This window comes from Macaca fascicularis, chromosome 16, assembly GCF_037993035.2.
Source record: "Macaca fascicularis isolate 582-1 chromosome 16, T2T-MFA8v1.1".
NCBI classification, from domain to species: domain Eukaryota; kingdom Metazoa; phylum Chordata; class Mammalia; order Primates; family Cercopithecidae; genus Macaca; species Macaca fascicularis.
Window position 1 is genome coordinate 58749866 of NC_088390.1, and position 135810 is coordinate 58885675.

General features: G+C 50.5%; 4 protein-coding genes and 2 long non-coding RNA genes across 40 annotated transcripts; 2 read left to right on the top strand and 4 right to left on the bottom strand.

Annotated features, from left to right (window-relative positions):
* Positions 1-1511: 1511 nt before the first annotated feature.
* Positions 1512-13478, bottom strand: CDK5RAP3 (CDK5 regulatory subunit associated protein 3). Of its 3 annotated transcripts, XM_045374923.3 has the most exons (15): positions 13448-13478; positions 13192-13237; positions 10339-10470; positions 9958-10058; positions 9545-9593; positions 8631-8809; positions 8289-8428; positions 7927-8071; positions 7120-7230; positions 6026-6104; positions 5011-5099; positions 3141-3346; positions 2602-2773; positions 2477-2499; positions 2150-2349 (listed from the first exon to the last, which is right to left on the bottom strand). In XM_045374923.3, exons 1-15 carry the CDS (start codon positions 13451-13453, stop codon positions 2202-2204), a joined length of 1626 nt encoding a protein of 541 aa, XP_045230858.2. In that variant the 5' UTR covers positions 13454-13478; the 3' UTR covers positions 2150-2201. The 3 variants fall into 3 exon arrangements, with proteins under 3 accessions (XP_005583593.2, XP_045230858.2, XP_073875505.1); XM_005583536.5 differs by having other exon boundaries at positions 1512-2499; XM_074019404.1 differs by lacking the exons at positions 2150-2349; positions 2477-2499; positions 2602-2773; positions 5011-5099 and having other exon boundaries at positions 3170-3346.
* Positions 13448-44054, bottom strand: PNPO (pyridoxamine 5'-phosphate oxidase). 27 transcript variants are annotated; one of them, XR_012425723.1, is made up of 9 exons: positions 43831-44054; positions 42471-42595; positions 40907-41006; positions 40011-40064; positions 39634-39762; positions 39246-39316; positions 21682-21857; positions 17069-17191; positions 13639-13986 (listed from the first exon to the last, which is right to left on the bottom strand). XR_012425723.1 is itself a non-coding variant. In XM_065531417.2 (8 exons), the coding sequence occupies exons 1-8, from the start codon at positions 43966-43968 to the stop codon at positions 23106-23108; spliced, it is 870 nt and encodes a 289-aa protein (XP_065387489.1). In that variant the 5' UTR covers positions 43969-44054; the 3' UTR covers positions 22912-23105. The 27 variants fall into 27 exon arrangements, 12 of the variants coding, with proteins under 12 accessions (XP_073875506.1, XP_065387494.1, XP_073875508.1 ...); XR_012425724.1 differs by lacking the exon at positions 13639-13986 and adding an exon at positions 15566-16044; XR_012425735.1 differs by lacking the exon at positions 39634-39762 and having other exon boundaries at positions 13448-13986; positions 40890-41006.
* Positions 27342-33221, top strand: PRR15L (proline rich 15 like). 3 transcript variants are annotated; one of them, XM_005583531.4, is made up of 2 exons: positions 27342-27574; positions 31927-33221. In XM_005583531.4, the coding sequence occupies exon 2, from the start codon at positions 31959-31961 to the stop codon at positions 32268-32270; it is 312 nt and encodes a 103-aa protein (XP_005583588.1). In that variant the 5' UTR covers positions 27342-27574; positions 31927-31958; the 3' UTR covers positions 32271-33221. The 3 variants fall into 3 exon arrangements, with proteins under 3 accessions (XP_005583588.1, XP_005583587.1, XP_065387495.1); XM_005583530.4 differs by having other exon boundaries at positions 31930-33221; XM_065531423.2 differs by lacking the exon at positions 27342-27574 and adding an exon at positions 31551-31667 and having other exon boundaries at positions 31930-33221.
* Positions 44055-44250: 196 nt separating the features above from the next.
* LOC102146606 (uncharacterized) lies at positions 44251-96655 on the top strand. 2 transcript variants are annotated; one of them, XR_012425737.1, is made up of 3 exons: positions 44251-45503; positions 67983-68100; positions 96337-96655. It is a non-coding gene; the product is annotated as an uncharacterized lncRNA (long non-coding RNA). The 2 variants fall into 2 exon arrangements; XR_006693027.3 differs by having other exon boundaries at positions 44251-44307.
* Positions 56962-57979, bottom strand: LOC141408809 (uncharacterized). The gene is made up of 2 exons (XR_012425738.1): positions 57898-57979; positions 56962-57217 (listed from the first exon to the last, which is right to left on the bottom strand). It is a non-coding gene; the product is annotated as an uncharacterized lncRNA (long non-coding RNA).
* Positions 58001-90758, bottom strand: SP2 (Sp2 transcription factor). Of its 4 annotated transcripts, XM_045374921.1 has the most exons (8): positions 90701-90758; positions 76856-76921; positions 71075-71151; positions 69334-70308; positions 63711-64023; positions 61856-62030; positions 61409-61602; positions 58001-59235 (listed from the first exon to the last, which is right to left on the bottom strand). In XM_045374921.1, the coding sequence occupies exons 3-8, from the start codon at positions 71135-71137 to the stop codon at positions 59135-59137; spliced, it is 1821 nt and encodes a 606-aa protein (XP_045230856.1). In that variant the 5' UTR covers positions 71138-71151; positions 76856-76921; positions 90701-90758; the 3' UTR covers positions 58001-59134. The 4 variants fall into 4 exon arrangements, with proteins under 4 accessions (XP_045230856.1, XP_005583580.2, XP_045230857.1 ...); XM_005583523.3 differs by lacking the exon at positions 76856-76921; XM_045374922.2 differs by lacking the exons at positions 76856-76921; positions 90701-90758 and adding an exon at positions 89080-90445.
* Positions 96656-135810: the final 39155 nt, after the last annotated feature.

Genomic DNA, 135810 nt, shown 5'->3' on the forward strand with positions numbered 1-135810 from the left:
GAGGCGTTGCCTTAAATCCTCTCTGGAAAGAGGTGGGATAAAAGTCAACACAAAAGTATAGTGTGCTCTTGGCCGTATAATTTACACCAAACTAAGGATTCTGAGGGTGTAATCTTGGTGCACCGCTTCCCTCTTTCCCTGAATTGTTTTTAGCAACGCTGGAAACCTGACTGCTTGAAACTTGGTCTTAAGCTCTCCTAAAGCCCCTCACCTCTAGGATGGAGAGTCCTCATCATGGCTTCCCAAACCAAAAATAAGAGCTCACACGTGTCCAGCAAGAGCCTCCTCCGCACCAGGCAGCATTCTAAGAGCTCTGCATATCTTAACTCATTCTGTCCCTACAACGACTTCTGAGGGCGTTCTGAGATTCACAAGCAGGAGCCCAAATACAACCAGTGAGGCTCAGGGAAGTCGGAGGCAGACCTGAAAGACACAGAGCTGCTCTTGCCCAGGGAGAACCAGCCAGGTGGGCCCCTTCGGTGTCTTCGGCATGGCCAGGAGGGCTGGGCCCAGGAAGCAGGCGGGGGCAAAGGAAAGGGAGGCTGAAGGTTCTGGAGAACAAACCCAATGTTATCGGGTTAAAGGCTTTTATGAAACCACTTGCCTCAGCCTAAGGATCAGGGTGGGCCTTGATGTCACCTTTTAAGCAGTCACCTAGTATCTCTGATCCAGAACAGTCGTCTAACCACACTGCTTACCAAGGGGGCCAAAATCGGCTGAGAAAACCCTAAACCCACTTCCCTTCCTGGGAAAATAGCCAAACCTCGGTGAGTACTACTTCCCCTCGCCAACCTTAGGCGGGGCTGGGAAAGCAGGTCAGGTGCTCATCTGCAAGGGCAGGGGCAGAAGCTTTGGAGGCCTGAACCCGGTCTGCCACGGTCACCTGCTCCACAGGGCTTCTCCCTAAAGCTCCACTGCTGTAAGCAAGGGAGTCTGCGTAACAGCTGGTGACCGGGCAAGGGACATTAGAATGGGCAAGGGTAGCATGCCTCAGTGAACTGACTGCTACTGCAAGAGGCCGGCCAGACGGCCAACAGAGCCAGCAGCGGAACAGGTGGGGTAGGAGTTAGCAGGCATTCTCCCAGAGGGAGAGGGACCAAGAGCAGCAGGCAGTTCCCTAGGCCAAGAGCCTCCCTCCTGAGCTCTGAGGCCAGAGTGCAGTCCACTCACCTCTTCTAGACTCTGCTAGTCTGCGGAGTCTTACCTCCACGTTCAACACCAGTATTTTTCCTTTTTCAATTCCTGGACTTCTCGTTTCGGCCCCGATCCCCCAAAAGGAGGTGACCAGGCAAAGATTGGGGGGAAGTGGTGGGTTGACATTAATTGATAGGAACGGCTTCGAGCAGTTCATGCTGCCTTATCTCTCTCTCCTTTGGATAGCGTGTGTCCGCCGGAGTCCGCGGGGTCGGTGATTAATAGGGGCCATCACTCACTGTCCAGGGCGGCTGAAAGGCAGCAGGGAGGGGGCGACCCTCCCCAGAACTGAGATAACAAGCAGCAGGAATAATGAGTGGTGTCACTCCACTTTTCATTTTGATGGAAAGTCATTACGGGAGTCAACGCCAGCGACAAAGAGCCATGAATCAACTGCTCTGCTATGAAATTAAAATCGAATTGCCGGCCACCCCCAACCCCTACCCTTCCTGGGAAATGGGGATGGGTAGGTGGCTTGGGAGAGGGCTGCTACTCTGGGGTGGGCTCTATCCGATCACAGAGCGGGCAGTTATGGGCAGGAAGTGGACAGGCAGCCAGGGAAGGTGACAGCTCCTGTCTCCACCTTGTTTATCGGACCCTTCCTCCCCAAACCGCATTTCCCTCTGCCTGGAGGTAAGCTGTGACTAAAAGGAAAATACAGCTTTGCCGGCTCCAACAAGGCTTCTGCTTGACTGCTCCCCCTGGGCTTCTGGCCTGAGTCGGGGAGCCTGGGCCTGGTCGTGGAAAGGGGCCCACACACAGCCATCCCAGAGCCCCCTGCTGAACCATTTGTAGGTCTGGGGTCCTCCTTATCACCAGAAGCAAAGAGGAAAAGTCCTCAACTTGGGGATCCACAGTGACAGCTGATGGCCCGGGGAGCCCACAGGATCAAGAACCCCACAAAAACGGGTGTGGAGCCTCAACTGCAGGCTCAGAGAAGCAGCATAAGGAACTGTCAATACTGAAGCAAGAGTTTTTTTCCTCTTTTATTAAGTCTGCTATACTAACTAGAAGGAGCAGCTGTGGTTTTTGCCCGACAGGCCACAGGGCCAATCACCACAGCTTCTTGTAGAGAACATGAAGAATGCCAAGATCACCATCAGGTACTGCTTCCTTCCTGTGGCTTTCCATCTTCCAGTCGGCCTGATCTTTTGCCTTGAAGGGCCTCAAAACATCAGCCCTGGCTATCATCTTCAGCCCAAAGGCTGAGAAGATGGGCAGGCAAGAACACAGAGGGTGTCACAGAGAGGTTCCCATCAGGTTCACAGGGCGCCCGCTGTACCTCTTGGAGATGTCAGCTTCAATCTGAAATAGTGATACCAAGTGGGCGGAAGCAGGGGTGTTCAGGGCCTCGCTCTGCACAGATTGGGAGTCCTCCCACTGGCAGGCCTCCCTTTCCCATCTCACCAGCTTCTGCAGCTCCTTGCTCTTCTCCAGCAGCAGGTCCAGCTTGGGCTCCAGAGCCGCCTGCTCCCCAAGTGCCTCCTGCTGCTTCTGCACCATCAGCTCTTTCTTCAAAGCCAGCAGCTGGGACTGCTTCAGCTTTTGCTGGAGGAATTCAGTCACTCGGTCCACATACCTGTGCGGGGCACTCAGGTGAGTGCTGGGGTAGCTGTGCACCCTGAGCATTCCCATTCAGCTGCTGGGGAGGTGAGAGGCTCGGAAACCAAACCCCCAATTGGCCGCTTACCCTCATATCCTTAAACCCTTTCCTTTCTTTTAAGGAAAACCCACTCCCAGTTCCCCTGTCCTACTCAGGAAGCAAGCAGATTCTTCCTGTATATATCAAACCACCCCCTCTTGCCCCAAAGAGAACCCCTATCCCCAGTGGATGGCAACAGCCAGGAGGCAGGGACGGGGTCTAAGGGGTCGTGGAACAAGAGGAGGAATACAAGGAGGCAGAGTTGCTCAAGATGGCAGAGCCTTGCATCAAGGGGAAGCCAGACCTTGGTGAGGCCAGGATCATAAACAGGTGTTGCAGCTGAAGATTGGTGAGCTTGCCTATCAGATTATCCAGCACTGACACCATGGTAACCATCTTCTCTTTGGTCTGGCCCTGCAGGATGGCCGGAGCCAGCTGGAACTGGCTCACAGACAGGACGTCTGCCTCCTCACTCAACTCCACTGCTCTCTGGGCTAAGAAGATCTCAAGCTGAGGACAGAAGAAACATTGGTTCAGGCTGTACCTGATGGCTCACACTTGCAATTCCAGCACTGTGGAAGGCCGAGGCGGGAGGATCACGTGAGGCCAGGATTTCAAGACCAGCCTGGGAAATAGTGAGACCCTGTCTCTACAAAAATTTTAAAAATTAGCCAAACATGGTAGTGCATGCCTGTAATCCCAGCTACTCAGGAGGCTGAGGCAGGAGGATCACTTGAGCCCAGGAGTTCGAGGTTATAGTGAGCTATGATTGCTCCACTGCACTCAACTGGGTGACAGAGAAACTCTTTTTTAAAAAAAAGGAAGAAAGAAAAAAGATAAATTGGTTCAAACTGAGAAAAGAACTCAGAATCTAAGCCCTTAGACTACTTGAAATGCAAAAATGAGACATGAGGGCTAGACTCTGGGTAAGGTGGGGTTATTTCCCCTGAACACTGTAAGCTCTCGGAGAGACTACTGTCACCCTTCAGTCCCCCACTCCTTTCTCAGCCTAACCCCAGACCTCGGTCCTTTCTCCCAGCCTGGGATCAGATAACTGAGAATACAGAGACTCAAAGGGTTCTCTCTGCCCAGGGAAGATATTTATTTTGTCTCCATGGGAGGAATGAGATTCAGGGAACAGAAATACATGTTTGAGAAGCACTGGATTAAGGCAAAGCTGAAAAGAATACAAGAGCCAGTCACATTATCTTATCAATCCTATTCTGCCATTAAAACTTGACAGATATCTTTTGTCCTCTCCCCTCGAAGCCGGGAGGAGCCTCTGGGCAGAAAGAGGAGGGAACTGGGTGAGGACAGAACTTTCAGGAGGCTCTCTGAACCAGCAGGCTACTGGGAAGGGAGCAGATACAGAGATTAACAAAGACAGGACCCCATCCTCCCAGCCCTACAACAAAGGTCCAAGAATGCTGGCTCCTTACGCTGGGCTGCTCAACACCTCAGCCACAGGGATCGTGCTTAAATACAAATGAGATCACGTTCCTAACCTGCCCAAAACCTCCAACAGCTTCCCAGTTCACTAAGAGGCAAACCAAAGTTCAGATGCTGTTTTTCTGAGCTCTTCTACTACCCACCAGCTCTCCCTCCTCAGCCACACCAGCCTCCATGTTGCTGGTCAACTGTGCAAGGCCTGCTCCCACCTCGAGACCTCTGCAGTTGCTCTCTCTGCCTGGGAAGCCCTTCTGCCAGACATCTGCATGGTTCTCTCTGCACCGCCTGCAGTCTTGATTACAGGTCACCTTCTCTGAGGCCTTCCCTGACCACCAGATACAAAACTATAGCCCTTCCCAACATCTCGTCATCCTTCCCTGCTTTCTTTTTCTCTGTGGCACTTAGTACCATCTAGCATCCTGCAAATTTTATTTATCTTCTTCCAGTCTGCATTCCCCATTAGAATATAAGCTCCATGAGGTCAAGGACTTTACCTGTCTTATTCACCACCTAAGTTCTGGTGCCTAAGACAGTGCCAGGTGCCTAGGAGGTACCTGATAAGTAACTGGATGAACGGGAGGCATCTAATATGTGAGGTTCCTGCTGCAGGACACAGAAAGCACTCACACCCTTCACACAAACAGGAGGGTCAGGTCAGGCGTCCGGAGTGAGGCCACCTGTGCTGGTGCCATGCCTCCCCCTGCATCTCCCAGAGATGACAGTACCTCCATGAGCTCATCAAGGAACTGATTCCGGGTCTCAGTGTACTCAAGAAGTGTCAGAGCATCTGGGCCCCTGGCAACACCTTCTGGAGCTGCCAGGAAGAGAGACAGAGAAGTGATAAAGGATCAGAGGACTGGAGAAGGAAAAGACCCTCAAGTTTGAGAAGCCCTGGAGGATCAATACGGACAGACTCACTGCGCTAAAGCCACTTCCTGTTCCAATCCAAGGGAGAAGGGTACCTTGTCCCAGGTGTCTCAGCTCTAATCAGGTACCACTTTTCAACCCCCAGCCTGAGAGAAGGACTAGAGCTGGGTTCAGAGGGGTAGAAAGGCGGGTTCTCTGTTCTGGTGGACGGTAGGAAGTAAAGTTTCATCCTGCACCGCCCTCTAGTGGCTCAGACACCACTACATTTTCTCGGCTGCTGGGGCGGGGGTCACGTCACACTCCAGTGCCCCCTGACCCCCCTACCACCCTCCTATCAAAACAGCTGGCCCACATTTGGTCTCTAAAAAGTTGAGAGTTTCTAAGCTCTTAACTTTTAAGAACCTCTCTTGGGCCAGGCGCAGTGGCTCACACCTGTAATCCCAGTATTTGGGAGGCCAAGGCAGGCGGATCACCTGAGGTCAGGAGTTTGAGACCAGCCTGACCAACATGGAGAAACCCTGTCTCTACTAAAAAAATATAAAATTAGCTGGGTATGGTGGTGTATGCCTGTAATCCCAGCTACTTGGAAGGCTGAGGCAGGAGAATCGCTTGAACCCAGGAGGTGGAGGTTGCGGTGAGCTGATACGCCATTGCACTCCAGCCTGGGCAACAAGAGTGAAATTCTGTCTCAAAAAAAAAAAAAGAAAGAACCTCTCTTGGTCCCCCTCAACTCACATCCTCATCAAGGTTTTCAGAAACAGTTAAACGTGCGAGAAGCCTCATCTTGGTGCTGCATTTTTTTTCTGTTTCTAGACACCTGGGGGCCCTTGAGCACCCCACTTTTGCCAGGGCTGCAGGGGATAGTGCACTTACCCTGGGTTCCTGCTTCCAGCACTGTGATCTGCAAAGCAACAGCATCGTCACCCCAGTCTATCCCATCACCTCCAGGGTCCTGGAAGGAGAGCAAAGAACCACAGCAATGGTGGGAGAATTTTCTTGAGCCAAGGAGCCAGAATAAACCAAAGCCCTTGATGAGGTCAATGGCTGCACGTTCCAACTCTATTAAGGACTTGCAGCCCTGAGTTAGGTGCCAAAGATGGCAGTAGGGCCCATCATCCCTGCTCTGTAGTGTTCCCACCTGCCTATACCCCTACATCCTGCACCAGACACCAGGCAGGAAAAAGGACACCAAAATTTAACTCTGACATGGGCTGGGTGCGGTGGCTCACGCCTGTAATCCCAGCACCTCGGGAGGCCAAGGCAGGTGGATCACCTGAGGTCAGGAGTTACCAGCATGGCCAACATGGCGAAACCCCGACTCTATCAAAAATACAAAAATTAGCCGGGCGTGGTGGCTCACGCCTATAATCCCAGCACTTTGGGAGGCTGAGGCGGGTGGATCACGAGGTCAGGAGATCGAGATCATCGTGGCCAACATGGTGAAACCCCGTCACTACTAAAAATACAAAAAAATTAGCAGGGTGTGGTGGCGGGCGCCTGTAGTCCCAGCTACTCAGGAGGCTGAGGCAGGAGAATGGCATGAACCTGGGAGGCAGAGCTTATAGTGAGCCGAGATCGCACCACTGCACTCCAGCCTAGGTGACAGAGTGAGACACTGTCTCAAAAAACAAACAAACTAACAAAATACAAAAATTAGCAGGGTGTGATGGTGGGTGCCTATAATCCCAGCTACTTGGGAGGCTAAGGCAGGAGAATCACTTGAACTTGGGAGGCGGAAGTTGCAGTGAGCCGAGATTGCGCCACTGCACTCCAGCCTGAGGGGCAGAATGAGACTGCCTCAAAAAACAAAACAAAACCCTGACATGTAAGGTGTGAAACTCTGCCTCCCTTGGACTATACCTGGTCTTAGAGCTATGAACTTCAAGTGATGCCTTTACAGACACAAATGACACTTTTCTGATGGTTAGAGTAGTAATGAGAGAGACAGACTGAGAAGGCCTCCTCACCTTTGAATCTGATTCCAGGAAGACGCCCCAGTCGATTCCAGCAGCCTCGGCAGAGATGCCAGAGTCAGTCCCCTCAGACACTGCCTCTACCCCAAAGTCGCCCCAGTCAATCTGGAAAGGGAAAGAGAGTGTTAGCTCATGGAAGATGGATTTAAAAAGGGCCAGGCGTGGTGGCTCATGTCTGTAACCCCAGCACTTTGGCAGGCTGAGGAGAGGGGATTGTTTGAGCCCAGGAGTTTCAGACCAGCCTGGGCAATATGGCAAAACCCTATCCCTACAAAGATGTTAATAAAAAATTAGCTAGGAGTGGTGGCGCATGACTGTAATCCCAGCTTCTTGGGAGGCTGACTTGGGAGGATCGCTTGAGGCTGAGACGCAGAGGTTGCAGTCAGCTGAGATCATGCCACCGGACTCCAGCCTGGGCAACAGAGCAAGGCCCAGTCTCCAAAATAAATTAATTAAAAAGGAGGGTGGGACTGCCTTCCCAAAGGCCTCAGCTGCTTCTGTAGAGAGCACACTGTTCAAATGCAGTGGCCTCTAAGCTCCCCCAAAGAAAGCCCATCTTCAGAGAGCTCACATGATGGAGGCTCCCAGTTCAAACTGAACCACCTTGCAAAACCTCTGTGGCACTCACTCACCTATACTCAGAAAAATAAAGGAGTAGGGCCTCCTGGGCCCTTCTACCTACAGTCATTCTCACACAAATCCCCTTTTTTCCCTCTGGGTCTTGGGTTGGGCTGTTGGGGGTGGGGAGGGGACAAGCAGCTCCCACTACACTCCCACAGCTCATCACAAGGCCCATCTTACCGCATCCTCTGCTATCTGCTCAGGAAGTTCCTCGAGGTGGGGTCGCTCCACCACAGAGGGCTCTGTCCCTGTCCTCCACTCATACACCGTTGAGTTTCCCCGCTTCTGCACGAACCGCAGCATTGGCAACACCTCCTCTGTGGGGCTTCAACAGAGCACACAACTGACTCTCCTGCAGACCATGCATGAGGCCAACACTGGCCTTTGGCCTGAGCCAGATGGTCAAATGGGCAAGGCCTCCACAGGTTCAGGTGTGTAAAAAGAGTTCAAATGTTATATGGGAAAAAGACAATTGGAGAAGGGACATGAGCTGGGAAACACAGGCAAAGCACGCCCACCAGGAGAAGCTGAGGCCTCTTTACCTGTCACACACAAACCCCACAGAGGCCTGGTACACGTCGATGGCTTCCCCCAGGGACTGCTGAGCCGCTGCCCCAATCTCAGCCAGCTGACTCGGCAGGTCCTTCACCAGGGCCAGCAGTTCTCCTCGGATATTTTCGCCCTACAGAGGGGAGAAGATGGGGAGTGAGACAGAAGTGGTGAGAGGTGGAGTCCAACAGATTGAAGAAAACATCCAAAGACTGAAGAAAAGTAAGACACTGGCCCAAAGCGGACGCAACCGGGCTGAGGAGTCAGACGGGGTCAGAGGAAGACAAGCAGGGGCCCAGGTGTCCTCTGGCTTCGAAGAGGCTGCCGCTGCTCACCGTGATGCCATACTGCTTGCAGGAGTGGTAGAACTGCTCCCGCATCTCAGCAGCCCCTGCCTGGCACTCCTCCTCCTTGCGGCTGTATTCTTGCTGCAGCTGCTGGCACTTGGCAATCTGCTTCTTCAGTGAGGGGATCTCATAGTTGACATTCCGAACCAGGAGGCTAGAGAGTTCCACTGAGAAGGGCCCAAGAAATTCATCCCAGGACACCCCCCTATGAGGCAGGCAGGCCCCAGCATGCACACACCCCCTTTGTGGTAGTGAAGAGCATGAGGTCAGCTTCCCAGCACCGCCTGTTCCCAGCTGTGGAGCCTAAGACAAGTTATTTAACCCCTCTAATCCAACGCTCATCTGTAAAACAGCGACAATAACATTTATCACGAAGATGCAAGAGAGAATCCAGACGACACACCAAGCACAATTCCTTGCGTTTAGTAGATGCTCAGTAAATATTAGCGATCATTACTATTTATACTAAACCCAACCCAAACACAGTTAGTCCTTTAGTTGCTCTCTCTCAGGCACTTGATATTGCTCCTAGGAAAACCTGTGCCTCTTCTGTCTTGTGTAGAATGGGGGTGCGGGGGTGGGGGTGGGGGCAGCACACTCCCGCTTACCAAGAAGAGGTGAGTGGTGGAGGACCCACACACGCCTGCTCGCTGAGGCACGGCGAATGCCCACTACCAGCCTGAACCTCTTCCTTCCCCCAGCACTCCACCCAGTGGAAAATCAATTTGTAGGTGGGAAAATCAATTCCATCAAAAACAATTGATTTTACCACCTACAAATAGGCAACATCTACACTCCAGTCTCTTCCCACTCACAGACTGTGCCTCCTATAAGCCTGGTATCTCAGAACTCTGAATGGGCTTTCCCATGGATACCGGGGCTCCCAGGCTAGGCCACTTTACCTAAGTAGGTGTTGTCCTTCTCATACAGGGCTATAATCTCCTGCCAATCCTGAGTAAGAACAGAAAGATGATGTTAAGCCAGAAAAGCACTCAACAGCCACATCCCAGCTCAATCCCTAAACAGGGGAAGTTTTCCCAGCCTTCATGTTACATCAAACACAAACTCCTTGTCCTTTCAACTCTGCTGGCTGGACCACCCACTTTAAGAGTGCAGGCGATCCCTAAAGCAGTGGGTTTGAAAATTAAACTCAGGGATAGGATCCACTTTGGAATAAGCTATAGAGACAGAGCAAAAGTTCAGGAAATATTCTATGTAGGCATCTCCACTGGAGCCTCAGAGAGACAACACAGGCTATGACTCCTTGGACTGGATGTCCCCAGGCACATACTACCAGCCCTTGGCCCACACTTGCCTTCATCCGCTGTGAAGAGTATCGGCCAAAAATATTTTTTGTGGAGGCCTCTGTGCCTTTGAGAAGGTCCACGATTCTTAGGCAGTGAAAGTAGTGAATGTCTAGAGAGCAAGAGACAGGATTTTGAGAACTAAAATATCTTCCTCACCTACTCTGGGCACTGCAGGTGGCTGATTCATGTATAATATACTGCCAGTAACTTTAGTGTGTAGCTTTTCCTTTCATCATATCATAGTGGAAGAAGCCAGCATCTATACCTCAAATAAAAATCGCTCCCTCTCTAAAGGCCAGCCCTGGTGTCTACATAACAAGGGAGTAGCTCAGCTGATACATACTACCTCAGCAAAGAAGGGACTCCAGTGACAGCCCCTAAGCACTCACAGGACCCAGACAGCAGCTGGGCGATCTCTTCGCTCTCTGGCATGTCCTGGATGGCAGCATTGATCTTCTCTCGGATCGTCAGCACCAGACTCTGCCATTTCAGGCTGCAGTGCCTTCTGTCCACCAGCCAATCTACGTGAGAAGCACCCAAACTGGAGTATTCCCATTCACATCACCAAAATTCCTTCACTAATGGGAGTGAAATACACTGAAAATAGTCTAAAAGTTGTCTTTACATTGATTAATAAAGTATGGGGTTCTGGAAAGATGGGAATAAAGACAAGCCCAAAGAGATGCCTGGGGCTATACAGGCTCTGACAATCTGACTTCATTAGCAGTGTGATTTTTATAGAGCAATTGCCTCAACACAGGGATAACACAAAGTTTCAATTGGTCCTGACATGAAAGTGCCACTTTTGACCATTCTCAATTCCCCATAATATTTTTGCTTCTATGGGTAATTATATCTTTCTTCCTGACAGAGGATGCTGCTCAACTTCCATTTCCTCAGGGCTGGGATTAACCATGACAATGGAAAATGCAAGATGGTTATGCCAAGTACCGGATGAATGAACAGCTGCAAAGCCTCTAATACCTACAGCGCCCTAAGGACTAGATAACATGACTCTATTGTGAACAGTGAAGTACCACCCTGTACATGTGAATACCAATGGGACTGACCTCTCAAAGTCTGGGCCCAGATTTGTGGCTTCAGAGCCATGCATATTTCCTCAGTGAGAGCTAAGAGCTGAGCTTTGTGGTCAGATGGTCCTGGGTTCTAGTTATTGTTATCAAGTTTCTTGAGCAAGTCTACTATTCTGTGCCTCAGTTTTCCCACATGTAAAATGGGGAATAATAAGACACTGACTAGAAAGGGGAATGCAGGTAAAACACTGAACAGTGTGCCTAAAACATGGCAAGAACTCAAAAAATTATAGTGATCATTTTTATCATGTTAAGTGCCTAAAACGGCACCTGGTACAAAACAAACCCTCAATGAATGGTAGTCATTTTATTGGTCCTTTTCATGACCAAGAACAAGCTCACACAGCAAGACTGCACATGGGCTGAAGGGCCAGTACAAATCTGAAGGGAGGCTAAAGAAGCCCCTCATGGCCACCAAGCAGGACAGACTAAATGGCCCCACAGAGTGGTGAATTCAGAACCTGTACTCTGCCAACCAGTCAAACACTGGGGTCCCACACTAGTATCAGTTATACTCCCTCTGCTATATTCCTGTAAAGTTTTCAGAAAGAAAAATTATGTTGATGTCACAGAACTAGAAGCAATGGACTGGGGTAGTCAGATACCATCTTTTTTTTTTTTTTTTTTGAGACAGAGTCTCGCTCTGCCGCCCAGGCTGGAGTGCAGTGGCGTGATCTTGGCTCACTGCAAGCTCCGCCTCCCGGGTTCACGCCATTCTCCTGCCTCAGCCTCCCGAGTAGCTGGGACTACAGGCGCCCGCCACCTCGCCCGGCTAGTTTTTTTGTATTTTTTAGTAGAGACGGGGTTTCACTGTGTCAGCCAGGATGGTCTCGATCTCCTGACCTCGTGATCCGCCCGTCTCGGCCTCCCAAAGTGCTGGGATTACAGGCTTGAGCCACCGCGCCCGGCCATCAGATACCATCTTAAGGACAAGACTGGCATCAAATCCATGAATCCAATAAGCATTTTAAAATGCCAGGAGCTGTGATCAGACGAAGAGGCCTTCCCTGATTATGAACTGGGGAGGAAGCATGCAGGCCCCATACAGATAACCTGGAGATGGCCTGGACACTAAAAGGTCTTCATTTCCAACTGGGTCTTAGGTCTCTCTTCCTCCTAAAATCAAGTGGGAGGTGAAGATTTTTAAATGAGGGGTGTTTTTTTTTTTTTTTTTTTTTCTGGCCTAATGCAAAGGGCATGGACAGTGGGTCAGACAGACTTAAGTTCCAAATGTGCCACTTAGTGGTTGACTGTTTTTTTGTTTTTTGTTTTTTGAGACGGAGTCTCGCTGTGTCGCTCGGGCTGGAGTGCAGTGGCCGGATCTCAGCTCACTGCAAGCTCCATCCACCTCCCAGGTTTACACCATTGTCCTGCCTCAGCCTCCCGAGTAGCTGGGACTACAGGCGCCCGCCACCTCGCCTGGCTAGTTTTTTGTATTTTTTAGTAGAGACGGGGTTTCACCGTGTTAGCCAGGATGGTCTTGATCTCCTGACCTCCTGATCCGCCCGTCTCGGCCTCCCAAAGTGCTGGGATTACAGGCTTGAGCCACCGCGCCCGGCCGGTTGACTGTTTTTTGTTTTATTTTTGAGATGGAGTTTCGCTCTTGCTGCCCAGGCTGGAGCACAATGGTGAGATCTCGGCTCACCGCAACATCTGCCTCCTGGGTTCAAGCGATTCTCCCGCCTCAGCCTCCCGAGTAGCTGGGATTACAGACATGTGCCACCAAGTCCGGCTAATTTTGTGTTTGTGTCTGTGTATTTTTAGTCATGGAGACATGGAGACAAGGTTTCTCCAGGTTGGTCAGGCTGGTCTCGAACTCCCGACCTCAGGTGATTCGCCAGCCTCGGCCTCCCAAAGTGCTGGGATTACAGGCATGAGCCACGTCGCCCGGAGTCATTTATCCTATCCCTGAATGATAGATAACATATGTTATTAAAGGAGAAAACACAGGTCAAACAGACTCTACATATGGTTCCTTCCGGCTGCTCTCAGGGAAGCAGGTCTGGCCACACGTGGGGCGTAGAACGAAGCCAGTGGTCAGCACCTCGACCCTGGCTTTCAGGCGTCAGAGCTCCCAGCTGTTGGACACAGGGGGCAACGAACAGGCCTCCCCCCGACAGCCAGCTAAGCGGTGGCGCCCCCTCCTACCGAGCAGCTTGCTGGTCTGGATGTCGATGGGCACGTGCTGATGGTCCTGGAGGGAAACACGGTGGGGAGGGGGGCGTGAGCGCGGCTGGGAGGACGAGCCACTCGCGCGCTCATTTCACGGTCCCAACCACCACCCTGCAGGGCCAGAACAAGGCCAGAGCGATGGGCTGGGTTGAGCCGCGCCCGGAGGGAGACCGGGGACATAGGTTAGGGGTCCGCGGCCAGTTCCCAGCACACCCAGCTCCTGTCCCCACACCTCCATCTTTCCTCCACTTCCGCTTCAGGCCGGAGACTCTGGCCCGCTCCCCCCCGCCCCAATCCAGTGGCGTTATGGCCGAGCTTCAGTTTAGACACAAACGGGCTTCCTTCGGCCACGTCGCCGCCTTCCGTACAGCCAATCAGGGTATACGCTCCACTCAGGCCTTCAGCCCCGCCCACCCCAAGGCTCCAAAGGCTGAGCTCGGGAGGGGCGGGAGAATGGAGACAGCCAATCGGAGACGCGAGGCGGGCTCACGGCCGGGGACTGGCGGGGGTGCGCTGCAGCGGCCGTGCGATTGAGGCAGGCGGCGCCCGAGAGCCCAGCTTGGCAGCAGCTTCCCCAGGCGGGCACTGGGTCCTCTCCGTGCGGATTGAGGTGTCTGCTGGCGGGGTCCTAGCGCCGATCTGGGAGGCCGTTGCAAATGCCTTCTTCCCTTCTTGCGTCACTTTACCATCCAGAGCAGTGTACAGGTCTCTTGTGGCACTTGTCATGCTTTGCCTTCTCATTAAGTTTCTCAAGTAGACATGGTTAAGCACCTGCAACGTGTGGGGCGATTAGGGCAGGGAAGGGGAAGGAGGAGGATCAGTGAGACGTCCCAAAGAGAACACCTACATGGAGTCTAAACGAACAGCTGAAGATAGCTGGGTGATGTGGGAAGAGGAGTTTGCTGAAGATAGCTGGGTGATGTGGGAAGAGGAGTTTTAGATGGAGGAGACTACAGAGACACAGCTTAGGTGGCCACAAACTGCAAGAGGGGTGCAAGCAACAACAGGCAGGCTGGACGGGCAACGTAATTTGTGAGGTCCAGTGCAAAATGGAAATGCATGGCCCTTTGTTACAAAATGAAAAATTTCAAGATGAAGTCGACTCTGCGGGCAGGCCCGAGTGGCTAGAGGAGAGGCTGTAAAGGTGGAAAGGTCATATCAAAGGGAGCCTCATTAAGGAACTTGGACTTCATCTCTTCAGACAGAGGAATCACAGAAGGGGTTTGAGGCAGGGAGGAACCTGTACAGATAGGCTGCTGGGATGATGAATGCATGGGAGATAAGACTGGGGGCAGGGAGGCTGGAAGGAGGTTGTTATCGAGGGATTATAGCCTGAGCTGGGACACAAGGTATAGGGAGGAAGGGGAAGGGCTGGATCTGAGGAATATTTAGGAGGAAAATGGATAGGACTTGGCAATATGATTGGCTGTTTAGGTGGAGGAGAGAGACACCAAGGATGACACCTAGGTGATTAGGTGGAAGCCACCACCTGAGACAGGAATGCAGGATGCTGAGCAGGTGTTGGGGAGGAGGGGGTCTAGCTTTGAACCTGGTCTGGCAATGCTGAGATACCCCCAGATGGAAAGTGTGCAGAAGGCACTTGGGTCTATAATTTTGGAGTTCAAAGGAGTTGTCGGGGCTGGAGATACAGCTTGGAGAGTCACAAGCTGGCTAATCTGTGGTCCGAATGGTGGCTGAAGCTAAGGGAGAGTTTGAGATTGGCCAAGAAGTGGGTAGGGTAAGGAGGGAGGGTGGGCTGAGGCCAGATTCCCCAGGATCTCACAAAGCTGGGTATGCCATTTCTTTTTTTTTTTTTGAGACGGAGTCTTGCTCTGTCGCAGGGGCTGGAGTGCAGTGACACTATCTCGGCTCACTGCAAGCTCTGCCTCCTGGGTTCACGCCATTCTCCTGCCTCAGCCTCCCGAGTAGCTGGGACTATAGGTGCCCACCACCACGCCCGGCTAATTTTGTTTTTGTATTTTTAGTAGAGACGGGGTTTCACCGTGTTAGCCAGGATGGTCTCGACCTCGTGATCCACCCACCTTGGCATCCCAAAGTGCTGGGATTACAGGCATGAGCCACCGCGCCCGGCCCTGAGTGTGCCATTTCTAAATATTCCTTCCCCAGCTCCTGCTCACCACAGCACAACACTTGAGGCTTAGTAAATTTTTGATTGAAATGCATAGTGTGATACAGCAGCGGGAAGACCTAGATTCTGCTCAGTGAGGTCTTGGAGCATTTCTATACCCTCTCTGATAGCCACAGTTTCCCCACATGGAGATAACAGCTATCCTATTTCAGGGTATTTCTGTTTAGAGGCATAAATAAACACACTAGTAACTCATGACAATTTACAACATACTGTAGATATATTTCTCATGCTTTGTAAACTCTTCCTATATGAAATATCATATATGGGCCAGGCGTGGAGGCTCACGCCTATAATCCCAGCACTTTTGGGAGGCCAAGACAGGCAGATCACCCAAGGTCAGGAATTTGAGACCAGCTTGATCAACATGGTGAAATCCCATCTCTAAAACAAACAAACAAAAACCACGCCAGGCACGGTAGCTCATGCCTGTAATCCCAGCACTTTAGGAGGCTGAGGTGGGTGGATCACGAGGTCAGGAGTTCGAGACCAGTCTGATCAACATGGTGAAACCCCGTCTTTACTAAAAATACAAAAATTAGCTGGGTGTGGTGGCGTATGCCTGTAATCCCAACTACTCAGGAGGCTGAGGCAGGAGAACTGCTTGAACTCGGGAGGCGGAGGTTGTAGTGAGCCGAGATTGTGCCACCGCACTCCAGCCTGGGCGACAGAGTGAGACCCTGTATGAAAAACAAAACAAAACAAAAAAATAAAAACAAATGAAAAAAAACCCAAAAACTATCCTGGCGTGGTGGGTGCCTGTAGTCCCAGCTACTTGGCTACTCAGGAGGCTGAAGCAGAAGAATCACTTGAACCTGGGAGGTGGGGGTTGCAGTGAGCCGAGATTGTGCCACTGCACTCCAGCCTGGGCAACAGAGTAAGACTCCATTTCAAAAAAAAAAAAAAGGCCGGGCGCGGTGGCTCAAGCCTGTAATCCCAGCACTTTGGGAGGCCGAGGCGGGCGGATCACGAGGTCAGGAGATCGAGACCATCCTGGCTAACACAGTGAAACCCCGTCTCTACTAAAAATACAAAAAGAAATTAGCCGGGCGTGGTGGCGGGCGCCTGTAGTCCCAGCTACTCCGGAGGCTGAGGCAGGAGAATGGCGTGAACCCAGGAGGCGGAGCTTGCAGTGAGCCGAGATCGTGCCACTGCACTCCAGTCTGGGCGACAGAGCGAGACTCCGTCTCAAAAAAAAAAAAAAAAAAAAAAAAAAAAATATATATATATATATATATATCATATATGATCATTATTATTATAGAACAAATTGAAAAACTGCTCTGAAAATGGCTCATAGGGCTGAACTAAGGGCCTTTTCAGGGATCTTTCATGGGAATTTGGCTCCCATCTGAGTCAGCCTGACTCAGGCTGTAGGAATTGCCCAGGCTCCTCCATGATTAAACAGACACTTAACTGGGCCCCAACTATGTGCTCGGGGCTCTCTGGGACATCCCAAGAAGCAAGGCACTGCCCTGCCCTCAAGGTGTATCTATCTCTCTTCCTGGGCAGAACAGGACAGGGCGGGTCTGGAAGACCCAGCCCAGGTGAGTTGATGGAAGCAAGGACCACCAGCCGTTAAACTCCACCCGCAGCTCCCCAAGGTGACTCACGTGGAGCAAAAGGATGTTTGAGAACAGTTCTGCCCAGCTACTGACTCCAGGGAGGCTGTCCTAAAGCCAGAGGCTCTGGGACAGAACCTACCTCTGCTGACTGCAGAGGCTCTGGGGGAGAGCCTGCCAAAGGCACATGCTTCTGTGTTCTCAAAGAGTGTACGAGCATTGGCGGGTGTCTGCACTTTTCCAAGGCCACAGGGAACTTCAGGGCCTGTGGGCAGATAAGCACATAATTGGTCTGGCATCCAGGGCATCGACTCTGTCTACTTCAGGAGACTTTAGTCGTTGGGGCTCCCAGCAGCTAGAAGGAGGCAGAGAGAGGTATGGTAGGTTTCTGATCAGGAATCTCTCAGTTCTCTGCTGATTTAGCAGATGGGACCCTAGGAGAGGGGCAGCACATGTAGAGAGGTGAGGGAGGATATACCAGGGCTGTGCCAGCTTTGGACAAGGAAGCACAGAGCCCTGAGGCACTGTGTAGGCAGCCTGCCTTGCCATTCATTATTGTTGTTGTTAGCTTGCTTATTACGTGATAAACATGTCCACGTGCCAGTGTAGATCTAAATGTTTTACAAGCCCTATCTAATTTGATTCTTCTAACAACCTTATAATGTGGGTACCATCATTAACCAGATTTTAAAGGCAAGGAAGCCAAAGATTAATTACATAACATGTTGAAAATCATACAGTAGGTCAGGTACGGTGGCTCATGCCTGTAATCCCAACACTCTGGGAGGCCGAGGCGGGCGGATCACAAGGTCAGGAGATCAAGACCATCCTGGCTAACACGGTGAAACTCCGTCTCTACTAAAAACACAAAAAATTAGCTGGGTGTGGTGGCACATTGCCTGTAGTCCCAGCTACTCAGGAGGCTGATGCAGGAGAATTGCTTGAACCCAGGAGGCGGAGGTTGCAGTGAGCCGAGATCGCACCACTGCACTCCAGTCTGGGTGACAGAGCAAGACTCCATCTCAAAAAAAATAAAAAAAAATAAAAAATAAGAGAAAAGAAAAAGAAAAGAAAATCATACAGATCATACAGTGGGCCGGGCGCGGTTCCTGTAATCTCAACACTTTGGGAGGCCAAGGCGGGTGGATCACCTGAGGTCAGGAGTTTGAGACCAGCCTGGCCAACATGGTGAAACCCCATCTCTACTAAAAATACAAAATTAGATGGGTGTGGTGGCGCATGCCTGTAATTCCAGTTATTTAGGAGGCCGTGGCAGGAGAATCCCTTTAACCTGGGAGGTGGGGGTTGCGATGAGCCAAGATTGTGCCACTGCACCCCAGCCTGGGCAACAGAGAGACTCAATAAATAAATAAATAAATAAAAATAAAGGAAAATTGTACAGTGGGTAGTTGGTGGGCTGGGATTCAAACCCAGGCCTTTTGGGCTCCCCAGCCTGCATTCTTCTTCTCTGTGTGATGTGCCTTTGCTTCTCCTGTACCCCTGCCTGCCCCTTTGGCTCAGCCACAACAGCTTCAGATCTATTCCTCCCTTGGACCTGATTCCTATTTTCTCCTCAGCTGTTGTGCCAGACACTTAGAACTCCCACCCCTGCAGGCCCTGCCCCTTTCCAAAGTTCATTCTTACCACACCCCATTCTGGGAAAGGAAGCCCATTACTTATCCTCCCGCAATATCCATAAAAAGAAGGCTTACCTTCGACATTCAAATAACTCATTTATTTTATCTGCTATATTTTTATTACTTTATGGTCTGTGTGTCTGCTCACAGCCACAGTGACTATGGGGTGTGGTGTGTGTGCCTGTGTGTGTGTGGTGTATCTGCCTGCCAGGCTGGAAGCTCTGGAAACATAGCAGCCTTAGGCCTCTTGCTGTGTGGAGTGTAACCTTGGTTGCTTTTTTCTTTCTTTCTTTTTTTTTTTTTTTGAGACGGAGTCTCGCTCTGTCACCCAGGCTGGAGTGCAGTGACGCGATCTCAGCTCACTGCAACCTCCGCCTTTCCGGTTCAAGCGATTCTCCTACCTCAGCCTCCCAAGTAGCTGGGATTACAGGCACACGCCACCATGCCCGGCTAATTTTTGTATTTTTAGTAGAGACGGGGTTTCACCATGTTGGCTAGGGTGGTCTTGAACTCCTGACCTTGTGATCTACCCACCTTGGCCTCCCAAAGTGCTGGGATTACAGGCGTGAGCCACGATGCCCTGCGTGTTGCTTTTTTCAGTCTGTCTCCCCACCTAATCTGCGAGTACCTGTGGGCAGGGAAGCCAAAGCAGACTTGTTCATCTCTATAACCCCAGCATCCGGCGTGACACTTGACATTGAGTGTCAGGAGCTTAATGGATGCTTATAATAAAGGAAGGCTGTGTGCAGGAAGGCATTTGATGATGGTGGTAGTTGTGATAAGTGGGGACCATGATTGCTTGGTCTTGGGACAAGAGGTTCGAGGTCCCCAGATCCTTCTCTCATCCTTTCCTCTACAGCTCAGGACTTGGAGTCAACATCCCCTGAGCCTCTTGGGAGTGAAGGGAGGAAATCAGGGAGAAGAAATTAGGGGTGGTCAGCTTCACAAGTTTGGTACAGACCAGTGAAAATCTATGTGGGGCCAGTCACCTGGGTCATGCTCTGGGGCCACTCATTGCACCCTTAACCCTGGCCACCCATGCCCTCCTGGCCACCTCATCCCTCCACCTTTGTTAGTCTTCTGGGAAAAAGAACTCCCTGGGTGGCTTCATGAAATGGGTCCTGTGTGTCATCTCCTAAGGATGCCACTGTACTTCATTATTTCATCACACTTATCATGGAAGGGAGTGGGAATCTAATCTGCTAAGAGAAGGAAAACCAAGGACACTACCAAACCACCCATCCATTTGCCTCTTTTCCCATGGAGTTCAACGTTATGCACCCTGAGCACCTTATCACGAAGACACAGTCCTAGGCCTCAAAGAAAGTAGCAGTATGTTGAGTGAGGGGCCCGCCACTTTCCAAATCCCATGACAGCATCTCCAGAGTGTGTCATCACAGACTGTGAGAGTACTGCGCTCATGCATAGAAGGTGCTCAGAAAATCTATACAAAGCAAATAAGAGGCACCTGTAATCCCAGCACTTTGGGAGGCCAAGGCAGGCAGATCACCTGAGGTCAGGAGTTCGAGACCAGCCTGAAAAACATGGAGAAACCCTGTCTCTACTAAAAATACAAAATTAGCCAGGCGTGGTGGCACATGCCTGTAATCCCAGCTACTAGGGAGGCTGAGGCAGGAGATTCGCTTGAACCTGGGAGGTGGAGGTTGTGGTGAGCCGAGATCATGCCATTGCACTCCAGCCTGGGCAACAAGAGCAAAACCCAGTCTCAAAAATAATAATAATAATAAAGCAAATAAGAGGTCCACTCAGAGATGCTCAGAGTGCTAAGGGAACAGAAAGAAGGAGAAGGAGTACCCAACTCAGCATGGGAAAAGGCAAGGGAGAAGGACAGAACACCACCAGAGCAGACTCTTAGGAGAAGTAACACTTGAGCTGAGTCTTGCAGGATGGCATGAATTGTAATAGAAGGGAGAGGAGAGAAAAGAGGAAGGGAAATGACAGGTGTCATTCTGGGGAAAAGGAAAAGCAAGGACAAAGCCCAGAGGTGAGAGAATGGCTGTTCCAGAAGGAAGAAGTTTATTATGGGAACATGGATGTTTATGGGATGAGTGGAGAGAAATTAGGTTGAAGAGATGGGCAAAGAGAGATCTTGAAGAACCTTCAGGTCCATCATAAAGGATTGAAATGTAATCCCGTAGGTTAGGATTCCCAACCAATGGGCAAGCAGGTCCCTGGAAAGCTGTAGAATTATGCAAAGGTGGAAAGATCGCTTGAGCCAAGGAGTTTGAGGCATCAGTGAGCTATGACTGTGCAACTGTATTCCAGTCTGGGTGACAGAGGGAGACCCTGTGTATAAAAATAATAAATAAATAAATAAATAAATAAATAGAATTATGCAAAGGGGCCAGGGATCCATAAATACATTGATTTTTTTTTAAGTCAGCAGATACTAGAAAGACAACTCTCATGTGATGAGATGGAGAAGTTTTTCTACATTGAAAAAAATGATCATTTTGGCTGGGCATGGTAGCTCACGCTTGTAATCCCAGCATTTTGGGAGGTGGAAGCAGGAGGATCACTTGAGTCCAGGAGTTCGAAACCAACCTGGACAACATAGTGAGACCCTGACTCAGAAAAAAAAAAAAAAAAGAGAAAGACAGAGAGAGGAAGGAAGGAAGGGAAGAAGGAAGGAAAGATCATTTCAGAGAACATGATCAATAAATATATGAAAAGATGTCCAACCTTACTAGAAACAAGGTGTCTAGTTTCCCAGAGCTGTTGTAACAAATCATCACAAATTGGGTGGCTTAAAACATAGAAATTTACTCTCTCACAGGGCTGGCACAGTGGCTTACGCCTGTAATCCCAGCACTTTGGGAGGCTGAGGCGGGTGGATCACCTGAGGTCAGGAGATCGAGACCATTCTGGCTAACACAGTGAAACCCTGTCTCTACTAAAAATACAAAAAATTAGCTGGGCGTGGTGGCGGGCACCTGTAGTCCCAGCTACTCAGGAGGCTGAGGCAAGAGAATGGCGTGAACCCCGGGAGGTGGAGGGTGCAGTGAGCCGAGATCACACCAGTGCACTCCAGCCTGGGCGACAGAGCAAGACTCCGTTCCCCCCACCCCTGCAAAAAAAAAGAAAGAAATTAATTTACTCTGTCACAGTTCTGGAGGCTTGAAGTCTGAAATCCAGGTGTCAGCATGGTTGGTTCCTTGCAGAGGAGATGCTGTGCCTCTTTCCTGGCTTCTGTGGCTGCTGGCAGGCCCTGGTGTCCTTGGCTTGCAGGTACCTCCATTGTCACATGGTCTCCATTGTCACATGACATTCTTCCTGTAAGAACACTGCTCCTCAGCCTTAGGACCTACACTAACCCAGGATGACTACATCTGAAAACCACATCTGGAAACCTTATTTCCAAAGCAGGTCACATTCTGGGGTTCTGAGTGAATGTGAATTTTCGGGGACACTATTAAATCCAGTACACTAGGGAAATGCTAATATAAAGGACACGGGCCAGGTGCAATGGTGCACACCTGTAATCCCAGCACTTTGGGAGGCCGAGGTGGGTGGATCACTTTAGGTCAGGAGTTCCAGACCAACTTGTCCAACATGGTGAAACCTCATCTCTACTAAAAATGCAAAAATTAGCTGGGTGTAGTGGTGCACACCTGTAAGTCCAGGTACTTAGGAGGCTGAGGTGGGAGAATCGCTTGAACCTGGGAGGTGAAGGTTGCAGTGAGCCACGATGGCACCACTGCACTCCAGCCTGGGAAACAGAGCGAGACTCCATCTCTAAATAAATGAACAAATAAATAACATGAGGAAGACCACTTCACTTCCATCATACTGGCAAAAATGGAAATGTCTGTGTCATGGGTTGCATTCTACAGAAGTAGGTGGTGTTTGGGGGGGCAAGATGTTTATTAGGAATCATTTCCTGTGAGAGGAACCAGATGGAAGCAGGACTGGGCAGAGGCAGAAATTCAACTGCACTGCAGGCCCAGCAAAGCTTCAGTCAATGTGGTGGGGGCCTCTGAGTGAATATTGCCCCGAGAATGTCCTTCATGGGGCTGAAATGGCTGGGCTTTATATTTCTAGAAGTGCACTGCCCCAGAATGGTAGCCCTCGGGCAAGTTGACTTTCTATCGCTGAGACAGACCTTGAAGGAGCTGATGGCCAACTGCTGACCACACTTCTGTGACCCGGCAGCAAGTCCTTCCCTGAAAAAGGATGTGGGAAGCACACTTACGTCTGACAATACAGAGAGGTGATCTGAATGAAGAATGTGGAAGGCTGAAAAATGATCCCTGCAAAGATAACCATGACAAATCTCCAGAAGCTATGAGTGTGACCTTATTTGGAAAAAGACTCTTTACACACGTGATTATGTTAAACATCTTGAGATGAGAGAATCCTGGATCATCGGGGTGGACCCTAAATGCCATCCCAAGTATCCTTATAAGAGAGAGGTGGAGGGAGTTTAGCCAAACCCACAGAAGTGAAAACAAAGGAGGCAGAGATTGGAGTGATGTGGCCACAAGCCCAGGAGTGCCTGCAGTCACCAGGAGCTTGGAGCAATCAAGGACAGGTTCTCCCTGGAGCCTCCAGAGGGATCACAGCACTGGCAACTCCTTGGTCATGACCAGTTAAACTCATTTCTGACTTCTGCCTTACTGGATAGGTCAGAAGAATCCATTTCTGTTGTTTCAAGCCATGGAGTTCATGGTAACTCATGGTAGCTACAGGAAACAAATGCAAACATCAACAGGAAAATTGCTGAGGGGGTGCAAATGGGTGTACTGGGTTAGAGAATCCACCTTAAGGGGCGGCTGTGGGGATCAAAATTTCACACCTATGGAACATTTGGAAGAGTGCCTGGAACACAGTCCCCCTAATATTGGCTGCTCACACCCCGACTCCCTGCTGAGATCTCCTTGAAGGGAACGCCTCGCATGAAAACAAGAGAGAGCCTCCTCCAATGGCAGCCCCACCACCCACCTCAGATCAGAATGCAGCTTCTGCCTGCCCCGCCTCCCCACGGCACCTGGTATAGCCCGCCAGAGACTGATCTTTGGTTTTGCCCCACTTGTCACCTCGACCAGGCTGGACACCCCCAGGATCTCCAATCTCCTGGCCTTCCAGAGAAGGGGGAACACTGAGGATAATGGCAGCACCTCTCTTCTCCCTGTTTTGGGGAAGAAATATCCCTGAAGCCTAGATCTACTTGCTGGGCAGAGGTCAGTAAAATGGGATGGATATGCCAGGCTGATTGGATTTGTAATTCAATGGGGCCCCATGGCTGTGCACCCCAAAAGGGCACCAAGGTCTTTGGGGCTCCCTTAGGTGAATTTAACTTGCTTTACTCAATGAGAACACATTTCTGAAAACGTGCACACTGCATGTATATGGCATGTTACACTTAAATCTAGTTTTAGGAAGGTGTGCTTAAAAGTGAATTTTTTTTTTCTTTTTTTTGAGACAGAGTTTCACTCTTGTTACCCAGGCTGGAGTGCAGTGGCGCAATCTCAGCCTCACCTTCCAGGTTGAAGCGATTCTCCTGCCTCAGCCTCCCGAGTAGCTGGGATTACATGCATGCGCCACCATGCCTGGCTAATTTTGTATTTTTAGTAGAGACGGGGTTTCTCCATGTTGGTCAGGTTGGTCTCGAACTTCCAACCTCAGGTGATCCACCTGCCTCAGTCTCCCAAAGTGCTGGGATTACAGGCATGAGCCAGTGTGCCTGGCCAAAGGTGAAAATTTTTATAAAGCAATAAAGTGGGCCGGGCGCGGTGGCTCACGCCTGTAATCCCAGCACTTTGGGAGGCCGAGACGGGCGGATCATGAGGTCAGGAGATCGAGACCATCCTGGCTAACACGGTGAAACCCCGTCTCTACTAAAAAGAAGTACAAAAAAAAAACTAGCCGGGCGAGGTGGCGGGTGTCTGTAGTCCCAGCTACTCGGGAGGCTGAGGCGGGAGAATGGCGTAACCCCGGGAGGCGGAGCTTGCAGTGAGCGGAGATCCGGCCACTGCACTCCAGCCTGGGCGACAGAGCGAGACTCCGTCTCAAAAAAAAAAAAAAAAAAAAAAGCAATAAAGTGGCCTGTACGTGAGGAGTTATATTTGTAGCTCACAGTCTTATCTCAAACTCTCCTCCCAGTCCTGCTCCTCCCAGAAATAAATGCCCTTAAGGCCAGAGGTTGCGCCCCAGGCTGGCCCCTCCCTGGTAATGTGCTAGGGCCTCATACCTGCACCTGGTCCTGGTGGTGCTTGGGAAGGGAGAGCCACAGGTGGGCCTGCCATGGCACTTATGGGGGCTCCTTCTTCAGTGTGGGGTTAAGAGAACAAGAATCTGCTCCCCTGGGCTCAGACATCAGAGAGGCACGGGGAATGAGTGCCTCCAGGGCAAGTCCTTTCCTCTATGGAGGGGGAGCGGGGAACTGACTCTGAGTTACTGTCCCCCAGACCAAAGCCCATCCCACTAACCTTCTGGTCTCTTCCCAATACCTGAGCTGGAAGGAGTTTTTGTCTTCTGAACCAGATATCCACTCTGAGTGGACCAGGCTTTTATAGAAAGTGACAGATCTAGGAAGCTGTGGGCACCTTTCTGGGACAGCTGTGTGTACTTTGCACTAGAGGCAGGGGACCTTGCAAAATTATATCCTTCAATTCCAATCAACCCCCAGGGAGATGATGACATGACAGCAAGTCAGCTGTAGCTGGAACCACAAGAAGGCAAATAAATGGGTTTTCCTGCACATTTACCTGCCCCAGGGAGCGTGGGACAAAACAAGGGGCTACATTACCAGTTTCTTTGGGTAAAAACAATGTTTCTGTTTCTCATTTGTGTTTTCAAGCTTGCATAAGTACCTACTATATGTCAGGTCTGGATTAGTGACACATAATTCTGGAATCTAAGAGCTAAAAGTCTATAAGTGGAAATCAATCATGGTATATATATCGTGTTAAATAGAAGTATATGAGCAGGTTCTATAGGAACACAGAAGGGGAAACAAGAAAACTCCTGGTGGGGTGGGAGGTGTGATCATTAATTCAGGTTTTGAGGGATGAATAGGAGTTTATCTTAGGTCGCACAGGCGATGGGAAGACATTGTCACCCAAGAACACACCCAGCACTCCTAATCTCACCCTTCTAAGGCAGCCTCGTGCCTACAAAGGCAGGCAGAGAAGGGCCTAGTGTTCGGGGAGGGTTGGCAGGGGTGGGTGGGCACGAAAGGAGGCTGCAGAGGCCTCGTCCTAGGAGAGCCAGGCCAAGCGGGTTCTGCTGTGGGCTGTGGGGAGGCTTTGGAGGACTGTCTACCCAAGGACTCTTTAAGGGAAAGGGGGCTATTTCAGATGGAGGAGAATACAAACCCAAGAGGCCATCAGAAGCTGGAGTGAGTAGAAGCAGGATTGGAGATGGGGGACAGCTTTAAGAGTTGGTAAGCTGAGATTTCAAATGTAACTTAGAGGGAGAGCCAGGGAAAGGGGGATTTTATGCTTTTTCTCTACCCGTGCCTCACTCTGCCTGACACGCACACCTCTGGTACATGGAGGAAGGTAGCTGGTGGGTGAATTGGGCACCTAAGCTGGTAGCACTGGGCCCAGGAAGTGGCAGAGACACTGAGTATGCAGCAGACGTTTTCCACTCTCCAGAGATGCCCATCCGAGGGGAGAGAATGCCGGCGCAAACAGGACAGGCCACCTCCGGGTGGCTGCAAAACAACGCTCCCCAATCACGGAGCCATCTGCCAAGAGCAGCCTCAGCTGAGGGCTGCACACAGGCTTGGCCAATGGTGGGTTTGCAGGGGGAGTGAGACTGCAGATCAGTGAGGACAATGGCCCCTGTGCGCACACACTCTACCCTTGTCCCCAACCATGTGCCCATCCCCTGCCTTCTTGCCTTTCCTTCTCTTCCAGCCTCACTAGGGACCCATCTCTCCTTTCCTTGAGAACTTGCTCCAGCTTTTGCCAACTTCATAATACCCAGGAAGGCCTTTCAATAGGCTGCTGGACATCTGGGAGGAGTTGAAGCCAGTGGCACTTTGCTAATGGGGAGACTGTCACAGGTCTCTTTGAGAGTCTGATAAAAGTATAATCTATGCAGAAGAAGCAATGCCCCTCTGCCCACAAACATGGAATTCTGCATAAGATCTCAAGGGCCTTGAAGCCCACCTCCAAGCAAAGTGGGAGAGGAATGACGGTGTTTGAGGTTGTGGTGGGTCTGGAGAGCCTGGCCCGAGGAGAGGCTGGTGCTCGTTTTTTTCTCCCTAGGAAGATTTTGAGGAGGGGCTCTTCAGGTCAGGAGGAAGCCACAGCCCCCAACCCAGTCCCCACTTTGTGGCTTCAGGCAGGGGAGGGACAGCCTGGGAACCGGTCTGCCAACTAGTTTAACCAGGGACTGGTTTCGACTCAGGGAGTTCAAAGGAAGCTGGGGTGCACTCCGTCCTACCCAGCCTGCCAATGGAAGCAGCAGCCCTTAACTCTTTCCTGGTTGTGCCCTGGGCAACATCCAGGTGGTGGTCCATACTGCAGAGGGGTCTGAGCCTCCTCAGAAGATGAAATGGGTGGGGTGACCTTGGCTATAGCTGGGGAGTGCAACCAGACACCCAAGAGTGGGGAAACAGAGACAGCCTCCTGTGCTCCCTGACCCCAGATCTCCCTTGGGTTCCCTCCTCCTGCGTGGCGGTCCCTGGAGGACCCTGGCTTCTGGGTGGATGCAGGGGCGCTGGGATTGGATTTCTGGCATAATGAATATTCATCAGCCTGAGCCAGCCTCTGCTTCTGTTTACTTAGCCGGGAGGGGCTGGGTTTCAGGTTCACCTTGACTCCAGGAGCTGCAGCAGAGCAGGTACCAGCTCCTGCACCTGTTTCTCTGGCACCTGACGTGCAGCTGCTCCTACCCACCTCTCCTGGCTGAGCCTTGCCTGATACAGCACCCCGGAGGCAACCCTTCCTCCCCGAGTCTCACCCTCCCAGGCAGCTCCTACACTCAACTGCTTCTCTAGGAAAGGTCTCACCTCCAGCCTGGAGCAGTCAGGATTACAGGTACAGGCAGAGGGGTGGTGGGTGGGGAAACCAAGGCACAGACTCCAGTCAGGGCATCCAGTTCTGCCTCCATGGCTGACAAGCCCAGCGGGAAAGAGGAACCCAGGCCTCTAACCTGGTCTCCACTCAGGACTCATCCCACTGCCTCTTGGAGTCAATCCAGGCCTCCAAGAGAGCGACTGCTGAGTAGTTTTCTGTTAACTCTTGCTGAACTGGAGCCCACCCCTCTGACCCCCCAGTCTGGAGCATTTTTCCAGCTGTCTGGTAGGAACATCTCCCCATTCCTATCCGGGGTACCACCGTCTCATCCTGCAGGCTCCCTAAGTGCCACTGGGGCCCTGCAGAGGGATGGGGGAGGGAGTTCTGGGTTTTTGTCTTACAACATATTAGCTGACTTGCTTCCCCTATCTGTCCCCCTGCCCCTCCACCTCTGCCCCAGTCAATGGTTAACTTGACCCAGCTCAGGAGGGGCCTGGCTCAGTCTGGGCAAAGCCCTTCAGAGCAGCTCACTGAACCCAGCTGGAATGGAGGGGCCTGTCCTGGGACACCCATGTGCATGCTATAGCACTGGCCACCAAAGACCGGGGGTGGCAGGCTGTCCCATGAGGCCCTTCATGGCCCCAAAGCTGTGCAAACAGCAGAGGTGAAGCTGGCATCCTCAGGGGCTGATTTCCATCATCCCTGGATTGCAAGGCCCCAGGGCAAGGGCCCAGCCCTTAGCTTGGCCAGCTCAGGAACCTGCACGAGTGAACTGCAGGGCCCACCATGTGTCACCAAATGCTGGGTCTGTTTGAAGTCCCAAGCTACCTGCCCCTACTCCCCCAACCCCTTTCAGCCCTCTGTGATGAGGCACGGGCACGCGGTTGTAGGTATCTTGTTCTTTGCAACTTTGAGAATCTGGGAAGTTTGGATATCACATCACCTTTTTTGTTTGCTTGTTTTTAAAGCAAATCAGATTTTACACTATTTTTTATGATGACTATTTACAGGATCCTACAGCTGGGTTATTTTGTAAAACAAAGAATAGTCTGCTAATTTTTCTGTTTTGCAAACTCAGATTTCCATAAGTCCAGCTTGCCTAATGGGGCAAACACCTGCTTACTGGTGCCCACATGTCCTCCTGGGCAGGACAGGAAGGCCTGGCAAAAACAGTATTCTCTTTTTCTGTTGTTTGTTTTTTGAGACAGAGTCTCACTCTGTCACCCAGGCTGGAATGCAGTGGCATAATCTCAGCTCACTGCAACCTCTGCCTCCTGAGTTCAAGGGAATCTCGTGCCTCAGCCTACCGAGTAGTTGGGACTACAGGCACACGACACGACATCCGCCTAATTTTTTGTGTTTTTGTATTTTTAGTAGAGATGAGGTTTCCCCAAGTTGGTCAGGCTAGTCTTAAACTCCTGGCCTTAAGCAATCCTCCTGCCTCAGCCTCCCAAAGTGCTAGGATTATAGTTTGAGCCACTGCACCTGGCCTCTGGCAGAGTATTCTAGAGAGACCAGAGTACAAGGCCAGAATGCAAGGGCATCAGAGCTGATGCTTTGATGGAGGCCCCAGGGCAGGGCATAAGGGCTGTTCCCATCTCTACAGTTTGCTGACAAGTTCCTTGTGATCTGTGGCTCCCTTTACGCCAAGGAGAGTTAAGCCCCAGGTTTGCCAACTTGAAATTCCTGTTAAAACAGGTGAATTTTAACGGGCACAGGCAGAAGCCCTTTTCTCTCCGGAGCTAGAAAATCTGGTGGTTATGACAGTCTCAGGAGCTGGATCTTCTGTTCTTCCATTCCCCAAGTTCCTTGGTAGCCCCAAATGGGCAGTGGTGGGGCTGTGGGCCTCATTCCAGACAAGGCAGTGACTGGGGCATCCACAGGCCAAGCAACTGCCCTGTTCCTCCTTCTCTGCTCTCCCCCACCTCCTTCCAGAAACCCATTCTGGAACACTAAGTTCTGTACAAGGCTGTGCTAAGCCCAGGTGGGGCAAGCTGCCAAAGCAAACCTCTCAGGCTGTCCCTAGGTGCGCTCACCTCTCCAGGGTGCCCTGGAAGTATTTATCAAGCCCCTCTCACCGCTCCTTCACTTTCTGAGCATGAGCTGCACAAGATCTCCCCTCAGCTTCTCTTGCTACTTGAGCCCAGCTAAAGGGACAGAGCTGGCAATGTGGGAGCTGCTTCCCAGACGGAGAGGTGTTGGAAGGAACCCACCGGCTGTGTGCTCTGAGGGAGGGGGTGGGGACATGGAGGATCAGGACACCAGAGCACGAGGGGTATGGATGCAGGCATTCAGCTCATTGTAAAGCCTAGGCCCACATCATGCTCTCCTCTTTCCTAAATTTGATATGCCCCCCAACCCTTAAATAATCTATACTAATTACGGAAATTCCAGAAATCAGAAAACTAGAGAAGAGAAATCCTCTACTCCTACACAAAGAAAGGCACTATTGGGCTGGGCACGGTGGCTCACGCCTGTAATCCCAACACTTTGGGAGACTGAGGCAGGCGGATCACCTGAGGTCAGGAGTTTGAGACCAGCCTGACCAACATGGAGAAACCCCGTCTCTACTAAAAATACAAAATTAGCTAGGCGTGGTGGTGCATGCCTGTAATCCCAACTACTTGGGAGGCTGAAGCAGGAGAGTCGCTTGAACCTGGGAGGCGGAGGTTGCGGTGAGCCGAGATCATGCTATTTTACTCCAGCCTGGGCAACAGAGCAAGACTCTGTCTCAAAAAAAAAAAAAAAAAAAAAGTCACTATAAAAATGCAGTGAACACCCCTCCAGTTTTTAAAAGGAGGTGATACCCTCTAGCTTTCTGGTGTATACCAGCTGCGCCTTCCTTCCTGGGAGCTTTCACAGCCGGCAGCTAGGCGTCCCGAGAACCAGACCACTGACCTCGCCAGTCATCACCGTTCCTCTACCTGTTCTGTCATTGATCTTCCTTCATCTAGCAGACTGTCATCTGCTTCTATCTTACATACCCCAGCTATCAATGATGTCCAGGCAACCTTCTCTCCCAGAAGTTCTGCTAGCTCAGACAGCACCTTTGTGGAAATTAGTCAAAGGTGAGGCCCCCAGGGAAGGCAGCTCCATGGCAGGGCACATGGCCTGTGAGTGGAGAAGCCTGGATTTCAGCCCCAAGCCCCACCCTGAAAGGTACAACCCGTGATGACCATGTCTCCCTGTACTTCTGGGATCCTTCTAATTGCTTTCTGCCTTTTTAGCTCCCCTTCCAACTCCTGTCCTTGTGGAAGCTTGGTGGGGAAAGGGAACCATCCCTTAGTAATTATTCCCATTATCCTAAGTTTTACTTTGCAATGCATGGGTACCTCTGTGGGCAGGGACTAACAGTAGAGCTAAATACTAGGGCTGGATGGGATGGGTGAGGAGATGGAGGCCCAGAGAGGTGGTAGCTTGCCAGAGGTCATGAGGCTAGGACAGCCCCCAGGACTTCCCACTCCCAGCCTGAGGCTCTGACTCCTGCCTTAGGAACAGCCCAGCAGCTACTTTAGCCCTGCTGGGCACCACTGGGAAGTTCAAATTGCTTAAAATGTCACTAATTATATTTAATTTTGTAATGAATTCCAAGCAAAATGCACAGGGCGTTTCTCTCCCTATGCTACCAGTCAATGGTCTGCCCACACCTGGCTGCAGGGTCTGGTGGTGTAGTGGGAAGTTTGGGAAAAGCATCAAAGGCCTGGATGCTGTGTGACTCGGGCAAGCTGTCCACCTGCCTATGGCCCTGAGGGGCCTGGCAGGAATTATCTCAAAGCTCCCGACAACCCTGCAGGGCAATGGTGTGTGCCTATCCCACTGCCTCTCTGTCTGGCGGGTGACTTCCCTGTCTTGACCTTGACTTTGACCCTTTTCTTGTCTCACACTCTCCAAAAGCATTGTGTCACCCCTACTGATTTCAGTCTTGGGTTTATTCAGCCCTACCTTAAATTCTTTCTTTAATTCTTCTTCTTCTTTTTTTTTTTTTTCTTTAAGACAAGTCTCGCTCTGTCACCCAGGCTGGAGTGCAGTGGTGCGATCTCAGCTCACGGCAACCTCTGCCTCCCGGGTTCAAGTGGTTCTCCTGCCTCAGCCTCCCGAGTAGCTGGGATTACAGGTGTGTGCCACCACGCCCAGCTAATTTTTAGTAGAGACGGGATTTCACCACATTGGCCAGACTGGTCTTGAACTCCTGGCCTCAGGTGATCCACCTGCCTTGGCCTCCCAAAGTGCTGGGATTATAGGTATGAGGAACCGCGCCCAGCCCTTTCTTTAATTCTTAAAACAGCCCATGATTAGGAGTCTACAGCATGCTGGTCCAAAGGCACCCACCCCCTTTTCCCACTGACCCCTTTTTTTCCCCGACCCTGCTCCAGCAGAAAGCCCCACCCTCGGCTTAGGGAGCGCCATGACGACTGAAATTGGTTGGTGGAAGCTGACTTTCCTCCGGAAAAAGAAATCCACTCCCAAGGTGCTGTATGAGATCCCTGACACCTATGCCCAAACAGAGGGAGGGGCAGAACCCCCAAGGCCTGACGCTGGAGGCCCCAACAGCGACTTTAACACCCGCCTGGAGAAGATCGTGGACAAGAGTACAAAGGGCAAGCACGTCAAGGTCTCCAACTCAGGACGCTTCAAGGAGAAGAAGAAAGTGAGAGCCACACTGGCAGAGAACCCTAACCTTTTTGATGATCATGAGGAAGGACGGTCATCAAAGTGAAGGGCTGAGGAGGGTGCTAACACCTCCTGGCTCCCTGCCATCAGCCAGATCTGAGATAGGACTTTGCCACGCTGGCCTCTTTGGCCATAGCTGAAGCCGTGGGGGTAGTTGATACCTGCTGGCAGGAAATGGCTGGTTTTTAGGTTTGTATTTATGTGCCTCCACTTTTGTAAGGCCTGGGAGATCCCAGGGTCCTCCCACCCTCCCCCCGACCACATATAAAGGCACTGTAGTTCAAGGGTGAAAACTCTCACCCAAGAGGAACAGCCCTCCTTGAAGCAATGGCAGGGCCAGCAGAGAGGTGGGCATGGCAGAGAATGGAGTGAGCCAGACAGACTTCACCTCATCACTGGACACAGGGTCAAGGTCAAGTTTGAACTGCTCCTCCCGTTACGTTCTCTACCCGTGACTACTCCCTGGACCAATCCTGAGGAGGGCACATTTTCCAGAAGCCACGTGATAGGGGCTGGTTTCTGTGGAGCCAGAGGCAGAGACACTGAACTTGAGCTCACCTCCTAACACCAGCAGTAAACTTCCTGGAACTTTGCCCTCAAGTGTGGAGGGGGCAGAGGACACTGGCACTCTGTTAGGGTGCTGTAGAAGACTAGATTGATGGTAGTTTGGCCTTTTGGCTCCTGTTTTGGCCATGACTTGTGCAGGTGGCAAGTCACACACCCTCGAAGGGAAGCTACACGGGCCAAATTGGGGGAGTGGATGGGGAATTGTCTCCTCTCCCTCCCCTACTGTAATAGTATTTAAGACGTATCAGCTCCAGAGATGAGTCCTGGAGCCTTGAATTTTAACAAACTAATTGTAGGTTTCTCTCTTTGTAATAACAATGCTGGAAAAGCAGAGAACCTCTTTTATCCTCATGTCTTGCATTTATTGAGATGACTGTTTCTCATGCCTTTATCTTCCTTCATGTAAGTAAAGTGGACCTTTGTGCTCAAACTGTTCCTTTCAAGCTTCAGGAAGGGTTGCCAGGTGTGACAATATAGGAACTGGGTCACTAATTTTTACCATCAAACTAGCCTTAGTATGGGGATGGGGGAGCAGAAGGAGCTAGTTACACGTCAGTGGTCGGTTCTCTCCGGTTAACAGAGAGGCCATCAGGTGCTCTAAGAGAGTAAGGCAGACCTTTGGTGATTGACCCCAAAGAGTCAGTGGTTTGGTTTGGGATTAAGATTCAAACTCTGGCTCTACCCCTTAGTAGCTGGGTGACCTTGGGAACATCTGCTTGTACTCTGAGCCTGGGTTCCCTCTTCTGTAAAAGGGGGCTGAAATAATACCGATCACATAGGGACTGTCAGTATTAAGTGGCCTATGAGAGGCCCCATAGTAAGCACTCAGTTTAATACTGGCTTCCTTCCCCCTTACTTTATAAGGAACTCCACCATACCCTACAGGTTTGGTTTAAGAAAAAGGAGAAGGTGGGTATGGTGGCTCAGGCCTGTAATCCTAGCACTTTGGGAGGCTGAGGTGGGAGGATTGCTTAAGCCCAGGAGTTTGGACTAGCCTAGGCAACATAATGAGACCCCATGTCTAAAAAAAGAAACCAACCAACAAACAAAAAGGAGCTGACTGTGCTGGCACATGCCTGTAGTCCTATCTACCTGGAAGGCTGAGGTGGGAGGATTGCTCGAGTCCAGGAGTTCAAGACTACAGTGAGCTATGATTGTAGCACTGCGCTACAACCTGGGTGACAGAACTAGATCTTATCTCCAGAAAAAAAAAATGTTGGCCGGGCGCGGTGGCTCAAGCCTGTAATCCCAGCACTTTGGGAGGCCGAGACGGGCGGATCACGAGGTCAGGAGATCGAGACCATCCTGGCTAACACGGTGAAACCCCGTCTCTACTAAAAAAAAATACAAAAAACTAGCTGGGCGAGGTGGCGAGCGCCTGTAGTCCCAGCTACTCGGGAGGCTGAGGCAGGAGAATGGCGTAAACCCAGGAGGCAGAGCTTGCAGTGAGCAGAGGTCCGGCCACCGCACTCCAGCCTGGGTGACAGAGCGAGACTCCGTCTCAAAAAAAAAAAAAAAAAAAAAAATGTCTTTTAATAAATAAGAAAGAGAGGCCGGGTGCGGTGGCTCATGCCTGTAATCCCAGCACTTTGGGAGGCTGAGGTGGGTGGATCACCTGAGGTTGGGAGTTCAAGACCAGCCTGGGCAACATGGAGAAACCCCATCTCTACTAAAAATACTCTACTAAAAATACAAAATTAGCCGAGCGTAGTGGTGCATGCCTGTAATCCCAGCTACTTGGGAGGCTGAGGCAGGAGAATCGCTTGAACCTGGGAGGCTGAGGTTGCGGTGAGCCGCGATCGCACCATTTGCACTCCAGCCTGGGCAACAAGAGCGAAACTCCATCTCAAAAATAAATAAATATGCCAGGCACGGTGGCTCATGCCTGTAATCCCAGTACTTTGGGAGGCCGAGGTGGGTGGATCACGAGCTCAGGAGATGGAGACTATCCTGGCTAATACAGTGAAACCCCGTCTCTACAAAAATACAAAAAAATTAGCCAGGCGTGGTGGTGGGCACCTGTAGTCCCAGCTACTCGGGAAGGCTGAGGCAGGAGAATGGCGTGAACCTGGGAGGTGGAGCTTGCAGTGAGCCGAGATTGCGTCACTGCACTCCTGCCTGGACGACAGAGTGAGACTCTATCTCAAAAAATAAATAAATAAAAATAAATAAATAAGAAAGAAGAGAAAGCTGTCATCTTATGAGGCTAGGTCCAGCTCTTTCTGAAGCCATAAGAGCTGGGAATTAAAAAAACGTTGGCCAAATCTCTGGAGCTCGTGGTAGAAACACAGGGAGAGACCAAGGTGGTCACTAAACAATGTGGTCCTGTAGCTTCCAGGTCAGCTCCTGGCAGGCTGCTGGGCCACCCCACCCCAGGAGCTGTTGCTCAGGGAATTTATTACTGAAACAAACAGACCTATACAAGGGAGCCTTTGTTAGGTGCCTCACCCAGGCCAGGGGGACCTCAAATGATGAGTAAGGGAGACCAGGAGCTGGAGGGATGGAAGGCAGGCTTAGGGGTGCTGCCTTTCCCAAGGCCTCTTTCCACTACCCCTTCCCACTACACAGAACTTCCTAGGGTCTCACCAACTACTCAATCCATGAGACCTCCACAGAGGAGCTCAGACTTTCCCCACACCCAGCCCTGCGGTTAATAGCTAACATTTAGAGGGTGCTTACAGCAGGCGGCCCCTAGAACAAGTTCTCCCTAAGCTTGTTCATTTAATCCTATCATCGCCTGAGACAGATATTGTCATTATCCCCATTTTTCAGACAAGTTGGCTGAGGCTTAGAGGTTAAATCACTCACCCCGGGGGCCAGGCACTGGCAGTGGTACAGCTGGCACTGAAGCCAGAGCTGGCTTGTACATGTGACCACTGTCCCACACAGCCACCTTCCACTCTTGATTCTCATCTGCTACGGGAACAGGAAACTGAAGCTCGGAACAAAGAAAAGCACAGACATCTTCTGCGGAAGGGGAATTTGGGAGGGAAGGGAGCAACCTCTGGGTCTTAGGATCCTGGGAGGTGAGCATCATTCGAGGGAACTGGACAAACTCTGGAAGCAGTTGGATAAAGCCAACCAGTTTTGAAGCTGAGTGTCCCTTAAGACCCTAGACTACAGGCATCTCCCACATCCGCCCATTCTCGGTTTCCCTGAGGTGGGAGATAAGGATGGGCCCTGGGCCACCAACCTAAGGCTCTAGATAATACTGGCACTGTACTGCCAGCTCCTCCAGTATCACCATTACCCCTCTGGGTTAGAGTATCCACAGCCCCTCTGCCCCTTGCATGCTGACCCCGGCTCCATCTTCTAGGTAAAGTCTATGTTTCTAAGCTGGGGTACCAGATAGATATGGGGTAGGTACTAGAAGCCAAAGGGAGATCTGGCTGCCCAGGGAAGCAGAGTGAGGCAGCTGCAAGTTTTCATGAGAACAGGCGAGGAGGAGGAACCGAGAGCGCAAATATGTGCGGGAACCGGGAGAGGCTATGGGTTATCGACCACAGTTTCACTGGGACGCGACCCAAGCGGATGAAGAGGGAGGCAGGGGAGGCCGGCTAGAAGTGGCTTTCACCGCCCGGAAGGGGCCGACACTGGGAGGAGGGCTCCCCCTGCTGGACGTACTGCCTACATGGTGGGGAGAAGTGAGGGGGCAGGAAAGTCGCTTAAATTTCCCAAGTCCCCGCCTTGGGGGTTGAGAGAGACCAGGCCGGGTTGAACATCAATAAAATGCACGGCTGACAGGCTTTTATTACAGACTGGGGGCAGTAACGGCTGGACAGAGAACAGAAAAGGAACATCTGAGACCAGGCTCAAAGCTGGGGGGGATACACAACCTCCAATAATACAAGGTGGGTGCAGCACTTCTAGACACACACACAGACACACATACACGTACTCATAAATGGCACAGCCTACGGTACAAGAAAAAGGGCAAGGTAGGTAAGGGCACCCGACACCCTCCTGCCTGCAGGGGGCCACAGGGTTAATGTGCCTTCCTGCACGCAGGCTTAAGGGGGATAAACAAGGAGAGGGCTGCCAGTTGGAGGAGCCCTGCGGATAACAGTGACTGATAACAGGTCCATGCAGGGGAAGGAAGCACAGTTCACAGAGTGGCAAGCTCAATGCCAGCCAGTGCAAGAAACAGTCAGTTCTCTGATCCTGGCTTAGTCACGGCAAATATTTACCCGGCTTGGCTCCTCTCCATAGCCAGCAGGTTGCTTGCTCATCCAGTCTGTCCCTGGTAAGCGGGCTTGTGCTCAACGAGAACAAACACAGTGACTCAGCTGAGGGTCACTAAAGGACCACAGACTGTGAGGGTGGGAGGTCATGGTTTAGAGGTTGAGTCTAGTGCAGCTGGTCACCTGGGATCTAGTGAAAATGCAGGGTCAGATTCAGTGGGTCTGGAGTCTGAAATCTCTAAGGGGCTGCCAAGTGATGCAGATGCTCCTGGCTTGTGGACCACACTGTGTACAGCAAAGCTCTAGACCAGGAGGTCTCAACCTTGGCTGCACAGAATTCTCTGGGGAGCTTTTAAATTTCCCAGTGCCCAGGCTGCACTCATATCTTGGCAGAGACAGAGTTTTGCCATGCTGGCCAGGCTGGTTCAATCATCTCTGAGGGTGGGACCCAGGCATCAGGGTTTTTAAAGCTCCCCAGGTAATTCCAGTGTGGGTGAAGAGCCAATGATCTAGGAATAATCAGCAGAGATGGGGAGTAAGGAAAGCAGATATGTGAATAGTCTGAAAAACATTATATCTATAATCATTTAATTTTTCTTTTTGGAAAATGTATGTATATATACACACAATTTCCATAAACAAACATAGATAGTAAAGCTGATTAAAATCTTCCTGTCCGATTGGTACCAGCACATGAAGCTCTTCTACAAAATCCCTGACTGACTGGGAATAAAATTTCCTAGTGACAGCCCACTCCTTCTTAGGCAGGTCTGACTGTTTGAAATCTCTCCCACTATTGAGATGAAACCTGCTTCCCTGTAACTCTACAAGTTCCTTGGAGCCACAGAGAAGGCAGCAATCAGTAGGGGAAGTGCTATAAAAATATACTATCCTGGCTGGGCACGGTGGCTCATGTTTGTAATCCCAGCACTTTGGGAGGCTGAAGTGGGTGAATCATAAGGTCAAGAGATGGAGACCATCCTGGCCAACATGGTGAAACCCCGTCTCTACTAAAAATACAAAAATTAGCTGGGTGTGGTGGGTGCCTGTAGTCCCAGCTACTCAGGAGGCTGAGGCAGGAGAATCGCTTGAACCCGGGAGGCAGAGGTTGCAGTGAGCCAAGATCACGCCACTGCACTCCAGCCTGGGCGACAGAGTGAGGCTCCGTCTAAAAAAAAAAAAAATCCTATCCATAAATGAGTTAAGTTGTAACCAACAGAAATATATTCTAGCTAGATTAAGTTAAAAAAAAATAGAGAGAGAGAGAGAGACTTTACAGATAGTGGGGTGTTTCAAGGCAGGCGGAGGAACTGCACGGCCCAGACCTGGGAGGGAGGGATCCTGGGAGTTGCAATAGCAGCAGGCAGAGGCTGTTGGTTCCTGTTGTTTCCTGGCTGCCATGAATGACTTGGCTTCAATGACTCCCAAGGTTCTGGATCCCTCCAGTTCAAATTTCAAATTACTGACAAAACAATCTGATTGGCCACGTTGCCTCAGGTGAATATGCTGGCACTAAGCTTTGGCCAGTATGACTCACATGGTAACAGACAGGGCTGCTGGGGCCCTCCCTGTCACCAGAAATGGAGTCACACCGGTTGCTACCCCTAGAGGGAGCTATCCTAATCAATCATAGGCAGGGTCAAAAAAATAATTATGGAATGATTTTCCATTTGTGATTCTCTACACCACCATTACACTATACTTGACCAGCTAACTGAAAACCAACTGAGTACAAAGAACTTAGAGCATGAGCTCTGAAGAGTCCTCAATATAAAGGGTAGGGAGGGAAATGGGTTGAGCTTACAAAGAAGGGCCTGAGTTCCAATCCCACACCCTCTCTTGACACCCAGCCCTAGCTGCACTCTGGCCCGGCAGGTCCCAGAGTTAAGGTGCAAGTCTCTCATAGAGCCAGTCTTCCTCCCCGCGGTGGGTCATGGGCCCCAAAGGGGAATCTCCTGTGGGCAGGCCCCGCCGAAAGACTATCCGGTCATGCAGGCGGTTGGTTTGACCTTGCCAGAACTCCATCACCTGAGGGTACAGGACATAGCCACCCCTATAAGGAGAAGCAGAGGTTTCAGTGCTCTGTGGATTTTCCTAGCCAGGTCACTCTCCCACCCTCACCCCTCATCCCAGGGCCTCTTGAAGGAAGTTGCTGGGATGCATCTGATGAGGGTGGCCAGGGAGGAGGAGATCTGTGATTCCCCAGGCAGGTGGCTTCAAGTAAACACAGGGGCCTGGTGTCCCTTTCTAGATGACTACCAGATGTCACTCACCAGGATTTTGGCTTGGGCACCTCTTGATCCTCGTAGAGCTGTTCCAGTTCCTCATTTTTCTTTCTCAGATACTGTCCAGGGGAAGGAGTTAGAAGAAGGGCCAGGCCCAGTCAATGATTCATTAACAAGGACTTCCTGGGGATATGTGCTGGGGACACTGGTGAGCAGAGCAGACTGGCCTCTGCCTTCCAGGAGCACACAGTCAACGGGATGGCCAGATGGACAGAGGAGGCCTATTTTCCCTCTCCCTACCCCTATTTCCCTTCTCACTGCCCTTTTCACTGTTTTCACTGGGCTGGAGACAGGAACCTGGCATCTCCTGGGGACAGCTTCTGGGGATAAGCCAAAGCCTCCGCCACCTGGAGGACTACAGTGGAGCCCCACTCACCTCCCGATCAGGGATCACAGAACTCTGGTGGCTGACCACAGCCCCAATCTGGCTGCTCTTGGGGCGGGAGTGGAAGTAGCACTCAGCCTCCTCCTCCGGCAGCTTCTTCACAGGGCCTTCCACACGCACCTGCTCAAGGATGGCTCTGGGTGAATGGCGTTCAATGCCACCTGCCCTCCCTACCAGCACAGGCCCTATTCCTCTCTATTCTATCGGCTGTCCCACCACTCTTGGCTCCAGCTAACTGAGGGCTATTATAGAGGCAGAGTGCCCAGCTGGGATGTTTGCCCAGTCTGGGGACCTTCACTAGACTTAGCCATAAACTCAGGCCCTGCCAACCCAGCCCATCCCAGGCTGTCCTGGGAAAATTCACTCACCTGACGGTTAAGTGGCTCCCAGTAGAAGACAAGGGAAGCAAAGGGATTCGAGTCCTAGAAGTAAAAGAGAATCCACAGCCAGTCATCAGGATAGGGAGAGGAGGCCTCCGGCATGCAGGGAAAAGGCAGGAGAGCTGTAGTGTGCAGGCCCACAGCAGATGCATCCACTGTATGAGCTCATTTAAACCCTCAAAAGTAGGCCTATTGTCACAGATACGGAGACAGGCTAAGTCACATGCCCAAGTTCCTGCAGTAAGTGGTGGAGCTAAGTTTAAGCCAGTCAGACTCCAAAGTGAGACTGGGTGATTTCTCTCACCCACAGATTTGCGAGTCTTGAGAAATGCATGTTTGGCTGGCATGGACTCAGGGAGGTTTACTCACTTTGGATTCATTCACTGAATGCACACGAAGTGCTTACTCTGGGTCTGACAACAGAAGACATGTGGGGGATACAGCAGAGATAAAACACAGCATCCTCCACTCCTGCAGAGCTTACTGTTCAGCAGAGGAGACAAATATCAGTTACATAATCACCCAAATAAAAGCTTAGTTACAAACTGAAGAAAATGATAAAAAGGAAAGTTGCAAGTTATAATGGCAGCAAACAACATGAGGGGCTGAGTCTGAGTCAGAGTCAAGGAAGGCCTTCCTGAGGAGGTAACATGTGGGCTGAGATCTGAAGGAACAGGTGATGGCTGATGGGGTGAGGTTGGTTAGAAAGTGCATTCATTCATTTATGGCAAAGAGCACAGCAAGTGCCAAGGCCTCATGGCAGGAGGGCACCTGCAGAGAGAGAGCAAGTAGACTGAGGGGTGGGGTAGCATGAGAAGGTGACTGAGGAGGAAAGGGCCAAATCCCACAGGCCCTGGGAAAGATTACCAGCTCTTTTCACACACCAGCTCTTTTCCTTTTCGACTCTCGAAGTTAGTGAAGAAGCGGAAGCCATCTTTCCCAAAGCCCTTCAGTAGCAACATGCGAGCAGAGGGTTTTCCATCTCTAGGAGCAAACAGCAGAGCACTGTGGTCAGAGCCTGCTTCAATGTTCTGGCTACAGTCCCTCTCCCCAAAAGATGTCTCAGCACCCCCTTCAGCTGTACCTCCTTTACTGGGCTGTTAGGCTGGGGCCCCCTCCCATGTGCTCCTGGGGGTTTGTCCTAGAGGTATGACACCACAGCCTAGGGCCCTGTTATGGACTGAATAGTGTCACCCAAAACCGCTGTGTTAAAGCCTTAAACCTCAATGTGACTGTATTTGGAGACAGGGACCTTATGGAGGTAATTAAGGTTAAATAATAAGGTCATGGGGTGGGGCCCTAATCCAATAGGACTGGTGTCACTGTAAGAGAAGAGGCACTTTAGAACCACCTCCCTTGTCCCCCACAACACACACAGGAAAGGCAGTATGAGGACATGGCAAAAAGCAGCTGTCTGCAAACCCCAAGCAGAGGCCTCACCAGAAACCACCCCTGATGGCACCTTGATCTTGGACTTCTAGCCACCAGAACTATAAGGAAATAAACTCCCGTGGTTTAAGCTATCCAGTCTACAGTATTTTGTTAAGGCATCCCTAGTAAACTCATAAGACCCTAAAGGCAGGGACTAACAATAATGCAATCATCCAATGCTTCGGGATCACAGTGGTGCTACGAGATCAGCTCCTCTGCTCAGAGGTCTGGGAAATATCCACTTGTACAGTACAAGAGCGCTGGCTTCAAGGCCTTACACTTTAGCAAGGAGAATTGAATAATAGGCTAATACAAGTGATGTCTCAAAGGGCATATGATTGTCAAAGGAATGATATAGTCAAGTACTGTGCTAGATTTCGAGAGAGAGACAGAGCTTCACCAGAAGTAGCTCCTGAATGACAGACGAGGCTTGGGTAGATGGGGAGATGAGGGAGGCAAGGGGTTGCTTGTGGATATATCAAGGGCAGAGATGAACAAGCTACTGCATTTTTTTTTTTTTTTTTTTTTTGAGATGGAGTCTCACGCTCTGTCCCCCAGGCTGCAGCGCAGTGGCACAATCTTGGCTCACTGCAATCTCCACCTCCTGGGTTCACGCCATTCTTCTGCCTCAGCCTCCCGAGTAGCTGGGACTACCCACCCGGCTAATTTTTTGTATTTTCAGTAGAGACGGGGTTTCACCGTGTTAGCCAGGATGGTCTCGATCTCCTGACCTCATGATCCACCCGCCTGGGCCTCCGAAAGTGCTGGGATTACAGGCGTGAGCCACCGCGCCCAGTCTAAGGCATTGCATTTTTATCACTGAAATATAATTTTGTGTTCTGGTCTTTGGTTTATAGGTAAGGACACAGGCCCAGAGAGGACAAGCATCTCATCTAAAGCCACACAGCACATTAATAACAGAGCTGGAACCATAAAGTTGGCATCCAGAGTTGAGAGCTTCATAAGCTTCCTAGTTCATATGTATCCACCCAAAGAGGGGCCCACAGCCATGCCCACCTGGTACAGGTAGCCAGACACATGGCATTTGCTTCCCCTATGTCAGGACACTGAACAGCCTCCTCAAACCAGGCAGCAAACTGTTTCAGTGGGTCAAGGGAGGTCAGATGAGTCTCCTCAAATGCCTAGGAAGGGAGATTTATTCCATTTAATAAACATATATAGTGCTTACTAGGTACCTGGCACTGTTCTAATCATTTTTCAAATATCAACTCATTTAGTCCTCATGACAGTGACCTTAAAATAAAAAATAGTACGCAGTAAGAAGAATCTGTGCCCCATTTTACAGGTGAGGAAACAGGCATAAAAAGGTCAGACAACTTGCTGTCCCACAGCTAGTGATGGATAAATCAGGGTTTTCATGTCATGGGTAATCAAAACTGTCTGTGCATCAGAATCACCTGGGGAGCATAAAAAAAACTTTCTGGGCTCCACCCCCATAATTTCTCATTCAGCAGGTCTGAGGCTTAATCAAAAACTGCATTTTTATTTACTTATTTGCTCGACTAATTTTAGTTTTTTGTAGAGACAGGGTCTCACTATGTTGCCCGGGCTGGAAAAACTGCATTTTAAACAAGCATTTCTAGAAATGACCACATGCAACCAGATTTGGCAACCAGGGCCCTGGACCCCAACTCCTAAAAGGTTCTCTTGGTTCCCCTCCTGTGAAGGGAAAAGGAAAAGAACTTCCCAGTGGTCAGCAGAAAGTACTGAAGGCAGTAAGCTAAGAGCTTTCTCCTCTCCTCCTACCTGAGGTTTGGGTGACCCCCAAACCTCCTTGCCCCAGGGGGTGGCCCCAGAAGCCCTGAGAGGCTGGTTCCTCCTACTCCCCTCCCCCTAGTAGATGACTCCGAGGACCACTCTTCCCCCGCCCTTGAGGGAGGCCCAGCACTGTCCTGACATCCATCACATGAAACCCTGATTCATCCATCACTAGCTGTGGGCCTGAGCAAGTTATCTGACCTTGCTACCTGTCGAGTAAGCAGGGTTCTAAGCACTTTACAAACATTTAAGACCATAACATCCCCGTAAGGCAGGTACTATCACTTCCCAGATGAGGAAACTGAGGCCCAGAGACACTAAGGATTCCAGCCCAGGCAGGCTCCAAAGTTCGAGCTCTCACCCATTACGAAAGGCTGCCTTTTGAACCCATTTCATTTGCGTTTTCCCGGAACTCCTCCCCCGGTGGGATGTCTTTGAAGCCCCCTTTTCCCACTGGGGGTGATCCCCAAACCTCCTTGCCCCACCGGGTGGCCCCAGAAGCCCGGAGGGGCTCCTCCTACTCCCCGCCCCGCTGTAGATGACTCCAGGGACCCCTTTTCCCCCGCCCCTGCAGGAGGCCTGGCCCTGGCGGCGGCACCTCTCGGTCCCCGCGGTAACTCTTGCGCATGGGTCCCAGGTCCATGGCAGCACTGCGACCACGCAGGTGACGGAGGTAGCCTGGCCACTCGGCAGGTCGCCCGAACGTCGCTGTGACGCCCCGCAGCCGGCACGTCATGGGGGCCGCCGGCCACGTGACCCGGCTGTGGCCCGGCGCTGGGTTCCTTTGAGTTCGGAACCAATTTCTCACCCTGGACTTCTACCCCGGGGAAGGAAGGATTTGCTAGTCGTCCAACCAAGCTAACAGGTCCTAAATCCTCGGAGCCAATGAGTTTCCAGGATCGGAGGAGGGAGACAGACATGGAGAGGTCATTGGTTGGAGCTTTTCGGTAGCAAGGCCAATTAGAGCGAGAACAGAGAAACCCAGCGACCAATGGGTAGCGCCTTTGGGGGCGGGAGCAGAGAGACAAGGAAATGCTGTCACCGCCGTTAACACGCACGTGGAGGTTGGTTAAAGGTATAGGAGGATCTCCTGCAGCTCAGGCGGGGTGGAGGATGTGTCCCGGGGGCTTGAGAGGAGTAGTCAGTATTAAGTGGCTGGCCCATAGTAGGTGCCTGTAGGCGAACTTAGGGCAGGAAGTACCCCTTGGGAAGGGAGACTAGTGGAATGGGAAAAGAAAAATGGAAAATGGAATTAGGGGCCAGACTCTGAAGCAAGGTGATGGGGGCACATAGAGAAAAGGGTAATCTGGTTGTGGGGAGGAATTAGGGCATGAGAGTGGGAGAGGTTGAAATGACTTGTGGACCATGCCCCGAGTGGGGAGGTGCAGTGGGGTTAGGAAGAGACGGTGAGGTGAGAAGGAAGATGGCTTTGGGAAGGTCACAAAGGAAATTTGGTACCAAGGTTTCCCAGACCAGAGTGGTTTTCCTCTTCTAGTTTTGTTTTTGTTTTGTTTTGTTTTGTTTGAGACGGAGACTAGCTCTGTCACTCAGTTTGGAGTGCAGTGGCGCGATCTCGGCTCACTGCAACTTCCACCTCCCGGGTTCAAGCAATTCTCTGCCTCAGCCTCCCGGGTAGCTGGGATTACAGGCGCCTGCCACCACGCCTGGCTAATTTTTGTATTTTTAGTAGAGACGGGGTTTCACCATGTTGGCCAGGCTAGTCTTAAACTCCTGATCTCAGGTGATCCACCCGCCTCGGCCTCCCAAAGTGCTGGGATTATAGGCGTGAGCCACCGCACCCGCCACCTCTTCTGGTTTTAAACCCCCTCCCTCCAACCTCATTTATTTAAGCAAGGGTCAGAGTACTTTGCTCCCTTTGCTCATGGTTTCCCCTGCAACGGTGCATTGGAGTTCATAGGAGCCAGTGACCTGGTAGATGGCGAGGCTGCCAATGTCCCATCTCTCCAGGGCCTCCCCCATCTTTGTCAAGCTTCCCTTTTTCCACATTTTGCCCTTGCTAGGTAGTAGGAGTCTAGCCTCTAGGTCAATGCAAGTAATTGCCAAGTGAGAGTACACGGAGCAGGTGGCTGTGAATAGCCCTTCCAGGCTGTGGATGCAAGGCTGAAAAATGGGAAACCCACTCGTGCCCAGTCCAATTCTGACCTGGCTGGGGCAGCCTTGGGTCGAGACCTCTCTGTAGCCCTGCTTTCCACCAGCATCAGGAAGGGGAACTGCAAGAGCCATCTAGGCAGGCACCCAGGACTGTGCCAGGTAAGGGGAACTTCCTGGCCTGGCCAGGTGTCTGCATTACAGCTGAGCTTCATGAAGCCCTACATTAGATACCTGTCATCCTTTATGTGTACATAGCTTGAGCCAGATAGAATCTGGAAGACAATTTTGCTGCAAAATAATAATACATGTCTCAAAACTTAATGATATTGGTCTATGGATTCTCCACTGGTTGAATTTTTTTGTGCTGCCGTCATTTTGCTCCATCAGCATAATTGAGAGGAAGCTGACTAGATTTACTTTCCTGTTGAAGTTATCTTTCTTTCTTTCTTTTTTTTTTTGAGACAGAGTCTTGCTGTGTCGCCCACGCTGGAGTGCAGTGGTGTGATCTTGGCTCACTGCAAGCTCTGTCTCCCAGGTTCAGGCCATTCTCCTGCCTCAGCCTCCCGAGTAGCTAGGACTACAGGCGCCTGCCACCACGCCCGGCTAATTTTTTGTATTTTTAGTAGAGACGCGGTTTCACCATGTTAGCCAGGATGGTCTCAATCTCCTGACCTCGTGATCCACCCGCCTCAGCCTCCCAAAGTGCTGGGATTACAAGCGTGAGCCACCACAGCCAGACGTAGTTGTCTTTCTTTTTTTCTTTTTTTTTTTTTTTGAGACGGAGTCTCGCTCTGTTGCCCAGACTGGAGTGCAGTGGTCGGATCTCAGCTCACTGCAAGCTCCGCCTCCCGGGTTCACGCCATTCTCCTGCCTCAGCCTCCCTAGTAGCTGGGACTACTACAGGCGCCCACCACCTCGCCCGGCTAGTTTTTTGTATTTTTTAGTAGAGACGGGGTTTCACCGTATTAGCCAGGATGGTCTCGATCTCCTGACTTTGTGATCCGCCCGTCTCGGCCTCCCAAAGTGCTGGGATTACAGGCTTGAGCCACCGCGCCCGGCCGAAGTTGTCTTTCTATACAAGAACATTGCTGTACTCCCGCCCTCTTAAGCCCCTGCAGTTAAACCTGTGTAAGCAGAGTAATGAGTGCACTTCAACTCAGGATGGGTTTTGTTCATGGGTTTTGTTTTTTTTTTTTTTTTTTTTTTGAGACGGAGTCTTGCTCTGTGCCCCAGGCTGGAGTGCAGTGGCCGGATCTCAGCTCACTGCAAGCTCCGCCTCCCGGGTTCACGCCATTCTCCTGCCTCAGCCTCCCGAGTAGCTGGGACTACAGGCACCCGCCACCTCGCCCGGCTAATTTTCTTGTATTTTTAGTAGAGACGGGGTTTCACCGTGTTAGCCAGGATGGTCTCGATCTCCTGACCTCGTGATCCGCCCGTCTCGGCCTCCCAAAGTGCTGGGATTACAGGCTTGAGCCACCGCGCCCGGCCTGGGTTTTTTTTTTGTTGTTGTTGTTTGTTTGTTTGTTTTTTGAGACAGAGCCTCCCTCTGTCATTCAGGCTGGAGTGCAGTGGTGTGATCTCGGCTCATTGCAACCTCTGCCTCCCGGGTTCAAGCCATTCTCCTGCCTCAATCTCCCAAGTAGCTGGGATTACAGGCGTGTGCCACCACACCTGGCTAATTTTTTGTAATTTTAGTAGTACAGATGGGGTTTCGCCATGTTGGCCAGGCTGGTGTGGAACTCCTGACCTCAAGTGATCCACCTACCTTGTCCTCCCAAAGTGCTGGGATTACAGACGTGAGCCACCATGCCCAGCCATGGGGTTTTTCTTCACATTCTTTTAGTACTCCTGGGCTGCCGCTACCCTGGACCTGGATTCTAGGACACCAAGACTAAGCTCATCCATGTACTTAAAAGCCAACAGCTCATTGTAATGGAGGTAGATGTATATTTATGTATTAATTCAGTAGACATTTGCTAAAGACTTCCTTTGGACCGTGCACTGAACCAAGTCTGAGAATATTAAGATGAAGATGACAACCTGGGCTTGTAGTCTATAGGGGGAGGCAGATTTGTGAGCTTAAGAGTTGTTGCGGATTTTTTTTTTTTTTTTTTTTTGAGACAGAGTCTCACCCTGTCACCCAGGCTGGAGTGCAGTGCCACAATCTTGGCTTACTGCAACCTCTGTCTCCTGGGTTCAAGTGATTCTCCTGCCTCAGCCTCCCGAGATATTTTAACAGGTGTTTCTGTACAGTAAAGAGGAGCAGAAAGAAGAGGATCAAACAGTCAGGAAAGGCTTTGTAAAGGGAGTGGACATTTGATGTCTTAATAAGTAAGTTTTTGCTAGATGGGACAATGGAACAGGCGTCCCAGCAAGAGGGAACATGGTGAGTAAAGGCATGGTGCACTCGGGGGAACCTGGAGACATGTAATACTGCTGGAGCAAAGGTGATGAGTAAACAAGCTGAACAAGCAGGCAGGGCTACGTGCTCCTTGCTGAAGAGTCATCATGCAGGTGCTGAGGGCCAGGCTTTTAGACACAATGATTCTGATATTTTATCCTGTGAGATATATATATATTTTTTTTTTTATTTTTTTATTTTTTTTTATTTTTTTTTATTTTTTTGAGACGGAGTCTCGCTCTGTCGCCCAGGCTGGAGTGCAGTGGCCGGATCTCAGCTCACTGCAAGCTCCGCCTCCCGGGTTCGGGCCATTCTCCTGTCTCAGCCTCCCGAGTAGCTGGGACTACAGGCGCCCGCCACCTCGCCCGGCTAGTTTTTTGTATTTTTTTTTTAGTAGAGACGGGGTTTCACCGTGTTAGCCAGGATGGTCTCGATCTCCTGACCTAGTGATCCGCCCGTCTCGGCCTCCCAAAGTGCTGGGATTACAGGCTTGAGCCACCGCGCCCGGCCTATCCTGTGATATTTTTTAGCCTATGAACCAGTGTCTAGTTCCTGCTTTTTAAAGACCAGATGGGGAGAAAAAAAGTGCTAGATTCTGACAGCATCTCCTTCCCCTGGCCATTAGCAAAGAAGTGGCAGTTGATTGCTTTTTTGTATTTTTCCCTTTGTCTTAAAGATAATAAGTAGACTTGTGTTACGCTTTTCTACTTAGTTGGATTTGGTTTCTGGATCACAAAGCAGCCCTGCAGTGCACAACCAGAAGGGAAACAAGCCTACTAGCTGTTTTTGCTACTGATGCAACCACCAGCAGGGACTTTCTGAGTGGGAGAAAGGAATTATTTTACTGTTCCAGTCTTCTCTTGAGAAAGTCTTAAATGAATAGAAAATACATAGCGACATTTTTATTGTACAGAGAGGCACACTGGTTTCTCAGGATGAAACAAAAAAGTCTGCATGGCTGGGTGTGGTGGCTCACGCCTGTAACGCCAGCACTTTGGGAGGCCGAGGTAGGTGGATCACTTGAGGTCAGGAGTTTGAGACCAGGCTGGCCAACATGGTGAAACCCTGTCTGCACTAAAAATACAAAAATTAGCCAGGCGTGGTGGCGGGCACCTGTAATCTCAGCTACCCAGGAGGCTGAGGCACAAGGATGGCTTGAACCCGGGAGGCAGAGGTTGCAGTGAGCTGAGATCGTGCCACTGCACTCCAGCATGGTCAACAGAGCAAGACTGAGTCTCAAAAGAAAAAAAAATCTGCATGTGGGTTTGGGGACTGTGCCTTGCCTGTTTTCTTCTAATGCTTTTACTTTTTTTTGAGATGGAGTATCACTCTGTTGCCCAGGCTGGAGTGCAGTGGTGCAACCTGGGCTCACTGCAACCTCCGCCTCCCGGGTTCAAGCAATTCTCCTTTCTCAGCCTCCTGAGTAGCTGGGATTACAGGCGGCCGCCACCACGCCTGGCTAATTTTTTGCATTTTTAGTAGAGACAGGGTTTCATCATGTTGGCCAGGCTGGTTTCGAACTCCTGGCCTCAAGTGATCCACCCTCCTTGGCCTCCCAAAGTGCTGGGATTATAGGCGTGAGCCACCATGCCCAGCCATGTTTACTTACTTTTTTTTTTTTTTTTTTTTTTTTTTCTGAGACGGAGTCTCCCTCTGTCGCCCAGGCTGGAGTGCAGTGGCCGGATCTCAGCTCACTGCAAGCTCCGCCTCCCGGGTTTACGCCATTCTCCTGCCTCAGCCTCCCGAGTAGCTGGGACTACAGGCACCTGCCACCTCGCCTGGCTAGTTTTTTGTATTTTTTTTAGTAAAGACAGGGTTTCACCGTGTTAGCCAGGATGGTCTCGATCTCCTGACCTCGTGATCCACCTGTCTCGGCCTCCCAAAGTCCTAGGATTACAGGCTTGAGCCACCACACCTGGCCAATGTTTACTTTCTTAAACCACCTTTTTTTCTAATTATCTAACTAACTTATGTATTTCAGTTTTACTTTAGTGATTGGATTTGTGTTTTGGAACCTGGCTCTGGTGACCAAGTGGGTGATGAGCAAGGGAGGGTCAGGCTGGTGGCAGGGATAGGTTGGGAGAAGCTGCGGTGTTGTCCAAGTGGAAGGTGGGGGCAGGATCCTGATGCATGAGTATGGGGTAGGGCTTATGAAAAGGAGGGATCCACTCACCAGGGCTGGCTTTAGGTGACACGGGTGGTGCTGTTCATTGAAGTGGGGCATGTTGGAGGAGGAGGTTTGGGGGAAAGGTGAATTCCTTAGCAACATTTTGAGTGTGAGGGTTGATGGGACACCCACATTTGGCCAGGTTGGATAATGGAGTCTGGAGCTTAGTGGGGAGATCAGGGCTGATGATACTGGTTTAGGTAGCATGAGCCTCGAGGTGGCACTTAGAGCCATGAGGGAGGATGAGAATGTCTGAGAAGAAAAGAGGGCCTGGGAGAGTTACGGAGGGTGGTAGGGAAAGGGAGAGTCAAGGAGGAGTGGTAATGATGCTGGTGAAATATAGCGTCCAGCTTTCTTTTTACAATTTTTTATTTTTTTATTTTTTGAGATGGAGTTTTTTTCTTGTCACCTAGGCTGGAGTGCAGTGGCACGATCTCAGCCCACTGCAACTTCCACCTCCTGGGTTCAAGCAGTTCTTCTGTCCCAGCCTCCCGAGTAGCTGGGATTACAGGCACGCACCACCACACTGGGATAATTTTTGTATTTTTAGTAGAGATGGGGTTTCACCATGTTGGCCAGGCTGGTCTCAAACTCCTGACCTCAGGTGATCCGCCTGCCTCAGCCTCCCAAAGTGCTGAGATTACAGGTGTGTGCCACCTGCCTGGCCAGTGTCCAGCTTTCTAAGAGGTGAGAGGAAGAAGGCTGATAGCAGAGCAAGGGGTGTGCTGGAGGGCCTGAAGCTCAGGAATTCTTGGGCCCAGCCTTGGGGTGAACTCAGCTTGGGGCCCCAAGGGTAGCAACACCAGGACTTACAGAAGGATGTGTGCTTGATGCTCTGCCAGCAGATGCCTGAGCCCTGAGTAGATTTATCAGAGGCCCAAAGGTGGTGAGTCCTCAGAGGCTTGGGGCAAGATCAGAGGAGGCTGAACCTTACCAGTGTCCTGCCCATGGTGCTTGTGGCTAACCCCCTACACAATCCTTGCATGTGCTTATAGATGGCTTCCCAAATCCATTGTGTGTGGCTGGTATTCCCTGTTAAAATGGGAGCTCCTTGCCGAGAGGGACCACATCTCTTAACTTTCTCTGGCTCCTTCTCACAATCCTAGCCCACAAGGTGTGCTCAAAAAATGCTAATCTGTAATGTTTGGCCGGGCGCGGTGGCTCAAGCCTGTAATCCCAGCACTTTGGGAGGCCGAGACGGGCGGATCACGAGGTCAGGAGATCGAGACCATCCTGGCTAACACGGTGAAACCCCGTCTCTACTAAAAAAAAAATACAAAAAACTAGCCGGGCGAGGTGGCGGGCGCCTGTAGTCCCAGCTACTGGGGAGGCGGAGGCAGGAGAATGGCGTGAACCCAGGGGGCGGAGCTTGCAGTGAGCTGAGATCCGGCCACTGCACTCCAGCCTGGGCGACAGAGGGAGACTCCGTCTCAAAAAAAAAAAAAAAAAAAAATCTGTAATGTTTATGCATAAACCACTTTTGTTAAGCTTTTCAGTATGATGGGTGTTAGGTATGGTGAGTGGGGCATGGAACTTTTTTGCACCTGGTGGGAGCAGGGCTGAGTGTGTGTTTTTGTTTTTTGTTTTTTGTTTTTTTCTTTCTTTCTTTTTTTTTTTTTTTTTTTTTTTTTTTTGAGACAGGGTCTTACTCTGTTTCCCAGGCTGGAATGCAGTGGCACACTCATAGCTCACTGCAGCCTTGACCTCCTGGGCTCAAGAGATCCTCCCACCTCAGCCTCCTAAGTAGCTGCGACTGTAGGCACACACCACCATGCCTGGCTAATTTTTTTATTTTTGTAGAGGGGTCTCACTATGTTGCCCCTGGTCTCAAACCGCTGGGCTCAAGCAGTCCTCCTGCCTCAGCCTCCCAAAGTGCTGAGATTATAGGCATGAGCCGCTGTCCCCGTCCACAAGTGTGTTTGTTGACTGGAGGGATGGTGAGCTTCAAAGGCCAAGTGAATTAAATCAGTTTCAGTCCCCAGACTACCTGTCTTGGTAATTATGGTGTGGGCCACAGGCAGTAAGTGAGGAGGCCTGGTGGTGGGTTTTCAGGCAGCCCCAAAGGACATGGCCTAGCGGCTTCCTAGTTTCCTTTGAGAAATCCTGCTTGGTCCCTGCATTTGGCTTGCCCTGTGGTCAGTTCTTATTTTCTTTTGCCCAAGGTCCCTATGAGCAGGTATTTGACCCTGTTCTCCAGGCCCTGAGTCACTACCATAGTCCACCATGGTTTGCTTCATTTTTTTTACCCACAGCCCTGTTCATTATTCCATCCTCCCAAGCTCACTTCCTGCCTCTTCTACTCCGTGAGGACCCCTTCACCTAGGAAACCCAATTGCCACCTGTCCTGAGATTACCGCAGTTCCTTCAGTGACTCACCCCAGCCCAAAGACCTTGGTTGAATTACAAGTGTTCTCTGTCCCAAGGCAGCATCTCATCCTGAGTTAGGTTCCTCGGCATCTGTGTTCTATCAGCCATGAGCCCCTGAGGGGTCTGGGGACCTGAGATGGTGCAAGTGGCAAGGGGCAGAATGAAGGTGGGGCCATAGCTGGCAAACTCTAACAGGTGCCCACACCTCTCATAATCTCCAGAATCTCAGGGTTCTAGTCACCATAGTATGTGCTGTCCACTCTGATTCTGATGCTGCTTGGGTGATCTTGTTCCATTTGCTTCATTTTTTATGTCTCTATTCCAGGTCTTCCATTCCAATTTGTTAAAGTAATTTTAGACTTACGAAAAAGTTACCAATGTAGTTCAGAGATTTCCCATACACCCTTCACCTACCTTCCCCAAATATTAAGATCTTACTACCATAGCACAATTGTCTACATCAAGAAATTAACATTGGCACACCACTATTAATTAAACTACAGAGGCCGGGCATGGTGGCTCCTGCCTGTCATCCCAACACTTTGGGAGGCCTAGGTGAGCAGATCCTTGAGCTCAAGAGTTTGAGACCAGCCTGGGCAACATAGGGAGACTCCAACTCTACCAAAAAAATAAAAAAGCAAACTTGGGCTTTTTTGAGTTTCACCCCTTTTTCTCCCACTCATGTCCTTTTTCTGTTCCAGGACCCCACCTTGCATTTAGCAGTCCTGTCCCCTTAGTTTCCCATCCGTAACAGTTCTCAGTCTTTCGGCTGCTTCGTCCAGGTCTCCCCAACTGAAGAACAGGTGTGGTATGGGGAAATGGGTCCGCTCACTTTGGAAATGATGTGGCAGCTTGTTTTTGGAGACAGGACAAGAGATAGGGTTGGTCTTGGGGAGGGTGAGTTTTCCTTAGGGCAGTGTGCACTAGGAAACTTCTGCCATACTCCCTTTTGCCTGGGGTAAAGGACGACGCTGCTAAGAAGTAGTATCTGTGTGCGTGACCACAGCCCACTTTCTCACCATGAGCTGGGGAGCCCAGGGTGTCCCCCCGAGGACTCCCAGTTATCACAGTTCTATTAAACTTTGGGCCTGTCTCCCTAAAAGCTCCCTGGCATCGGGTGGGTGGCCCTGCTGTGCTGAGTAAGACCACCTGCCTGTGGCAGGACAGTGTAGAAGACACACGCCTCATGGGACCCTGGTGTGGGCATTGCTGTAGGGGGTGGATCTAGCCCCCTCTGACTCTGCAGAGGGGTCTGTGTCCAGTCGACATCATGGCCGAGCTCTTCTAGGACTGGAAATTAGGAAGAGACTGAGACAATGTCAAGATTAATGACTGGGGACCAGGCCCTTTTACTGTACTGCAGGACAGCAGTGGACCTAAGGTAGAGCTGACCCCAAACTCAGGGGTGTACATCACGCAACTGCAGTCTGCAGAGCTGTCACAGGTATCACCTGAAAAGCCCAGGCTGATGACACAATGGATGCTCCACTACTTCTCCTGGGGGTCTTCGGCCTGTTCTTTCACTAACACATTCTTGCTGACACTGCCACCATGAAAAGCTGTTTGCCTGCCCACTGGAGGGGTCAGTGCTGGTCTAAGGTCCTCTAGGAAGAAAGGTCAGTGTGTTGGGGGCCTGGTGCAGGAGAGGAACTGAGAACCCTGTTCACCCCTTACAGGCAAGGAAAGCAGCAGAAGCAACAGGCACTTGAGCCTTTGGACACTGAGGCCAGTGGTCTAACCCCTAGGGGCTGTCCCACTTGCTTTGGGCAGTTGCCTCCTTCCACTTTGATAATCTCTTGGGCAGTAGGTTAAACTGTTTGGGGAGCTGGGCGCAGTGGCTCACGCCTGTAATCCTAGTGCTTCGGGAGGCCGAGGCAGGCACGTCACCTGAGGTCAGGAGTTCAAGAGCAGCCTGGCCAACATAGTGAAACCTCGTCTCTACTAAAAATACAAAAAATGAGGCTGGGCATGGTGGCTCAAGCCTATAATCCTAGCACTTTGGAGGCCGAGGTGGGCAGATCACTTGAGGTCAGGAGTTTGAAACCAGCCTGGTGAACATGGTGAAACCTTGTCTCTATTTAAAAAAAAAAAAAGGCTGGGCACGGTGGTGGACATCTGTAATCCCAGCTACTTGGGAGGCTGGGAACAGGAAAATTACATGAACCCAGGAGGCAGAGGTTGCAGTGAGCTGAGATCGCGCCATCACACTCCAACCTGGGCAACAGAGCAAGACCCTGTCTCAAAACAAACAAACAAAAAATGTTTTGGCCATTGTGATCCTGTAATTTGGGGAAGGGAAGACTGAGAGGTAGGAGGTTGTCGGGGTAGAGAGGATGTCACTGGCCAGGGAAGAGGGGATGGATGATGCAGAAGTCAAAAACTGGTAGCTTGAGGGCTGAAACTGGTCCTGCTGTATTTTTAAACAATCGAGCCAACATTGGAAGATCAGATTCCACCCCAAACTCCACATTTCTGGCTTCTCTTACAAAAATCACAAGAGTTGGCATTCTCACACAGCACCAACTGGCCGAAGCAGAGTAGGGGCACCCCCTGTAGTGGGGGGTGGATGTCCCAGTTTTGCAGTCACACACTCCAACATTTGCCCTAAGCAGAGGGTCACTGACATTGACCACAGTACTTGCTTTGTTTTCCTTATGGTTGAAAACAGTTTCCCTCCTGGTCTCTGAGGTACTGGGGTTGCAGTGGGCCTGTGTTTAATTAAGGTACATGCAGGAGTCTATTTTGAAGCTGAAGAGGAAGAGGGGGGTTGAATAGCAGTAGGGCTTGAGGTGAAGCCCAGGAAGAAGAGAGAATAGCCGTGGGGATTAAGGTGAAGCCCATGCTGACTAGGAGGGCTCTGAAACACAGGTGGAGGGAGGAAGGCGAGGGGTCCCAGACCACTGCTCAGGAAGGTTCTAGTGATGAAGGAGCCAAGATCAGACCAGGTCTTAGGAGGCAGAGATGCCTTCATTTTTATTCAGAATTGAAATAACCAACAGCTTAACTTTTTTGGCCCAATTTCTGGGTGTGGAAACTTTAAGGGGCAACCTTAAAGGGGTCTCAGGTTTGGGCAGTGGTTCTCAAATGGAGAACCCGAACACCCCATTCTCTGCACTCAGACCAGGACAGCTTGCATCCATTCGCTTAGGGCTCCTACACACCCACCCTGGGCTTGGGGCTAGGTCTGAACCCTTCTCTTGCTCCATCCTGTCTTCCTCAAAATATGTCATGTGTGGCGGGCTGTAACTTCAGCACTGTCATCAGACAAGCATGGGGCCTCAAAAGGGTACTGGAAAGATGATTATTTTCTTTCTTTTTTTTTTTTTTGAGACAGAGTCTTGCTCTGTCACCCAGGCTGGAGTGCAGTGGCACAATCTCGGCTCACTGCAACCTCTGCCTCCTGGGTTCAAGCAATTCTCCTGCCTGCCTCAGCCTCCCGAGTAGCTGGGACTACAGGCATGCGCCACCATGCCCGGCTAATTATTATATTTTTTAGTAGAGACAGGGTTTTGCTATGTTGGCCAGGCTGGTTTTGAACTCCTGACCTCAAGTGATCCACCTGCCTCAGCCTCCCAAAGTGCTGGGATTACAGGCATGAGCCACCGTGCCCGGCCAGAAAGATGATTGTGAAAATGGACTGGGTGGTTTGAAGGAAGGGCAAGGATGACCCATTTGCTGGTTTGGTTAAAGGAAAAAAAAATGAAGTATATATAATGTCTGAATTTGCCTTTGGGAGGGAAATCCTGCCCAGTCCCCCTTTCTTCCAGGCATGGAATCCTGGTCTCTGGGATAATGAGCGCAATGTCAAGTCTCAGCTGGACAGACAGGAGGGGCATGAGGGATAGGCTTTGGTGGACATGACGCTGGGGATGGTAGAGGACAGAGAAGGAACCACACATGAGGGACCCCCACCCTTGAGCTGCACCCAGATTTTCATCAAGGGCCCATCAGGATCAGGTGTCTGTGGGAGCCTCTTGCCCAGAGTGAGCTTAGACCACATCACACCTTCAACAGTTCCCCTGCAACTCTCAAATAATGGATAGGTTAAAGCCTGAGGAGGGTTAATTTGCCCACAAGTCTTTCTGTGCTTTCCTCGTGCCATCACTCAGCTAGGCAGAATACATTCTCTCGCTCTTAACTCAGCCATCCCAAGGGAGGCAGAGATGATCAGATATAACTTTTGAACCCCCATCTCACTGGAGAAGGCAAATCCTACACGGGACATGCTCGTCCTGCCCAGCTGGGGGCTGGCATCTTCATTTCCAAATGATGCTGGGAAGTCAGGTCAGTTTCTGTACTGGAAGCATAAAGCACATGGCTTGGAATCAGCTCCCAGGAAAGGATCATTCTTTGTGCCTGAGAGCAAAGCCAAGGGAAACATGTGGCAGAAAGAGGTCACTTTGTTAATATTCCCCTTCTCTCCACCAATCCCCTTATTCAGAACACAGCAAGGCAGTTTTCTAGTCATCCAGTCCACCCATGAGGAATAAATACACCTCATGTCCCCCTGCTGCCAGTGCAGTGATGAGATGCAGGGCTGAGGGGCTGAGGAAGACGCTTCTGTGTCAAGGTAGATTCCGCTGGTGGTCTAGTATTGCCCAAATGGCTTCAGTAGGGATAGGAAAGGCCCCCTGCTTGTTAACAAAGAAGAGGTGAAGGGCAGAGAACTTGGATCTATCTGAGATCCGTGGGCTTTTTACTTTTTCAGCCGTTTGAGGGTTGACTGGCTCTAAGGAAAAGCTGTTTGCTGGCAGACACAGGTGGCTGGTGACAAAGGGAACAGAGCAGGGGAATGGATAGCTCAAAACGAGCCTCACCACTCCTGAACAGAACAGCAATCCCAGCTGTGTCCTTCGAGGGTGAGTGAAAGCACATGCTGTCCTCTACATGCTTGAGGCGGACTTGCCTGTCTCTTCAGGCCGGATGCTCTTCGGGGCCCTGTGGGGCTTAAACACATGTACTGAGCTAGCTCCAATCTTAATCTGCACAACATCGCAACCCCTGAGTTCCTATTAGCTCTGCAAAACAAAGCAAAACAGATCCCCACCAAAATTTCAGATTTGCAGCATCTGCTAAAACCAAAAGGCACAATCAACTTGTCGTCCTCTCTGGGTTACTGGGCAGGGATATAGAAGGAACCAGAATCTGTGGCCAGAGTCCTCTCTCGGGTAGAGCTGGGCTCCAGGCCCCTCTAGCTGCCAGGCCCTCCCAGGAACCTGCCTGGCCCTTCACTTTGGGAAGGGACCTTGGCCCTTGGGGAAATGCATTTTTGCCAGACTGTAGCCTTTTGGAGGGGACTGAGCCAAGGCCCCACTGGCTCTCCTCTCTAAGCCTCTTGCTAATGGGCTCTGAGGCCAATGCCTTCCTCCAGGGGTTGGGGAGGTGGGTGGAGGAGTTAACTTGCTGGCTGAGGTCACTGCTGTGACTTGGCTCTTTGTATCTGATTTGTGTACAGGCAAAACTGGCTTACAGAAGAAAAAGGCAGGAACACCTGCACTGGGCCCTGGCCCTTGGAGGTGCTCTGGGGGCTCGTGCCAGTGTCGTGAGGTACATGTGGCTGCGGCCCCTTTTGGGCACGTGGCCTGGGTTTGCTGAGGGTCAGGAGGGTAAGGTCCTACCTTGATCCCAGTGTGGATCGCTCTGAGAGACCACAGCTCCCTCCTCTGGAGTCTCCTCTCCGAGCTCTCCAAGGGAAAAGACAAAGGAAGCCGAACTGCCAAGTTGAAGATTTTGCCTCAGGCAACTAAATTTATTAGCAAGAAAAAATTTTTGTCAGCCCAGCGCTGACCAACAAAGTACGTTAATAAAGGATAACAAATCTGTCACTTAATTCATAAAACATACCTCAAGCAGTTACAACTAAAAATAAAGTTGGATTTTTGTTTAATTTAAAAGCCTCAAAAATAACAAGCAATATGTTTTTAAACATGTAGTAGACACAATTGTCTATTATACAATATACACTGTACACAAGTAGAGCTTGGGCCGGGCAGGGGTGAGGTGAAGGGAGAGGGAAGAGGTGCAGGATGGGCAGGTGCTGTTATCTGAATCCAGATTTGAGTTTAAATGCTGTGTCATTTAGAAAAGGGAATTGCTAGAGTGAGAAAAAAATTCATATGCTCATCATTGCCCCCAACCCTCAACTGAAAGCAGGCATTGGGGAGGTGAATAACAAGGAAAGGAAGAAGGGAGCAATTAAATAAAACTTCTTTAAAGCACACACAGTACACAGTGTTCATCATCTGAAGTAGAGAGTATAAGGCAACGTTCTCCATAGAAAAAGAGGGGGATCAGGAGGAGTCGGTGGGTGTCTTTACTTTTTAAACAGAGCTGGAATGTGCTGGAGGAGAGGTTGTGGCGGGGCTGGGCACATGGAGTGGAGGTGGCCCCGAGTCTCTCCAGAGGTGGGTGCCAAGCCCCAGGGCGTCCACAGTGGCCGGCAGGGCCAGGGAGGTGCAGGAGAGTGGGCATGGCACGATGCGACTCCGGCAGTGTTGGGAGCGGGGATTGGGGTGGGGGGTGGGGGCTCACTTTGCTCCTCGACGGAGTGAAATGCATGTTTTTCCTTTGGAAATAAGGGTTCCCACGCGTCCTGGTTTAGAACGTCTCATTGGGCACGGCCAGTGTCCACAGTCTGGGCAGGCCGGGAGCTCGTGGTGAGGGGAAGGGCCAAGGCGGAGCCAAGGGGCTTCAGAAGGAGGACAGGGAGCAGAGCCCCTTCCTGTGGGGACAGTTGCAGAACAGGAGTGGGGCTGAGGGCAGGCCCAGGGCAGCCACAGGGCTCCTTTCCACCAGGGGCCCAGGGAGGACACAGGCGGGGGATTGCATCTTCAGGGCCTCCCGCCGCAGTTGGCCTTACAAGTTCTTCGTGACCAGGTGGGTCTTGTAATGCTTGGTGAGGTGGTCACTCCTCATGAAGCGCTTCTGACACTGGGCGCACTCGAAGCGTTTGTCCCCTGGGAAGAGGAGATGCCCATCACCCACATACCCTGGGCACAGACCCTGTCTCTGCCCAAAAAGGTGGGGTGTGTGTGAGGGGCACCCAAACAAGCTGACGTAGCCTTGTCACCACATTCTGCCCACCTCCTGCTCTCACATTTGCTCCCTGGTGCCTACTCATCTAAATCTTTTTTTTTTTTTTTTTTTGAGATGGAGTCTCACTCTGTTGGCCAGGCTGGCATGCAGTGGTACAATCTCCGTTCACTGCAACCTCCACCTCCCAGGTCAAGCAATTCTCCTGCCTCAGCCTCTCAAGTAGTTGGGACTACAGATGCCCGCCACTGCGCCCAGCTAATTTTTGTATTTTTGTAGAGAGAGGGTTTCACCATGTTGGCCAGGCTGGTCCTGAACTCCTGACCTCAAGTGATCCGCCCACCTTGGCCTCCCAAAGTGCTGGGATTATAGGCATGAGCCACCACACTTGGCCCCCTACTCATCTAAATCTTTTTATCAATTCTCATTTCTCTCTGCCCCCATTTGACCTCTGCAGTCTATTTTGTTCCCATTCCTTGTCCCTGGAGCCCCTGCACCTAAGAGTCTTCCGTGCAGGGTTGTCCGCCTGCTTTCTTCTTCTGTCTCTCTGACTTTGAACCTGGATCAGCATCCTCCCCATCGCAGGAAAATCCCGCTCCACCCTGACCCTGCCAGCCCTGAGCACTCACTTAGTTGGAACCATGTTGACCCCAACTGCTTTCCTGTGGAGTGCTGGCTCCTCTGCCTTTTGAGGAGTAGGACCTGTCTCACCACACTGGCCGGGAGCTGGAGCTCTGGGTCAAGCTTCCCTCAGCCCTCTAGCCCCAGGACAGGTGTCTGCTCACTGCAGGCATTCACTATAGCAGTGTTTGCCAAAGTGTGTGTGTGGACCACTGTGGATACCCAGGACAATTTCAGGTGGCAGATGTATGAACTTTTTTTTTTTAAGAGATGGGCTCTCGCTATATTGCCCTGCCTGATCAAACTCCTGGGCTCAAGTGATCACCTGCCTCAGCCTCCCAAAGTGCTAGGATTACAGGTGTGAGCCACTGTGCCCAGCCTGGATCAATATTTTTAATAGTTTTGCATTGATTTGCTAGTACCTAAAACTATAACTGTGATATCTCACTTTGGGAGGTAGAAGAGGGAGGATCAGCTGAGCCCAGAAGTTTGAGACCAGCCTGGGCAACACAGTAAGACCCTGTCTCTACAAAAATTTTAAAATTAGCCAGGTGTGGTGGTGCACGCCTGTAGTCCTAGCTACTCAGGAGGTTGAGGTGGGAGAATTGCTTGAGCCCAGGAGTTCAAGACTGCAGTGAGCCAAGATTGTGCTACTGCACTCCAGCCTGGGTGACAGAGTGAGACCCTGTCTCAAAAAAAGAAAAAGAAAGAAAAAAAGCTGTGGCAGGGCCTGGGTTTGAACCTGGCTGCACCAGTCACCAGCTGTGTGACTGGGCCACTTCTCCATGCCTCAGTAAAATAGGCATCAACAGGCTGGTGCAATGGCTCATGTGTGTATTCCTAGCACTTTGGGTGGCTGAGGTGGGTGGATCACCTGAGGTCAGGGGTTCGAGACCAGCCTGGACAACATCGTGAAACCCCGTCTATACTGAAAATACAAAAATTAGCTGGGCATGGTGGTGGGTGCCTGTAGTCTCAGCTACTTGAGAAGCTGAGGCAGGAGAATTGCTTGAACCTGGGGGGCGGAGGCTGCAGTGAGCCAAGATCATATCACTTCACTCCAGCCTGGGCAAAAGAATGAAACTCCATCTCAAAAAAAAAAAAAAGGCATAAACATAAACAAAGTATCCTCCCATAAAGTCCTTACCAGGATCAACTGAGGTAATCAGTAAAGTGCTTAGTACTGTGCCTGGCACACCATGTCAGTGTTTGTTAAATAACTATGCTGACATGGCAAAAGTCATCAGGTTGTGTCATGCAACGACAACTATTCCTTTCCTATTACTTGGAGAAACAACAGTGATAACGGAATGGCTTGAAAATAATTTCCTATGTCGTCCCTGGACAGTCTGTAGCTCTTGCTCAGTGTGGCAGTTCCAGGAGTGTCAATGTTGCTAAAGCCGGTAGAGTGGGGGTGGAGGGACAGGCAGGAAGTTGACCTGTGTGGTTGAAGGGTCCCGAAGGCAGGGGGCTGACCTGTGTGGGTGCGAGCGTGCCGCTGGAGCTCGTCACTCCGTGTGAACCTCTTCCCACAGAAGAACCAGTTGCAGACAAAGGGCCGCTCGCCAGTGTGCAGGCGCACGTGGGCACGCAGCAAGGACGTCTTACGGAACGTCTTGCCACAGTCGGGGATGTGGCACACGTGCTTCTTCTTGCCCTGCTCTCCAGACCTGAGAATTGGGGTGAGGGTAGAGTGGACGGAATAGGAAGAGGAGAGAAAAAAGGTAGAGGATGGGGCAGGAACAGGATGCAGTGAGGATGTGGGGTCAGGTCAGAGAGCACAAAGAGGCAAGGGGCAAGGTGGCACAGAGCTGCCAGCTCCTCCCTGCCTGATCTGTGCCAGTTGCAGCTCTGGACAACTGTTCAGGAGGAGCTTGGGGAACACAGGCCAGCCTTGTGGCTTGGCCCCTCTCCTTGAATTACCTCTTCTCCCCATCCTTGCAGTTGGGACATGTGCAGGCCATGCGGCGCCGCTTCTCCCCAGGCTGGGTCTCTCCGGCCAGGGCTTGTTCCATTTGCAGCTGGATCTGGGTGGGGCTCAGCCCACTGATGGTCAGGTTGTTCCCAGAAACATTCTGCACTGTCAGCTGCTGCTGCCCTGTGGGGACAAAGAGGGCAGAGTTCAGGGCGAGGAAGCCTGAAACCTCGAGTCAACCCTTCTGCCCTTCTGCACATGACAAAGATGATAATCATAGCAGCTATTTTTGAGAGCCTGCTATACGGTGGATACCGTTTTAGGGACCTTGTATGTATTCACTCATTTAATCTTCATGACCCTATAAAATAGGTACTATCAGCACTTTACAGATGAAGAAACTGAGGCTCAATAACATAGCAAGATCACACAGCTAGTAAGTGGTAGAACACAGATCTGAACCCAGGAAGCCCATTTCAAAGTCGGTGCCCTGAACCACTGTACTATGTAGGCAGAATTTGCTTCAAAATATTGCCCACATGATTTCAGTTGGGAAGGGACTTGTCTTAAGACATTTCTTCCTGAATCTCCTCCAACCTTAGGCCCTTGTGAGATACCAACTCTGCTTTTAGGAAAGTCTCCAGGAATTTCTGTTAAAAAGACAGAGGTCACAGGCTAGGTACAGTGGCTCATACCTGTAATCTCAGCACTCTGGCAGGCAGGACAATTGCTTGGGCCCAGGAGTTCAAGACCAGCCTGGGCAACATAGGGAGACCCCCCACCTGTACAAAAAACTAAAAAATTGGCTGGGCATGGTGCTACATGCCTGTATTCCCAGCTACTCAGGAAGCAGAAGTAGGAGGACTGCTTGAGCCCAGGAGGCTGAGGCTGCACTGAGCCATGATCTTGCCACTGCACTTCAGCAAGGATGATAGAGCTAGGCCCTGAGGCCATGTCTTTAAAACACACACACACACACACACACACACACACACACACACACACACACACACAAAAGAGGACACAGTTCTATGGGCTTTGGGAAAAATCAGATGCTCTAGGATGCCTTATCCTCTTGGGGGTCACCTCAAGAGGGAAAAGCAAATGTGTTAAAGTGCTAAAAATTCATTAAGGATGGGCTGGGTATGGTGGCTCGCGCCTGTAATCCCAGCACTTTGGGTGGCTGAGGTGGATGGATCACAAGGTCAGGAGTTCAAGACCAGCCTGGCCAAGATGGTGAAACCCCGTCTCTACTAAGAATACAAAAATTAGTGGGGCATGGTGGTGGGTGCCTATAATCCCAGCTACTCGGGAGGCTGAGGCACAGATCGCGCCACTGCACTCCAGCCTGGGCAACGGAGCGAGACTCCGTCTCAAAAAAAAAAAAAATCATTAAGCATGAAGAGAAATTCAGAGAGCTCCCCCTACATAAGGAGCCATTTTTGCTAGGTTGCTCCAATTTTTCCTCTGGTTATTTGCAAGGCTGGTTTCACAGCATAAATCTCACCACTGAACTGAAGTGCAGCACAAACTGTTCCGACTGCCAGGGCCTCCCTTTTCTTCCAACCTTAACTCAAAGCTTTCTCCTCCAAGAAGCCGTTTTTGCGTTTGGATGTTAGTTGGAAAGTTTTCCGAGTACATCTGTCTTCTCTGTTTTCAGCTGTCAGATGGGGACATGTGCCTTAAACTATCTCTGAGTGCTATCGTAAGGACTAGGTGAGAAGCTGCAGGTGGACGTACCCTTAAGCTATGATGGACAGCATCCTCACTATTGTTACTGGAAATCCCGGGGCCAGCCCATAGTTTCCACCTGCTAGGAGCAGGTACCACTGCCAACACCCTGGCCACAGGGGCCATCCTCACCGCCTGTGTTGGTGATAGTGACAGGCACGCCCTGGACCTGGACACCATTGATGTTGATGGTCTGCATTGCCTGGGCAGCTGCCGCCAACTGGGCTGCATTCAGGCTGATGATGCTCCCGGCGGGGGCAATCTTTGGCAGGGGACGCTCTTTTCGGAGAATTGCAGCTGAGTGCTTTTTGCTGGTCCCACTCAGATGGGGAGCACGGGATGCAGGGCTGCTACAGGTGGTGTTAGAGGTGGCTGCAGCTGTTGCTGGGGGGCTGTCCTGGACAAGGACTGTCTGCACCTCACCGGAAGGCGTGCGGATGTAGACCTGGGAGGGGCCAGAGGAAAAAAAGTCAGTGACCGGAAAAGACTGGGTTCCTGGGGCTTTCAAATGTCCCTGCCCAAGTGAGAACTGGGGGTGCCTGACAGCTAAAAGTCTCTTCAGTTCACCCAAACCTACATTTATACACAGCTAATGCTCAACAAAGGGCTGCTGGCATCCTATACTATGCTGGCGAATGTTGACTATTGATTTGAAATCAAACGTTGAATTTACTTAGCATGGAAAAAGATAATTGCCAAGAATCAGAATTGGAGATTTAGAAGGCAGTGCACTGTGAATGACCATCAACCAAATGACACAGGTTCACTTTAGTTTTTAAGAGCCACATATTACAGCCCACGAATTCCAGGTTATAGTGAGCTATGATCCCTCTACTGCACTTAGCTTGGGTGACAGAGCAAGATGCTGTCTCAAAAAAAAAAAGTTTCTGGTCTTTGTAATCAGAAGAAGAAGAAGAAAAAAGAGCTACATATTAATGAAAAACAACTTTTCTCCAATTCAGATTGGAGAAAAATAAAATATGCTCATTGTTGGTGAGAGAGCAGAAAACAGGCACTTACTCGTATATTAGGCGTGGAAGTATGATGTGGGCTAACCTTGCTGGAAGGAAATTTGGGAATATGTATCAAAAACCTTAAAAATATGCATGTTAGAGGCTGAGTGGGACAAGGAGGGCATTTGTAGCAGGGAGGAGGGTGTCCGTGGTGGGTAGGGAATGGCGGTGGCAGGCTAAGGAGGGTGTCCCTATGGGAAAGCTAATGACTGTGGAGACTGGCTGCATACCTAGGACTTATCCAGAAAGGAAGTATGTTAAGGATAATAGGAGTGAGGGCTCTCACTGTCACAGAAGGGAGTTATGGAAAGGGAGAAGGCTAGACGGAAGGCTGTGGTGCTAGATGGGAATTAGAGACATTGGTGGAAACTCATGGGTTTCAATATATACAGACAAAGAAATACAGATTCAAATGTGTGTATATGTGTATGTGTATATATTTGTGTGTGTCCTTATATAAGTTTATCTACATCTATCCATGTAGGCATTGCTTCGGTACGTCTGTTTATACATACTTCCTAGCTGTGTCCATTGAGAAGGGCTAGGACCAGCCATGCCCAGTAGCAATGAGCTTACCTAGCACCCAGGCCTTAGCTTGTAACTCACATGCTCCACTTAAAGGAATCCAGGCTCCTTGGAGAAATAGCTGATTCCAGGGTTGGGGCAGGGAAGGTACAAGAAAAGCTTGGAACACTTGTACTAGAAAGTAAAGGAATGCTTACAGAATGGTGGGGACTTGAAAAGATATAAGCCAGCTTAAAGGGGAACCCACTGGCCAAATCTAGGTCAATGAAAACATCGAAATAATCTTTACGGATTATAACCCAGTGAAAAAAACAGGAATCTGGCCAGGTGCGGTAGCTCATGCCTATAATCCCAGCACTGTGGGAGGCAGAGGCAGGCAGATCACTTGAGGTCAGTGGTTTGATACCAGCCTGGTCAACTTGGTGAAACCCTGTCTCTACTGAAAATGCAAAAAAAAAAAAAAAAAAAAAAATTAGGTGGGAGTGATGGCGCACGCCTGTAATTCCAGCTACTGGAGAGGCTGAGGCAACAGAAGTGCTTGAACCCGGGAGGTGGAGGTTGCAGTGAGTTGAGATTGTGCCACTGCACTCCAGCCTGGGTGACAAGAGTGAGACTCCATCTCAAAACACAAAAAAAGCAGCAATCTGTGAGTCCATAATGACGTAAATAAATAAATGAGGAGGAAGAGGATGACAGAATTAAAAGAGGCTATCACATCCTTCAATGAGAGAAACCAGGAATCTGAGAAGAAATGGTTGACCCTAAGGCTGAGGTTGGGAAAATGTAAGGAATGAAGTTCAGAGACATGCTACAACAGGATGAACCTTGAAACATTATGCTAAGTGAAAGAAGCCAGTCACCAGACACATGCTACAACATGGATGAACCTTGAAAACATTACAAATAGACTAGTAGTTGCCAGGGGCTGCTGCAGGAGGAGGAAATAAATGGGGAGTGATGGCTAAAGGGAGTTTCTTTTTGGGGTGATGAAAATGTTCTAAAATTATATAGAGGTAATGGCTGCACAACTCTGTGAATATACTAAAAATCACTGAATTGTATACTTTAAAAGGGTGAGTTTCATAGTATGTGAATGTCTCAATAAAGCTGATTTTATTTAAAAAAAAAAAAAAAAGAATGAGAGCCTGTTAAAGGGATATAAGAGCCGACCTGAAGGCCGGGTGTGGTGGCTCGCGCCTGTAATCCCAGCACTTTGGGAGGCCAAGGCGGATGGATCACGAGGTCAGGAGTTCAAGACCAGCCTGGCCAAGATGGTAAAATCCCGTCTCTATTAAAAAAATACAAAAATTGGCCGGGTGTGGTGGCTCACGCCTGTAATCCCAGCACTTTGTGAGGCTGAGGTGGGCGGATCACGAAGTCACCATCCTGGCTAACATGGTGAAACTGTGTCTCTACTAAAAATACAAAAAACCATCTGGGCGTGGTGGCACTCGCCTGTAGTCTCAGCTACTCGAGAGGCTGAAGCAGGAGAACTGCTTTAACCCAGGAGGCAGAAGTTTCAGTGAGCTGAGATGGCGCCACTGCACTCCAGCCTGGATGACAGAGCAAGACTCAAAAAAATAAAATAAAATAAAATAAAAAGAATGAGGAAGTGTTTCAGATCAAAAGAGGCTAAGGAGACAACTAAACGTAATGTGTAATACTGGATCAGATCCTTTTGCCACAAAGGAATTAGTGGGGCAAGTGGTGAAAACAGAGTGGGGTCTTGGAATTAGTAGTGTGTTTCATTGCTAATTTTCTGGGTTTGACAATTGTATTGTGGTAATGTAGAATGTCCTTGTGTGTAGGAATTAAAGCATTCAGAAGTGACAATCATGGTGGCATGGAGGATCATGGTGGCAATTTACACTCAAATGAGTCAAAAGGAAAAAAGTTCTTTGTAAAAAAAAAATCCTGCTGTGATTTTGATTGGGGTTATTTTTAATTCCTGGATTATTTATGACTGTGCTTCTTCTCACTTAAACACTAATAAACATCTCATCTCTTAAATTTTTTTTTTTTTTTTTTTTTTTTTTTATAGAGACAGGGTCTCTGTCACCCAGGCTAAAATGCAGTGGAATGATCATAGTTCACTGCAGCCTCAAACCCACGGGTTCAAGTGATCCTCCCACCTCAGCCTCCCGAATAGCTGGGATTACAGATGTGCACCACCACGCCTAATTTTTTAATTTTTTGTAGAGATGGGGTCTTGCTATCTTTCCCAGGCTGGTCTTGAATTCCTGGGTTCAAGCGATCTCTAGCCTCAGCCTCCCAAAGTGCTGGGATTACAGGCATAAACTACCTCACTTGGCCCATTTCTTAGTAAATATGCAAATCTCATTCCCAGTTTTCTGATATGTGCCCCTTTTTCAAATCACTGATATTTTTTGTCTGATTTTGTGTGTATATGTGCGTATGCATGCATGCGTATGTGTATTTGCATCTGAAGGTTCAGCAAGCTTTTTTTATAAAGGGCCGGAGAGTAAATATTTTAGGCTTTGTGGGGCATATTGTCTCTGCTTCTTAATTCTGCTACTACTGTTGTGCAAGGGCAACACAAATGGACGTGTCTGCACTCCAGTTAAACTTTTTTTACAAAAACAGGTGGCTGGGCTAGATTTGGCTTGAAAGTTGGTCACAGACTGCAAACCTCTAATATAGAATACAAATTTTTAAAAAATGTATGTGTCCTTGACCCACTTTTAGGGATTTATTTAGCTATAAGATTGGAAACAGCTTAGATATATACAGTTAACAAGGTATCAGTTGTATAATAATCCGCATGTTGGGATGATATAAAGCTGTGTAGTATGAAAAAATAATGCCGTAGCTAAATCTTTCTGCATATGCATCATTATTTCCTTAGGGAAGACCTGGGATTAAGTCCTGTCCCATCAACCTCAAGATATGGAACCTCATGGAAGGGAGGGAGGCAATGCCGAGGATGTGCTCCTGAGCAGGTGCCACAATTCTTCACCCGTCAGGTAGGTCTGATCATGGGAATTCACAGATACTGTGATAAACGACTTATAAAAAAATCACCTGGCAACATAAAAGATGCCAGAAGGGTGAATTCCTGTGTGACTTCTGTGTCCACAGTTCAAATTCAAGGGCTGTCTTCTCCACCTGGGAAATGATACAACTTCCCACTCTCAGTCATTCGGTTCTCCCTCTATAGACAACGAGGTCATAAATTCCTCAATGGCAGGAACTTTTTTATATATTAAAAAATAAAACTCCCCAATTTTAATGGTAGCACCTGCTACACATAAGACACGAGAGTCAAGGTGGAAGATGGAAGAGTGTGGGGTCTGAAGTTACAAATCTCAGCTGACTCCTGGTTCCTGTCATTTGTGCCCTATTTGATCCTGGAAACTTCATAAATGATCTGAGTTCTGGGTTCTCCATCTGCAACATGGGCACAATTACTGGCACTTAGTAGGCATGCACAAAGAATAAAACTTGCCTCACAGAGCCAAAGAGATTCCAGAGTATTAGAGCACATTAATAAATGCCAAAAATAAGAACATTCTTGTTGGATTCAGCATCCCAGTTTGGCAGGAAGCAGTGGCTCAGCCTGGCATGGTGGCATACACCTGTAGTCCTGGCTACTCAGGCTGAGGTGGGAGGATTGCTTGAGCCCAGGAGATTGAGACTGTAATGATCACATCACTGCACTCCAGGCAGGACAACCGAGTAAGACCCTATCTCAAAAAAAAACACCCTAAAACAAACAAACATTTCAGATGAATCTAGCCGAAATATTCCTGCTATAAAGCTAGGCTGCTCTTCCTGTTTTTATCTTGTCATTAATAATGATCAGCATTTTTCTCATTAATTTTCTTACTTTACATAAAATTCTATGGACTGGAATGTTTTCATTCTTGTTAATGTTTTGAGTATGTAATTCTATAATCAAAAATAAGTGTTATTAAAAAGTATGTATCTGTCCCCTTTCCATCCCCTGAAAAAAAACCCATAAAGAAAAAGGGCCAAAATATCCCTATGTTTCATCTAATTTCTAAAGATAAGCAGTACTTGGCCCTATGAACTAAAGAGAGCCCATTGGTCAGGTAGAAACGGCCACTTACTGCCCATCCCAAAAGATACTGACTCTCAAAGGTCAGATTAAGCTGGGAGATGATCAGCATCATCTTCAGAGCAAGCCAAAAAGACATAACCAGAGGAGGAGGAGGACAGTACAGGGAGTGTGGTACCTGAGTAGGTGTCGGCTCAGCTGCCTGGATCTGAAAGTTCTGGGAGGGCTTCTGGGGGACAGTGGGGAGGGTGGCAGATGCCGCCTGCACCACCCGCAGAGCCTGCTGGGGGATCTGCACCACCTGCTGCTGCTCGGCCTTGGGGGGCACCACCTGGACCTGCTGGACCACAGCTGGCTGGCCCCCCCCAGGGCTCTGAACAATGAGCAGGTTATTTCCCGCTTGGATGATGTTGTCCGCGGTGGTCTCGATCAGCACCGTCTCCACCTGCTCAGCCACAGCCACAGGGGGCTGGGAGGCAGGAAGGCTCTTCTTCCTTGCTTTCTTGTTAGTCTTAGACAGTGGGGTTGGGGGGCTTTCAGTGAGGAGCTGAGTGGGGGCCCCGGTGTCACTGGCGTTCACGAGGTTGTTGACAGGCAGAGTGAGCGTCACATTGCCGCCCCCACCTGTCAACTTCACCACATTGGCCCCACTCTGCACGGGGGTGGTGGTCGTACTTGACTTCTGGATGGGGGCTGGCTTGATGGGGACAGGCTTGTGACTGGACGGTGAGGGGGTGATGATGGCTTGGTTGGTGCCAGGGATGATCTGGATCTGGTTGGTGAGATTGGGCTGTACTTGGATGGTTTGGGAACTGCTTGCCTGAATCTGAGGGACTGCCTGGTACTGGATATTGGCATTTGATCGGGTCCCTTTGTTGATCATGGTGGGATTCTGGATAGCAAACACCAGCTGCCCTCCAGGATAGGAGGCGCTCAGTTGTGACCCCTGAATCTGAAGTACATTTCCTTTGGAGGACAAGATTCCAAAGCTATTCTTGCCGGGGCTGAGAGGGAGAGGGGCAGGTTTGATAGGGACAAGTTTCCGCGGTGTGGGCTGTGGGGGAGCAGGAGGTGTCACAGCAGCTTCAACTGCTGGAGGGCCAATTTTGCTACATGTTGCAGCAAGCAGGGCTAAGGGAGATGGCTGGGAGTCCTGCAAAAAAACAGCAGAGAAAAGGAATGAGACAGGAAGGCCCGCTGCCCAGCTGCCTCTGTCCATGATCTTCTCTTCTTGGCGGTATTCCACGCCACTCTTCCCCACCTCCGTGGCAGGCATGTTGCCAGCACCCTCCCCTGCTTGGCTGCTGTCTCCCCTTCTCTACTGGTTTCTCCATTAAGTGAGGGAGAAAAGGTGGACAGTGTCTTTCTCAGGAAGGAATCCCTGGCCGCACCCCACAGACAGGGTAAACTAACAATGTGAGCTGACTTCCTACTCCCCACTGGCCTTGTTTCTAAGGACAGTGAAGCATGTTTGGCTCTTAGATGGAGTTTTGTTAGCCCACCCCAGGGACTGAGGGGTCCCTGATTGCTCAACTGAGGAAATGAGGGAGGAAAAAAGAAATGGAGGGGCAACAGGAGGAATAAATACTTCAGTAAAGGGCTTTTTAGTACTCAGAACATGTAACTTTATAGATTGGGCTACACTTTCAAGACAATGAGAGAGCCTCTGTTTTCCTTTTCCTTTTTTAGTGAGGTCTGGTGGAAGGAACACAGAGTTTAATCCTTGTTTTTCCGGCAGCCCAACTGTGGCACCTTAGGTAAATGGCCATGGTTTCTCAGTAAAGAAAATGTGGCTAACTGAACCTTCCCCAGTCTCATAACCTAGGGTATTTATAGTGAGACAGTGAAGATAAAGTGTTTTCAGTGAGTCTGTCCAGGATGCTGCAGCCCCAAGCCCTCGGAGCCCAGTGCCTACTCGCCTGTGTGGTGGAGGCAGCAGGCTGCAGGTAGTCACTGGGACTGACAGCAGCAGTGGCAGCCATGCTGGTCTGTGGATCTGTTGGAAGAAAAGAGATGGAGTAATGTATAAGATGCCCAAAAAGAACGCAAGCCCACTTGCCTCAGATTTTCTTTCTTTTCTTTGAGACGGAGTTTTTGCTCTTGTTGTCCAGGCTGGAGTGCAGTGGTGTGATCTCGGCTCATGGCAACCTCCCCCTTCTAGATTCAAGCAATTCTCCTGCTTCAGCCTTCTGAGTAGCTGGGATTACAGGTGCCACCACCATGCCCAGCTAATTTTTGTATTTTCAGTAGAGATGGGGTTTCACGATGTTGTCCAGGCTGGTCTCGAACTCCTGACTTCAGGTGATTCACCTGCCTCGGCTTCCCAAAGTGCTGGGATTACAAGCATGAGCCACCACACCTAGCCATATTTTCTTTTTGCCTCTATTTGTTGCTGCTTCTCCAAGGGAAGTTAAAGACTTTTCCCCAGACTTCCCCACCCTGGGTTGACAGCCTTACATCTATTTCAGTAGATTACTTTCTCCTCTCCTCAGACTCAGCCATCTGAGGCTGTGAGGACAGCTGGTCCTGCTGTCGTTGGACTGCCCCCTCCAGCCACCACAGAGTCTAGATAACACAAAAATAACCAAGACTATACCAGGACTCTCTTCTGTAACTCAGCTATGCCCTCTCTGATGGGCACTGCTGGCTCTCCATAGCTAAACTGGAACTCCTCTATGGTGGGCAAGGGGAGCTCCCCAGCTAATCCTCTAGCTCAAACTCAAGCCTCCTGTTCACTCCTGCTGTAGACAGATGCCAAAACTGAGAGGGAAGTATCGCTCAGTCAGTTTTTCGGACAAGGAGGACACACCTGCTCCATTCCCAAATCTTGGGTGTTTTATGCTCAGCCTTCACCACAAAGGCTGTTGTCCCCAGGCAGCATATACAGCACATGGGTCAATTCTTTTTTTTTTTTTTTTTTGAGAAGGAGTTTCACTCTTGTTGCCCAGGCTGGAGTGCAATGGTGCGATCTTGGCTCACTGTAACCTCCACCTCCCAGGTTCAAGCGATTCTCCTGTCTCAGTCTCCTGAGTAGTTGGGATTACAGGCATATGCCACCATGCCTGGCCAATTTTTGTATTTTTAAGAGAGACAGGGTTTCACCATGTTGGTCAGGCTGTTCTCAAACTCCCGACCTCAGGCGATCCACCTGCCTCGGCCTCCCAAAGTGCTGGGATTACAGGTGTGAACCACTGCGCCCGGCCTCATGGGTCAATTATTTACGTGAATTTACACTTTTTACATAGTACAATAGGCATGGCCCCACAGGCATCAACCAAGACTCGGTAGAGCTAATGACTAACTGGATATAACAAGGAGAATGAAAACAAAGTAAATTCTATTTTTGTTTAAATGTGTATATATTTCTATACATGAATATAACCAAATAGGAAAAAGTCTTAAGCCATTATCTCCTAGTGGTTGAGTTTTGTTTGACTTAAATTTATTTTGCACCTTGTTTTTCTGTACTTTTTCATTTTCCCATGATAAATATATTCTACTGTACTTTTTTTCTTAAATAAAGAAAAATATAGTTGAGGAAGTAATGAAGGGACTCTCTACTGTGCACTTAAGTCATCTAAAAGAGGCCAGGTACAGTAGCTCATGCATGTAATCCCAGCACTTTGGGAAGCCAAGGTGGGAGGATCGCTTGAGCCCAGGAGTTCAAGACCAGCCTAAGCAACACAGTTAGACCCTGTCCCTAATAAAAATTTTTTAAAAAGAAAGAAAAACAAGATCAGGAAAATGAAAGTCATGAGAATTTTAGGAGAAAGAATCTATGCCATCTTAAAGTTCATAAATCACTAAAGAAAAGAATACCAGGGGCCGGGCGCGGTGGCTCAAGCCTGTAATCCCAGCACTTTGGGAGGCCGACACGGGCGGATCACGAGGTCAGGAGATCGAGACCATCCTGGCTGACACGGTGAAACCCCGTCTCTACTAAAAAAATACAAAAAACTAGCCGGGCGAGGTGGCGGGCGCCTGTAATCCCAGCTACTCGGGAGGCTGAGGCAGGAGAATGGCGGGAATCCGGGAGGCGGAGCTTGCAGTGAGCTGAGATCCGGCCACTGCACTCCAGCCTGGGCGGCAGAGCGAGACTCCGTCTCAAAAAAAAAAAAAAAAAAAAAAAAAGAATACCAGGCAGAATCAGATTTCGATCCTGGACCTTTGGAAAGCAGATTTCACTAAGTACAGAAATAAGAGGGGTATTACTTTGAAGACTCAAAGAGACAAAAAGGCTCAGGGTGCATTCTGCTTGGAAGGCTGAGACGGAAGGATCACTCAAGGCCAGGAATTTGAGGCTGCAGTGCCCTATTATCACACCTGTGAATAGACAAAACACTCCTGCCTGGGCAACATAGCAAGACCCCATCTCTTAATAAAACAAACAAAAAGGCTCAGGGGTTGAGTCCTTGTAAGGAATTTGGCAAAAAGAGGACAGATATTGGGCTGGGTGTGGTGGTTCATGCCTGTAATCCTAGCATTTTGGGAGGCTGAGGCAGGCAGACTGAGCTCAGGAGTTAAGAGACCAGCCAGGGCAGCATGGTGAAACCCCATCTCTACTAAACATACAAAAAATTAGCCAGGCGTGATGGCAGGTACCTGTAATCCCAGCTAAACGGGAAGATGAGGCAGAATCATTTGAACCCAGGAGATGGAGGTTGCAGTGAGCTGAGATCGCACCACTGCACTCCAGCCTGGGCAAGAGTGAGACTGTCTCTAAAACAAACAAACAGACAAACAGAGGATAGACACTGGGAAAGCTTCTCTGGAAGAACAATTCTTAAATGGGGAAAGGTAAAGAAAAGGTGAAGGCACTGGACTCAGTGACTCATGCCTTTAATTCCAAAACTTCGGGAAGGCGAAGTAGGAGGATTGCTTGAGGCCAGGAATTGGAGACCAGCCTGGGCAACAAAGGGAAACCCTGTCTCTACAAAAAATTTAAAAATTAGCCACACATGGTGGCACATGCCTGTGGTCCCAGTTACTCAGAAGGCTGAGGTGGAAGGATCACTTGAACCTGGGAGGTCGAGGCTAGAGTGAGCCGTGATCACATCACTGCACTCCAGCCTGGGTGATGGAGCAAGACCCCATCTCCATTTAAAAAAAAAAAAAAAAGATGAAGTGGAAACTGAAGCCCTGGATAGGTGATGAGCTGGTAAGAAAGCACACCAGTGCCTTAAATGGTTACCAGGACTGAAGTTCACACAAACTGTACTCCAGAGGGGGAGACTTTGCAGACACAACTGCAAATGTGTGTGGAGCCAGAGGGCAGCTCTGGGCAAAATTATATATGCAGATCCTGTAATATTACAGGCACTGATCCTTGGCAAAATCCTAGAACAAATGATTGAATAGTACTGTAACTACTGAGGAAAGGAAGGAGTGACCACAAGGAATAGCATTATAATATAGAAGAACAGGTCATGCTGAACAAATCTGTTTCTTTTTATAGGGTTTTGGAAGGATACATCAAGAGCATGGTATACACCAGGGATTTTATTTCAATAGGCATCTGGCTGACATTTTCATAATATTCTTGTGAACAAACAGGGAGGAAACTTGAGCAATATGATAGTCTAGTTTGGGGCTAAACTGAGCATGCCTCCACCTAAGTGCTGAGAAGTCTGCTGCTGCAAGGTGTCTCGAACTGGGGTGGGTCTCAGGACCAGGGTTCACAGGCATCTCCACAGAGGCATTTTTATTCTTTTCTTATGTTTTCACTGTGATGATTTTTTTTCTTTCTTTTTGAGATGGAGTCTCACTCTGTTGCCCAGGCTGGAGTGCAGTGGTGCCACCTCTGCTCACTGCAAGCTCCACCTCCCGGGTTCACGCCATTCTCCTGCCTCAGCCTCCCCAGTAGCTGGGATTACAGGTGCCTGCCACTATGCCCGGCTAATTTTTTGTATTTTTAGTAGAGACGGGGTTTTATCATGTTAGCCAGGATGGTCTTGATCTCCTGACCTCATGATCCACCCGCCTCGGCCTCCCAAAGTACTGGGATTACAGGCGTGAGCCACTGCGCCTGGCTGATCTTTTAGTATTTTTAGTAGAGACGGGGTTTTGCCTTGTTAACCAGGCTGCTCTCAAATTCCTGACCTCAAGTGATCCACCCACCTCGGCCTCCCAAAGTGCTGGGATTACAGGCATGAGTCACCGTGACCAGCCACAACAAAGATTTTTATTTGTTTGTTTATATTTATGTAGAAACAAGGTCTTACTCTATCACCCTGGCTGGAGAGCAGTGGCATGATCTCAGCTCACTGAACCTCTGCCTCTTGGGCTCATGTGATCCTCCCACTTCAGCCCCTCAAGTAGCTGGGATCACTGGTGCACACCACCACACCCGGCTAATTTTTACATATTTTCTAGAGACGGGGCTTCACCATGTTGCCCAGTCTTTTCTCGAACTCCTGGACTCAAGCAATCCCATTGCTTCAGCCTCTGAAAGTCCTGGGATTACAGGCATGAACCGCCACGCCCAGCCCAGTCATCTTTTTAAAAATGAACATATATCATAGATCACCAGATAACTGCTGCATAACCAAGTCCTGCACATTTCAGGGCCTGTGTGTGTGTTTACAAGTGCACTGTGTGGGCTAATTAGGACAACTTCATTCTGCACATTTAGTTCACAATACATCTGTGCAAAGTGAAAGATGACATAACTTCAGAAGCAGTGGGAAGACTGTGTCACCCTGACTGACACGCTACAGGATGCGTGTGCAGAACTCAAGGAGCCTAAGTGTCAAGTCTGTGCCGTGCTTACAAGGAAAAGCAATGATTTGGGTTCAGTCAAACATCACCCTCTCAGAATGATGCTGATAATTTGAATTTTACTGGCTTTTTTTGTAGTTACATATGTGAACTTTACAGGAGCTAGATCGGTGAGCTGACACACAGATTCATGTTCATACAAAATTAAGTTGTAATATTGTAATGAAAATAATCTAAGCCAACCCCAAACCATTTTTCCTTTAGAGTGGTGGTGTTCAAACTATCAGACCACAAACCACAGTTACAAAAACAATTTGCACCAAGACCCACCATATGCATACATACACCACACATTCCTGTCACATGCTCACGCAATGAAAGTTTCCTGAAACAAAACTCTCTTATTACATGTGATAGACTGTGATATTTTTCTATTCTATTTCAATTTTTTAAATGCTGGCTGTGACCCACTAAATTGGTTTTGTGCCCTACAGGCTGGAAAACTTAGGCTTTAGAATGGTATTCACCACCCAAGTTCGGCAAAGATCTAGATGACAAGTAAAACTTGCGGATGTTGGCGGGCCTGTAATCCTAGCACTTTGGGAGGTTGAGGTAGGTGGATCATTTGAGGTCAGGAGTTCTTACCAGCCTGGCCAACATGGTGAAATCCTGTCTCTACTAAAAATACAAAAAAATTAGCCAGGTGTGGTGGCACATGCCTGCAGTCCCAGCTACCTGGGAGGCTGAAGCAGGAGAATTGCTTGAACCTTGGAGGTGGAGGTTGCAGTGAGCCGAGATCATGCCACTGCACTCCCGCCTGGGTAACAGAGCAAGACTCGGTATCAAAAAACAAACAAACAAAAAAAACCTGCAGATGTCACAAAAGTGAGAAGGATTGTAAACACAATGGGTATCGGTAATAGGGTTCAAGGACATCTTAAAAAACTGGTAGGTACAATGTTTAAGAACATCAGGCTCCATACCTAAATGAGATTCTGACTGTGTGGTTCATTAGTGGGATGGTCCCTCTTAGCCTCCTCCAGTGCCCTCTGTAAAACAAAGGTAATGTCATCCTTCTAGGATTTCTGTGAGGCTCTAATAATTTATATGACAGCATCAAGGGTTTAAAGGCTATATAGGCTTTAAAGTTTAAGAAGTCTTGGCCAGATGTGGTGGCTCACGCCTGTAATCCCAGCATTCTGGGAGGCCAACGTGAGCAGATCTCTTGAGCTCAGATGTTTGAGACCAGCCTGGGCAACATGGTGAAACCTTTTCTGTATATTAAAAAAAATAAAAAAGTTGAGTAAGTCCTCCACTTAGGTTAAAAAGCCAATCACATGCATAGAGGGAAGAAAGAGCCTAATAGTGCCACGTGGAAAAGCCCCAGAGGTTTTTGACTTTAAGCTGAATGGGGGCCAGCACAATCTAGATATGGCTGCCAAAAAGGCTACTGCAATCTTGGACTGCATTTCTAAAAGTTCAGTTATAGAACAAAAAAATAATATCCTCCTGTAGTCTGCACACTTGGGCCACATCTGGAGCATCAGATTCTGTTCTGAGGGACATTTTAAAAGGGGGATTTTCAGCTGGAGCTTGTTCAGAAGACAGCAGCAATGGTTGTGGCCAGGGTGCCAGAGTGGGGACATGGGTTCAAAGGGTAGAACCAAGACTCCTGTGTGGACATTTTGAGGTAGATTTTAGTTAACACAAGAGAGAACTTTGCAAAGATGAAAATCAGTTGCCTTCCGAGGTACTATGTTCTCCCTTCTCTGGAATCACTTAACCAGAGGCAGGACATGTGTCCCTGCTGGAGTCAGGATGTTGAGATGGGGTGGAAAGTTGGACCAAATGATCTTTAAGATTTTTATTCACAGCCGGGTGCAGTGGCTCATGCCTATAATCCCAGCACTCTGGGAGGCCAAGGCAGGCGGATCACCTGAGCTTAGGAATTCGAGACCAGCCCGGCCAACATGGGGAAACTCCGTCTCTACTAAAACTACAAAAATTAGCTGGGCATGGTGGTGCACACCTGTAACCCCAACTACTCAGGAGGCTGAGGCAGGGGAATCACTTGAACCCGGGAGGCGGACGTTGCAGTGAGCCAAGTTCGTGCCAGTGTAGTCCACCTGAGCGACAAGAGCAAGACTCTGTCTCAAAAAAAAAAAAAGATTTTTATTCACTGGAAGAAAGTACAGTGATTTAAAATAAGTTTTTTTAAAAAAAGATTTTTAGACTCCTCAGACCATGTTGCTGATAAAAATACAAGATGAGTTTGTTGCTGGCAGAACTGCAAAGGAAGGCAATGGCTCTCCCAGGAGGCTCCCCCAGGGCTCAGGTTTGCTTAGCTAAAATTAGTGAATGACTCTCTTAGACATCCTCTATTATAAAACAGAACGGCCATAGGATCCGTGCAGAGTGTAAATGAAATGAGACAAAATAAAAACTGGCCTAGTGTTTCTTCATCATCTGCCTCTCTCCCTTCTCTGTAGTCCTTATTACCCTGGACTCAAACTGTTTGGACACTGGGCTGGGTTCTGAGTGATTCTTCAGTTAGGAGGTTAAAGCAGAATCTACTGAAGCTGCAGACTGCTGGTGCTCGACGTTGCACCATTTCAGCTTGTTTCATTTTCCTTCCCAGCTGGTTCCTGAAATGCTCCTATAGATCTCAAACCAACGTTTGCAAGTATCTTCCCTAGTGTCACTCAGAGCTTTATGGCCACAGGCTGCAGACCTGGGCAACCAAAAGAGAGACCGATCTCCCTGCCACTACAGAATTAACCTCCTGGAATTAACCATGAAAAGGAGAAGAGAGGCATTTCCCACTGATGTTTGGAAATGAAAAGTGGTTAAGAAGAGGTAGCATAGATACCTAATTGTAAGGCTATGATCAAAGGCACTTTAGAACCTCATGAATTTGGAACCTTACATTTAAAATATACAATTTGGACATAAATTGTGCTTAACTTTTCTTTCATACTATTTTTTTGTTATTGTTCTTGTTTTTTTTTTTTGAGACGGAGTCTCGCTCTGTCACCCAGGCTGGAGTTCAGTGGCACGATCTCGGCTCACTCCAAGCTCTGCCTCCCAGGTTCACGCCATTCTCCTGCCTCAGCCTCCCGAGTAGCTGGGATTACAGGCATCCACCACCACGCCCAGCTATTTTTTGTATTTTTAGTAGAGACGGGGTTTCACCGTGTCAGCCAGGATGGTCTCGATCTCCTGACCTCGTGATCCACCCACCTCGGCCTCCCAAAGTGCTGGGATTACAGACATGAGCCAAGGCGCCCAGCCTCTTTCATACTATTTAAAGCGAGCCTAAATGGTGTTTGAAGATTGCAAAAGGACTCTTAGTAAGAATAATTGTTTTATATCACTTCCGCTATTTTAATAGTGCCACTTGCTTTTAACAGTAGTTTACATCCAGTCACTGAAACCGACACCTAACAACATAGGTAAGTGGGATTAGTGCATATTCTTGAAAAGAAAAAGCTGCACTGCTTTCCAAGTTATATCATTCAGACTTTTCATTAAGTTAGGTTGGCTAAAACTTTCCCAAGAGTCCCGAGGCTGGTGAAGTTTTACAATGATTTACTATACAAGCAATAGTACCTCTCTTAGGCTCCAAGGAAAACTGCAGGGGCATCAAACAAGGTTTGAAGGCAGCATGGGGTAGGGATGGGGTTGCAGGTGCCTGAAGGGACCACACACAACATTTCTTTCCCATATTGGAAACCAATTTAATTCCAAAACCAGCAGAAAAGCATCCCGAGTTTCTGGACTCTTGATGTACTACTGATCATCCGCCTCTACCTCCTGTTCCCTCCAGCACAGCCTCACTTCTTACCCCCTTAGCCAAACTTGGTAGAAAAACTGCTGGCACCCTGCTGTCCCCTCCCTCCTTCCCTACTTACTCATTTCCCGGCAGCATTAGGACGTCTACCCTGGCACTGTGCTCATGCTGCACCTGCCCAGGTCGCCAGCGACCTCCTTGCTGCTCAATCCAGCAGCCCCTCCGATGAGTGCCTCCTCCTCGAAATTCCCATGGATATTCTCCCACCTCTCCTGCCACCTCTTCCCCTTGTGGGCTCCTCTTCCTTTGCCACCCCTTTTTTTTTTTTTTTTTTTTTGAGATGGAGTCTGGCTCTGTCGCCCAGGCTGGAGTGCAGTGGCTGGATGGATCTCTGCTCACTGCAAGCTCCGCCTCCCGGGTTCACGCCATTCTCCTGCCTCAGCCTCCCGAGTAGCTGGGACTACAGGCGCCCACCACCTCGCCTGGCTAGTTTTTTTGTATGTTTTTAGTAGAGACGGGGTTTCACCGTGTTAGCCAGGATGGTCTCGATCGCCTGACCTCGTGATCCGCCCGTCTCGGCCTCCCAAAGTGCTGGGATTACAGGCTTGAGCCACCGCGCCCGGCCTTGCCACCCCTTAAATACTGATGTTCCCCAACATCTGTCCTTTCTCCTCACCCAGCACCCTTTCCCTGGGTGACCATGCCTATTCGCATGGCTTTACGTACCTTCCACAGGCTGGCAACTCATAGGCCTGTGTCTGGTCCAGATCTCTGCTCCACGTGTTAGACCTGTACATCCAGCCCTCTGTGCGTCTTCCACTAGAGCTGGCCACAGACACTTGGAACATTGAGCTGTCAGTTTTGCCCATTCTTTCTCCAGCTTTCTTACCCTCAGCCACCACAGGCCTTCTTCCAGATCCTTGAAAAACTTTCATCTCTGCAGCTGTCTTTCCTTGCTTACAACTCTTTCTGTTCTCTTCACTAGCTAAGACCTCACCCTTCAGGTCTCTGGCTGTTTGACTTTCCCAGCATAATTTAAGAGCCATTATGTAACAGGCATGCCATTTCCTCAGAGTGGCCTTTCTGGACCCCTGAGACGAGGTTAACTCCTTTGGGAACACTCACTACCCATTAACTAATCGTGAGCCCAATGTATGCGAGGGCTCCCCAGGGTGGGCTATGTCTGTTTGCACCACTGAACTGTAGACACCAAGCCCGGCACATGGCTCACGGCCACCTTCAGTGCCTGTGGGCTGTATGAATACCCTGGGTTAAAGCAGCCTCTCTTCTGGTATCTCCAATCAGGACAAAACCTGAGTATCCCCCTCACTGCCAACCAATCATCAAGTCCTCATGACTCCACTTCATAGACAAACCTCCCTGTAGTGTACCCAGGCTCCCCATCCTCATCACCATGATCCACCTGAGATATTGCCCACGGCCTCCAAAACTGCTTCCTGGCCTCTGGCCTCCCCCTTAGCCAGCCTCCACAGTTTGGTCAGAAGGCTCTTTTTAAAGTGCAAATCCCATCCAGCTACTCTCCTAATTAACCCCCTCAATTGTTCCCTGATGCTCTTGTGATAAACTTATAAAGGCCAGAACAAGCTGTCCCTCCCTGGTCCACCCCCCTGACCTCTTGCCCTTCCACCTCTCCCAACACACACTTCAGCTTTTCATTTCTGGAATTAAAACATGCCACCCTGTCTCACTTGGAGCCTGAAGCACACTCTCTCCCATTTGCCTGGTCAGCTCCTGTCCTTCAGAGCTCATTTATACTCTTACTCAGGGAAAGCCTCTCCTGACCTCCTCCCACCTCAAGTCTGGGGCAGGTGACCCTGCTGCCTGCCAGTGCATACTCCAGGCACACTTCCACACTGTCCCACCAACAGAGCTGGGAGTGTGTCCCTGTCTCACAGGTCTTTCTAGGCCTGACTCAGGGAGAGCACGTAACAGGAAGAGAGACCTCTGAGCCCTGGCCACCAGGCTTCAGGCTGTTCGACCGGTCCTTTCACTGAGAATGCTACTCTTGAGACCCAGCAAATGAGAAAGGGCGCCTACAGAAATACCACAACAGTAGGCTTTAGGAAGCTTTTCCTTCTGGAGAGAACTTGGCTCCATCTCCACAACCCAGGCCTTGGGGGTAACGGCTTTTTTTGCCTGTGGGTTCCTGCCATCGTGGCTCTGGCTTTCTTGGCCTTTTGCTATGGTATTTCCCCTGGAGGAATTTCACACTGTGCAAACAGTCTTTCTGTTGGCTATTTTGGTCAGCTCAGCTGGGCCTTAAGCCAACAAAGCAGTTTCTAAGCCCAGGCTTTTCCAGTTGCCTAGCCTGGAAGAATTCAGAGCTGGTGAGGGAAAAGCATGCCCTGGCTGGTTTTAGAGAACAAAGTTGGACCTCAAAGAAAGCTGACAAATGGGGTAAAAGAATTCATTTGGATGAAGAGAGCAGCAACCTTGGTAGTGAAAGACTCCAAATTGTGCTGAATATTTCAATGAGAAGCAAACCTTAGCAATCACAATAGCCATTATGTGGCTCGGTGGGCATGGTGGCTCATGCCTGTCATACCAGCACTTTGGGAGGCCGAGACAGGAGGATCACGAGGTCAGGGGTTCAAGACTAGCCTGGGCCACACAGCAAGATGCCATCTCTACAAAAAATGTTTACAAACTAGCTGAGTATGGTGGTGTGTGCCTGTAGTCCCAGCTCCTTAGGAGGCCAAGGTGAGAGGATTGCTTGAGTCCAGGAAGTCGAGGCTGCAGTGAGCTATGATTGCACCACTGTGCTCTGGCCTGGGTGACAGAGTGAGACCCTGTCTTTAAATAATAATAATAATAATGTTAAATAAACAAATGAATTAAAACCATGATAAAAGAGCCCAATAACAGTAAAACAAATTTCAATGGCTTTCATTAAACGAGAACACCTCTGGGCAGTGGCTTGCTAATGCCACAGGCTGAAGGAAGGAAGAAGGTGAGTAAGGAATGGAGATCTTGTCTCCACATTAACCCTTTACTGAGCTTCTCATCTCCCCCCACCCCCCCCATCTCAGACCCCCAGCCTCAGGCAATGACCCTTAGGTATGTCCACGATTTCACCAAGAAGTTAAAATTTCCCTCATCAGCTAAGATCCATTATGTCTTCCCTTCTCCTCAAGCAAAACTCCTTGCAAGAGTTACCTATATTTCTCTCCTGCTAGCTTTTCTTAAACCTGCTCCAACCAAGCTGCACCCTCCCCAGGCATGCCACCAAAACTGTTCATGCCACCTCAGCCTCCCGAGGAGGTGGGATTACAGGCATGAGCCACTGCGCCCGTCCTCTTCTTCCTTGAAACACTTTCTTTTTTTTTTTTTTTTTTTTTTTTTGAGACGGAGTCTTGCTCTGTCACCCAGGCTGGAGTGCAGTGGCCGGATCTCAGCTCACTGCAAGCTCCGCCTCCCGGGTTCACGCCATTCTCCTGCCTCAGCCTCCCGAGTAGCTGGGACTACAGGCGCCTGCCACCTCGCCCGGCTAAGTTTTTTTTTGTATTTTTAGTAGAGACGGGGTTTCACCGTGTTAGCCAGGATGGTCTCGATCTCCTGACCTCGTGATCTGCCCGTCTCGGCCTCCCAAAGTGCTGGGATTACAGGCTTGAGCCACCGCGCCCGGCCGAAACACTCTTTACTTTGCCTCTAGGACATACTTTGCTAGTCTCTGGCTAACTTCTCCCATATCTCCTTTGCTGGTTCTTCCTCTCCTCTCAAATTCTAAATGATTGGGTTGCCCCAGGACTCTGTCTCAGGACCTTTCTTTTTTTGTTTTTGTTTTTTTTTTTTTTTTTTGAGATGGAGTCTCGCTCTGTCGCCCAGGCTGGAGTGCAGTGGCCGGATCTCAGCTCACTGCAAGCTCCGCCTCCCGGGTTTACGCCATTCTCCTGCCTCAGCCTCCCGAGCAGCTGGGACTACAGGCACCCGCCACCTCGTCCGGCTAGTTTTTTGTATTTTTTAGTAGAGACGGGGTTTCACTGTGTTAGCCAGGATGGTCTCGATCTCCTGACCTCGTGATCCGCCCGTCTCGGCCTCCCAAAGTGCTGGGATTACAGGCTTGAGCCACCGTGCCCGGCCAGGATCTTTCTTCTGTCTACACCTGTTTCCTAGCTGATTTTGTCTAGTCTCGTGGGTTTAGAAACCAGTAAGATACAGATTCTATATAATTTTAACTCTCACATTTCTATCTCGACTTGTATATCCAACTGCCTACTGATATCTCCACTTGGATGTATTAATAGGCATCGTAAATCTAACTAGCCCCAGCTGGGCGCGGTGGCTCACGCCTGTAATCCCAGCACTTTGGGAGGCCGAGGCAGGTGGATCACCTGAGATCAGGAGTTGGAGACCAGCCTGGCCAACATGGCGAAACCTCATCTCTACTAAAAATAAAAAAATTAGCCAGGTGTGGTGGCGAACGCCTGTAATCCCAGCTCCTCGGGAGGCTGACGAAGGAGAATCGCTTGAACCCGGGAGGTAGAGGTTGCAGTGACCCAAGATTGTGCCACTGTACTCCAGACTGCGTGACAGGAGCGAGACTCCATCTCAAAAAACAAAACAAAACAAAAATCTAACTAGCCCCAAACAGTGCTCCCGATATTGTCCTAATCCTGTGACTCCTTCAAAATTCCCCACTGCAGTGAATGAATAGTAACTCCATCTTTCCAGCTACTCAGCCCTAAAACCTTGGGAGTTATCCTTATCTTTTTTCCACACCCTACATCTGACAGCAAAGACTCGTATCTTCAAAATATATGCCCAAGCTGACTGCTTCTACCACCTCCTCTGTCATCACCTAGGTCCAGGTTTCTATCATGTCTCCCATGGATTAACCTCCTAGCTGCGCTTCTGACCTTGACCCCATCAGTCTATTCTCAACACATCTAGAGTAAGACCCATCACACTTAAATGAAACCGTGTTATTTCTCTGCTCAGAAGCCCCCAATACCATCCCATCTCCCACTCAAAGTAAGAGCCAAAATCTCCATCGTGACACAGAAGGCCCCTGGGGGATCTGACCTCTTTCACCTGCCCTGTCACTCTCCCTCTCTCACTGCTTTAGCCATGCTGGCTCCCTGCTGTTCCTGAACATACCAAGTATGACCCCTGCTGAGGGCCTTTGCATTGCTCTTCTCTCTGCTGAGTTCTCACCCTCCTCCCCTCACCCCAGACAGAACAAGGCTCAATCTCCTCCCCACTCCTTCAGGGTTTTATTCAGATGTCACTTTATCATTGAGACCTTCCCTGATCACCCTATGTAAATTGCCACCTCCCCCTTTTTTTCCTTATCCTCGTTTTGCCTCCTTAGCACTTCTCACTGTCTAACAAATATCTATTAGTTATTCATTGTCTCCCACTAAGATGTAAGCTTCCTAAAGGCAGGGACTTCTCTGCGTTACTCACTGATGTATCCCAGTCCCTGGCACATGGTAGGTGCTTAACAATCTATGTTTGTTGAATAAGTGAATGAGTAAATCCTGGAGGCTTTACAGCACGAGAGCCTAAAGGGAGTGTAGGAACCAAAGTAGAAAAGCTGCAGATTTGCATACCCTGGCACTAGGTCAGGATCCACTCCACAGCTGACCCAGACCCTGATGGGTTTTAGCTGATGGAACCCTCAACCCCACCAGTCACCTCACATGTGGGCCAGTGCAGTCCAGTCCTGCTCCTGGCCAAAAACTTCAAAGCGCACAACTCTCATCACCACATACCAGGTACTACTGCATTTCAATGCTTCTCTCAATTGACATGCATTATTAATGCTTCTCTCAATTGACAAGCATTGGCGGAGCCAGGATTGCACCACTGCACTCCAGCCTGGAACTCCATCTCAAAAAAAAAACAAAACAAAAACAAAACAACAACAACAACAACAAACATAGCCGGGCGAGTGGTTCATGCCTGTAATCCCAGCACTTTGGGAGGCTGAGGCGGGCAGATCATGAGGTCAAGAGTTGGAGATCATCCTGGCCAACCCAGTGAAACCCTATCTCTTCTAAAAATACAAAATTAGCTGGGCGTGGTGGCGCATGCCTATAGTCCCAGCTACTTGGGAGGCTGAGACAGGAGAATCGCTTGAACCCGGGAGGCGGAAGTTGCAATGAGCCAAGATCGCGCCATTGCACTTCAGCCTGGCAACGGAGCGAGACTCTGTCTCAAAAAAGAAAGATAATGAAGGCACTCGAATTTGGATACCACCTGTCTGTCTCCACCCTTAATTCTTCTTTCCAAAACGTGACTATGTCATTTGCTAGTTTGCATCCTGACTGGGTCATATCCCATTGTACTGGAAGGGACTCTGGAAATGTATGGGGGTGGGGACAGCATAAACAGAACCTGATCAAAGCAGGCCCAAGAAACAGCATCAAGTTTTTTTGTCAAAGAATACTGGGCCTCAGAATTCTTAGAGAACAGGAGGAAAAAAAAGCAAGATACACTTTTTCCCCTAAAGAATCTCATTATGTGCTTTGGCACATTTATTTGTGAGTAACTCCCCACACTTATCCTGGGCCAGGATCAGCTTTTTGTTTGTTTGTTTGTTTGTTTGTTTGTTTTGAGAGTCTTGCTCTGTCGCCCAGGCTTGGGTACAGTGGTGCACTCTCGGCTCACTGCAATCTCCGCCTCCTGGGTTCAAGTGATTCCCGTGCCTCCGCCTCCGGAATAGCTGGGACTACAGGTGTGTGCCACTACACGTGGCTAATTTTTGTATCTTTAGCAGAGATGGGGTTTTGCCATGTTAGCCAGGCTGGTCTCGAACTCCTGACCTTAAGTGATCTGCCTGCCTCAGCCTCTCAAAGTGCTGGGATTACAGGCATGATTACCAAGCCCAGCCCCAGGCCAGAATCAGCTTCTGAAATGAGTGGTGATTTCATTTCCCCTGAGAAGACAGGGCTGGCTTACCATTTACTTTTTTGGAGGCTGGGAAATGTCTTGGTTTGTTTTCTTCTAGGCTGATCTAAGAAGATTCCTAATTATCAACTGGGAGCAGAAATATTCCACTTCCAATTACATGGCCCTGCTTGCTCACTCTTACTTCCTATTCACACTCTCTTGGAGGCCACTTTGTGATTCTACCAAATCCTGTAGGAGAGGTGACAACCCTAAAGAGAAGGCTCTAGAAAGATGACATTTGGAAATGTGTAAGTTAGTGTCTGCTGGCTCCTCCTGAGCCACTTCTACTCTGTGATTGAGAGGAAAGGCCACCTAACTGCCTAAATCACCACACAGGGACAAACTGGTATCTAAGAGCACTCAGCAGCAAAAACAAGTAAGCTAAGCCTTTGCACTGCAATGTGGCAGGGCTTCTGGCTAGGTATAGCAAGCAATTCTGATGTGGAGACAAACAGCAGCAACGGGAATGAAATGCCAATGAAGGATTCCAACCATTGGGTCTGCAAGCATGCTTGTCCTGTGACACAAACAGCCTAGACATCTCAGCACTGCTTGGAGCTGCTCATTGGGGGAGCCTGAGAAACATCAGCCCTTTCACAACCCCTTGCTCCTGAGCAGAGCTCATCTCCCAAGAGCAAATCAGCCTGCAGCCCAGTTGGATGAGAAGCACAGTGTTCCCCTGTGCCAGTGGCAGCCTCAGAGCATCCTGAAAGAGCGCTTCCTAGACACGCAGTGGAAGCCATGACTTCCCCTAAGCTGCCAGTGCTGCTTCTGAACTCACATGGAGGTTCTTTTTTCAGTGTCCCCAGAGGCAGTAGAAAAATCCGTTTTCCATTTTGGAATCTATCAAGTAGGACAAATCTGCCACCTGGGAGCATCTCCTCAAGGGCAATCTCTACGCCCTTTCCCACATAGCCTGACAATACCCTCGAGTTAGAAATATCCCTTGTTGGCTAGGCACAGTGGCTCATGCCTGTAATCCCAGCACTTTGGGAGGCTGAGGTGGGAGGATTACTTGAGGCCAGGAGTTTGAGACCAGCCTGGCATAGAGAGACTATGCCTCTATTATTTTTAAAAAAGAAACGTCCCATATTTTTACCCTCTTCACTCATCTTTCCACCTTGCTCCAATAGATTGCTGACAGAAAAGTGAGATCTCCTCCACCCCGAGGTCTCCTAAGAGAATGCTGCTAGCCAAAAAAAGATCTGCTGATTATTGAGGAAGAGCATCTTTAAAAAGACACTCAACTACATTTCAGAAAGATAAAGATCTAAGTGTTGGCTCTATGAGGGAAGAAATAAAGAGAAAGAACTTTTTTTCCTCCTACAACAGGTCTAGACAATGTCATACAAGGAGCTACAAGCATATCCAAAACAAAAGCAAGGCAAAAACAAGCAAAAAAGCAACAAATGCATTCCAAAATGATCTCCATTTCTCAGCCCAGAAATGTACTGGATACTGGTTTAGTTCAGCCTGTAGGTGGTGGGAAGAAATTCACAAATCCAAGTCAGTTGCAAAAAGGGAATACTCCAGACATATCACCCAATGAACCTGTAAGAAAGTATGCGAGCTTCTCTGAACAGATTTTACTCCAGGTTTGCAGCCCACAAGGTTTAAGATCGGGTCATGAGGTTAAATCTGGTAAACTCAGAAATGTTCATGCTACTGCATCCCTAAACTTTGTAATTCTCTGCGTACCCTTTAAAGCAGTGTTTCTCTGCATCTTTTATTCCATAGCCATTGTCCACCTGATCCAAAATATCCTAAATTTTTCTATGTTTGGAAGCAGGGTTTCCAATTTTTGTGTATACAGAAAAGGGGTGTGCGTGAAAAAAATAAGTATTAGAAAAAGAACACGTTACGTATATATCACAGAAATGAGTGGGCAAGATTTAGAAGATTGCTGAAACAAAGCCAATACTAAGGTCTACTAGTTGGTTGCAACAAGTTTAAAATGTCTTCAGAAGGGCCCTGGTTGGGCAATACTATACTTGCTGACAGCAAGCTTGGGAACTGACACAGACCTATAGCAAAGGACTGTCCAACTTCTCCAAAAAGCTGGTATTAACCACCAGAAGAAATAAGAAGTTCAAGGCCAAAATATCCAAATGAACCAACCACTCTACTTGCTGAAATGCCATAAAGCTTCTTTACCCCAGACATTTACCCAAATCTTATAATTTCTTTTCTCCTCTCTGACAGGCCTCCACAGGCCCAAACTTTAATAGAATCTGAGAGAAAAAAGTGGCCAGTCCATCTGCTGTCCAGAGTGATGCCAAACTCTTTCTCCTGGAACCAGTTCTACCTGTTGGGCAGTCAGATGAGGGTCCGATTATTAACAAACTCTACTTGGGTCTCCTTGGTAGAGTTTGTGGCTTCGGCAGCCTAGTTCCGGGGGGTTCATAATTATGTCAGACTAGTTTTTTTTCTTGTAGTTGCTTTTAACCAAAGAGGTTAAGCCTCTGTACAACCAAGAGGAAGAACTAGAATTAGAAAACTTACCAATCGTCCCAGCCAATGATAATCCATTTCCAACAAGTATTAACGCCTGTTAGAAGCCACTGGAACACTAACATCATCAGCCCAATTGATAGGTTGTCTGATAGATTCCCCCCCTTCATCGCACACAAGAATTTAAAACAAAACAAGACACTGCAGTTATATTCATTATTGCAGACAATGGGTTTCTTTGTGTTAGTAATTGAAATTACTGCTGTGCTCTGGACTCCATTATTCCCTTTGCAGCCTGTGAGCTGGCCAACACTCTAAACTTTCGAGCCCTAAAAATTGTATCATCCAGAATACCAACTCGGTACAGCCCTCCAGTGTGAAACTGAATGCCTTCTGGGGTACAGCATGAAACTGTTTTAGACAGTGCAGGCCAGTGCACCTTGAAACAGTGTCCTTCTAACTGTAATGAAATCTGTAAACGGGAAACTTGGGCCAATTCATTGTTTAAAGCAGATCTACTGGCTCATACCTTTCTCTAGGAAACAATAAGTGAACAAGAAGTAACCTCAGAGCAAGAAAGAACTTCGGGAGAATGCACTGAGAAAGGCCAGACTGAGTCCCCTTGGATGAAGTTAATTAAGAAACAAACATGACAGGATATTGCAATCAAAACCAAGGAATGCAGTGAGGATAGGTTTCTCAGTTGCCCAGAGAAGACATAGTTCCTTTTGAACTAAAATTAGAAAGCCGCTGGGAAGGAAACCTAAGAAGCATGGGTAAGAGGCTGAAAACCGTAAGTCAGCAATGGGGATGCAGGTGGGTGGAGGAAAAAATCAAGTATCTATTTTATTTCTTCTGTAATTCCTTAAGATTGTTTGCGCCTGAGCTTTGGGACTGCAGTAGTCTTCCCCCACGGGGCGTCAGGTAACAGGCTGGGAGCTCTGGCAAGAAGTTCTCAAACTTCTCACAATTCTGCTAAGAGCTTGCATCTAGCTGGAGGATCAATGATCCAAGTGAAAACATTAAAGGAAGGTTTTTGCCCACTCCCCAGTGAGAGATCATCTGCCCAGAGAGTGCCCTCGTGTCCTGACACCATCGACCGACTGGGATACATCAGTAACCGGGCTGTCGTCGATGCCGAGCAGTGCCCATCTGGTTGGCAGCGTCCGGATCTCAAGCGTTCCCTCGCCCCTCTGTACTTCGGGGAGCCCTGAATCGCTGGTGGGCATCTACAGTTAAGAGTGCAGGAAGGCCTCTCAGACACGGGGCGAACACGAGGGCTGTTGGCTGCCTCCTCGGAGCCGACCCAGGCATAGTCAGCCCAGGCAGGAGAGCGGCGCTGAGGTGGGTCGGCACCCGGCTGAGAGGTGCCAGGCCACCCCGGTGCCCGCTCCTCTCGCCGGCCCCCGGAAGCGCCGCCCTCCCGTCCGGCGGGCTCCGAGGGGGCGGGGAGTCGAACGCCCCCTTCCGGGTGCCTCCGCCCGGCTGGCCAGCCCCGCTCCTCCTCCGGGCGGGAATCCTCCCTCCCCCGCCCCTCCCGAAGCCGGGCCCCGGCGCCAGGCCCGGCCCCAGGGGGGAACCCCCGGCCTCGGCTCCCTCTCCCCGCGGCCTCTGCCCGTCTTCCCGACCCTTGGAGGCCGGGAAGACCCCGCCGGCAGCGGCCGGGACCCACCGCTCATTACGACATCTTCCTCCCTGGCCTCCGCCGCCTCCGCCGCCACCGAGAACCTGACACCGCCCGCCAAGCACCCGCCAATCCCGGAGCCCGCCACCGCCCGAGCGACGGCAGCCTTCACCAATAAGGGCTTGGAACATTGGGGACCGACAGCACTATTAACCAATCAACCAGAGGCGTCTAGAGCGACGTTGATTTGACCAATAGGTCTGTGCAATGTCACTGATGGACGGTAGACCGCACCAACCGAAAACCAATTGAATAATGAATGACATGTTTATCAGCCAATTGGAGGGAGGCAAAGTCCCGCCTACTGGGTGGTTGATGGACAGCGACAGGAAGCTGGGAGGGGAGGGGCTTAGTCGAAGAGTGCTTTTGTATTGGTCGTAGTTGACCTTCCACCCACCTCTAACCCAGAGGATGAGTGATAGATCTGCCCTGAAGCCAATCAGAAGTCCTTAGGGTGAGGCCCACAAATGCCCCAGAAATAGCATATACGTTGCACCCTAAGTCCAGTCTCGCCCAGGTGTGGCAGGAGCTTTTACCTGCTCTTCGGCAGTAGGCGGCTGCCACTCAACCCCATGCCTGGTGAGTGGAAAGCCATCAACCTTTTATTTAGTCCCTCGCTCGTTGTCGCCTCGGGAGGGGCGACTTTGTACAGTGAAGCACTGGGGTCCGGCACCATAGTCAGAGTTGGGGTTGTTTACGCGACACTTCTGAAGGGATTTTCACAATCGGTTAAGCCCCCGTTAATCTTCACATGGTTATTGCGGCGACCCCCGTAGCCCACGGTCCCAAACGTGTGCATCTGAATCATCCGAAGCTCTTTCTAAAGGCAGGTTCCCCGGGCCGCCTCTCCTAATCCGACTCGGTACTTCACGGGGCGTGCCTAGAATCTGCATTTTAGCAAGGGCCTGGCATGGACAGAGTTGCACGCTTGAGTTTGAGAAGTACTGCTTGGCCTCTGCCCCACTTACCCTTATCTTCTTGAGATGAGGTAAAGCACTTGGTAGGCACTATCTGGATAGGTTTATCTTTGCTCCCAAGTCTCTTCCGAGAACTTGGGAAGGCTGCCTAGCTTAGTGAGGGAATCCATTCTGGCTTCAGACCAGTCTGGGTTTGAAACCTACACATCCTGCTAACTTAGGCAGGGTACCGAAACTCCCTGAGCCTCGTGTCCTCATCAGTAAAACGAGGTTAATCACACCTACACCTTAGCGCAATGGCTTTAAAAAAAAACAAAAAAACAAAAAAACAAAACATAGCCCACCAAGAGAAATACATTTTGCATACTGACCAGTACACTACTGTTTGAGAGTGTCACAAAGTTTCCGAAAACAATGCTTACTACTTGTGATACACTGATAGTTTCTATGCCTATCCTATCTTATTCTCCTTGTTGATCATGACTGGCAATTTGAAAAACACTGCTAGGAAAGGTTGGTTGATAATACAAAATGCGGAGCAGAATTCCGGGTACACAGTAATTGCTGAAAAAATGTTAATAGCCTCTTCCAGTCTACTTCTCTCAGTGTTAGCCTTTGAAAAACAAGACTTTAGACGATAACACTCCTCTAGTAAAGATCCTTCATGGGATCCGTATCTCCTGGATAAAGCCCAAACTTCTTTCTAGGCAAATTCCTCCCACTCTTTTTTCTTCTTAACCTCAGCATCCACCAGAGGACACACTCTTACTGGTGTATCTTTCATGCTTTATCTCCTCCCTGTACCCCCATTCCCTTCCTACAAATCCTACCCTTTTCCCTCCAGGAAAGATTCCAGGTTCCTAAACACGCTTTTTTCCACTAGTTGACTTTCTATCTTACCCTTCCCTTCTGGTGAACCCCTATGCATCCATGGCCAGATGTGGTGGCTCACACCTGTATTCCTAGCGCTTTGGGAAGCCAGAGGCAGGTGGATCACTTGAACCCAGGATTTCGAGACCCAGCCTGGGCAACATGGCGAAACCCTGTCTCTACAAAAAAGCCACATGGGGCGGTGCACACTTGTAGTTCTAGCTACCTGGGAAGCTGAGGTGAGTGGATCACTTGAGCCTAGGAGTTTGAACTTAAAATGAGCTATGATCACACCACTGCACTCCAGCCTAGGTGACAGAGCGAGACCCTGTCTCTCAGAAAAATAGATAAACTCCTATGCATGCTTCAAGACTCTGCTGTAGGCCGGGCGCGGTGGCTCAAGCCTGTAATCCCAGCACTTTGGGAGGCCGAGACGGGCGGATCACAAGGTCAGGAGATCGAGACCATCCTGGCTAACACAGCGAAACCCCGTCTCTACTAAAAACACAAAAAATTAGCCGGGCGAGGTGGCGGCGCCTGTGGTCCCAGCTACTCGGGAGGCTGAGGCAGGAGAATGGCGGGAACCCGGGAGGCGGAGCTTGCAGTGAGCTGAGATCTGGCCACTGCACTCCAGCCTGGGCGACAGAGCGAGACTCCGTCTCAAAAAAAAAAAAAAAGACTCTGCTGTAAGTCTGCATACCTCACTCCTGCCTAGCTATAGCTTCTTCCTCCTCTGCGCTGCCCTGGCACATGCAAAAGGGCTTCTCTCTCACACACTATTTCCGCACTTTTATTCTCACTTCTTGCTCTCTTGCTAGACTGAGCTGTGATAGGATTGAGGCCAGCATAGAGGAGGATCAGCAGGAAATGTAAGCTGAGTTAAAGAATGAATATTTGCATACAATGACATCTGCATAACTTGTTTATATAGTCCATACATTCTGTTCCCAGGCCATTTTTCAAGTTTAGATTGCTTCACTGTCAAACCAAGGACTCCACCCAGGTTCCATGACTCACCTGTATTAGGGTGCAGGGATTTGGGGGGGAGTTTAGGTGGGGTTGAATATCCTGCTGAGCCACTGTCAAACCTCTTCTGGGAGAAAAACTGGGGGTAACTATGCTTCTAACCTAGAGGCCCCATCTTGAAGACCGCAGAGGTGAAAAAAAAAAAAAAAGTGTGCACACACGGGGCGGAGGACAGGGCGTGAAAACTTGGAAGAATTCTGCAGTCGTTTTGAATTATTTGATTGGTTTTGCCCTTTTAAAGGTCACCTTATCTTTTGTTTGTTTTTGTTTTTGTTTTGTTTCTAGGCTGTCTGACTCTTCTTACTAGAGACACAGCCAAAGAAGGGGAGGACCCTTTGGGTTTTTTTTGTTTTTTCTTTCTTTCTTTCTTTCTTTTTTTTTTTTTTTTTCTGGAGATGGAGTCTTTCTCTGTCACCCAGGCTGCAGTGCTGTGGTGCGATCTCAGCTCACTGCAACCTCCGCCTCCCAGGTTCAAGCGATTCTCCTGCCTCAGCCTCTTGAGTAGCTGGGATTACAGGCGTGCGCCACCAAGCCCGGCCAATTTTTGTGTTATTAGTAGAGACAGGGTTTCACCATGTTGGCCAGGCTGGTCTCAAACTCCTGACCTCAAGTGATCCACCCACCTCAGTCTCCTAAAGTGCTGGGATTGCAGACATGAGTCACTGCGCCCGGCGGAAGGGGACACTTTCTTTTCTTTCTTTTTTTTTTTGAGATGGAGTCTCGCTCTGTTGCCCAAGCTGGAGTACAGTGGTGCGATCTCGGCTCACTGCAAGCTCCGCCTCCTGGGTTTACACCATTCTCCTGCCTCAACTTCCCAAGTAGCTGGGACTACAGGTGCCCACCACCACGCCTGGCTAATTTTTTGTGTTTTTAATAGAGACGGGGTTTTACCGTGTTAGTCAGGATGGTCTCGATCTCCTGGCCTCATGATCCACCCACCTCGGCCTCCCAAAGTGCTGGGATTACAGGCGTGAGCCACTGCGGGAAGGGGACACTTTCTAAGAAGAAGACCTTGTTCATACTTTTGTCAGGCCCATTGGAGTCTTAGAGCCTCGTTCACAAACACCCCCGCTCCCCCAACGACCACACAACTCCTCAGAGATTTTTTCTTTCAAGATGGCCCCTGTCCTCAACAGAGAGGGAGAAGGTCAGACAACGGCTTGGAAATGCTTGTGGTCTCTCTGGCCACACTTTATTATTTATTTATTTATTTATTTATTTATTTATTTAGAGACGGAGTCACGCAGGTTTGAGTGCGGTGGCGCTATCTCAGCTCACTGCAATCTCTGCCTCGCGGGTTTAAGCGATTCTCCTGCCTCAGTTTCCTGAGTAGCTGGGATTAGATACGCGCCACTACGGCCGGCTATTTTTTGTATTTTTAGTAGAGATGGGGTTTCTCTGTGTTGGTCAGGCTGGTCTCAAACTCCTGACCTCATGATCCGCCTCCCCTCGGCCTCCCAAAGTGCTGGGATTACAAGCATGAACCACTGTGCCCTCCCTTTATTTTTATTATTTTTGAGACAGAGTCTCTGAAGCCTCAACCTCCTGAGCCCAAGTGATCCTCCCGCCTCTTGAGTAGCTGGGACTACAGGTGTGCGCCACCATGCCCAGCTAATTTTTAAATTTTTTGTAGAGCTGGGGTCTCCCTATGTTGCGCAGGCTGGTTTCAAACTCCTGAACTCAAGCGACCCTCCTGCCTCAGTCTCCCAAAGTGCTAGGGTTATAGGCATGAGCCACTGCACCTGGCCATGGCCACACTTGAGACTCACTAAAAGAGCTTTTAATAGGTTCTGAAGTCTGGGTCCCATCCCAGGAAATTGGACTCTCTGGGGGCATCAGTATTAAGGAGTTCCTCAGGTGATTCCAATGGGCAGCCAAATGTGGAAAAGGACTCCTTAGCCCAAAGATACCTTCCCACTGGGGGTGCCCAAGTGAAAAACAAGGAAAAGTCTGTGCCCTCCACCCCCACCCACTCCTGTCCCTCCCCTTTCTGAATTTCTCCTCTTCCTACCCTACCTGCTGCCATCTTCACAGAGCCAGGGCCAGTGGGTGGTTCTGAGTGTGTGTGTCAACCTCAACCAAGGGCGACATCTCCTCCCTGGTGTGTCTGGAGGCAGGTTCTCTCAGTGATATTTCCCTTTTGTCTCCAACTGCTTTCAGTTTCTTTCTACTCCACATTGTCACTTTCTCTACATTTCTAACTTGCAAAGCTACACATTCCCCACCGCTAAAAACCCCATGCTCGTCTTGTCTACCATGGCACCTTCCGTTCCCAGCACATTGCTTGATTATAGTAGGTGCACAGTAAATGTTTGCTGACTGACTAAATGACTATATCCTTTTAACACTTCTCAGGGACTTACCCCTTCTCTTTCAGGCCCAGCTTCTTCCACTTCCACTTCTCCTTCCATGTCTACCTCTGAATCCCCTTCTTTTTTTTTTTTTTTTTTCCCCCTGAGATGGAGTTTCACTCTTGTTGCCCAGGCTGGAGTGCAATGGCACGATCTCAGCTCACCTCAACCTCCACCTCCCAGGTTCAAGCGATTCTCCTGCCTTAGCCTCCCTAGTAGCTGGGATTATAGGCATGTGCCACCATGCCTGGCCAATTTTGTATTTTTAGTAAAGACAGAGTTTCTCCATGTTGGTCAGGCTGGTCTCGAACTCCTGACCTCAGGTGATCCACCCGCCTCGGCCTCCCAAAGTGCTGGGATTACAGGCTTGAGCCACTGCGCTCAGCCTGAATCCCCTTCTTTCTTCACTTGCCTGTGCTTTTCCTGCTTCCTGACATTCTCTTTGTCCTTTTTTGCACAGGGCTGTCCTCATCTAATCCATCAGTACCAGACAGTGAACATCTCTCCCCCAGGATGCTGAGGAAGGGTGCTGGACGGAAGGATGTGGAACTACAGCCTCTGCTCTCAAGATGCTCAGATCTGGGCAGGGAACATCACACATCTGGGCCTGTCAGGGGGTTGGGGGCTGGGGGAGGGATAGCATTAGGAGAAATATCTAATGTAAATGACAAGTTGATGGGTGCAGCAAACCAGCATGGCACATGTATACCTATGTAACAAACCTGCATGTTGTGCACGTATACTCTAGAACTTAAAGTATAATTAAAAAAAAAAAAAAAGCTTCAGATCCCTCCTGGAGCCTCCTATGAAACCACATGGTATAGCTGGTGCTGTTGGTCCAGAAACTAGAAGAATATCAGGCCAACCGTCTTGACTCTCTGTTGGGCCTCACTCATAGCTACAACCCAACCTTTATTGTTGGTGTTTATCTTTGAGGAGTTACAGCCAACCCAGCCTTCTAAAGACGGCTTGTTTTGCCTTAAGGATTTCCCAGTAACCTCTGCTTCTCCCTTTTCCCTCCTATGGTTTTCTATGTTCTCATCTCTTCCCTTTCTACCTATGGGGAAACCAAAATTGCAAATTTTTTTTTTTTTTTTTTGAGACTGTCTTGCTCTGTTGCCCAGGCTGGAGCACAATGATGAGGTCTCGGCTCACTGCAACCTCCACCTCCCAGGTTCAAGCAATTCTCGGCCGGGCGCGGTGGCTCAAGCCTGTAATCTCAGCACTTTGGGAGGCCGAGATGGGCGGATCGTGAGGTCAGGAGATCAAGACCATCCTGGCTAACACGGTGAAACCCCTCTCTTTTAAAAAATACAAAAAAGTAGCCGGGTGAGGTGACGGGCGCCTGTAGTCCCAGCTACTCGGGAGGCTGAGGCAGGAGAATGGCATAAACCCGGGAGGCGGAGCTTGCAGTGAGCTGAGATCTGGCCACTGCACCCCAGCCTGGGCGACAGAGCAAGACTCCGTCTCAAAAAAAAAAAAAAGAAAAAAAAAAGCAATTCTCTTGCCTCAGCCTCCTGAGTAGCTGGGATTACAGGTGGGTGTCACCACGCCCAGCTAATTTATATATATATATATATATATATATATATATATATATATTTTTTTTTTTTTTTTTTTTTTTTTTTTTTTTTTGAGACGGAGTCTCGCTCTGTCGCCCAGGCTGGAGTGCAGTGGCCAGATCTCAGCTCACTGCAAGCTCCGCCTCCCGGGTTCGGGCCATTCTCCTGTCTCAGCCTCCTGAGTAGCTGGGACTACAGGCGCCCGCCACCTCGCCCGGCTAGTTTTTTGTATTTTTTAGTAGAGACGGGGTTTCACCGTGTTAGCCAGGATGGTCTCGATCTCCTGACCTAGTGATCCGCCCGTCTCGGCCTCCCAAAGTGCTGGGATTACAGGCTTGAGCCACTGCGCCCGGCCAATTTTTATATTTTTAGTAGAGATGGAGTTTCATCATTTTGGCCAGGCTTGTCTCGAACTCTTGACCTCAGGTGATCCATGTGCCTCGGCCTCCCAAAGTTCTGGGATTACAGGCATGAGCCACTGCTCCCAGCCCAGAGTTGCAGACTTTTGTAACCCAGACTCTCTCATATGCAGACCCACAAAACTATTTGATGGGACAAACACCTAGCTTGGATGAATTTAGGTTATTTTTTTTTTCCTCCTAGGGTCCATCAATGATTTCAGGGATCTAGGTTTCCTCAGTCTTCTGTGAACATGAAACATTGACAAAGGCCATAAGATGTATCTCCCTGTTACACCACACCCCGGGTGCACACATAAAGACACACCTCTGTCCTCACTGCTGGGGATGCCACTCCTGACTCCTGCCCTAACACATCAACTTCCTCTGCCCCTGGTTCCCCTGTCCAGGCTGATGGCTCCCCACCAACTGCCATGGAATCTTCCAGCAAGGACATTCCACTCATCCTTCCCCACAGGGTTCTTCCTTCTTTGCTGCTTCTTTCTACCCCCAGTCTCCCTGGGGTGGGATCTGTGGAGCCTCAGGGAGAAAGGGCAGGGCCCCAGGTAAAAGGAGCCCTTTAAGGCAGAAGGCATGGGTGCCTCCTCTGCCTTTGTGTGTCACCACCAGGGGGCACCCAAGGCATTTCCAAAGCAGCTGCCCAGTGTTCACCTTACAGGAACACAGGGCGGGCAGGGAGATCCAGCTTGACAAGCAGCTATTCCCCCAGGAATGGGGCCTGTTTCATTCAGAGACTGAGAGTGGGTTCCAGCCTCTACAAAGAAACTCCTTAAAAAGAGTCTTTGGGGCCGGGTGCAGTGGCTTACCCCTGTAATCCCAGCATTTTGGGAGGCTGAGGTGGGTGGATCACCTGAGGCCAGGTATTCAAGACCAGCCTGGCCAACATGGCAAAACCCCATCTCTACTAAAAATACAAAAATTAGCCAGGTGTGGTGGCACGTTCTTGTAGTCCCAGCTACTTGAGAGACTGAGGCAGTAGAATCACTTGAATCTGGGAGGCGGAGGTTGCAGTGAGCCGAGATCTTGCCACTGCACTCCAGGCTGGGTGACAGAGTGGGACTCCATTTAAAAAAAAAAAAAGACAAAACAACAAAAAAAGAGCCATTTGGGCCAGGCATGGTGGCTCATGCCTGTAACCCCAGTACTTGGGGGAGCCTCGGGCAGGATTGCTTCTTGAGCCCAGAAGTTAGAGATTAGCCTGGGCAACATAGTGAGACCCCCATCTCTACAAAAATTTTAAAAATTAGCCAGACTTGGTGGCTCTCAACTGTAGTCCCAGCTACTTGGGAGGCTGAGGCGGGAGGATCCCTTGAGCCTAGGAATTCGAGGCTGTAGTGAGCTGTGTTTGCAACACTGTACTCCGCCCTGGGTGACAAAGCAAAACCATGTCTCCCTGTCTGAAAACAAAAACAAACAAACACCTTTACCTCTTCAAGGAATTTGTTTCCTACCAACCAGCTCCTCTTACCTCCCCTGGTAGCATTATCTTCTCTCTGCCTCAGCCCCTCACCTGCACTCCCCTGCTCCCCACCTTTCCTGATCCCATCGACCACAGCTCCATGTGGCGCCCAGTCTGCTTCTCTGAGTCCTAGCCCACTGCAGACCGGAAGCGTCCCCAGGGACAAAGGGAGGCTGAGAGTGTCCCTGACCAGGCACTGCCCTCTCTGCCTCTGCCCCTCTCCCTCCTAGGCCCTCACTTCTGTCAAAACCACATCTCAGTCCCATTGCTAGCCTCCTGAGGGTTCCCAGAGACCCTGAGTGTGGAGGGTGTGGGTTCAGAAGGACCAGGGCTGGGAACAGGGGCTGGAGGCTGGGCTCAGGAGCAGCACTTGTCACCTGAAAGCACTGACCCAGCTGGGAGAGACTCGGGAAGTGGGCCATGGGGGTGATAACAATAACAATAATCATATTAATAATAACACTGGGGCCCACAAAACGGCTGTGAAATACCCGCTAATGATCCCTTATATTTATAGATCTTCTCCTCCTAGACACTTCAGAGCCATTGCCCAATTAACCCTCCTAGATTCCCTAGAAGGGACAATTAACCCCATATTTTATGGCCGGGGAAACCTAGGCTCTGAGAATGTGATGCAGTTGGCGGAGGTCGTCCATTCCATTAGTGACAGCAGAATTTGTGGAGCAGCCCTCTCTCCTTCCTTTCATCTACATCCAGATGCACTTATGCTGGGCACAGTGGCTCATGCCCACAGTCCCACCAGCACTTTGGGAGGCTGATGGATCGCTTGAGCTCAGGAGTTTGAGACCAGCCTGGGCAATATGGTGAGACACTGTCTCTACCAAAACTACAAAAAAAAAAAAAAAAATTAGCTGGGCATGGTGGTGCATGCCTGTGTTCCCAGTTACTCAGGAGGCTGAGGTGGGAGGATCACTTGAGCCTGGTGGGAGGAAGTTGCAGTGAGCTGAGATTGAACCACTGCACCCAAGCCTGGGAGACAGAGCGAGATCCTGTCTCAAAACAAAAAAGCTGGTGGCTCATACCTGTAATCCCAGCACTTTGGGAGGCCAAGGTGGGCGGGTCACCTGAGGTCAGGAGTTTAGACCAGCCTGGCCAACATGATAAAACCCCGTCACTACTAAAAATACTACTAAATCTCTATTATAAATAAAGAAAATTGTTTTCTTTTCTTTTCTTTTTTTTTGAGATGGAGTCTTGCTCTGTCACCCAGTCTGGAGTGCAGTGGCAGCATCTCAGCTTACTGCAACCTCTGCCTCCCAGGTTCAAGCAATTCTCCTACCTCAGCCTCCCGAGTAGCTGGGATTACAGGCGCCTGCCACCAGCCACCACGCCAGGCTAATTTTTCGTATTTTTAGTACAGACAGGGTTTCTCCTTATTGGTCAGGCTGGTCTCAAATTCCCGATCTCAGGTGATCCACCTATCTCGGCCTCCCAAAGTGCTGGGATTATAGGCGTGAGCCCCGGCACCCAGCCCCAAGAAGGTGCTTTTTTCATTTTTTTCATTTTTTTCTTTTTTTCTTTTTTTTTTTTTTTTGAGATGGAGTCTCACTCTGTCACCCAGGCTGTAGTGCAGTGGCGCGATTTCAGTTCACTGCAAACTCCGCCTCCTGGATTTGAGCGATTCTCCTGTCTCAGCCTCCTGAGTAGCTGGGATTGCAGGCGCCTGCCACCAAGCCCAGCTAATCTTTGTATTTTTAGTAGAGATGGGGTTTCACCATGTTGGCTAGGCTGGTCTCGAACTCCTGAGTTCAGGTGATCCACCCACCTCGGCCTCCCAAAGTGGTGGGATTACAGGCGTGAGTCACCATGCCCTGCCAAAGGTGCTTTTTGCTAATCTGAACTCGGGCATGTAAAATGGGAATGTGCTGTGTTTGAAGCAGGAGGAAGTAAAGTTACCTAATCTAAGAACTTCCTTGTTATATAAGGTTATGCAGCCTAGACAACGTAGCCAGACCCCCCCATTTCTACAAAAAAAAAAAAAGTAAAAATTATCTGAGTGGGTCGGGCGCGATGGCTCACAACTACAATCCCAGCACTTTGGGAGGTCAAGGCGGGCGGATCACGAGGTCAGGAGTTCGAGACCAGCCTGATCAACATGATGAAACTCTGTCTATACTAAAACTACAAAAATTTGCCAGGCATAGTGTCATGCGCCTGTAATCTCAGCTACTCAGGAGGCTGAGCCAGGATAATCGCTTGAACCTGGGAGGCAAAGGTTGCAGTGAGCTGAGATGGCACCACTGCACTTTAGCCTGGGTGACAGAGTAGCAAGACTCCTGAAAAAAAAAAAAAAATACTGGATGTGGTGGCACAAGTCTGTCATTCCAGCTACTTGGGAGGTGAGGTGGGAGGATCACTTGAGCTCAGGAGGTCAAGGTCACAGCAAGCACTGAAGGCTTCACTCCACTCTAGCCTGGGTGACAGAATGAGACCCTGTCTCAAAAACTATAATAATAAAATTTAAAAACAGTCCAGGAGTGGTGGTTCACGCTTGTAATCCCAGCACTTTGGGAGGCTGAGAATGGCAGATCACCTGAGGTCAGGAATTCGAGACCAGCCTGGCTAACATGGTGAAACCCCATCTGTACTAAAATTACAAAAATTAGCTGGGCATAGTGGCAGGCGCCTGTAATCCCAGCTACTTGGGAGGCTGAGGCAGGAGAATCGCTTGAACCTGGGAGATGGAGGTTGCAGTGAGCCAACACCGCGCCACTGAACTCCAGCCTGGGCGACAAGATTGAAACTCTGTTGGAAAATAAAATAAAATAAGGCTGGGTGTGGTGGCTCATGCCTATAATTCCAGCACTTTGGGAGGCCGAGGCAGGTGGATCACGAGGTCTGGAGATCAAGACCATCCTGACTAACACGATGAAACCCTGTCTCTACTTAAAATACAAAAAATTGGGCTGGGCACGGTGGTTCACACCTGTAATCCCAGCATTTTGGGAGGCCGAGGTGGGCGGTTCACAAGGTCAGGAGTTCAAGACCAGCCTGACCAACATGGTGAAACCCTGTCTCTACTAAATATACAAAAATTAGCTGGGCATGGTGACACGTGCCTGTAATCCCAGCTACTCAGGAGGCTGAGGCAGGAGAATCGCTTGAACCTGGGAGGCAGAGGTTGCGGTGAGCCGAGATCGCACCACTGCACTCCAGCCTGGGCGACAGAGTGAGACTCCATCTCAAATAGTAATAATAATAATAAGAATACAAAAAATTAGCTAGGCGTCGTGGTACACGCCTGTAGTCTCAGCTACTCCGGAGGCTGAAGCAAGAGAATCGCTTGAACCCAGGAGGCGGACGTTACAATGAGCCGAGATCGCACCATTGCACTCCAGCCTGGGTGACAGAGCGAGACTCCATCTCAAAAATAAATAAATAAAGTGATGCACTGGAGCAGGTGACCAATGGGGGCAGTGAGGCAATGGGGGCAATATGAATACAGGCCTGGAGAGAAGTTTCTGAATGACTTGGATGCTGGGGTGTGGGGGGGTTCCGCGTGGGTGGGTCCCTGCATTGTGAGAGCTGCCTTGCACACCAAGGTTACCACAGACTTGCCTGCATTTTTCAAGTTGCTGGTTCTTCTTGCGGTGCCCCACCCACCAGCTCCACTCCTGAATCTTGGTCTCCACTCCCCCTCTGGCCTCTGACCCCTGCAGCCTGGGCCTGAGATGGTCCCTCCCCCAGCTCCTGGTTTCACCTCTGAAACTCCAAGGCTCCACATTGCTGAGATTTTACTATGGCTCCCAGCTGGGTCCTACCTTTGATCTGGCTTCAAAAAATAAAAAGCAGTACCGGGAGAGTAATTTTCCCGACCTGCTGGGTAGGAAGGCAGGCTGGAGGCAGGTCCTGACCAGCCCGGCCCACTCCTGGAGCCTGGAGTCAGAAGCTGGTGGCAGAGGGGGCGGGGGCCAGGGGAGCAAAGCCATCTTTCCTCATTAACTTCCTCCCCTTCCTTTCTGGGGCACTGACCTGTGTCTTCTTTCCATTCCCAGCCTGCCAATCAGCAGGGAAAAGGATGATACAGCTGCTTCCCCCGCACCCCCGCCCCACCGAGGCTCTCCCCACTCAACCTCTTGCCTCTTGGGCAGCAGTGCCTCAGTTCTCTCTCTCCACTATTCCCTGGGCCTGTCCCTGGGGTGTGGGGACCGAGCACTCAGGGTGGGGCCTGGTAAGGCGCAAGTCTGTGCCCCCTGGCTGAGCTCCTGAGACATTACTCAGTTGGCTGTCTCAGCGCCAGCTCTGGTCTTGAGGGACTGGACTGAGGGGTGGGAAGGGGAAGGTCCAGCTTTTTATGGGGCTTCCTGCCCACCCCTCTCCCATGGTGCTGCAAGCCCTGGCCCAGGATTTCCATCTTTCAGCAGCAGCACCTGCCCCTCCCAGTTCAAAGGCTCTGGCTCCTCACCTGTTCCCAGGATGCTTGCCTGGCCCTTTTAAGTGGTTAGCAATGTACCCCACCCCCACCCAGCTGAGGGTCTGGGCTTCTCCATGCAGGTGGGGAACCAAGGTGATGGGGCACAGGGTACAGAAGAGGCAAAAACACGCTTCAACCAGCTGAGCTGTCCCCAGTAGGCACAGGGCTACTGCCCTTTGTTTCAGTGGGTAGGGAAGGAGCCGGGGTCTGGCCCAAGAGAAAACTGGCAGCTGGGTTTGGTGGAGCAAGGACAGAGGGCACGGGGCTGGGGCTGGGCACCTTCCATTTGAGAAATTCCTGTCTCAGCTTTTTGGCTCATTGGCTGAAATGAGAGATGGCCGCTAAGCACAGGGACATTCTATGTTTCCGTGTCTTTATTTTCCCATCCTTGCCCCCTGTCAGGTAAGACTCCTACCCACATGCTCATTGTGAAAGCATCCCCTAAATATTGGAGCTGGCAGAACCCACTCACTGCTCCCTCCCAGGCCCCCAGGCTTGTCAGGGGTTCTGGCCACTGCTGTGCATTCTTTGTGTGGGTAGAGGAACAGTGACAGCCCGAGCCCCACTTTCTCCAGGGGTAGACCCCTTCTGGAAGTTGCCCCACCTCCGCTCTCCCCTCGCCTTGCCCCAGGCACCTCTCCCTGACCTGGGGGCAGAGAGGAGAATTCAGGGAGGGGGAGGAAGTTGGGAGCCACCTCGTCTCCAGGTGGGGCGGGGTCCCAGCGGCGATAACCATCTTCTTGGCAGCTCCAACCTGTTCTATTGGTAATTTTTTTTTTTTTCCTAGAGGAGAAAGGTGAAGGCCTTGGCGGGGAGTTACTCTGGCTCTGAAGTGTCCTTGCAGCTCCCCAGGCCCCTGCAGGCCTTGTGCAAGAGCTGTAAATCTCTTACCACCCACAGGCCTGGGGGCGCCTGCCGCTGGGACTTTCATGTCCGGACGTTTTATGCCTTTGCTCCTCTGTTGGGCTCCATAGCTCCTGCCTGGGGCCTCTCCCTAGCCTGTAAAAATCCAGTCCCATAAATCTCTGCTGCCCCCCAGGAGCCAAGCACAGTTCTTCCCACTCCAACTCCCACCCATAAGCGTCTCTCCCCTCAAGAGACCGCAGTGAAGTGGCAAGGCAGAGGCAGAAGGTTTCCGAGAAGGGCAGCAACTAAATGGGGGGTCTTCCTGGGACCTCCTCCAGCATCAGTCACTGCTTGGGTGGGATTGGACTCTGTAACTGAATGGTCTGTTTCCAGCTTCAATGCTGGAGGGGCTTCTGGGGGTCTCTTGGCCTCCACTGCCTGTTAGTATCCACCTGAGCCTCTTGAGACAGGTGGCTGTCTGTCTGCCAAGCCCCCAGGTGCATTGGAGGTGGCAGGCAGCCCAGTGACTATGCTGCTTTCCTGGATCAAAATGGGAAACCCAAGGAAAGGGAAAGGGGTAACAGTAGCTGAGGCCTGGAAGGTCATGGATGGACTGCACGGTCCAGTGGATTCCGGGGTAAAACATAGTGCTTAACTTCTTAGTCCGATGGGGGAGACTGGGCACTCGTCCAGGACCTGGGCATTGAGAAGGGGGCCAGATTTCCGGACCTGGGTAGGACTCAGGGCAGGGACAATACTGTGCCTGGGAACGTCCCACTAGAGAAGAGGAGCACCAGACTGGCTTGGGAAGGAGGAAGAGGAGAGAGCTGCAAAGGGAGCAGGGTGTCTCCAGCAGAAAGAACAGTTTGTTCGCAGGTTCCTAGGGAAGAGGTTGTGACCTGGGTGGGGGGACGCCAGCAGGTTTGCCAGGAAGGTGAGGAGTCTGTGCCTGGCTCCACCCTTCCTGGAAATACATGGGAAGGAGAGAGCGGGCTTCATGCTGAGGGTGGGGAGAGGCAAGGTGGGTGGTGGGAGGGAGGGCTCTATGGTGGAAGGGCTTGAGTGGGATGCAGCTGCTCAGGAGAGAACCCAGGCCAAACTCTCACTGACCCTCCTGGCTTACTGGGATCTCACTGCCAGATGAGCAGACATTGGGAAGCCCAGGATCTCGGTTCAGAAGTCATCTCACTCACCCACCCCCATCCCTGCCATGTCCAGATTCTGACTTGCATCCCATCTCCCCATGCCCACTGCCAGGCTGAGCTAGTGCTCGTGGCTACCATTTATTGAGCGCCTACTGCATGCCAGGCATTGCTCCAAGCTCTTTACTTACATTGACTCATTCAAGCCCATTTTCCCTATGAGATAAGTCCTGTGATCAGCCCCATTTTGCAGAGGAGAAAACTGAGCTTAAGTAACTTGCTCAAGATCACACCACTGGCTTCACACAGTCAGGATTCTAGCCAGGCATCTGGCTCTGGAGCCCATGTCTCCACCTCTGCCCTCTGCTGCAGAAGAGGCTTCGCCACCAAGGCCCGGGGAAAGGGTGTCCTCTGTGCCTCCCAACTCCTTCAGAGGCCAGTGGGGTTGGCCCTGGGCATTTGGAGAGAAGCCTGCCAGTTGTCCTCTTTCCACAGGGAAGGGGCAGATGTAGCCTAATGTTCTGGTGCTTTCTAGGGGTCCTCTGCCTTTTGGGGGATGCTCACCTCAGAGGCAGCATCAGGGACTAGCTCCTGATTCCCACGGGGTGCCCTGCTTCCACTAGTGCCCAGCAACCATGGGGAAACTGGGCAATAGCAAAAGTGAAACTGACTCAGCCGGTTTCCCACCCCCGCCAAGGGAAATGGGGAGCAGCCTCGGCTGGACAACAACCAATTAGGCACTTTTTATTGCCCACGCTGTCATAATCCTCAGAGCTTGGCTAGGATGAAGGAGAGGAAATAGGATAGGATGGAATTCCAAGATGCCTTTAGAGTTCATCCCAGCCATTCCCCTGCTTCTAGATGGGAAAGTTCAAATACCATCCACAAGAACTTTCCTCCAAGTGAGGCTCTTAGCCCTGGAAGTCAATAGGCCTTTGCATCTATTGCATCTAACAAGAATCCTTCAACCTCATAGAGGGGTTTTCTCCTGTCCTTTGCTCCGGCGACTCAGGGAAGAGGAATCTTAGTTGTGTTTTTTCCTAGGACACGGTGGGTGAGGAGCTAGGCTCATGCAGTCGTGAAGACCTCTGGTACCACCTGGATGGTGGCATTAGGGATCAGGGAACTACTGATTTTTCAAGCGCAATCTGACTCCTCTCTCAGACTAGCAACTCCCAGAGGACAGAGGTCTTGTCTCCTCCCTCAGACTGAAAGCTCCTGGAGAAACTGCCTTCTCTCGCTTCCCTCTCTTGTCCCCTCCCCCTTCTCTCAGTTGCCCAGGGCAGAGCTTTGTCCACAGAGGGCCACTCCTGCTGTCCATAGAACCTTGACTGTGTGGGTGACTCAGAGGAGGCTGCATTCTGATTGGGAGGTGTTACCGTGGTCTGTCGGTGCCTCTGTTTCCTCTTGTGTAGAAAGGAGTTGTAATGAAGATTAATTTTTTTTTTTTTTTGAGATGGAGTCACGCTTTGTTGCCCAGGCTGGAGTGCAGTGGCGCGATCTCGGCTCACCGCAAGCTCCACCTCCTAGGTTCACACCATTCTTCTGCCTCAGCCTCCCGAGTAGCTGGGACTACAGGCGCCCGCCACCACGCCTGGCTAATTTTTTGTATTTTTAGTAGAGATGGGGGTTTCACCGTGTTAGCCAGGATGGTCTCGATCTCCTGACCTCGTGATTTGCCTGCCTCAGCCTTCCAAAGTGCTGGGATTACAGGCGTGAGCCACCACTCCCGGCCATGAAGATTAAATTTTTAAAAAGCGTGTGCCTGGTTCGTGGTAAGGGCTCAGTAAATGAGAGCTTTCATTGCCTTCAGGAGAGCCCCTTCTAGCTTTCTGCTTATCAGAAATCAGGATGGGGAGATCCAGCAGCCTGAGCTTAGAAAGGTAGCCTTCAAAATGAGAATCACAGAAGCCAGCCAGTCTAGCAGCCCTTTGCGGGTCTTGGGCTGAGACCCTGGTGGACAAGTCAAGTCCATTATCTCCAGGAGGTGGCGAGGAGATCCGTGGTCAGCGTGGGCAACCTCAGAGATCTTCAGCAGACAGGGTGGCAACGAAGACGGATTTCAAGTTAGGACCCAACTGCCAAGGCAGGGCAGAGCAAACAAGGGAGAGTACATTTCGTTGCTTCAGAAGACCTGGGAGGGGTGTGGTGGTTCCTTTTCCAAGGTGGTGGTCGTCTCAAACCTAAAAGAGATGTTCGTCAGCATGCTGGGGGGTTGGGGCAGAGGTCGGGAGAGGGATGCAGTGACCTCTCTAAGATCAGGGATTCCATAATCACCTGAAGAAGGGGAGGAGACGGAGAGAGGTGAAAAGCACACCCAGGCTGAGCAAACATCCACCTTCCCTGTCTTTTTTTTTTTTTTCTTTTTCTGCGGCGGAGTTTCACTCAGTCACCCAGGCTGGAGTGCAGTGGCATGATCTCAGCTCGCTGCAACCTTCACCTCGTGGGTTCAAGCAATTCTCTTGCCTCAGCCTCCTGAGTAGCTGGGATTACAGGCGCACGCCACTACATTGGCTAATTTTTTGTATTTTTACTAGAGATGGGTTTCACCATGTTGGCCAGGCTGGTCTCGAACTCCTGACCTCATGTGATCCGTCCGCCTGGGCCTCCCAAAGTGCTGGGATTACAGACGTGAGCCAACGTGCCCGGCTGCACCTTCCCTGTCATGGGCAGACATACACCCCTGGGTTCAGAGTGTGTTCATGCATGCATGGATGCAGGGCACAGAAGGGGATCTAGAGGTTGACAGCTACTGTGAGGAAGAGGAGACATTGTCTCCCGAGTTGGTTCTGTCCTGAGTAAGGACCCTGAGTGAGGCTGAGCAGGTGACACCTGGCATGGGGCCAGGGCCCTCAGGTGGGCAGGGTGGGCAAGTGGGAGGAGGGGAAGTGCAACTCGACTTTATGAGAGATGAGGCAGACCCCTACAGCCTTCTGTCTTGGGTGTCCAAGGAAAGAGCAAGTGGGAATGGGGAGGTGGGGCAGGAGGAGGGATTCTGAAGCTCTCTGGAAAATCCTGAGTGTGGGGGAGAATAACTCACTCTTCTTTTTCTCAGCATCAACTTAATAAGTCATGTCCCAGCCTGGGCAACATACCAAGAACCTGTCTCTAAAAAAAAAAAAAATTAAAAATTAGCTGGTGTGGTGGCACATGCCTGTAGTCCCAGCTACTCAGAAGACTGAGGCTGGAGGATCGCTTGAGCCCAGGAGTTTGAGGATGCATTGAGCTATGGTCACGCCACTGCACTCCAGCCTGAGCGACAGAGTGAGACCCCAACTCAATAAATAAATAAATAAAATAAAATCATGTTCACTGCTAAATATACAATTGTAATTGGCCAATTAAACAAAAAATAAGCTGGGTGCAGTGGCTCATGCCTGTAATCCTGGCACTTTAGGAGGCTGAGGTGGGAGGATCACTTGAACTCAGGAGTTCAAGACCAGCCTGGGCAACATAGGATGACCCCATATCTACATTTTTATTTATTTTTTAATTAGCTGGGTGTGGTGGTGTGCGCTTATAGTACCAGCTACTTGGATGGCTGAGATGGGAGGATTGTTTGAGCCTGGGAGGTTGAGGCTACAGTGAGCTGGGATCACACCACTGCACTCCAGCCTGGGTGACAGAGCGAGACCCTGTCTCAAAAAAAACAAAAAACAAACAAACAACAACAACAAAAAACACATTGAAATAAAAAAGTCACCTCCACTGGGAATTCTTTCCCTTATGCTTCCATGTCTCCCTGACTTCCTTTGGGTGATCTGCCTACTTGTGAAAATCTTTCCCGAGTGGACAGGTGGAGGTGCCTCCCCTCTGCTGCCTCCTCCCCTGCCAGCAGTCAGCTTCCTGTGCTCAGTGCAGGGAGCAGATCTAGAGGAGACCCCATCAGGCAGTGGTGGTCAGATAGGGGAGGCGTAGTTCTTGACCACAGAGATGTCTCAGCCTGAGTGGGAAGACAGAATACATCCCTGATTCATCAGCAGAGACCAGAAACAAGGGCAGACAGCAACTGAATGGAATTATTGAGGTAGTGCTGGGAGAATGGGAAGAAGATACAGGAAAGGGGCTGAGTGGAGTTATTGGGGAAAAGCTTTCTAGAGGAGAATCTGAAATTGATTTGGCAGGGGGTTGGGGGAGAGGCCAGTAAATGCCATTTACCCCCAAACTATGCCCGTTCACAGGGGGAAGAAACCACCTAGGACTTCACTGCAAATCTGAGCCAGGATTGCAGATCACCCCCTTTTCCCCAGGCTCGGGTGTGTGTGCTCAGACAAGGTGCCAATAATGGGGTGGGGCCATGGGAGGGGGAAACATGTTGCTTTCGTTAAGTTCCTCCCTGGCTTCCTGGCCCATGGATGACCCAAAGTCGCTTAAATGAAAAAGAGAGGGGCGAGTTGAGCAGGTCCCAGTCTGGGTCTGGCCACTGTGAGTCAGCGAGCCGGGCAGTCTGATCCCATGAGCCAAATCCCCGAATCTCTGGGGCTTTAAAGGCTCTGAGTGTCCGGCCTCAAAGCCACCGACAGGTATGGATCTGCCCCCTCCCTGACCCCCTCTGCTTCCTGCCCTTTTGGTGCTCTTTGATCTCTGACCCTGGGGCCCAAGGAACCCATTCTCTCTGTAAGGCTGAGTCACTTCTGCCCTCATGCAGAGATTTGGGGTAGACCTGGGTAAAGATGGCAGAATGAAGGGGCACTGGCAGACAGACACAGGGCAGGGAGAGGGAACTGAAGCAATCAGGGAAGTCAGAGAGCCCCATGTTTCCCAGCTGATGGGAGGCGGGGCTATTCCTGGTGGCCCCTCCAGCAGCCACAGTGAAATTTAACCCTTCATTGGAGGGTGGCAGGAGCAGGTCTGTGAAAGTGGGGATGGGTAAGGAGAAGGTGGAGGTGGAGAAAATGGAGCAATTAAGATGGGTCCCCAAAGACCCCTTTATTTGAGTGTTAATTGCTGTTAGAGAAAGTGAATTTGACGGAAACGTCAGGAGGCAGCACCCTTCAGCTCTGGGTCTGACCCCTTAGGGACATCATGGGGTCCCCCATCAATCAACCCTGCTCTGGATAGACCCAAGTTGGGGCAGCCCAGGGTGTCTCTTCAGGGACTTCCCAAGTCAAGGCCTTTGAAGTGTCCATCTTCTCAAGAGGAAGGACACCCTGTTTTTTTGGGGGAGGGAGAGAGGGTGTCTATTGAGCCTCTGGACACTCTCCTCTAGCCCAGAGGAGCTGGCACTGCCTGACCACCTAAGGGAGGCTTGGAGCCTGGCTGGGCCCCAGTCTTAGGAGGGAGGGAAGCGGGTGGCGAGGGAGTGGGACGTCTCTTCCGTCTGGTAGATTAGTGACTCTGAGACAGGAGAGGGCCTGTCACTGGGCCCATAAATAAAGCAGCCGAGTCTCTCCCTCCATCTGTGTTTATCTGTCTGGCCTTGAGTTTCCGGGAGAGGAGATGTCTCGGCACCCCCGGCATCAAACACCGAGCGCTGGAGGGGAGGAGGGGCAGCCTCCCTCCTTTCGCCTTCCCTCTCAACCTCTATTCCTGCTTCCTCAAATCTCATCCTCTCAGGCTCTCCCTCTTCAGCCTAGACACTGACTCCAGGAAGCCCTCTGAGACCAGGGGTCAGGGCTACAGAGTGGGGAGTGTGGTCTGGGGTCTCTGCCACCTTTTCCCATTAATGCCCACCCTTTATAGACTCAGGAGAAGGTGCCCTGGGGCCCGGAGAGAAATGAAAGGTGGAAATCAACAGGTGCTTGGAGGCCTCAGTGTGGAAGACCCTCTGATCCCAGGGAAGGGTCCAGGGAGGCCCCTGAGTGATGGTGAAGGGCCATGGGGGATCTGCAGGCAGAGAGAGCCTGGTGGATCCCCAGCTCCTCTCAAGGCATGGCAGGCCATGAGGAGAAGACCCTGCCTGTCACCTCCTACCCTGGCTAACTCTTCTTGACAACACCCTCTCTCCCTCCCTCCCTCTTTCTACCTCCATGAATCCCTGAAACTCCAGGCTGTTCTTAGAACTCTGGACCTGCCACCAGGGCTTTTCAAAGTGTGGTCACAAGACCACCTACAGCTACATCACTGGGAAAGGGAAGGGGAAATGCTTGTTTCAGTGCAGATTCCTGGGCCCCATAGACTCACTGGATCAACAGAGGCTTGGGGACATGGGTTTTTGTTTTCTTTTCTTTTCCTTTTTTCTTTTTCGAGACGGATTTCACTCTTTTTTTTTTTTTTTTTGAGACGGAGTCTCACGCTGTTGCCCAGGCTGGAGTGCAGTGGCGCGATCTCGGCTCACTGCAAGCTCCGCCTCCCGGGTTCACGCCATTCTCCTGCCTCAGCCTCCTGAGTAGCTGGGACTACAGGCGCCCGCCACCGCGCCCGGCTAATTTTTTGTATTTTTAGTAGAGACGGGGTTTCACTGTGGTCTCGATCTCCTGACCTTGTGATCCGCCCGCCTCGGCCTCCCAAAGTGCTGGGATTACAGGCTTGAGCCACCGCGCCCGGCCAGAGACGGATTTCACTCTTGTTGCCCAGGCTGGAGTGCAATGGTGCGATCTCGGCTCACCGCAACCTCCACTTCCCAGGTTCAGACGATTCTCTTGCCTCAGCTTCCCGAGTAGTTAGGATTACAGGCATGTGCCACCATGCCTGGCTAATTTTTGCATTTTTAGTAGAGATGCGGTTTTGCCATGTTGACCAGGCTGGTCTCAAACTCCTGACCTCAGGTGATCCGCCCGCCTTGGCCACCCAAAGTGCTGGGATTACAGGTGTGAGCCACCACGCCCAGCTGGGCACTTGGGTTTTAATGATCATCCATGGTGATGCTGGTGTAATTCAAGCTTGAGAAACACCTATTGTCCTACATGAAGCCAGTCACTCTTGTTCACCCCAACCCCCATGCCCAGCTCGGGGCCCAGGACATAGTAAGTGTTCAATAAACATCTGTTGATTGAATGCATTTCTAGACAGTGTCTATTCCTTTTTCCACTCCAGGTCTTCTTCTCTTCTTCAACCATCCCAAATCTACCAGAGGATCCCAAGTCCCTGCTTTCTGCTAAGGTGATAATTCCAGAATATGTCAGCCAGACCCACAGTGACACATGTCTTTAAACAGAACATGGTACTCACAGAAACACTCTAATGGTAGGGATTTTCTGGTAACAGGGCAGGTTAGTGGGGAGCTCACTGGGACAGGGGAGGCTCCTCAGTTCTTCTCAGAGTCCACAGGAACCACCTGCTTCACTCACCCTCAGGGAATGATGGTGGGGTGCAGGGCTCCTGTGCTGAGGGCAAGGAATGTCAGGACCCTGAAGATCAGAGGGAAGGAAAAAGATCGAAAGTGTGTGAAAGAAGAGCCACAGTTAAAGGAGGTCTAAGGGCAAAAGGAGAGCGCTGTTACACAACTCAGGTCAGTGGCCCTGGAAAGTTTTCAGAGAATCAGGCATCCCCGCCAGGAATGCATGAGCAAGGAATGCACTTCTCTCCAGCCTCGCTTTCCCTGAATGTCCATCTCTGGAAAAAGAGGTTCTTCCAGACGTTGAGTCCTCTCCTGGCTTCAGGGCCATCCAGTTGCTGCTTCTGGTTTGGATTGTATTTGCATTAATTTGCTTGGGCTGCACCAACAAGTATATGCAAATGGATATGAAGTGGCGGGGTCTCAGGGCAGGGAGTCTCCCTGAGGTGAAGATGGAGACCTGGAGGAGGGACACATGGGGAGATGCCCGCACTAGAGGGCCCCCCCTAGGCTTGCTCTGACAGCCTCTCTGGCTCCAGAGGGGTGAGGGCAGCCTAGGATGTTAATAGCCCTGGCACTGCAAGCCCCAGGAGGCCTTGGGGGGACTGGGGAACAAAGGACTCAGGCATTCCGAGGGTGGCAAGGGCAGCTCTGATGGTATAGGGCAGATGAACAGGGTTCTCAGACCCCCCAGGGAAGCAGGGAGCCTGGGAGCCAGCCCCAGGAATGTATGCACATGGCAGATGGCAAATAATTGCCCTGAGGCCCTGGAGAGGGATGAGGGTGGTGGGAAGCTGGGAGAAGAGGAGGAGGAGGAGGTAGATGCCAGGCCAGAGTTTCAGAGAAGAGAAGAAGCCGGATGGGAGAGGGGAAATGACAAAGCTGCCCCCCTGGTGGTGGCAGGGGCCCAGTAAAAGGGGTGACAGGGGAGCTGAGAAAGCAGTCAGTGAAGACCTGGGAGAGGCAGCTGTCTGGGCCCCTCTCCCCTATGGAATGGCTCCTGCTGACCCCAGGTTTGGGCAGGTGGAGGGGGCAGAGTCCTCAACTTTAGGGGAAAGTATTAATGATAGAGACACAGTCCCATCCTAACAGGGGCTCTCTGGCCTCAGAGAGCTACAATATACTGGAAAAGACACAGGCTGTGTTCTTGCAAAGCCCCCAGTCTAACATAAGAGATAGTCTCTGTCTCCATCCTGGGTGCAGGTGGGGGCACAATGAGGACCCCACATACACTCTCCAAATTACTTAGGAGCTCTCCCAGCCCATATCAGCAAGGGCAAATGTACAGGACCAGTGAGCCCATCCTAGGTGGAGAGAACCCCAACATCAGCAGCAACCAGAGGCCAGCAGGGCTAACCCAGTGAGGTCTGCTGAAGGGAACTGTTTTTTCTTCTTTTAGAGAGGAGGTCTTGCTCTGTTGTCCAGGCTAGACTCAAACTCCTGGGCTCAAGCAGTCCGTCTACCTCAGCCTCCCAAGTAGCTGGAATTACAGGCATGTACCCCCTGCCTGGCTCCTAAAGTGAATTTTGAGGAAGATTTTGAAAATGGGGCTGAGTGTGGTGGCTCACACCTATAATCCTAGCACTTTGAGAGGCCAAGGCAGGAGGATCACTTGAGCCCAGGAGTTCGAGACCAGCCTGGGCAATAAAATGAAACCCAGCCTCCACAGAAAAAAATTTTTAAAAATTAGCTGGGTGTGGTGGTGCACACCTGTACTCCTAGCTACTCAGGAAGGTGAGATGGGAGGATTACTTGAGCCAGGGAGGTTGGGGCTGCAGTGAGTTATGATTGCTCCACTGCACTCCAGTCTGGGTGACAGAGTGAGACTGTCTCAAAAAAACAAAAAAGAAGGAGGAGGAGGAGGAGAAGGAGAAGGGAAGAAGGAGGGAGGAAGGAGAAGAAGAAGAGAAAGAAGAAGAAAGAGAAAGAAAGAAGAAAGGAGGAGGGAAGAAGAGGGGAGAAGGGAGAAGAGGGGAGGAGCAGGGAGAAGAAGAAGGAGGAGGAAGGGAGGAGGAGGAAGAAGAAGGAGGAGGAGGAGGAAGAAGAAGAGGAGGAGGAGGAAAGAGAGAAGGAAGGAAGGAAGGGGGAGGGAGGGAGAGAAGGAGAGAGAGAAGAGAAGAGAAGAAAAAAGAAAAGGGGAGGACAATGGCTGGGGTTCATCCTCTGTTGGCCTGAGGCAGAGAGTGGTGAGAGCTGGGAATGGTGACGAGATCACCCAGCAACTTAGAGGTAAAGCCAAGACCAGAGATCAGATTTTAGGACTCCCAGTTCTGTGCTCTTTCCCCTCCCCCGCTGGCATGCTGTTAACCTAGGGCTGTTGTCAGAAGGTTCCAGGAGGCCTGTCATCCTCCAGGTGGGCTGTTAGAGCAGGGGAAAGTACCTTAATCTCTTAAGGCCTTTTTTTCCCCATCTGTACTTTGGGCTCTTTCATCTGAAGAGGGGAAAGTCCTTTGTAGGTGGGTCCCAGGTGAATCCAAGGTATGGTACGACTCAGTTTTCCTGTAGGGATGGGTGGGTGGAAAGGGAGAAGGAGGCAAGCAGAGGCTGGGGGTCCTCCAGCTGATCAGTCATGGCCTTCTACCAAATATGCTTGATTTGACGATTTTCGAAGGGGAGATAAAAGAAGATGTATTTGCATTTGGTTTGCATAGCAATTGTGTGAATTCCAGGCCTGGGCCGGAGCTCTGGAATCTCCCTGGCTCCTGCTCCCTCCTCTGTGGTTTCCCCACCTGCCTGAGAGCCTCCCGGTTGCCAGTTGTGTGGCCACAGCTGGAGAAGGGGGGTTCAGATGTTGGCCACTGGCTTCTCCAGGACCCAAAAAAACCCTTCCGCCCTCTCCAGCCCCAGTCCCAGGACATTCTCGCTTCCCTGTGGGGTCCCCAGGAGGTCTCCTGGAGGCCTTGTGGGAGGCTCCGGGCTGGCTGAGGGCCGGCTCTAATCAGGCTGGGGCCTCCTACGGCTCTGCCTTCCCCAACTGGGACCTCCTCTAAGGGTAACCCAGCGGGAGTCCCTCGGGGCCCTGCCCCTGCCGCCGGGGGGCTGGAGAGAGGGTCTCTGCACCCCACCCTCCGCGTCCTCAACGGAGGCTGGGTGCTCAGCTGCAGTGGGCCGGCAAAGGGCTGTCCCCTCCCACTGGAGCCAAATAATTGCCTCCTGCTTTGTTGTGTGGTGTCTGGGGCCCGGGGCCTCTCATTTGTGGGGACGTGCTGTGGCGAGAGCCTCCCTGCTAATTATCCTCCTCCCCATCGCCGCCGCCGCCGCCGCCACTGAGCCTCCAGCGTCCGCTGGGCCTTACTCACCCCCCGCCCGGCCTGTAGCTCCCCCCACGACCCAGACGCAGGGAACTCCCCTCCACGGTCCCAAACTGTCCTTTCCCGGCAAACAACCTCGCTGGCTTCCCCCAATACGCCTGCAAGCTGACTCCGGGAGGAGCAGACCCGGCCGGGGTTTGTCTCAGGGAGAGAGACCTGAAAGGATATTTCTGGTTTGGATACATCCCCAACCCGGACCTCTGCCCGGGAACCGATCTGGGATTGGGCTCTGGGCACGCGCCTGCATTGTGCAACATCTGGACAGGGGTTGCACCTGTTGGGACTTGTTCCCAGTTGAGGTTGGAGCTACCTGCGACCCTGATACCTGGGAGAAAACACCCCACGATAGCTTTTCTTTTTTTCCTCCCTTTTTCCTATTTCTCAACCACTTGTTTACCTATTTGCTGTAAAGGAAATGAAAGACAGGGAGACAGTGAAAGAGATCGGGCCTGAGACAAACCCACAACCCAAGGAATCAGACCTAGAGAGGGGCTCCCAAGACAGAGCAAATCCTCCAGCAAAGAAACGAAGACCAGAGGCCAGGCGCAGTGGCTGACGCCTGTAATCCCAGCATTTCGGGAGGCTGAGGCAGGCGGATTGCCTGAGCTCAGGGGTTCAAAACCAGCCTGGGCAACATGGTGAAACCCCGTCTCTACTAAAAATACAAAAAATTAGTCGGGCGTGGTGGCAGGCGCCTGTAGTCCCAGCTACTGGGGAGGCTGAGGCAGGAGAATCGCTTGAATCTGGGAGGCAGAGGTTCCAGTGAGCCGAGATCGCACCACTGCACTCCAACCTGGGCGACAGGGCAAAACTCTGTCTCAAAAAAGAAAGAAAGAAAGAGAGAAAGAGAAGGAGAGAAGGAGAGAGAGAGAGAGAAAGAAAAGAAAAGAAAGAAAAGAAAAGAAAGAAAGAAAGAAAGAAAGAAAGAAAGAAAGAAAGAAAGAAAGAAAGAAAGAAAGAAAGAAAGAGAGAGAGAGAGAGAGAAAGAAAGAAAGGAAGGCAGGCCAGGCGTGGTGGCTCACGCCTGTAATCCCAGCACTCTGGGAGGCCGAGGCGGGTGGATCATGAGGTCAGGAGATCAAGACCATCCTGGCTAACACAGTGAAACCCTGTCTCTACTAAAAAACACAAAAAATTAGCCAGGCGTAGTGGCGGGCGCCTGTGGTCCCAGCTACTCGGGAGGCTGAGGCAGCAGAATGGCGTGAACCCGGGAGGCAGAGCTTGCAGTGAGCCGAGATCGTGCCACTGCATTCTAGCCTGGAAAAAAAGAAAGAAAGAAAGAAAGAAAGAAAGAAAGAAAGAAAGAAAGAAAGAAAGAAAGCAAACAAACAGAAACAGAGACCAGAGAGGGATAGAGAGGCGGGGACAAATGCTATGCAGAGAGCTGGAGGTACAGAGACAAAAAGAGAAATGGAGAGGTTTTCACTTCTCTTAAATGGTGACAAAAGAACTAGAACAAACAATTATAATCACAGAAAGCAAACTTCTCATTCTTATTAAATCTTGAGTAACTCTTAAGAAATGGGCCACTAAAGTTGAATGAAGACTGGACTTGGAGGGAGAAGTGGGGACAGATAGTAAGAGGTAGGATGAGCTAAGACTCTTAAGTTATGAAGAGACAGTCACATATCACAATGGTTTGCACACACTAGGTGCTCAATAAATGATGACTGATGCAGGCAGATAGCTGACTCCTCTTTTCTAGGACCAGAGCTGAAAACTTTAATGATAGTAATAGGGATATAGGATGGGCTTCTGGAGGAACTTTCCAAGCGTGAGCGCCGTTCATTCATCCAGTAAACATTTATAGAATGCCTACTGTGTGCCAGACATTGTTCTGGGTGCTTACAATGCAATTAGTGAACAAAACAAAAATCCCTGGAATACTCGAGGGTTATGGACTCTACCTGCTAGAAGGAGGGTCAGAAGAGAACAGTCCCTCTTCTTAGCACATTTTAGGGGAGCTAATTAGAGAGGATGAATTTGGGCAGGGGGTACGAATTTTCCAGAAAACTAGGGAAGGTGAACCCCAGACTCTAGGTTATAGAGCCCATCAAACCAGTGGAGACCAAGTTGCCAGTGGGACATCGATGAATTCAGCACAGGAGGAGGTGGATGCTTCTGGTCACATGAAACCGACAAAGTTTCAGTCTGGCATGGCTGGGAGTTCTGGGGTGCCAATTAGGAAACATGGATTTTTAGGATCCCTTCCCAGTTGGATACTCTATGTCAGGAGCAAGTACCTCCATGTGTTCATGCTTGGGTGGTGAAGTTCTTTGCAGTGAAAACCCAGCAAGCTTAGGACCCCATAAACTGATCTCATCTCTCCCTGTCTCCAGATAGGTCAGCCTTTAAATAATCCTGGCTTTTGTTCACCCCCTCCAAGGACTTCTTACCACCCCAGTTATCAGGAAGTCCAGCTCGAAGCCCTCTGCCTCAGTGGCAGGAGGGGAAATCAATGCCTCCTGCCTTTTTCCTGGGTGGAGGGAAAGAAGCAGGGATGTCATTTGATGAGGTGGGGACCAGCAGCTTCTTCACAAACACCCTCCACCCCTCCAAAGCTATCTCTTTTAGACCCTGAAGCAGAGGAGGGAGATGAAAGGGGCAGAGCTGACCACCAGAGGTGGAGAGGGTAGGACCCTGACTGGGAACAGATTTCAGGAGCAGATAGTGGAGGTGGGGTAGAGAAGAGCAGGGATCCCAGTGATCTCATTGGTTCCCTTGGCATCAAAGCATTCATTGGTTTTTAGCGAAGTGAAAAAGGTTAGTGTGTCTGAGGATTGCAGTAGGGTGGGGGGGAGGTAGGGAATAAGGTGTATCAATGTGTTGGCTCTGCACAGCCTCCCATCTTTCTTCCCCCAACACACATACAGTCCAGAAATTCTCTGAGAATCTGGCCTCATCAGGTCTTCATTCTGGAGCAAACTCTTTGATCTTCCAGCTGAGGAAAGAGACAAATGTGAGAGCCCCTTAAAGGAATCATAAGACAAAGTATTGACTTGATATGTAAAATGTTTAATGTAAATGTTTATTGAACTATGAAATGCATATAGAAAAGTGTTATGCATATAGAACATACATAAATCATAAGCACAAAACTGGATGAATTTTCACAAATTGAACATACCTGGGTAGCCAACACTCAGCTCAAGAAACAGAAGGTTACCAGTACCCCAAAGCACCCTTGATACCACCTTCAGGTTATTAACCCCCCCAAAAATAAGGCATTTCTATTCTGATTTCAAAGAGTGTAGATTAGTTTTTCTGGCTGTTTTTGACCTTCATGTAGGTGGGATCATGCACTGCTTACACCTGTAGAGCCAGCCTCTTCCACTCTGCATGCTCATGAGATTCGTCCTTTGCTTGAGTTTGAACCCACCTGCAATAGGAGGGACAGGATGCATCAGGGATTATCCCCCTTTGGGTGTCAAACTCAGATCCCCTGAGATCCCCGTCAGTCCCCTTTTCAGTTTGGTGTTAGCACCCTCAATGTGCTGTACCTCCACACTCCCAGATCCCAAACAGGATGAGGACTGGGAGATCCTGCCCTCTTGTGCTCCTATCCAAGCTGAGATCTGGGAACTGCTGGTACCAGACCACACCCCTCCAAAGGGACTCCAGAGGAAGTCCCCAACTTGGGCAGGGTTAATTAGATGGCGCTTTGAGATCTCAGGATGAAAGGACTGCCTAGGGCCATTGTCCTTGGCCTCCTGTCCAGCTTGGCAGGGGAGGGGAGGCAGTACCCTGTCCCTTCAGGCCCCAAGGATGGGGCGTCAGTTTATTGGGAGTGGCACTGCCAGGCTCTGGAGGACTCTGTTCTGAGAAGCTCCTGTTCATAGAAGCAGGAAGCCCAGGGCCGAGATATGGAGGAGTGGGGAGTCAAAGGCTCACACCCTGGGGTCTGCCTCCCCGCCTCCTGGGCAGCACCCAGACAGCCCGGCTCTGGTGCCGTGTGTGGTTTCAGGATAAGCTGCCGATGCCACCCAGAGCGCCCTGCTGACAGACAAGGATCTCGCCTGTTTTCAAAGACGCCCTTTCATCTGCCAGGGCTAATTACACCTGCAGAGCGGAGAAGAGGGCACTGGAGCCAGCCCCCTCCTTCTTCCCCCATCCCGCTCCCAAGCCCCCTACCTCAGGAACCCTTCCCCTCCCTCCCCTCTGCCTGTTTCAAAGCTCTGTGACAGCCTCAGCACCTGCCAATTATGGCTCCTCTAGTGACAAGTGGCTCTGGCTCCTTGGAGGGAGGGTGTGTGAGAGCAGAGGGCTTGAAGATGGGTCTATGCGTGTGTATGACGGTCGGGGTTGGGAGGGTCTGGCTGGCATTGGGAGGCTACTAGGGAGTAGGTGAGGGCCTCGTGAGTGTGAAAGCTCTGTCCCTGATGGAGGCAGCTTGGTGGAGGTCAGGAGCACTTTGGCTCTGATGCAGGCAGCCCTGCGTTGGCTGCCCAGGTATGAAAGTGGGAAGGCTCAGTGCCTCCCACTGGCTGTGTAGGCAAGTGGCTTCCAAGACTTGGGTTGTCCCCATGGTACTTGATGTTTTTTCCTCTTCCAACACTTCGAGTGCTGCTTTGCAACACTCTGCTCATGTGACTGAGTCTCCCACCACCTTGTAAACATGTGTGTCCAGGAGGCGCCATGTTGGTCCATCTTTGCATTTCATTATCCTAGTAGGTGCTCACTGCACACACTTGCCCGAATGGGAGTGGAGAGTGTGTGAGGGAGCACATGGGTGAAGGGGACCCCGGGAGTGTGTGGGGGCCTCTTGGCATGGCGAAGCTCTGTGCCGCAGTGAGTGGGGTGTGCCTGCTCCAGTGGTCACTGTGGGTTGCTGTGGCCACAGTGTATGCCTGCACTGGGGTCTGGATGAACCTCTGGGTAAGTGATGACCTAAGAGGGTGTGTGACTGAGTGAGGGTGTGTGTGCATGTGTGTGCGCGTGTGCATGCTGGTGGAGGCTCTGTGTGTTGGCTGCATGTCATGCTCTGTTCCGGAGGAACTATATCTGCCTGTGAGGGGCAGTTAGGGGGGACACAGGCAGTGTGGCTGTGCCTGAGGATCTGCCAAAGGCTTCCAGTGGGGGTGAGATCTTTAGAAGGGCAGATAAAGTCTTCAAACAGATTCTTCCTTCCCAGGCTCCTCACCTCAAAACTGGGAGAGAAAAAACAGTAAGAGCCCATTTTCTTCCCCAGAGTGGGATAAGTGAGAGGGAGCTACACCATAGCCACAGTGCCTTACTCCGCTCCTGGTCCAAAGGAACAGATGAAATGCCAGCAGTGGGTTTCCAGGGAGGCCCAGGAAGCTGAGTGGTCCCATGGGGGTGGGGGTCAGAGGATGGGAGCCTCCACTGGCTGTGTGGCCAAGTGGTGGTCTACCCTTGCACGAGAGGCGTGATTCCACACTTTCTGAGATCATTGTGGGTTCTTCTCTCAGTCTCTTAAGGTCCCTACCACCCAAAAGCAAATAAGTTGTGGTGTCTAACCCAAGTCCTCTAGAGGTATTCCAGGCCTAGCCAGGGCCCTGCCCTCCCACTGTCAGAATTCTTAGATAGACACGAAGAATTGATAACCGGACCCTGGATCCTCAGATCAGGGTCACTGATATGATGGTTTCTCCACTTTCCCTCTAAGCCTCATCGCTTCTCTTCATCCTCCCATATCCCCTCTTCTGACCCCGCCTGTCTCTGGGAAATGTCATTCCCTGAGCTTCTGACAGCAGGTCCTTCTGGCATCTAACCGACTTATCTCATGCTCTCAGGCCCTGTTTGGGGGCTGGTGCAGGGGGACCCTCACTGGGGCAGCGCGATAAGACGGGGTCTGACGGCCTGGCTGAGGTCATCAGCCGCCGAAGTACGTCAGCGATGGGTGTGTACGTCCCAGCCGGCCGCACAACCTCGCTTTCATCCTTTGTTCCTGCCAGCCCGGCCCATTCCCACCACAGATTCTCAGATTCCCAGCGTGGCGTGTCCGATGAGCAGGAGTCTTCGCCCGGACACGATCCTCTCCTGGCCCTGCCCTCTGCTCACCTCCCCCTCCCTGTCTCCCGCCCAGCCACTTTCAGAGGGGCAGTCGCTTTCCATCTCCCCACTGCCCTCTCCTTGCCAAGCCTCCAAAGGCCACCAGAGGAATTGTGGTTGGACACAAGGGAGAACGTTTGGGGTTGCCGCCAAGCAGGGAACTTGGCAGGTGGTGGGCCCCCCTTTCCAGAGTGCCGATCAGCGGGTTGGGTGGGAAAGAAACACGTGTGCCTGGGGGGAGAGGGGTGGGCAAGGTGATTTCTCCATCTCCCATCAGGCCTCAAATGCGATCCCACAGCCTTTGTTCACAGTGGCTGTCTGGCTGCTCCGGTCCGGCAGCCAATCCCCAAACATTTCTCCATTCACCCTGGCTTAAAACTACGTTTCCACATCACTGGAATGGTTGTTTGTATTTGGCCCTCCCACTTGCCTGCGTCATCTCTGGCAGGGATTTGAACCCTATCTCCTGGCTCCCAGCCCCTTCCCAGGCATCACCGTGGCCCCCAACCTGGGCCCATCTTCCTCCTTGTCTCCAAGCAGTCTGTAGTTTTGATTTTCTACTCCATACCCCTCCTCACATCTTCCTTGCCCTCCTTCTCCAAGAAACCCTCTCAGACACCCCTCCCTGGCCCTGCCTCTGCCTTTGTTCCCTGCCCTCTGTCTCCTCATCCTGATACCCATGTTCTTTCCAGCCAGAGTCTTCCCGTTTCTCTTCTCTTCTGGGTGCTTGTGAGTGTCGGGTCTATATACCCTCCCACCCCAGTCAGGTGCTCCTCAGGGAAAGGAACCTTTATATTTCCCCCAGTTCCTAGAAAAGCCATGAGACGAGAGCTTGGAGAAGTGAGGGAGGGGAGGAGGGCAATTATCAGGGGAGGTGATGAAAAATTGGTAAGAGCTGAAGCATAAAGACGAAGCATGTCTCCCCTGAGCCCTGGCCCGGTGATCAGCATAGAGAAGAGAAAGGAAGAGCTATGAACATTTAATGGGGTAGATGGGGTGGGAGAAGAAAAATTACCCATCATTCCTCTTGTGGGTCTGAAGGGAGGTCCCCTGGAAGTTTTTCAAAGCGAAGACCAGGAGAGGTGAAAGGGCATGGTTGGGGCAGAATGGGGGCCTGATGACTGGGGGTGGAGGGAGCCCACTGCACCAGCTCCTCTTTCTAGACTTTTCCCCTAGGGATAGCAGCAGCATTTGGATGCTGTTTGCTCACTGGAGCAACCCAGTGTCATAAAGGTGCTAACAAAAGTCCCCAGGCGCCCTCTGATCCTGGCCTGGAAGAGAACCCACTGGTTCTTATCCTGGATCTGCCATTAATTAATTTGCTGAGTGATCTCTGGCAAGTCTCTGAACTTCTCTGGGCCTCCCTTTCCTGTCCTCACCCCTCCACAGCAGGAACAGGTGCCTGAGGTGGGGAGGTGGAGCCTTCCCCAGGCTAGCTTGGAGGCAAGAGGATGGAGGAGGGATGGACCCTCTCAGAGGCTCTTTCAGTCCTGGTGGTTGGAGCCAAGCGGTACCTTCTTGGATCCTTTCCCTGGTCAGTCAGGGAGGTTGACAAGGGAGACACAGTGCCATTTCACTCCTGAGAGGAGCATGAATCTCTCTAAAGCTTCTCTTCCTACCCCTCCTTAGGGTGGCTCCCGGGAATCCCTTTTGCACCCTAGGTCCCCTCCCCTAATATTTCCCCTCCTCCTGCACAAGAGCAGGAGCACACCCTCAGGAGAGAGACTAGCCCAGCACTCCTGATGAGCAATAATTTGTTTTATGACAGAAAAGGAAATTGTCTTCAGTTTCACAAGAGCGAAACGAATTCGTTTGAAGTAGTTTGCCCTGCGGCAGGCAGGAGAAGAAGGTTTCTCTCTAGAGCTTGCTTTCGCTCTCCTTCTCTCCCCCTCTCTCCCTCTCCCCTTCTAATTACTGCAGCTTCCAAGCTGTTGGCATGAGTCGATGCCAGGCTGTCAGATGCCAACTGCCCCAGGATCTCACCTCTTGGGTGTGGATAGGGGGATGGAGCCACAGTCACAAGGTGGGGTGGCTCTCAGTTCAGCCTCTGCCATGCCTGAAGCCTTACCTGACACCATCAGGTAGGGAGGAGGAGGGCAGAGGCAAAGGGCAGCAAGACAGGGCCCAGGACAGCAATCACATCCTGGACCTTGGAAGACCACTGGCACCTTCGATGCTCAGAGAGGGCCTGTTAGAGGCTGGGGGGCTTTCCTGTAAGAGTTACCCATATTTCTAGATCAGCCTTCTTTCTTCATTCTCTGTGATTGCAGCCTGGAAGCTGAAGTCCCTATGGGCATCTGGGCAAGGAACTGGACCATGACCACCTACTGGTGTCAAGACTCAAAGATTTGGCAGGGTGCCATGGCTCACATCTGTAATCCCAGCACTTTGGGAGGCTAAGATGGGAGGATCACTTGAAGCCAGGAGTTTGAGACCAGCTTGGATAACACAGTGAGACACCCATCTCTACAAAAATAAATAAATAAATAAATAAATAAATAGCTGGATGTGGTGGCACACCTGTAGTCCCAGCTACTTGGAAGGCTGAGTCAGGAGGATTGCTTGAGCCCAGGAGTTAGGGGCTTCTGTAAACTATGATGGTGCCACTGCACTCCAACCTGGGAAATAGAGTAAAATCTTGTCTCTTAAAAAACAAACAGACAGGCCGGGCGCGGTGGCTCAAGCCTGTAATCCCAGCACTTTGGGAGGCTGAGACGGGCGGATCACAAGGTCAGGAGATCGAGACCATCCTGGCTAACACGGTGAAACCCTGTCTCTACTAAAAAATACAAAAACCTAGCTGGGCGAGGTGGCGGGCGTCTGTAGTCCCAGCTACTCGGGAGGCTGAGGCAGGAGAAAGGTGTGAACCCGGGAGGCGGAGCTTGCAGTGAGCTGAGATCTGACCACTGCACTCCAGTCTGGGCGACAAAGCGAGACTCTGTCTCAACAACAACAACAAAAAAAAACAAAAAACAAACAGACAAACAAACAAAAAGGAAAAAAAGACTCAAAGTTTCATTCAGAGGTGGACAGAATGGAATGGAGAGGACAGCACTTGTGGATCATCAATGCTGTCATTAAGAAGTCCAGTGTAGGCCGGGTGTGTTGGCTCACACCTGTAATCCCAGCACTTTGGGAGGCCAAGGTGGGCGGATCACCTGAGGTCAGGAGTTCGAGACCAGCCTGACCAACATGGTGAAACCCCATCTCTGGCCGGGCGCGGTGGCTCAAGCCTGTAATCCCAGCACTTTGGGAGGCCGAGGCGGGTGGATCACGAGGTCAGGAGATCGAGACTATCCTGGCTAACATGGTGAAACCCCGTCTCTACTAAAAAATACAAAAAAAAAAACTAGCCGGGCGTGGTGGCGGGCGCCTGTAGTCTCAGCTACTTGGGAGGCTGAGGCGGGAGAATGGCGTGAACCCGGGAGGCGGAGCTTGCAGTGAGCCGAGATCACGCCACTGCACTCCAGCCTGGGAGACACAGCGAGACTCCGTCTCAAAAAAAAAAAAAAAAAAAAAAAAAAAAAAAAAAAAAAAAAAAAAAAAAAAAAAAAAGAAACCCCATCTCTACTCTCTCTCTCTCTCTCTCTATATATATATATATATACACACACACACACATACACACACAATTAGTAGGGCATGGTGGCACATGCCTGTAATCCCAGCTACTTGGGAGGCTGAGGCAGGAGAATTGCTTGAACCCAGGAGGCAGAGGTTGCAGTGAGCAGAGATCGCGCCATTGCACTCCAGCCTGGGCAACAAGAGGAAAACTCCATCTCAAAAAAAAAAAAAAGTCCAGTATACTGAAAAATCATGGACCCGCTTATGCCTGCTTTAAAGGCCCCCTTCTCCCCTCCCTTCCTTCTTTCCTTCCTTCTTTCCTTCCTTTCTTCCTTCCTTCTTTCCTTCCCTCCCTCCCTCTTTCTTTCCTCCTCCTCCTCCTCCTTTCCTTCCTTGCTTCCTTCCTTGTTTCCTTGCTTCCTTCCTTCCTTCCTTCCTTCCTTCCTTCCTTCCTTCTATCTATTCATCCTTCCATTAACTTATTCAACAAACATACAAAGCACTTATAGAGTCCCAGGCACCATTCCAAGCACTGGGAGTACTGCAATGAATGAAACCCCCTGCCTCCATGAAGCTTACATTCTAGTGAGGACAATGTTAGCTTGTAACTCGGTACAAGAGGCTGTACCGAGCACATGCCTGGAACAGAGAAGGCACTTAAAAATATTTGTGGAATGAGTGACTAAATGCCCAGAATGAATCAGAGGTGACACTGCAAATGTTCAGCTGGTGGGTAAAAAAGAACCACTTGCTTAACTCATTCCCTGCCATGTTCCACCCCATCCTCCCTTCCTGTCCAGAGGACCCTCCTGCTGTGGTCCAAGGGGCAGCTGGCTGTGCAGAGAGCAGGCAGACATCAGGCTCCAGGGCTGCCAACCTGGCACCGCTGCTTGGCGCTGGGCGCCCTCTAAAACAACAAACTTCGTGTCTCTAATTTGGCGCTTCCTGTTTATCTTGATATTATCTCCTGTCCTTGAAGCCCACAGGCCCAATCAAGGATGAGGCAAAGGGCCAGAACTTTGGGGACTCAGAGATGGAAGAGGCAAGGGTGCCCTCCCTCCCAGGGTTCTAGGTTGTGCCCACAGGCACTGGGCAGAGGTCCGAAGTCCAATGCTCCAGGCACTAGAGGAGGCTGAGTCTCCTCTGCACCTACACAGCAGGAAGTCCCACATGCTGGATTCTAGTTGTCCCAGGTTCATAGATCAATGCCACTTTTTCCCCTCTATGACTCTTGGTTTTGTGAACACCACAGAACGGGAAGGATTCAGCAGGGGACTCCCCTAGCTTCACTGCTCTCTCTTTCTCATCCCCACATGGAGTGCAGTGGCGCGATCTCGGCTCACTGCAACCTTCGCTTCCCAGGTTCAAACCATTCCTGTGCCTCAGCCTCCCAAGTAGCTTGGACTACAGGTGTGTGCCACCATGCCCAATTCTTTTCTTTTTTTTTTTTTTGAGACAAAGTCTTGTTCTGTCATCCAGTCTGGAGGGCAGTGGCACGATCTCATCTCATTGCAACCTCTGCCTCCCAGGTTCAAGCAATTCTTCTGCCTCAGCCTCCCAAGTAGCTGGGATTACAGGTGCAAGCCACCACGCCTGGCTAATTTTTGTATTTGATAGAGATGGGGTTTCACCACGTTGGCCAGGCTGGTCTCGAACTCCTGACCTGAGGTGATCCACCCGTCTTGGCCTCCCAAAGTGTTGGGATTACAGGCGTGAGCCACCACCGTGCCAGGCCTTTTTTTGTGTGTGGGGGGGAGGGGCAGGGTCTCATTCTGTCTCCCAGGCTGGAATGCAGTGGTGTGATCATAGCTCACTGCAGCCTTGACCTCCTGGGCTCAGGTGATCCTCCTACCTCAGCCTCCCAAGTAACTGGGACTACAGGCACCCCCACCATGCCCAACTAATTTTTGTACTTTTTGTAGAAATGGGGTCTGGCTATGTTGCCCAGGCTGGTCTTGAATACCTGGGCTTAAGCAGTCTGCCCACTTTGGCCTCCTAAAGTGCTGGGATTATAGGTGTGAGCCACCATGGCTAGCTGTCTCAGGTTCTTTTGGTTTTTTTCAAAGGGAGTCTCACTCTGTCTGAGTGAGACCCAGACTGGAGTGCTGTGGTGTGATCTCAGCTCACTGCAACCTCTGCCTCCTGGGTTCAAGAGATTCTTGTGCCTCAGCCTCCCAAGTAGCTGGGACTTCAGGCATGCACCACCATGCCTGGCTAATTTTTGTATTTTGGGTAAAGATGGGTTTTTGCCATGTTGGCCAAGCTGATCTCGAACTCCTGACCTCAAGTGATCCACCCGCCTCGGCTTCCCAAAGTGCTGGGATTACAGGCGTGAGCCACCACGCCTGGCCCTTCAGGTTCTTGAATCCATAATCTAGGCACTTGAAAGATGAAGCTTCCTCTAGACATTGAAGTCCACCTGGGATCAGCTGACTCTTGGAACCAAGTGAGTGTGTCCACTATGCTGGGCATCAAGATGGCTGCCCTGTGGGTGGAAGGATCAGGGCAGATTCCAGACAGGCCCCCACCCCGGCCAGAGGGGCAGCCTCTGCCACCCCCAGAGCTCCAGGTAATAACCTAGGGGCCACGCCAGGCTCGCCAGCACCTGAGCCACCGGCAGCAGATAATGACGGGGGAGCTGGGCAGTCAGAGCCAACCCTTCAATCAGGAAGCAAATTAAAAAGGGGAGGAATCTCCCAGACAGACCACAACAATGAGACCGGCCCCCTTTCCAGGGCACTGCCCTCCCTCCCCCTACCCGCCTGATTCCGCCTGCCAGGTCCTGATACCCAGCCTTCTCTCTAATTCCCCTCTCGTGGGATCCTGCTGGAGGTTCTCTGGATGACCCTGGCTGAGGGTTGGTGGCCGTGCCCAGCTGACCAGGACACGGGGCCTCTCATGGAGCCTCGTCTGCCAGCCCTGATCTTGGATTCCTGACAGGGCACTGGGCACAGTGTCAGGGTGAAAGAGGAAGGGTCAGGGCATGTTTTTGATGCAGTGTCTTCAAGGTCATGAGGCCGACTCTCAATGACATGACAAAAGGGATTTATTTATTTATTTTAACCTTTTTTTTTTTTTGTAGAGTCGGAGTCTCGCTATGTTGCCCAGGCTGGTCTGCAACTCCTGGCCTTGAGTAATCCTCCTGCCTCTGCCTCCCAAAATGCTGGGGTTACAGGCATGAGCCACTGCACCCAGCCAAAAAAGGGGTTTATAGAGAACTCACCAACCTCTGACCTGGCAGCCCCTTGTCCTCTGCAAAGGGTGTAAATTCAATCCAGTGCAACATGTACTTATTGCACACTCAGTACTAGTTGCTGTATAAGATGCTGGGGGAGATACAAAGATGAACAGAAATTTCCAGTCCCTCAAGGAACCCATGATCTGACACATGCATACAGCTAATTGTATTACCCATCAGAAAATATTAAATGCTCTATATTTTACAACTATGGGAGCACAGAAACGTATAACTTGAAAAACTAGAGAAGGCTTTAGAGAGCATGGGGACATAGGAGTCGGGATTTAAAAGATCAGTAGGAGCTCATCAGGCAGAGAAATGGGGAAGAGCATTTCACACATGGAACAGTGTGGGGTGTAAAAGTATGTGGATGGTAAGGATGGAGTAGAAGCCTCCTGGGGAGTGGGAAGGGATGTGGCTGGAAAGGGAGGCTGAGGCCAGATGGGGAATGGGGCTTCAATTCTAGGCCTAAGAGTGTAGATTTTCTCCTGTAGGTAATGGGGAGCTATTGAATGTTTTTGAGCTGAGGCATGCCATGATTGGGATCTTTCCACCCTTGTAAGAAGTTTAAATTCCTACTGAGGGACTAAGAGGATTCTCCTTTTTCTGCCTGCCTATCTCCGTGACTGACACCCAGCCAGCCTTTTCCCTCAGCTCCACTTACACGCCTTGCTCCTTTGCCCCAAACCTCCAATTCTTTGTTCCAAGCATCCCAAACCTCCAATTCCTTGTTCCAAGCAGGGTGACAGGGTGGGGGGCTTCACTCTCCCTCAGCCCCCACTCCAACCCTGCATGTCCCAGACACTCTCTGGGTCCTTCCACCTCCGTCACACAACCAGGGCCAGCCAGGGGGACAGTAGGAAGTTGTGTGTGCTTGCTTCACGGATCTTTCGGTTTTAAGTCCCCCTGACCCAGGCTTCTCCCTTCACTGATGCCTTCCCCCAGCTGAGGAGCTTCTGGAAGCTGGGATTCTGGGGAGCCCTTTCTCTAATTCACTCAGCTGTGGCTTATCCACCCCTTTCTCAAAGAAAGGCTCTGGGCTGAGGACCCTGTGGCATGAAAAGGATATAGTTCTTGCCCTCAAGGATCCAACCAGTAGAGGAGATAAGAAAACAAGCCCATGGAAGCAGAGCATGAGGCAATAAGTGCTGAGGAAGTTCAGAGAAGCACGCCAGTGATGTGCTGATAAGAGAAGCCTTTGCAGAGAAAGCCGCCTATGTGCCAGCCAGGAGCTTGAAGGATAATGTGCTTTCTGGAGGCAAGAATGGCTGGCAGGGGTGGAAATGATTTCAGCAAAGGTAGGAAGGTTGGACACGTTTGGCGAACATTAAGTCTGTTGGGCTGAGCTGGGCTGTAGGGTTTTTACGAGGACCAGCGGGAGACAAGACTGCATAGGTGAAGTAGGAGGGTCCTGGATGGCACAGTTAGCACTGTGGAGTCACTGGACGTGTTGGAGATGGGAAGTGCCAAGATGGAGTGGCATTTTAGGATGCTTAGACCAGGCATCATGTCTCATGCCTGTAATCCCAGCACTTTGGGAGGCTGAGGCAGGCGGATCACTTGAGGCCAGGAGTTCGAGATGAGCCCGGTCAACATGGTGAAACTCCGTCTTTACTAAAAATACAAAAATTAGCCAGGCATGGTGGCGGGTGCCTGTAATCCAGTTACTCAGGAGGTTGAGGCATGAGAATCGCTCGAACCTGGGAGGCGGAGATTGCAGTGAGCCAAGATGGTGCCACTGCACTCCAGTCTGGGTGATAGAGGAAGACTCTGTTTCAAAAAGAAAAAGAAAAAAAAAGGGTGCTTAATCTGTCATTGATTAGGTGCAGGAAAGCTTAGGTTGGTAGGTACAATAGGAGACCTGAAAATTAATCGAGACAAGAAGTAATTTTTGTCAGCAAGTTGACACTTCCAGAGAATTTCCACAGACCAGTGCCCATTTCCACCTCATTTGTCAATTCAACGAGTATTTGTAAAATACTTGCTAAGTACCAGACACCATTTTAGGCTCTTTCTTCATCATCTTTCCCTGCCCTAAGATAAAAAGATGAAGGTAAACTCTCACCTGCACACACTTGGGAGACCTCACTTAGCCCAGCCTCCCCCTTGCAGCCTAAGCGAATGCAGTAGCTTCTGTCTTTGGAGCAGGTATATTGAGAAAACTCAGAGAACTACATGCAGTAAGGATTTGGGGGACAGTGAGGTAAGCAAGCTTAGGGGTGGGAGGAAGAGTAGCTTGGAAAGCAGAAAGCAGTTGGTGGGTGGGAAAAGGGAAGTTGACAGCCGAGTGTAGGGGAGCCCTGGGATCTTTAGGGGAGGGAGGCTGGGGAAGGAGGAGAAAGATGGAAGGAAGAACAGCAGGAGATGGGCCTCTGGGGCTGAGGATGGGGGCCGGAGGGATGAACAAATTAGAGAGCTGAAGAAGGAAGTAGAGTCTTAGCAGCTAGGGGCGGGAGGAGGAGGTGGGAGACCGAGAGGCGAGGGCAGAGGAAATAGGCCCAGGCACTGGAGACGAAAGTCTGGGAGTCTGAGCCGCTGAGGAGCCACCTGGAAGGTGCAGGCAGCGGCAACATCAAACCTGAGATTCGAGGGTTGGCGCTGGGAGTGAGCTGGAGTTGGGGGAGGTGGCTCGGTGTGGGGGGCCAGGGGGTGGGTAGGGGAGCTGAGATCAAGAGAGAGGGGCTTGAATTGAATCTACCCTTAGCCCCACTTGGTCTTCAGCTTCCTCAGCCCCCTCCCCTCTTCTGGCTCCAAAGGCCAGAAGCCAGGACTCTGGAGTCCCGCCCCCCACTCCAAGCTATAGGCCCCATGGCACCCACCCCTGGCTTTCCCAGCTCCTCTCTCCCGCCCATCACTGATGTTGGGAAAGCACATTGTCTGGAGGTGTGAATAGAGGAGGAAAGGGGGTCTCCTGCCAAGTAGGCTGCTGGCTGTGTTCATTGCTGTCCAGGCAGGGTCTCCACACACCCCTGACTGATCCAAAGGCCAGGGGAAGGTGTGTGGGCCTGAAGGTCCAGGTTGAGGGCTGGGTGTTTTTCCTCTCCCAAACTCCCCCCAACCCCAAGATTCTCCCATCTTTTGGACTGGACCTGCTACCTAAGCATATGGAACCGATTGAAAGAATTTGTATGCTCACCTTATAATTTATGCAAATCAACTCTGTAATTAACTATAATTTGGAGGCATCCTTTGGTATTTGAGACATTTATCCATGAGGAAATGCCCTAGTGATAATGCTCCTGTATTAACATTATTTACTCCACCTGTGTGGTCTCCTCAGCTTGTTTCCCCTCCCCACTCTGATTTTCTGTGCTGGAAAGTGGGGAGGGACAGGGAAGCCCCTCCCTGGAGCCTGCCTCAGTCCTGACGCCTGGGTTCCCCCAGGGGATTGTGCTGGCTCTGTCCTCCCAATTTTGCCTAAGATTGAAGAAAGGGGTCCAGCTGTGCCTCCTAAGCCCTCTACTACTCTATTCTCTCCTGCTTGATGGGTGGCTTTCTGCTGACCTTTTACCTCTTCAGGGCCTCAGTGTTCTCATCTCTGAAATGGGGAGAGGAAGGACCTGTCAGGGCCTTTATGGGATAATTGCTGAAAAGTTAATGAAGAGACTGGGAATCCCCAGTCTAGGGGTTGCTGAGGGTATAGGGGAGGAGCAGGAGAAGAGTTTTGGGTGAAGACTCCCTGGCTCATCCTGAGAGGGAGGTAGCATGCAAGTCTTGGGGTACTGGGTTCTAGTGTGTGTAGAGGGGGTACAACTGCTCCTGTCCTTTGCCAAGGGCACTGGGCTATGGTCAAAATTGGGATGTCATTCCAGGAAAAGTCCTCAGGCCACTCTCCTATGAGGGTCAGAGTTCCCAGCTTCAGTGAGCTTTGGGAAACAACTCTTACTCTGTTTCATCTCCATTCTCCTTCCTGGTCTTTTGTCCATCTCTGCCCTAGGACATGTTTTTGTTAGCCAGTATACCTAAACTTACAACCACCCTAAAATTAGGCTCATATAAATAGAGATCCAGGGGCTCCCCCTAAATTCACCTTCAGGTCCTTTCTCCCTTTTCCAGGCCACCTTCCCACCCTCTTCACCCTCCTGGAGTTCCAGGAGTCCTGAACTCTCTGTAACAATTCTTGGCTGGACTCTGCCTCTGGTCTTTCTGGTCTTAGGTGACCTCTTGTCCATCCTAAGCTGCCCCACTCCATCTGAAGTCAGGGAAAAGGTCCTCCCTTCCCATTTGACAATGAGAGATCCCAGGTCCAAAAGATAGATTACCCCAGGTCCAAAAGATAGATTACCCTCGGTCCTCCTGGGGGATCCAAGTTGGGAAGTGAGTATGTAAAAAGAGGATGAAAAGGGAGAGAGAGAAATTGTGGCTCTGAGAGGCCAACAACACTGACATGAAGCTCTGCAAGGAGGAACTGACTTGAAGCTGTGTGGTGTATGTGTGTTGGGTGGTGGGCATGCGCCTTCTAGGTCTCAAATATGGAACTTCTTTCTTTCTCACCAAGTCCATGGAGGAAACCTCAGGAAGAGGGGATGGAATTTGGAGAGTTCCAGCCATCCCAGCTCTCCACCCTAGCAATGCTGTCATTTCCTCCATCCTGCAAGAACTGCTTTGTCCCTCTCCCGCTGCCCAACCAACTCTGGGGAAGGAAGGAAGTGCCCCCAGCCCCCACTCCCAGCTGAAATCCTCCTTTCCTGGCAGACCTCACGGACTCAGATCTCACCCCCTACCACTCCCCTAGGAGAGCTGGGGGCCACTGTTTCCTGGATTATCCTAAAAGCTTCCGAGGCCGTGAGGACTTGGCAGCATCCCTGCTCCCTCCTTCACCTCCCCCTTTGGCACTGCCTGTCGCCTCCTTTATAAAGCTTGGCTCTGTTATCACTGCCACTTGGCCCTCACTGCTGCCGCCAGCTCTGGGCTCCATGGACTGGTAAGAGAGGCTGTTCCCTGTCCAGTACAGGGAACCTCCATAAAGAGGATCAGGTCTCCACTCTAAAGTGGGGGTCATAGAGAAGGCTCTGGTTCTCTCTGAACTGGGAAGGGGGAGATAAGAAGGAGATCTTGGTGGGGTTTGCATGGAAAACCAAAGGGATCCCTTGGAGGTCTTTTGACTGGGCTGGGGTAGTCAGCCCAGTGGAGAAGTGGGGTAGGGATTCATAGCTGGGTACTTTATTCTGAGAGAAAGGAAGGGCAAATAAATGTTAATAGAAATATAGGGCACACACACTCACCGCCTGGAAGATCTTGAATGACAGAACACCTGCAAGGATAGTAAGGGAGAAACCACTACCCACATCCTATGGGGAACTGCGTTTATGATGGAGGAGAGAAGACATTCTATACTCCAGCCCACAGGTACACACAGGCATGATATGTACACACATTTGTAGATATACACACACCAACACACAGATGCACTACCCTCAGGCGGGTTCATCTTCTAGACTGAAAAGGGATGGTGGTAGCTAGCAATTTTGAAATTTATAATAAAATTAGTGTCCAGCATTGTGCTTGACCTTAAGTATACCCTCAATAAGTGTTTGTTGAACGAATAAAGGATGAATGAAAGAAAACTATTTGACCCCAGCTCTAGGCTCTACCTGGTTTTCTAGGAATCAGGGAAGTGTGGTGGGGAGAGGAGGGGAAATAAAGAATATGTTGGCATCCAGGGTCATCAGCTTGCAGGCTTGGAAGTGCAGCCTGGAGGTGGGAGTGGGAAATAGAGGAGAGGAGTGAGTGAGAAGAAGAAAACAGGACCAGACCCTGGTCTGGTTTCAGCTCTGCTTCTAACTTGCTACTAACTTCCCTGTTTTGGGGTTTGGTTTCTCTACCAGTAAAACGAGGGCTTGGACTAGACAATTTGGGGCTAGACCAGCTTTGATATTCTTATAGTGCAATCTCTACAGGACAGTTGAGGTTTGGAAGGGATCACAAGTGCAGAGTCTGACTTGTCTCAGCAATTCAAGATGGAATCAGTTTGTCCATTAGACTCAAGATAGGAGATGGCTTTGATCTAGGCATTCGTTTAAGAATGCTGTCTCCTCTGCCTTCAGGCTCTAGGGGAGCTGGACTTCCAGGGCCATCAATTCTGCCATATTGAGGCCAGAAGGACTAGCAGGCAGAATATGGGCTTTGGAACCTGAGAGATCTGAACTCAGTTTCTTCTTCTGTCTTTCAACAACTCTGTAATCTTGGGTAGATCATTTAACTTCTTTGATCTTTGGCTTCCTCATGTGTACAATAGGAATAATAATAATTACTTTGCTGCATGATCATGAGAATTAGAGATATTTGTGTAAAGCACCTGGAACATAGTAGGTGCTCAGTAAATAAATGCTGGTTGTGATAAACACACAGACTAATGAGGTTTCTCCAGGTACAAAGTGGGTCACTGACTATAGATGAAGCTTCAGAAGAAGTGGGGTGGCAGGAATGGGGGTTGGACACTTGCAGGGGAAATCTATTTATTTGAGGGAATGAGGAGGAGCAGCAGAAATGGCCCAAGTTCAAGACAGATCTCAGTTTATACAGGAGATGTGATGGGCTGCGTTGTTCAATTTTGAGTAGCAATAAGTATATGGGCAATGGGCTGTGGTCACCTTGCTCATTATGTCAGCATCAGACCATGGGCCGTCATTCAGTGGGAAAACATTTAGCAAGTGCAAACCAAAAGGGCTGGAAGCAAAGGACTGCAAGTAGAGGGGGACTGGAGGAAGGATAGTGCCAGTACCCTGAG

Bases quoted from the DNA above. Each gene is read 5' to 3' on its own strand.
- PRR15L (XM_005583531.4), top strand. From the start codon at position 31,959: ATGACGACTGAAATTGGTTGGTGGAAGCTGACTTTCCTCCGGAAAAAG.
- SP2 (XM_065531414.2), bottom strand. From the start codon at position 80,410: ATGAGTTGCCAGCCTGTGGAAG. The intron at 71,152-80,388 runs GTACGTAAAGCC...TTCTTCCAACAG, and splicing joins GAGTTGCCAGCCTGTGGAAG to ATCCACAGACCAGCATGGCT. The intron at 70,309-71,074 runs GCGAGTAGGCAC...GTTTTTTTGCAG, and splicing joins CTGCTGCCTCCACCACACAG to GACTCCCAGCCATCTCCCTT.
- CDK5RAP3 (XM_045374923.3), bottom strand. The intron at 9,594-9,957 runs GCAAGTGTGGGC...GTTCTTACTCAG, and splicing joins ACTCTTCACAGCGGATGAAG to GATTGGCAGGAGATTATAGC. The intron at 8,429-8,630 runs GTGAGCAGCGGC...TCCCCTCTGTAG, and splicing joins GCAAGCAGTATGGCATCACG to GGCGAAAATATCCGAGGAGA.
- PNPO (XM_065531417.2), bottom strand. From the start codon at position 43,968: ATGACGTGCCGGCTGCGGGGCGTCACAGCGACGTTCGGGCGACCTGCC. The intron at 42,596-43,830 runs GTGCCGCCGCCA...CTCCCTTCCTAG, and splicing joins GTTACCGCGGGGACCGAGAG to GCATTTGAGGAGACTCATCT. The intron at 40,065-40,906 runs GTGTGTGAAAAG...TTTTACTTCTAG, and splicing joins GTCGAAAAGGAAAAGAGCTG to GACTCGAATCCCTTTGCTTC.